General features: G+C 42.0%; 6 long non-coding RNA genes across 12 annotated transcripts; all 6 read left to right on the top strand.

Moving 5' to 3' along the window:
- Positions 1 to 8,746: 8,746 nt before the first annotated feature.
- Positions 8,747 to 28,871, top strand: LOC311442144. Its single transcript, XR_014696474.1, has 3 exons — positions 8,747 to 8,900; positions 25,420 to 25,658; positions 26,500 to 28,871. It is a non-coding gene; the product is annotated as an uncharacterized lncRNA (long non-coding RNA).
- A 10,357-nt stretch (positions 28,872 to 39,228) lies between these two features.
- Positions 39,229 to 52,376, top strand: LOC311442364. 5 transcript variants are annotated; one of them, XR_014696577.1, is made up of 5 exons: positions 39,229 to 39,346; positions 48,852 to 48,973; positions 49,520 to 49,761; positions 49,847 to 50,237; positions 50,351 to 52,376. It is a non-coding gene; the product is annotated as an uncharacterized lncRNA (long non-coding RNA). The 5 variants fall into 5 exon arrangements; XR_014696575.1 differs by lacking the exon at positions 49,847 to 50,237 and having other exon boundaries at positions 49,520 to 49,748; XR_014696576.1 differs by lacking the exon at positions 49,847 to 50,237 and having other exon boundaries at positions 49,520 to 49,757.
- Positions 52,377 to 52,431: 55 nt separating this feature from the next.
- LOC311442365 lies at positions 52,432 to 68,144 on the top strand. Of its 3 annotated transcripts, none has more exons than XR_014696580.1 (5): positions 52,432 to 52,535; positions 62,263 to 62,437; positions 65,461 to 65,685; positions 66,077 to 67,251; positions 67,694 to 68,144. It is a non-coding gene; the product is annotated as an uncharacterized lncRNA (long non-coding RNA). The 3 variants fall into 3 exon arrangements; XR_014696581.1 differs by having other exon boundaries at positions 66,077 to 67,848; positions 67,992 to 68,144; XR_014696582.1 differs by having other exon boundaries at positions 66,077 to 68,144.
- A 2,402-nt stretch (positions 68,145 to 70,546) lies between these two features.
- On the top strand, positions 70,547 to 76,911 carry LOC311442366. Its single transcript, XR_014696583.1, has 3 exons — positions 70,547 to 70,729; positions 71,988 to 72,101; positions 75,900 to 76,911. It is a non-coding gene; the product is annotated as an uncharacterized lncRNA (long non-coding RNA).
- Positions 76,912 to 90,312: 13,401 nt separating this feature from the next.
- LOC311441948 lies at positions 90,313 to 135,254 on the top strand. The gene is made up of 11 exons (XR_014696343.1): positions 90,313 to 91,104; positions 99,858 to 99,888; positions 100,566 to 100,803; positions 109,730 to 109,815; positions 120,035 to 120,187; positions 125,093 to 125,183; positions 125,290 to 125,471; positions 126,052 to 126,139; positions 130,581 to 130,756; positions 132,447 to 132,506; positions 134,880 to 135,254. It is a non-coding gene; the product is annotated as an uncharacterized lncRNA (long non-coding RNA).
- Positions 91,416 to 92,924, top strand: LOC311441949. The gene is made up of 2 exons (XR_014696344.1): positions 91,416 to 91,755; positions 92,332 to 92,924. It is a non-coding gene; the product is annotated as an uncharacterized lncRNA (long non-coding RNA).
- Positions 135,255 to 144,179: the final 8,925 nt, after the last annotated feature.

Here is a 144,179-nt window from a genome sequence, read left to right as displayed (position 1 = left end):
CAAAACATTTATGGACAAAGCTTGAGTGTGTGGAGGCTTTTTGGAGGCGGCAGCAGGCAGCGCAGCCCAGCACACGGGGATGGGGACACATCGTGGGGACATCATTAGATTAATGCTTGAGGTTTGGCTGACTTCTGGAGCAAGAGCCTGCGGTAAGTTATTGTTCTGAGAAAAGGAGGAGACTCTAAGCTCTCTTTAAAACATAATTAAAAAGATATAAGTGGATTCAGCATTAACAAAAATTAGATAAATGCAAACAATAGAAGGCAGAGAAAACTGAGAAATGTAAGTAATGTTCCAGCCCCATTAAAAGTCCGTTCTAATGGCAGCCCTTCACAGTAGAGGAATGACAGTAACAGCCCTGCTTATTGCCGTCTGCTGACTTTAAAGCTGCCTCGAACTGACCATCGTGGGATTCACGGCACTCACATTAATCCAAGGAAATTTGTAACCTGGTTTTCTTGGAAGCAGTCTGAAGCCAATGGTGGCAGAGGGCTGCTGGGTTCTGGATGTGACTCTTAGTGCTGTACACCAGGAAAATAACATAAGAAAAAGTTCTTAGGCAGCTTGGCCTAAGTAATTATCTGAGTAATTACCTTTGCTGAGCATTCTTAGTACTAAAATAAAGGTAAATGACTGTAAAATAATGATTAAACCCCTCAATGCAGTATAAATTATTGAAACTGTGCCACAAGTTACCACAGAACTGCCACAAATAAAATGTTGGTGCCTTCCCTGGACAGACTTCTTTAAACATAAAGAATTTCTGATAGAGTGACAAGCATGGATTTTGTCTGCTGTTTTTAATTTTAAACAGGCTGCGGCCCGTAAGGTGCAGCTTTCCCAGGGCTGTCAGAAGGGTGATCAGAAATGCAGGAGTGCACCGCAGATAGAAGAAAACGCAAGTTTTGTCCCTTTGAAATGGGGGAATGAGTCAAGCTGAAGCCAAGAAGAAAAATGTCACGCCTGCAGAGACATTGCATTGGCTTCTGTAACATAACAGGAGCAGGCACAATAAATTAGCAGAGCCCTGAAATTAAAATTTCTTATTCAGGAAGTTTTGGGCTGGCTTGTGCTGCCAAAAAAAATGATCATGGAGCAATTACGTGGTAATAAAGCTGGGGGGGTTTAATCAATACTGGAGGCTGTGTACACTTGCCTTTTTAATTTAGAGGTTATGGTTTTTAAATGCCATTCTACAACTTGCTCTTAGATTAAGGACTTGTTTGAGGTCTGTGCCCCAAGGTCTGCCTACTGACGCCTGCCCTGCTCCGAAAGCTGTCCCGCACCAGTCCCTGGGTCTGGGACCTTTTGTCTTTTGCCTTCTAAATACCAAGCAGAGCTTTAAAGCAGGAGTTTTTATTTTCTTGGGAAGAAGCTGGGAAGTTTGCAGTGCAGTTCTCTGACTTGTGTTGAGCTGTTGCTGCTCTGTTTCCTGGCAGTGAGGTTATGGGGTCTGATCCTGCTTTTCCTTGGCCGTGAGCAGCACGAACCTGCTTCTGTTTTATAGCTTCCCTGTTGCAACTTCCAGGCTATGGTAGCAGGGAGCCTGCCAGTATAATTACAATGTGTAATTTATCTTTGGTTCTCAGATACTCCAGTGTAATTTCCTGGAGGGATAACTCAAATGATAATGAATGCACAGTTATGAAAGTTGCATTGCTTTGTAATAATAGTAAAAAATGAAAGGTAAATTAAACAAAAACGTATTAGGGTACATTATGCTGAAACGGAGAGGTATTCACCTCTGCTGTGGCTGCAGGTTGGGATGAGCTCCTGGTGCAGAAGTGCAAGTGCTGGGGTTTGCAGGGGCAGATCCCATCTGGCCCAGGTGATCCCTGAGCATTGTAGGGCGTTATAGGGTCAGGAGGGCTGCTGGGGGGCGGCCTGGGGCTGCTGCCCACCATGGGGGGTGGCCAGGGTACGTCTGTGTGAAGCAATGCTTTATTGCCAAATCTGCAGTCGATGGGGCTGCTCTGACCCCCGACTCCTGCAATTCGTGCAAATCCTGGTTTATATTAACAATTTGGTAAAACTCGAAACAAACCTAATTAGCTTTACAGCCGTTTATTTGGTTCTACAATCTTCTACAAGCATCAACGTGTATTTGAACTTTTCTGTGCTTTGGGCCCATGCAGGTAATGGAAAATTAAATCTGTTTCTCTTGATGGTTTTCACAGCAAAGCAAACCACCCTGATTTTGGTGCTGTATAAGTCTGCTGAGGAGCAGGTTTTATTTGTGAGCACCTCCCAGCCCTGTAAGTCAGCTGCTCCTTGCTCGCCTGGTTTATTTAGGCTGCAAGGCCACGCGTGCTTTTGCTCGGCAGAGTTACAGTGCTGTTTTGCCTGTTAGGACAGATGGGAACAGAAGGTGAAAGAAAGCTTTTTAAGAAATAATGAATTTGGAGAAAGCCAAGGAGGTACAAAATTATTCTCAAGATATAATTATTCCAGGGAATGGAAACACAGCCTTCTTGAACTTGCCTCCTCAGGGTTATATTAATATGAAGCATTTAATCATTAGGGAGAAGAAATTAGTTCACCTAGATTGATCTCTAAGCTGCACCGGAGAGTTGGACAAAATAATCATTTCATAAACTCCCTCAGAATAATAATTCCCCTGAGCTGTTAGGCTGAAGGGCACCAGCCCCTGACCCTGGGGGACGCCGGTGTGGAGGGGAGGGAGGGGAAGGTGCAGCTCTGGGCTTCTGGGGGTGAGGGAGGGAAGGATCCACCTTGCTCCATCGGGGTGGCTCTCCGGGACCTCGTGGGGTCTCCAGGTCTCCGAAATATGTTCTGCGAGGGGCTGGAAGTGTTGGTTTGGGGATGCTTCAGGACAGCATGTTTTGCTTCCCAGTATTTAGTTGCCTGTGAGCGTAAGGAATTGTTGTTTTAGCAGCTCCTTCTCGGTGTTCAGTCCTGTGTGCGATGGGTAAAACTGTCAGAGTTTTCCTGAAGGGTGGAAAAAAAACACAGAATAATGTTGAAAAATGTTGCAAATCGTTACAATGATCTGACGAGATGTCTAATAATAGCTAATGCTCAGGGGGTCTTTGCAGGCAGCCAGGCTCTGTGTTTCTGGCCTTCCCCTGATCTGTGAGGGATGTGGTAGGACGTTCTCATTTTTACAGAGCTCTTTCAGGTCTACAGATGATTTTACTTATTTATTTATTTATGGATTTCAATGCACGATTCGCCTTTCGCTGATATTAGTGTTTGAAGTTAAAAGCAACACTGTCAGGGAGCCCAGCCTGGGGGCAGGAACTGTGGTACAAAAGCCTCGAGGGCAAGGAACATGAGCACAACTCAGGAATTAGCGAACCTACCTGCACCATGGGTCAGTAGGGGGCTCCCAGTCCGAACTGGGAGCCAACCAGTTTGATAGTGGTCCATTAGGAGCAGAGTCACTTGGGTACCTAGCTCATTTTAACTGGTTTTCAAACTTTGTAAACTGCTCGTTGTTACGGTATAGTATCAGGAAAAATAAGTGAACAGATGATTTCATGAAAAAATAAATAAAGGTAGGAAAATCCAAACCAGCAGCTGAGAGTACCTGAGTCTGTATTTCCCTTTAAGTCCCTTCAGCAGTGAAGATCGCTGTATAATCCGCAGCAACAGCTTAAAAATGTATCCAGAGCAATATTCTGACAGCAGCACTGCCAGAACCAGCAGGAGACCCGTGAAAAATGGTGTGTTTGATCGCCGAGCTGCCTGCAGAGAGGGCCGGGCGCTGGAGTCTGGAGGAGAGGGTTCCCACGAGCATTTTGGGGATGTATCGTGGAGCTTTCTGGAGGAAACAAAAAAAGCCTGTAGCTGGCTATTGCCAAATGACTCAGAATAATGACAGTGTTAGCAGTAAACAGTTTTAATTTATACAGGTGACATTTAAAATGCAAATCAGACCTTAAGATAATTGCTGGAAATAAGGAGGTCTCTGTTGGTTTAGGGAATATTTCCAGTTTCTATGGAAATTATTTATAACGCAGTGAGATCAATGCAGAAGCTTAGGTCTTAGGAGACTTGGCTGGAGTTGGTCCTCTGTGGAGTGAGAAGACTTGTTTAAATGATTGCATGGGGACAGAGCATATATGCTAGATTATACACGAGGAATAAAGTATTCAAATCTTCCCAGCAGAGGGGGCGTTTTCATCCCTCATGCCTTTATATGTGCTGTAGGAAGGAGGGATGAAGCCTGACTCGACCTCGTCCGGAGCAATCATCCCCTCCTTGCGGCAGGTGAACTAGCACAGAGCATCCTCTCGGGGACATCGCCCTCGTTATCTGATTTATAATGGATTTCCCCACCATTTACACCCACTGGTCTTGTCTTGTGCTTTGATTTCATCCTCTGTTGCTGAAGCTGGACTTCAGTGAGAGGCTCTAGGGATTTTTTTGAGGATAATTGAGTGTTTTTTTTTTTTTTCTTTTTTTTCTTCTGATCAGCCTCCCGCAAAACCTTTAATTTACTTGATATTCATCCTGCTTTGTACCTTGCTTCTGGGTTTATTACTCAATATTTCTGTGCACCCTGCCACTCGCACGGTTCACGGTGAGACACAATCTCGTTGTTTCCATCCGAATGCTTTCTCATTAGCGGGCGTGGGTGGGAAGGTAAAACCCACATGGGTGCGTGTGCTCCCCCCACTGTGTGCGTACAACCATCTTCTGGCTACAGGAAAGGCATAAAAACTGACATTCTGGCTAGAAAGGGGACACCTCCTGCACCTTTGGCTTCCAGTTTATGGATGTATTTCATGCCCTTGTGAGGTGTGACACCAGGAGAGCGCCGTGCAGTGGGGCAGCCAGGCCAGTGGGCTGCTCGGGGGAGCTCCCCCAGCTCCAACAACACGGTGCTGTTCTGCCCTGTGCCAGCTCTTCTGGTAACGCCGTGCTGCCAGCCCATGGCTCCTGCACTGCTGCCTTCCCTCGAGCCGACCGCATCGCTGCTCTGCGGGGTGACAGTGCCATGGAAACAAGGAGGATGTGAGGCCGTGTCTGCTTCCAGAGATGCTGCGCTGTGTGAGCCGAGCAGACCGGGCTGGGGGAAAGAAATGAGTTTTTCATTAATGTTACCTATTGGTAACATTATTGGCGTTGCCATGAGGCAGCTGCCGGCAGGGTTGCAGGACACTGAGTTACTCGGAATGAGCTCTTTATGGCTGTGTTCTCAGAAAAACTCCCCCTGCTCTCCCCACCCAGCCCAGGGATGCCGGGCTCCCAGCAGGGCCATACCTGACCCCACAGCTTCCACCTGAGCCTTCACCCCCCCCAGCACCCCATCACCATCAGGACAAGCGTATGCACTTACTCGTCTCCATCTAGGGCCAGGCCCTTGCCAAGGTGTGCACTGATGTGTTTTTGTAGGTTTGGGCTGGCTGGGTGAGCTTGGAGCCTGCTCTGTGTGAGAGGTTGTACATTATTTGTCGCAGTGCTATCTTTTAATCCTTTGTTGTTTGCGTCACCTACACTGAAAATACAGCAACGTGCTGGTGTGTCTCCTCTGTCTTTAATTAGGCTTTCTTATTTGGTTTAAATTCTTTTTCATATTCGGGTTAATAGCTTGCAGTTGCACTTCACATTAATGTTTTTATTAAATGATCAATTGTTTTTGCAGGTTAGAGAACTCAGCAAATCAGCAAGCTATTTATAATAAAAGCTGTACCCACTTGATAGCTCTTACAAACCATATAAAATGAACGCTACTCACATTTGCCCATGTTTATAACAACCCTAAATCCTTAACCACTTATTACACTGCTTTTTATACCTTATTTATCAGTGGCTGCACCCACCTTAGGCAGCAGACTGCGCTGAGTGTGGTGGCTGGAGGTGAAGCTGGCTGCGAGAAGTGTTCCCTTCCCCGTGCTGCCCCTATGGCTGTGGTGGTGTCACCAGCACCCGTTAAGGAAAGTTTGAGCAGGAGCAGCCACTTGTCACAGTGAAGGTTGAAACCAGCTGGAGTTTTGCTTTCTGTCCGTACAGGGAAAGTGGGAGTGAGTCAGGGAGGTGTCCTGGAAGGAAAAAGGATGTTCCTGCTCCCTCTGCAAAAGGATTGCTTCAGAACTGGCAGCCCCTTGGACCATCACTGCCAGGCACCTGGTAAGGATATTGTCCTGTACCATCACCAGGTACCTGCTGAGGATGCTGTTCTGTGCTCTGCCACTGGAGGAAACTCTCGAAGAACCCAGGTGGGACGAGGTCCAGAAGCTTTTAATGTCGTTCAGGGCTCTGCAGTAATGCTCCGTGCCTGCTTACAGCCAAAGCAGACACCAGAGGTCTTTGGGGGGCGTGCTTCACTCTTAGGACATTTGGTCAAGGAAAGGCAGGTTTTGGGGAGAGGCCAAGTCATTCACGTCTCCCATGAATTGCGACAAGTCTCTGGAATGTGTGGTTTTAGGAAAAGGCAGTGGGGTGAGCGTGGTCCCTGCTCTCCCTGACAGGAGGGAACAGTTCATCCAGGATGAGTGGTTCAGCAGGGCATGCCGGCTGTGCTGCAGATCGTTAATAGGTATCACAGATTAAAAATAATGACCTTCTCACAGCCACTTCACTCTCTAAGAAGGATAGCAATGAGCTGCATTTAAAAGGCTCTTCAGTCCCCAGCTCTGTTACCGCGGGGCTGTTGTGAGCTCAGGTACGGACCATAATCTTCACCAGTTAACGTTGTGCTGAGGAATTCAGCATGAATCGCACGAACTAAAGCACATTGATTAGAGAGTTGACTTCCACATGAGGCTGATTCATCCAATTTTTATATTGCTGGCTCAACAAGTATTAGCTAATCATCTCCTGTGAATGGTTTCGAGTCACCACTTTGCTACAGTCGGCTGGCAAGTGGCCACTGGCAGAGGGCTGGAGCGAAGAGCAGTGGCTGGCACCCGCCTGCAGCGGCATTCACAGCCCCACACAGGGCAGGGGCAGAGACCTCGTGGGGCCAGGTGCTGCCCCGTGGGCCTCCTGTCCTGCAGGAGGCTGGGGATGTGCAGGGGGACAAACGGGGAAGCAGAGGTTGAACGAGGAGAGGGGGAGAGCCAGGGTCTGGAGTCACCTCTGGGAGGGATTTGCAGTTTAGAGCCCGTGCTCAAGTGATGATGCGCAAACGCCTGCAGCTTTTGGTGAGATGATTGCTTTTCTCATCAGAAATGGATATAGTGACATGATCTGTATTTTGGGGGGGAGCTTCAATCTAAATCACGGAGCTGCTTCCACCTTGTCCCAGTACGTGGAGGGTGTAAGGCTCTCAGTGCAGGAGTCACAATTAAGGAACAATTATCTCCCGTGTCTTGGGCTGATCTCCAGGTCATCCTGGCATTATCGCTTCTGATCTCATTATGAGTTTAAAATATGCACTAAATTGGCTCTTAATTCTATAGAAAAGGTCGAGCTTGCATTCTGCGGGAGTCAGGGGCGTGCTTAATGGGAAGATTTCCTCAAGGACAAGGGAAACATTTGTTAAAGACGGAGGGAACGCACGCCAGCACGCCTCTGCGGGAAGGCAGGAGCCGCAGGGCTGCTCCGTGTGCTCAGAGGCCTCTCCAGGAAGCGATTTCACCAGGCAGCTAAGACACCCTTCATTTCATCCTTTAAAACATCCTTTTTGAGTGACACCTGTTTTCTGATGGATCAGGACAGTTCTGCTGGTCTCACTGCCATGAGGAGGAGCCCGACCGGTGTAGGTGCTGCCCTGTGCAACCTGTGCTGCCGTGGTGGTTGGGGATCCACGCATGGCCATGGCTATTTTGTGAATCTTAAAGCCCAAAGTGCTGCACCAGCTGGCTGCAGTTCCCTGCTGTGCGAGCCAGGCTGCGTGCTGGACACTGCAGGCTCTGTGGTTTTAGCACTTGCATTTCTCAGGATGGGATGCAGGGAGCGGCGAGGTACAGACCACACTCCGTCAGAGCCCGTGGCTGCGATAAAACCAACCCCAGGGCTCAGTGGTGGGTGCTTTCCCTTCCTCCCTGCTGCCAAGCAGAAAACATTGTATAAAGAGAAGCTCACTGAAACGCAGGCTGCTGTATGTTGGGTTATTTCGCGCAAATGGAATTAGTTAAATAATAAATTCTGCTGATCAAGGTTATAATATAAACATAGAAACCCTTTGAAGTGTAAAAGGTGCTGCTAAAATGCAGCATTTGTGTAACTTAGGTAAACTTCAATTTAACAGAATGAAGATGAGGATTTTTATCTTTTTTTTTTTTAATTATTTTTTTTTTCTTTCTTTTTTTTTTTTTTTCAGTTATTGTATTGGCTGCTATTTTTCACACCTTCCGGAAGGCAAAAACTAAATGGAAACTGGACTCATTGCCGTGTTCACTATTCAAACATTTTAATATATATTGCCTGGCAGTGCAAGGGCAATAATTATGTAGGCCTATCTTTCCTGCAGAAATGGATTACCTGGGTCCGTGTTTCAAGAAGCAGCAAGCATCCAGAGCTGTGGCTGGGCTGCGAAGAGCTGTGAGCATCCCTCCCTTCCCTTTTTGTGGTGTTTTGTCTAGGTTTGCTTGTAAGATGGAAGCTGGTCATGCCAGCAAGTGAGGTCAAGGCTGAAACACGCTCACGGTGTGGGTCTATGGCTCTCCAGGAAGGCAGCAAGAGAGAGGAAAGCTGGATGCCCTTCACACGGTGCTGATGTAAAGGTGGCCTAATTTACCTGGCAGCCATCACAGCTGTTGCTCCTTAGCCCCAGATGCCTGGGCTGGCAACGTCTGTGTGGGCTGAGCTGGGGCCAGAGCTTTGGGGCAGCTGCTTCTGAGCACTGGGCTGCAAAACCCATGCCTTTGCTCCCTGCTCAGCGCCCTGGGGTGAGCAAGAAGAAGCTCCCAGGGCAAAGCTGCTGCGTGGCTTGTGCTGCCCAACCTTTGGAGTCCCAGGGGACTCCCTGTGGAGGCTGCATGCAGGTATGTCAGCGTGTGTGTATGGCTTCTGCGCCTGGCAGCGCTGCATGCGGTGGACAGGTGTGTGAAAGGTGTGTAGAAGTGAATCAGCAATTGCAGTGATGCATCATTTATGAACCTCATCCAGGCAAAACCCGAGTTTTCCCTGCTGCATTAGAGAAGGACGAAATCCATCATTTATAAGGCTGAGAGTAAAGATGCTCTGAGACAATCTGCTTGACCTGGTGGGTGTTGTGGATTACAGAGCCAGCTCGGTACAGTGCCGAGCGCCTGGCTGGCATTCATATCACAGAGACCCAACTCTTCTTCGCTACATAGCCGAAACCTTGCGTGCCCTGCCCTGCTAGGCACTAATTAAAACTACCTGTGTAGCAATTTACCAGTGTAGCGTTGATGGACATCTATTTAGTAAAGGACGCAACTGCTTTATTAACACTAATGAGTGATGGTAGACTTTGTAAAAAGGGCAAAAAAAAGGTCGTGCTTAAATCATCGCATTATCAGACTTAATTACAACAAGTTAATTTGTTGTTTGCCTGCCTCGCAGATGTTTAGGAAAACACATTCTGTACTTCATATATCACGCATTGATGCTATTGCTCTTTATGCTATAGTTAATATAGTCATTAGAGCTGGCCAAGGATGACGGTGATGGGGATTATTGATGAATTGTTTTCCAGCGCCTTGCCAGCCAAATCCATTAATGATGGCGTGTACCAAGCACAATGCCATCCTTGTCCCCAGCTATACGTCTTGTCCGTGCTCACCTCTAGTAAAATACAAATAGTAACAATAAATAATGGACCAGCGCTGCACAGGGTGTGCTGCTCACTGTTCCTGTGGCATCGGATGTGCCCTTCAGTATCTTCTGCCATTGCAGAGAAAACTTTCTGGGTCCTCCTTCCCCTTAGTGGTCTGCAGGTGTGTCAAGCTTAGGGTTAGGAAATTCTAATAATTCACTCGTACAGCCACTTTGCATTCAGTGACTGCAGGCCCAACAGTCTTCTGTTCTATGGGACTTCCACCACTGCTTTTTTCATAATAGATTTTTTTTTTTTTCCTGAAAAAAAGATAATAAGTGTAGTCCCAGACTGTGCTGTAGAAAGGGAATGGCAAGGCTCCCTTGACATAAACATGATCTCAATAATGATGGGGTCAACCTCTGCTCTTCATCAGCATCTCCCATGGCCAGAGACAGAGCCCAGCCTCCCCAGATCTCCCATTTAACAGCTTTCCTGGTGATCTGCCTGGTGCAGGCTGCAAAACGCTCTTACAGGAGGTGAAGGCTCTGTTGGCTCTCTTTGCTCACTGTGTTTTAAATTGACACTTACCCAAACGCTGCGCCTCTCCGAACTACTGCTTTTGTGATTAGACTTGTCTACATTGCCATCACTTAATAAAGCAGCTAAATGCCTAGGGAGAGGTAAAAATAAGCTTTGCTTTACTTGGGACGAGAAAAGCATTTTCTTCTTAAGTTAGTTGTTTTGGAGTTGTTTTAATTGTAATGGGTAAACCGAGGGTGCTTATATTAATATAATTGATGTTACCAAATGGAGTTTATAGTTATTGAAGCAGTAATAAAAAGTAACTTACAATAACCATTAAATGATTTGCTGATGTTTTATGGGCATTCCGCATTTGTAATAACCCAGGCACACACAGGCACTGCTCAGGCAGGAGCAGAAGTGGCAGGAGCAAGAGGCAAGGCTGGACGCTGTGCTTCGTGCAATCTTAACAAAATGTTTCAGCTCACACCTGGTTCAGGCTCGGAGTCTGCTCCCTTTTGCCCTCAGATGTTTTTTTTTTGCCTGCCTCTGGTCATGGCTGCCTATGGAGCATACAGCCAGAGCACTGGCAATGGGTACAGGAGAACTCATTAATTCAAAGAGCTATTCATTTATTTATGTTAGCATATACAAACTTTTAAGTGTATTGGATTTAAAAATGCCCTGTATAATTGTGCCTTGGGTGTATTTAATTTGTTTTCCATAGAAGCCAATGGAAGCAGTTCTGTGATTTCTCACAGGGGTCCATGAATCTGACACACTGGGGAGCAGGACTCGGGAGTCCAGGGGAAAGCTGGAAGGTCACTACTGTGTTTTTGGAACCTAATACACAGCCAGAGACTACTGTGATATAATTAATGCCTACTTAATTAGGCTCAAGTGAAAGACTTTCTTCTTGAGAGATATATGTGTATATATGTATATCTAATACATACATATATTTCTATATACACTCATGCTTTTGGTTTCATTAACCTGACTGGGAAACTGCTGAATCTTTCCAATGTGTCTGGGTACAAACTTAGGGTCTGGATGGAGTTCCTGCTCAGTGAAGCCCTGGATATTACATTTATTACTCTCCTCACCTATGACTGCCCGAAGCCATCCCGCTGCCCCAGCCCCAGGGTGCTGGCTGACCAATGACTTACTGACCACTGATATTTTCTTCTGCAGAAAACCTCATGTGGTTATTACGTGGTTACCATTTGGTTAGTATTTGCTATTAACCTACTAGCCCCTTTACCCTATTCCTGATGAATTTCTGGAAGACTGGCAGTTTGGACACGTGAGCAATTCAATCTCTTCTCCTGCCCTAACAGGTTTTGAGATGGATGGAAGGCAGGAGGTGCTCCAATACCGTGAGCAGAAAAATCAACCACACGTGGCATTTCCCTTCTGATTATTCCTTCTCATCCGTGGGACTGCGTGCACGTTTCCATTACGAGACTGATCGTGGCAGAGCTCTTACATTTGCAGTACAAACCCACATTCATCTGAATGTACTCACGTCCACAGAGCATCCCCAGGGAGGGCCGTGCTCTCCAGGATTTCTGTGTTATCTCCCCGTCTCCTCGTGGAAATGTGTGCAGTTTTCCAATGCCTCCTTAAATATTACTTCTCTGTGCCCTACATCTTGATGTGCACCAGTAGAAATGAAGCCATCTACGTTATGTGATGCAGATCTCCTTTCCTTGTCCGAATGTCTTTCCTGTTGTACCTCTAACGAGTAGCAAATCCTTTCCTCTTGTCCAGTGCTGAGCACAAGTTTGGCCTCCAACGCGTGGTAAATTATTCAGGGCACAGAGATGAGGATATATACAGGTGTCTTAATGGGTACAGCACTGCTGCGTCTCTGCTCTGGATATCTCAGAATAACTTTCTGCCATGAATGCTAAAATACCAGTTCGCAACGTGGTGTGAAGAGAACAGATGGGTATTTCGCCATGTGATGTAGCACAGAAAACAGCTTTGATTTAGTGTACTATGCTTGTCTGACTTTTAAACTCATATTAAACAGAATTTCATAAAGGCAAACTTGGTATAAAATCTAAATAACAGGCCACTTGGCGGGAGGTTACTAAGCGATGAAAATTATTGATTCTTTCTCCTTTCATTTCAAATGGGCAGATGTGCATGAATATTTATTTTCTTTGAGGGCTTTTTTTAGAGGGGAAAAAGGTCTTCAACAGGTGTTTTGATTTCACAGCACAATCAAGGGAATTAGTACTACATATAAAATAGTACTTAAAACCATTAAATTCCTGAACCCACACTGACATAGGAGAACTTCTCCCCGATATAAATCTATTCCTTTTGTTGTAGCATTTCTGGCTTTCAGCCTTTGGGGTTATTATGTAGTGTTAGTTCACAGGCTCTTCAGAATGACTGTAGAAGATTTGGCCACTTAGGAACAAACGTCACGAGACCTTCTGGCACTGTCAGTGTCCCAGGTAGGTGCTGCAGGCTTCCTGCTGCTCAGCTTTGATGAGCTGTGTGTAGGCATCCCACAGTAACGCCCAGTGTACAGATATTTGATGTGGGTTCTTGCATCAACAGCTGATGCAGGTGTGTTGAGATAAAAGGGGAGATTACCTCTGCCTGTCCTGAAACAGCTCTCCTATCTGGTCTTATAGGAGCAGATCCCTGTGGTCTCTGGGCTTGTTTTGCAGATGTGTGTATGAAATTCATAAGGAATTCCACAGGGGATGCTGAAAGTCCCACACCACTGGCATGGGTGTGGAAAGCACTGCCAGGCTAATGTGAAATGGTGCAGCTCTGCCCCTTGCGACCGTGCCTGCGACAGTCTGACTTGCCTCTTGCTAAACCAATGGACAAAATACAAAATGGGAAAAGGTTTCTCAAGCCACTCTCCCCAGCTATTCCCTAGAAGTGCTAGAAACACCCTGAAGTTTGTTTGGAAAATCTTGCTGCTGCTGACTGCATGTGGGAAAAATGCTGCTGGGAAGGCAGCAGGGTAAAATCTATAAATACTCTGTTTTTATGCAGTTTATATTATCAGAACATGCAAAATATTTATTATATAATAGTCTCATTATAACTTTATTGTAATATTAAAATTACTTAGCTTGCTTCTTAAAAGAACAAATGGTCTTTCAACAATAATGTTTGCATTTGAAGTCAGGGAAAAAAAGAAGGAGAGAGTTGAGACTGGCTCCTTTTTATTAATGGTATTCCTCTGAGGATGCACCATTTGTGTTTTTTAAAGTTGGGATGCAGGAGGAGAGGAGAGGAAGAGTAGATTGCCCTCGGTTTGGAACATCACAGTGTACCAGTGTGAACTGTTTTTGTGGACGAGAACCTCCAGCCTACAAAGTTCTTGTTAAAAGGCTCTATCTGGCTGACCAGATGGTGCAATTTGTCTGGCACCGACATTTGGGAATATCCACTGAATTTTGCATACAGACAACTGTTTTAATTATCCAGTGTCTTGCTGTGTTAATCTTATTTGTCTGCAGTGACCAACCCTTTTCTTACTCCTGGCGGTCATGTAGTCATATCATGTGTGCTTTTATGCAACCTTCTTCTTGCTCCTGCTTTTTTATTCTCTCTGCCCCCTGGATATTTCCTTGGGCTGCACTCCTCCTGCTGAGGGGCAGTGAGATGCTATGGAAAACAAACCAGGAGTGTGTGAGCCTGGGATGCTGAAAGCCTCTCTCCCAAGCTAATCCTTTCATCAGAATATATATATTTTTAAGACTCTGTTGCAGTGGAAGTAGTACATAGGATTAGAGCAGAGAATGAGCTGCAAAGCCTGGTTTTATGGCTGCAGAGCAGCTCTGAGTGTGGCAGCAGCTGGCTGCGTGACCAGGTTCCCCTCCTTAGGGAGGATGGACAACAGAGAACTCAAATACCTGCAGCGATATAAAAGAGCAGCTGCAGCATTCTCCACTGGAAGGCAGAAGAGCCATTGACCTTCTTGCCACTACCTGGAAGAAAAATCCTTTGTGCTGTGCTTGCCGTGCCACTGCCCATGCCAGGGGAGTGGTGGTCCCACCTGCCCCGGGTGGCACAGGGTGCTGGGGAGGGGCATGGGGTTTGGCCACCCAGTGCCACGCATCCCCCAGCCCTCCTGGTGGCCTGCCCCATGCCCTCTGCCCACCACTGCATCCCCCAGCGGTGAAGGAGAAGCAGGAGCAGGTTTACACCCAGCAGAGACCCGGGCTGGCCCCTCCAGGCTCGGCTCATTCATTACAGTTTAATTTAGGAGATCCGGGCCCAGGTTTGTGTGTGTGCAGAGGAAGCAGCTCATTACAGCTTAATTGCTCGTATTGCCTGGAGCAATACATCTGTATTGATACAGAGCGGCACAGAAATGTGCTATCCATTAAAGCAAACCTATTAGTCCTCTATTGCAATGGCAAGGTTTATTATTTGATATGTGGGCTGTGTTTGCAGTCACGCACGGCGAGGCATCCTTCAGCACCCGGTGCCCTCCCTGCTGGCGGGGCTGCCTGGGGCAGCTCCATGTGTGCTCGGGATGGTGCCCGGCCGGGCTCAGGCACCTGCCTCCTCCTCACACCTTTTTGAAGAGACGTAAAGTGTAATCAGCGAGGTTTGTACCTCCCTGCTGTGCTAGGGCTACTGAATTTCTTAGCCAAGGATGTGTTTAATGTGCTGTTACCGCTGGCAATTGTGATGGATTGTGTGTAATAGCGGTGGTATGTAACTGAACGACTGGGTAGTTAATTACTCCAATTATAACATTTTATGAAAAGGAATTGGATTCACGGTTGTTCGTTATGATGATGAATTCCCTACGTTTTATCACTGGTCATCTGCGACACGTGGCCGGAGACCCACGTTTGCAGAGCCCTCCCTGTTCCTCCCCTCCTGCACCTGGGACAGGCGCTGGTGTCATCCAGCAATGGGTGAGGGGTTTGGTGTTCAGGTTCAGTGCCAAAATTCACTTGTACACATTGCTGACATCTGAGGATTCTGCTACACATTGCACGGCTAGCTTTTGCAGATAAATTTAGGGTTAGTTTTCTGTGACTAGCATAATGCATCTATTTGGAAGGAGGGTTTTTGTGTTTCCAGCTTTGTGCTATTTAAGGCTTCGGGGAAAATGTTGGCCTTAAATCTTTGGAGAGACCAGGGAGTGAGTTGTTTTGGCAAATTGTGTAGAGCAAGTGAAATGACAGGAATCGGGAAGTGGGAGTACTGCTTGGTACAAGATCCTTGACTCTTGTTGAGTGATAAATTTTCCATTACTAAATAGCTGGCACATTACGTTACACGGGGTTGATGGGTGCAAATTATCGGCTTGGTTGTTTCCAGACAGAATGTTATTAGCTGCAGGGAAATATGGCAAACTGCCAGAAGCAGAGGGCGAACTCCTGTGTTCACTGCCTTGAATTGCAAAAGCAAACGTGTGCGCATATTCTAATTGGCAACAGGAAAGTCACTACCAAAGCTATATTTAAAGTGAAGAGATTGAGCTTTTTCCAATACAGACTTGAGACCTTGATCACATTGAGAATATCGGAGTGCCAGGTTAATTAGAAACGGCGTGTAATCAAATAACTGAATTTCCTGCCACACCGAGACCATAATACTCAGGACTCAAAAAAGGATTGTGAGTAAGCATGGCAAGAAAGCCTACAGAAACAAATATTTCAGAGAGGATATTGAGCTCCACCATTCAAGCAGTCTGCAAAAAAAATCAAGGCGAGACCTCTCAAATGGCCGGACATCCCCCTGCCCTCATCACTTCACCTCCTTCCCGCGTGCTGGCGGCTTCCCAAGCACAGAGGTAGAAGTTGTGCCAGCGCCTTCTCTGGTCTGGCTCTTCATATTTTGCCTTTTTGCACTGGCCCCCAAAATATGCAGTTTTACACAAGCTCGCACATATACAGCAAGCACTTTTCGTAGTAATTTCTTTTTAGCAGCCAGTGTGCAAAAATGCTGGAACCAAACATTGATGGCATGGTTTTCCCAGTGCTTGTGGGAACCACGAGTTTCTGTGGGATTGGAAACCTCCCAGGCATACTCCTTACCAGTGTAAACTGTGAGCAGCCGAATCTGCAGTACAAGAACTATTATATAACATACGTGTGGGTGATGTTACGTGTAGACAGTGAGGCAAAAGCTATGGAGAGCAGAAGAGTTGACTTGGAGGACTTCTGGCATGCCAACAGCCCCACTTCCCATCCCAGGCAGCCTGGCTGTGAAAAGCTATTTTGAAATCTCTTTGAAAAACACTGGTGTCATCTCCTGTTCGGATCAAATTGAAAAATGTTCTCACTGGAGCCTTCTGCAATGAAAATGAAAGGAGGGCTGAGCCTGGCTGGGGCTTGGTCCTGGGCCCGACAAGACGAGATGCTGAAGTACCGCAGGAGTGCTGTAGGAGCTCGAGGTTCTGCAGCTGATGATGTGAATGGCTCCTGGGGTTCACCAGAAAGGCAAGCACACACTCAGCAGCAATTTTTTTTTTTTTTTTTGAGTAGAGAATAATGTGACATGGGTGGCTGTGCTGTCCTGCCAGCTGGGCTGAGTTGTGCAGCCAGCAGCGTGAAGACGCGCTCGCTGGGAAAGCCTTGTGAAGGGAGATGGGAAATCACAGCTCCTTTGTACAGAAACTGCACGGCTTTGCCAAGCTGCAGCCAGCCTGTTTTTGGGAAACGCCAAATATTTGTTCGCAGTCAAGGCAAACATACCGATCTCATGTCAATAGATGTCTTGATTCTGTTTGGAGTTTGACAACAGCGTGCTCGCCACAGCCAGATCCATTGCTTTCATCGGCGCTGTTTCTTACACAAAATGCTCAGACTGTTTTTGTTTTGACATAACAGGAGATCATTTCTCATCACCAGCAGTAGCTGCTTTCAGAAATCCCTGGAGTCAGTAGCCCACAGACTTGCTGTGTTATCTCTGTAGGAATCCCGGGGGTCTGGGTCTGGCTGTCCCGGCGCGACGCCTGCTGTGCACGCTGCTGGGACTCTGCACCACCCGCGCTGCGTAAGGCGTGCTGGGCTGCAGGGGACCTGGTTATAAAACCCTTCTCTATCTAGATATTCATTGGTGTGTTTTCCAGTTTCTGCTTGTTTTTGTTATGATTTAGTATTAGCAATGTTTAACTTTTTATCCCGAATCTCCTGTGTCTGTTCTCTGTGAGCGTGTGCTGCCATGTGCCTCCGCAGTGAAATTCAGGATAAACTCCTGTGCCAAAACAGGCATTACAGAGCATCCCTGCTTTGCTCTGCTTCCTTGCAGCAGGAGCCCTGCCACAGGAGGAAACCAATCCGTAATTAACCTGCCTGAGGTGGGTGACAAACCAGTGTCACTGCCACCCACCTGTGGCTGGGGAGGGCTTCTCCAGCCGCTCACCTCCCACTGATGCTGATTAAATAATCTCACACATTTGCAGGCTGGGGCGAGGGAGCCTTGCCTGCAGCTCCTGTGGAAGGGAGGCCAGTCACTGCATTAATTCCCCTGGGATGGATTGGTTTCCTTCTTGTGTAATAAAGTTGCCACATGCACTGTCAACGTGTGCTTGCTCCCTCTCAGCTTGAGCCACGGCCAGATTTGCCAAGATGCTGAGTGACCTGGAGGCTCCTGGGACTTCCAGCACCTCTCAAATATTTGAGAGTTGTAAATGCTGGTCTTAATTTATTCTGGGTTATATTTCCACTCCCATCAATTGACATAGAAGAGGCAAATGGCAGCAAGTAGGAGCTTCTTTCTGTTCAGTGTCTTATTTCAGTAACTATACAGGAACTGCAGATCATTAAATTCCTTGGTCAGGGAAATAAGTGTAGACATCCAGCCATCATACTGAACATGTAAGTACTGGTGACAACCTGAGCCTTAAACAGGGCCCTTGCAGTCTGCCAATTTGCTTATTCCTGCAATCAGATACATGAGATTCATGCTGTGGAGTTATGTAAACATTTTATTAAACATTTATACATTTTATTATTATTTTTTTTTTCGTTTAAGAGAAGTCTGTCCCTGTGGATATTGCAGGTTATGCAGTTCTCCAGCTTTATGGGGAAAAGCAAACCATTAGCTTAGTAAATCGTAAAATGGGAACACTTCCCAGGTCGGTACAGTTTGAATCCAGTCCCAATTTAGACAAGAGACCTGAAATCTCCTGGTAGAGACACACTCCATTTTCCTGTTTTTATATTTTGAAAAATTGGCTGGGTTAGGTCTTGTCCTGCCGATTGTTTTGATGTGAAAACTATTCATAGAAACAAATCTATCTGCTGGCACGGACGAGGTGTTCCTGGTGTTATGAAGTACTGAGCAGGACGGGAGTCTGCAGGTTCAGCTCCAACAGCAGAGAATACCTCAGGAACATTTTGTGCTATGGAAAGCAAACGGTGGATGAAAGCAGCTGCCCTGGGTACATGCAGTGGGGTAAGGTTTTGCTCAGTGATGTGCCACGGGGCAGCAGCAGAACACGGGGCAGAGCCTGAGCGCATCCTGCTCCCGTGGCAGGTGTGGGTGCTGCTGTTGGCTGGGTAAATCCACACCACAAGGCAGGGAGGAGTGCGTGAAGACACTTGTGTTTTGCTTTGGTTTGCCCATTTGAACATGGGTGAAGCAGGCAATGTGAAATTTGTAATAATTAAATGGCATCAGAGCTGGCTTTTAGCAGTTTGGATGTGAGTCATTGTGCCCAGACTTATAAAAAAATTAAAAAATGCAGTATCATTCATTGCTTCTGCTATTTTAAATTACAGAGGGGGAAAATAGTCCAAGCTAGCACCTACTGAAGTGAATGGGATGACTTCATTCATTTGGGGGGGTTGTTTCATATTTTAGGACCTTACATAAGAGCTCCCACGTCCTCCCCCTTCCCAAACAGTTGGAGGCAAACTGAGCACAGGCTCCTCTGCACAGCGTGGCTTCTCCAGGGATGAGGCGAGGGTTTAACAGTTGGTTAATTCATCATTTGACTGCAAAAGGTTGGTGGAATAACTTGGGGAAAACTAGCGGGTAAAACAACGCTGGCTCGTGCCAGAAGCCTCGGAGGGTTGCAAATACTGCTATTAGCAAAGAGGGCGCGATGTTTGGGGGAATTCTTCAACAAGCTGATCTTTTGGGGTTGGCCCCAAAAAATGTTCTGTCTTTGATCTCTGCTCGCCCTTGGGAAGAGGTGATTTCGGCAGCTTTCAGTGAACTTCATTTCTCATGTTAGAAAAGCAAAGGGCTCCAGCAGTGAGCGGTTGGCTCGGTGCTGCTGGGTGCAGTGTCCCAGCCCCAGGGCGCCCATCCTGGCAGTGCCAGGCTGTGGCTGAGGCCACCTCTCACCCTCCTCTTCCCCATGGCACGTTGCACGGGACTCTGGTGTTAAAGGTATTTATTAGTGCTTCTCACATGTAAATAAGCTTCCCAGCTTCTGCCTCTAACTCAAGAGATGCAGAGAAGATGCTGGAATGATGTCCACATGAAAATGCACTTGGATGACTGTTGACCAGGAAACAAAGCTGGTTCCCAAACCCTGACTTTTGTTTCCAGCAGCCTGCCGCTCCTCTGCTCTTAGTTCTTCCATTTCCTTCGTAAATACAGACTGACACCTGCAAACTTTCTGCCTATTATAGTTGTGTCTTTGTCAGCACCTCTTCCTGAGAGGAACATGCGTGATGGTTTCCTGAAATAGTCATCTTCTCCCAGAGTCCCAAACAAACCCAGACAAATGCTTTTTTAGTCTGGAATGGCACAAATAAGTAACCTGCACTCGTTAAATTAGGCACTGTAACAACACTGAGCTTTAAATCGCTGTCCTAGTAATTATCACCATTATTGTCATTATTAGATGACATAAGATTTTATTGCTGACAATTTGGAGGTTTTGATACACTTATTTGAGCTGACTGCTCTTCTGGCTAAGAATAATTGCTTGGATTCCTCTCATGGGCTTTTGCTGCTATAAAAAGATTGTTGACCTTGAAGCTTTTATTTGATTTTGGGTACTTATTCAAATACAAATATTAATAACCTAGAGAAAAAGATGCAGCTTCCCAAGCAGAACTTCCTATTGAGTACCGGGGCCCTTGTACAGAAACGTGTCTTGTTTGCATTGTCAGAAATCCGCAGCCTCTCCCTCAATGCTCCTTTTTCTGCTCTGTGTTATCTGCCCTGGCCTTTGTGCTCTTTTGTTTGGCCTCCTTGTCTACACGGGTTTTTCAGGAAGCTTCCTGTAGGTTTTTTGCTCGCCCTTGTTTGGAGGAGGATGAGTGTGTGCTTCTGGTGCTTCCTCAAGTGTAGTATTCTCTAAGTTATCAAAAGCAAACGTGAGCCTTTCTTTTACCTGGCTGTACCCATCTCACAGATGACTTGGTGGTAAGCCAGGACACCAGTGCACAGGTGGCATTTCCCTCCTCGTCCATGGGCTTGCTGGGGAACTTCTGGCAGGTTGCAGCCCCTCCCTTGGCCTCTGTTTCCCTCCCTGCACAGGGTGACCCTGCCAGCTTTCCTTGTGAACTAATTGCAACTCACTGACAAAGCACAGGACACTTTATTTGTAATAATTCCATATCTAAGTTCCCTGCTAGTAAGAGCCTCACCGAGGTTCTTAGTGCAAATTTTGTGGTATCTGATGCTCCAAATCAGAGAGGACGGCCCCGAGGAGCTTGCACAGGCTGTGTGTCCTCCCAGGGCAGCTCCAGAGGCTCCTGCAGGGAGAGCGATAACACCACAGGGACAGGTAAGAGGCACCGGTGAACGATCCCATGAGGAGAAATGGCCAAATTACAGGAGAAAAGCTTTGTTTGCATTACAAATGATAAAAAGTGGCAGAAGTTTTAAAAAATATGGACATAACAATTTGTGAATTTGTACGCTTATTGAAGTGCTGTCAGGTGCATCTGATGCACGTGGAAAACAGGGTTTTTACTGGAGGATCTCAGTATTGGAGATACTCCAATAATTAAAACTCCAATATATTTCTTTGCTAGCTTATTCATCTTGTCCAGGGAGAAGAGGATTCGAAGGCTCTGCAGCAAACAGGAGAGAACTGGTCAGACCGATAATCAAAGCCTTACAAATTAGCTCCATGCTGGAGAACTGGTGTCAATTTTTATGCTCTGGGACACAGGCACTTCTCTAGCAGGAAGGGTGTGAATGACATGTGTGTGCTTGTGTCCATGCTCTGGTGGGTTCCTGGCTGTGTTTATTTCAAGCAGTTTTGCTATTCCTACAAGAAGTCTGTTGTTGTTTTCCCCCATTGCTGTAGTTGGAGGGAGGAGATCTGCCACAGCGTGGCTGTCTCTGTATTCACTTCCTAACGTGGCGTTGCATGAAATGGTGTGCGTTTAGGTGATGTACCAATTCAGCTGTGGTAATAACAAAAAATGATCTGGGAAATAAGTTAAGAAGAAAAAAGAGTCAGATAACAACATATAATGGTGCCAGGCAGTGTGAAAGACTCTGGAGAACTCTGAAATGTCATGGTTTCATGCAGTGTGCAAATAAGGATGAAATTGAAAATCAGCTATTTTAGGAAAGCTATCTCTTCATTTGCATGAAATAATAATCAAATAATTATCCGGCCACCTTAAACAGCAATGTTGAAGATTTGTTTAAGGTCACCTAACTGCACAGAGTGCCACAATACACAGGATAAATTCTTAAGTATTTGGTACAGCTATAATTACTGATGGGATTTGTTAATTTTTATTTTGAATAAACATTTGTTTATCTATAGGTATTGAGTTGGAATAAACAACTTCAGCCTAAAAATATTTTATTCTCTGATGGATCTTGAGTAGTGTTGAACTCCAGGTGTTAACCTGAAACTTAGGAACTGAGGCAAATCAGTCACAAAGATTTTCAGTTGCTTTTAATCAGGCAAGTAAAATTAATGAGCTCAATGATAATAAAGATTTCTCCTTGTGACAGCAAGTAGAATGACGGACAAAAGGCCAGATGAGTCAAAGTCCTCTCCTGCATAATTTGAAAATACTTTGCTTACAAAGAGGAGAAGAGCAAACCTTTATTCCAGTGAGCTGCAGAAGTGTATTTTGTGAATTGCAGGCTAGAAGATTGCTTCCAAAGGGCCGTTATTACAGTGTGTCAGCGATGATCACTGGCTGCTTGACGTTCCCCACCTAGCTCTTACTTTCCCTTCTATGACAAGGTTGTAATCTTGGCAGCATACAAAAGAAATGTGTCTGGTCAAGTGTGGTGCAAATGAGTTGAGCTTAATGGTGAAAAAGTGGAAGGTCACCTTTTTTAGATGATCTTTAACAGAGTCACCAGCATGTCAATCTTTTGGCTCTAAGATCAAAGCCAAAATAAGCAATAGAAAACTGTGTTTATCTTGAATAATTTAAGCTGTCTATCCTATATGGGACTCAGACAGAAATTTGAGTATTATATCCATAGTATGGTCTCTAAGCAGTACATTTTTTTTTTTTTTTTGGTCTGTTATTGTTCACAATCCATGGCTCTTATGATCTCTTTTATTGGAGTTAATGGCAAATACTTCTAAGTAATAATAAGGGTGCAGGCTAATTGTTCAGTAACCACAGCTAAAGAATGCAGTGGCACAAAATTTTCCACCCTGGTACAGAAAGGCTTCATTTCCATCATGCTATTTAACATCCTCACTTAGAGTCCTTAGGATGAGTCATTGCCTCTGATTTAGGATCATTGAAAAGCACATAGTTTCTGCCTTTATTTAATTGACTTCTGATTTACTGTTAATTAAATCCACATATCCCTGATTGTATAGTTTAAAACGGGACTTGTCTGGGCTATATCTGAGGCAGGGGAACGTGGCTGTGGCGCAGCGCGGTGGTGAATCTGCGGTGAGAGCTACGCCTCGTGCGTGTCCCTGTGTGCTGAGGTTTGCAGCATGTGGCGGGCTGCAGGGCAAGACGTGTCCCCGTGCAGGTGTTCCTGAGGAACCCTGCACCACCTCGGCTCTGTCTAAAAGCTATGCTGTGTTTAAATAGTTAGCTAAGGAGTCACGGCGTTAGGTTGTCAGCAGTGGCTGTTTGGGCCCCTGCAATGATGGGATGGCCAGGTGGGATGCCAAGGGTTTCAATCTGGCAAGGACACTTGTGGCAAAGCTTCTAGAAAGCCAGCAGGGGGACAATTATTCTCGTCTTAGAGAAGTGGATGGGTAAAGAGATGCTGTAATGTGATGTTACAAGGGAGCAGCTTTCTGTGCTTATTGGCCCCATCTCCCGGGGGTGAACCCGCCCGGTGGCAGGGGTTGTCCTGCCGGCCCCATGTCTGTCCTGCAGGTCATCCACCTGCCCTCCCCTTTGTGTCTGCATGAAATATGGAGTGACCACGGGCTGCAGGAAAGCAGCTGCAATCCTTTTCCTCCAGGGTAAGGCTTTTGTAGCGATGTTTAATTAATAACAGCAATAAATCCTCTCAGCCCATCAGTCTCTCGCAGCACAGGTGAGCATTATCACAGAGACAAAACTCGGGGCACCGGGGTTAATTAACTTGCTCCGGGCTGGTGCCTGAGCCAGGGTGGGTCTTCTGTCAAGCAAACTCCACAGTCAAATGCATGGAAATTAGAAGAATGTCCCCACGGAGGCTGCTTAAGCAGCCACGACAAGGTCACAGAAGACACAGGAACAGCAAAATGAGAAATGTGTGAACAAGTACAAGCAAATAAGGAGGAAAAAGACGGAGGAAAGATCCAGGAAGGAAGATGAAATCTGTTGAGAGGTGTAACTGACAGCAAGCACCATTTTTTGGCCCTTTTCCCCCTCCCTGCACAGGTGAGGCAGGATATTGGTGGCCGTGGGGCGGCTGGGTGCTCACTGCCTGCTGCGAATAAGCAGCAGAGTGTGTGATGGCTCTCCTCATCCCGTAATACATGCAGCAAAGTACGTATTTAATGTAATCAGACTGGAGGCTATAGATCAACAGCACTTTCTGCTTTGTGCAGCTTCTGGAATGAGTCATGTTTTCATCTTCATTTGGATGTGCGCATCCTCCAAGTCAGTTGATAAATTGTCCTCCCCTAACTCAATTAAATGTGGCTCTGTTTTCCTGTGGTGCTACAGTTTAATTCACAGCATTGCAGCGAATGTACTGCAAGGAGGCTTCTTGTACGTTATTTGTACATGTTGCTCTTTTGTCTGAAAGAGCTATGGCCATAAAGTAAAATATGAATTTCTAAAGAGAAACAAAGTCTTCTCAAGCCGCACTTTTAATAAAGCCCTTGAGACCAGTGCATGGAGAACCCTGAACGTCAGCAGAAGACCTCCAAGCTACGCCCGTTCAACCTGATGTTCCTGGGCATGTCTGAGGTTCACCAGGGGCTGCTCATGACCCACGAGGGAGCCTCTGCCAACACTAATTGTCACACTTCAGGACAGTGGGGTGGTGGCAATTAACGCCATTAGTAGCCCAGCCCCATTAAGGCACACAGCACCAAGCGCCCATTGCTGTGCCTTGAGGGAATTATGGCACATCAGATGGTGATCCCCACTTTGTCATCTCTCCCACAGCAAGCTATTATCAAAATTTGTTCAAATTAACATCTGAAGCCTTCTTCTATTTTGCGGGTCTTTGAAAGCTTAGGTAATCTATCAATGACCAAAAGTAATTGCTTTCTCTAAAATATGGCTTTCTAAAAGGAAATCTAACTTGGATGTATGTAGTGAATGACTTAATTTATGTAGAAGCAATGGGTCTGAAAAAGGAGGAGGAAGAAAAGTTGTGATATGAAGGCTGAATCCATCTTAAGTTATGAATAATAGATGACTCACTTGGGATTGTTTTTTGCTAGATTTAAATTAAATCTCATCAAATAAGTGATAATTGGATATATTTATAAACGAGCAAAGCCCACTCAAGGGGATTTCAGTAATATTGTCAATATTACAGGTTACCAGTAAAATTAGCCAGAATTAAATATTGCAAACAGTTGTACCTGGCTGCAACAGTAATTCATTGTAGTAATCCCTGGAAGCAGAGGCTTTAACACTCTGTCCTCTTATTCTGGATTTGGCCTCTAAACCAGCTCCAGGAAATGAGGAAGTTCTTGGCTCAGCAAAGTGAGGATTTCCACTCAGCAGCCTGGCCTGAGCTGCTTTTAGGAGGTTTGCTCAAACCAGTGGTGTGGTTACCAGGAGCTCCAGAACTGTCAAGCAGTTAATGAGTCATAAAGCCAGCTTTCTTGGGACTGGTGCATCCCTGTAAGGTCTTCTGAGGTCTGAGTGATTTGATACTCCTCGTGTAACGGGGATATTTGTACACGTGCCAATGACCCGTGTGATCTTGTTTGTGCTTTACAGGGGCTGTGCAAGCGAGAGCTCTGTCCTGCAGCTGCCCGTGGATTTCTCATGGCACCTGCAGGAGCTCTGAGGACGCTGGTTAAGTGAAACGTGGTGGCGCTGGCCAACAAATTCAACGCGTGGTCATATTTGCTCCCCTGGTCAAAACAAACCATTGACCTGAAAACCTTTCCCTCTTCTGCTCCTGCCACACATGAGCTGCTGTGATGTTTGCAAAGCTGCAGAAAATGAGCACAGAGGTGAGAGACAGACCGACCTCGGCTTGCAGCCTCCATTACTTGTTATTTTCTCCTTATGTTTTGAGACAAGTTGCCTAGAATTTCTTCTCCACTAAGTGGTGCAAGCTGCCTCACTTCTGCCTCTCTGCTGCTTTTTTTTTTTTTTTTTTTTCCCTCCGTCTTTTATTTTTTATTTATTTTTATTTTTTTATTTTTTATTTTCTCCCCCAGGAGAACAGACCTGTAGTTATTTCAACAAGGTCTGCAACCCTCTCGTTGTGTTGGGTTAGTCTGGCCAATACAGGCTGTGTGCGCCTCATCTGCATTCAGGACTGCACTTCTCCATAGCTTTAAGGACTGTGGCGTTCTCTACTGATGAAAATTGTTAGATACTTTTTTTTTTTTTTTCTCCTACAAATTATCAGGTCATTTAAAAAAATGAACTCATTTTAATCTAATTCTGCATGTGCAACAGTCTGGAGAGTTATTTTCAGCTCCAGTAGTTGCAGTTTGCAATTATTATGCTTCTTTTAAGAAAAGAAAAGTAACAGCTCTATATTTTATGTGAATTACTGGTGATTTTTCAGCACAACTTGTGTTTAGGATAAGTAATAAAAAAATAAGAGGCCAAATGGATAGTAATGTAGATTGCAAGAAACACAGAGGAGGTAGGAACATATGTAAAGATTACTAAAATATTAACATTTGACTACTTAGGCATTAACATTTCAATAAAAAAGCATGTAATTCTTATTGAAGTGAAATCAATAGTTCCTAACTAACCATTGCTTCTGATCAAAACAAAACAAAATCAATATTTTTATTTCCTTTATTTAATTGCTGTAATTCATGTATGTTTCAGACTTGTCTGCAGCCTGTCTCCTGGAGCTCTCCTGCGCGTAGTGGTGTGTTAGAAGTGCCTCAGTGCCCCACTTCGCTCCCAGCAAGAGGCGGTGGTTTTTCCTCTGCATTTTTTCCTCTGCATTTTTTTCCTGTGGATTTGTGCCTAGTCTTTGAGAAGATTTTGTGCACAACATGCCAGTGTGTGTGACTTGTCCAAATCCTGCTAGGACAGGCATGGCTGAAGGTCACATCCCATCCCAACTTGCATTTACATTTGAAACTAATTTTGTGCGTTTCCACAGAATTTGCAACCGACTTGAACGCTTCAAGTTCAGAAGCATGGTGGTTACCTCATGTTGGGCTTCATCCCCCGTGCATTGCAGTGGTGCCTTGTGCTCAGAGAGTTTAATCATGTACCTGCTTCCCATGGTGTGCTGCCATGAAGCTTTCCCCATTTCAGCTGTACTCTGCTCCTGGCCTGCTGACACCAGAGCAGGGATGTGTGCATGCTTCCCAACGATGATTTGCTATCTGGAAAAGAAGTAAGTGTCAGCTTCTGTGAACATATCCATCAGCAGCCATTCCCACTTGTGTTTACTGGCCACCAAGAACCCCAGACCCAGAAGCAGAACGGGACCAAAAAGGGTCGGGAGGCATCAGGCCGCTACTAGAGGAGCTGAATGCTGAAGCAGCGGCAGTAAACACTTCTGGTCTCCTGGATGAGATACAGGATTTACCAAAGAGGAATGTTTAAAATGTTTTCTGATTTAGTAAGTGAAAGATCTCTGAAACAAAAGAGAGACTTTCAGAAATTTAATACAAATTGCCAGCAATTTGCCTGATGTTTAACAAAGGGAGCGGGTCAATCCAGCAAGCACGAGGCAGGAATAAAAAGCATCAGCATCTGCAAGGAGCGATGCAGTGCAGCAAGGGGGAGCAGAAGAAGCAGAGCAAGGTTTTATAATGTTTTGTGGGGATTTCTGAATTGGCTGAGCCCTGTATAAGCAACTTGTGCATGGCCCTGTGTGTAACCTCCCTGCCCGGTTTTGGTCTGCCTTGCTGAACTTGATTCTCACCTGCATATTCAGGTGCAAAGCAGGATGGACATTGGATGTGCCAAAATCAGAGATGTCTGTTCAGTGCCAGGTCTGAGTGATCAGGGCAATGCTTGCAGACATCCAGACCCCGTGGGAGGGTATGCACACACAACAGACAGACACCCTTTGCCGTCTCTCTGTGGCTAACACCACGTCCCTTTCCCTTTTTCTGCCCCAGCAGCAGTGGGACATGGCCCCCATTTTTCTTTGTAAGTGCCACGTCACATTTCACCATTTGGGTAGAAGAAACAGTGATGGGATATTTGTTCTCTGCAAAATGCAAAGTGACAGGACATCTTTCTTAACAAGTGAATAACCAAGTTTAAATAACCATGCCAAAATATTCTTTTGAAAAACGTCTGTCCCTAATTCAGTTTGCCTGATCATTGTAATTTAGTGCAGTGTCCTTCTGAGAAACTGAATTATTTGGGAGGCCACACAAGATTGCAAAGGTATAACTGCATTTCTGCAGATGTGGAAGTCTCTTACAAATGAGACCTAGGAGGCTTTGTCAGGACCTGAGAGTCCATCCTGAGACTTGTTTTGCCCCGGTTCGGTGACACTAGCTCACCTGGGGCTCCAGCTGGGCAGCGTGTGTTAGATGTGAGAGCAGCTCTCTTGGTGACAGAATGGATATGTGCCCCTGCAGTGATCACAGCCTAGCTGTTGCCAAACGTGGGCACAATGTGGGCACCCCATGGTCAAGCTGCATGTTGTTTTCAGGGCAATGGCTCCATTTGCTGGCTCTGCTTTTTCCTCCTCTTCCTGCTCTGCAATTAGGTCAGTATTCGCCTTTGAGATCCCCAGTGCTCCTTTCTCCCTCCGACACAGAGACACCACGCAATGGGCCGGTGTCCCCAGTGCCTGTCCTGGTGCTGGTGAGTGCCAGGCTGGTGCTCAGCCCTGTAAAGTGAACAGCAAGCATCACCCTGCTGGGAGGCAGAAAAAACTCAGGGCAGCTTTCAGGGATGACAGATTAAGTGAAACGGAATTTAAAAATCGCATGAACACCTCTCTGTATGATAAAGTACAATGGCTGAAGTGTTTCCAGCAAGTCATTTTTCCACAGTTTCTGAGATGGTTTCTGAAAGGACACCACTCCACTCATTGCCCTCATTATGTCCATTCCAGCCAAAAATCAAGTCTGTGTATTCCACCGCACGAATGTCAAGTGAAACATTTAAAGGCCCTTTATACTATGTGTGCGTTCCTCCTACGTCCCCTGGTGGGATTCCTGGGAGTGAAATTAGGGGGTGTTAACAGTCACATGTCCTACTGGTCCTTTTATTTTATTTTTTTTGTAAACTTTAAAAAAAAACCTGTAGAGTTCATTCTTCTGAGCTCTCATTCCTTACCAGAAATTCTTGAGATAAAGGGAAAACCATCCAAGCCATTACCTTTATCTTCTGTGGAGCTTAAGGATATTGTTCTTTTTGTATGACAGGGCACTGAGAAGGCGTATGGAGAGAAACACAGAAGCACAATGAAGGTACCTGGTTACTTACATTTGCTTTGGTGTTGGCCTCTTCCTCAGGGATGGACAGATGGCTTTGAGGCTGAAGAAGAAACAACAAAAGTCGCAGACATTAAGACACCAGGAGGCAATTCTTCGAGAATTCAACACCAGGATTTAGGAAGGAAAGGGCCTTTAGTGTAAGGATTGACCTCAAATCACAATTGTAGGAAAAGGAGAAAGCTTCAGGGAGTTCAGCAGTAAGTTATACAGAAGATGTTAGGTCTAAGTTTCTTAATTTTGGTGACAAATTTTCTTATGCAATGTTAATTTAAAATAACATTTTAAATAAAACAACAATAAACAAACAAACAAAAAAAACATCTTTACAGCAGCAGGATCAGTAAGAAAGAAAAACCTGAGCTGTGGAGCCAGCAGTGCCCAGGATAACCATGTGTGAGGAACAAGCCACATGTGGAATCCTAAGCAGAGAACTCCTGGGGAGGGGCAAGAAAAGTACCATGAAGTAAAAATCCTTTAGGCAAAATAGATAATTGCACCGCGATGGATATGTGATTCTTTTTCTTATGTATCTAGGCAACTATTTGCTTTAGAAGTAATGACTGTTATAAATCACAGAATGAAGTTTCTAACCCCAACACATGCCTTGAACAGAGCTGTTGATACTATCCAGCTAATAAAACATATTTCTTGAAGCAACATCAAGTTACCTATCATTGTGTCACTCACCTTTGTGACAATGATTACAGCTTATGCAGGGCATAATTTAGGACACCTTTAGAACAGCTCTAGTCTTGTGTCTGGAAACAGCAAAAAGCTGAAGGAACTGCGAACATATGACATCTTACAAACAAATGGTGTCATCTAACTCATGAATTTCGAAATGTCACATGAAGATGGGCGATATGACAGTCTGAGCCAGTGCCTCTCCCTACCATGGCTTTGGCTGAGGCTGTTATTTTGGGGGTCAGTGGGTGAGGGCCCCAGGGCCACTGCCTGGTCCGTGTGGATAGAGAGAGGGACACAGTTATGTGAAACCTGAAAATAAAGGTTCTGGGAAAACAAAACAAAAACAACAACAACAAAACAAAACAAACAAAAACACATACAAAGTTGCATACTCTATACTGTTATCTGGCCTTTTTAGGTCTGGATTAATACTTGCTTCACTGGATTACCATTTTGCTCTTAAGACCTATGACCACAAATAAATAAATCCTCAAATGGTAGTGGAACTTCTGTGGAGCTATCTGAATGTAAGGATTTCGAAGTCTGGCGTTTGGCAATACACTCTGAATGTAAAAGACAGTGGCATGTGTTTGGCTATTTGAGAAAATTAACGCTGTTTTTTCTGTTGTGTGTGAAAAATGGGCTACCCATTGAAAGAGGATCTTGTTCCACATTGCTACAAGCATTTCATGCATATTCACAAAGAAGCAGTTTTGAAAAATTCACTGATGTGCTTGCTGCTGGAGGTAGAGGGGAATATTAAACATCCCATTTTTTCACTTCTGCTGCTGTGTAAATACAGTGTGTGCTGTCCTGTTGGGATTAGCTAATGTTTGCTCAAGGTGGGAGAGGTGTTTTTGGAAAACAGGTGGTTTGGGACTGGATTTTCCCCCACAGGAATCACTAAAATGGAAGCTGATTTCAGGTTGTTCTCTGTAATTTTTACTGTTGGCTCCAACGGAAGATACCCAAAGCAGAGAGTCCATGCGACAGGTTCTAGCTTACCTCGGTCCTCTCCACCACGCCGCAGGATGGCTGTCCTACACACATCGCTGTCCATGGAAAGTGAAGAGGCCTTTTGCTATCACATTTTTAGCAAAGTACTGAGAATATCAACGATTTAAGGAAAAAGAAACTCCCCAAGCTGCCTGAGACTCTGTGGTACCTAACTTCCCAAAGTCCCTATTTGCTATTTTTTTTCATTTTAATCGTCAAAGCACATAAATAATGTTGTCTGGGTTACCACTGGTGTGAAGAACACACAGATTTTGGTCTGGCCTTTCTGTTGCCAGTACAACTAATGAGGAAAGCAAAACAATAAAATAACAGCCTTTGGAGGGGAACGTGCTGCGTGTCTCCTCTGCCGTGCATTAATTCAGTTCTGCCATGCGAAATGGCACCTTCTCCTGCAGAGAGGATTTGAGAAATGTTAAACATATCAGTACGGGGAGGGGGGGGGGGGAAGGAATCATTACCATAATGATAGCCATCACACCAAAGAGTGAGGAAAAGTGCAGAGAAGCACATAACTGTTTTTCCAGCTTCCAGAAGTGCCTTTCTGTTACAGATGAAATAAAGGCTTCTCGCAAGCTGATGAGGCTTGGGGTTTGTTTGATGTCTGAGCTGACGGCGAGCAGTCATGCAGGGGGCTGTGCTGCTGGTTCTGAGCACAGTGTCCCACAGCCCAGAAGCTGAAGAGGTGCTTCAAGAGGAGGGAGCTGGGACGCTACAAGGGCAGGACATGGCCAGGCCTCTCTGCACCCTGTGTGTTTTGCTTTCAAAATATGAACATCCTTGTGCTGGCCAGAGGATGGTGTTTCCTCCATCCCTGGAGAGGGCTGAAGCCCTGTCCCCTGCTGAGCAGGGTGACTGGTGCTGGCCAGAACCTCCTGGCCCTTGCTGCCCAGGCCGTGCAGGAGGCAGCCAGCTACTGCTGATGGCAAGGGGGCAGAAACCTGCTGGTAGACGGCTGTAGCCTGGCAGCTCCTCACCATGTGCTCTCCTGAATTATGGCAGCTGGGCATTAACCACTTGCTTTTCCCTGCTCTTTCTGAAAGCTGTGCACGGGGCGTGAGGCTGTGCTGCGTTATTATAGGTTGAAAAATGGACCCTCCAAATAAGAGGCAGGACGGGCAGAGTTTCAATTTTTGCGTGTGTGCAGAAGCATTATCACCCGTACACAATTACAAAGCTATATATTTAGTGTTTGTATGCTTGGTTAGCTGATTTGTGGATGCAGGCTGTCAGCGAAGTGCTCAATGCTGTTAGCTCCAGCCCTGATTTCAGAGGCAGGGACGCAAATAACACGGTCACGCCTGTCTGGAGCATGGGGTCTTTGGGGGGGGGATGCTTCTGTGCCATGCATGCACCCTTCTTGTGGGGCAGGAAACAAACCTGGACCGAGATTTCAGGGACTGCAAGATAAAAGGAAAATAGTTCCACGGGATTATAAAGCAAAAAATTAAAGGTTTTAAAATTGCTTGGGCTTTTTTTTTTTTTTTTTTTTTTTTTTTTTTTTTTTTTTTTGAAGTGAAATATTTAAGAAAATGGCACAAAAGAGTGCAAAATGCTCCCTTCATTACAAAGAAAATGATGGTGTGTTTTACAGTGCAATGAGCAGGGTGTTTTCAGGTTGTTCTGACCCTGATGGGGAGCCTGCTGAAGCAGGGTGCCCGTCACCAGGTATGTGCTGTGCATGATTGTTATGGGCAGTTGGGAAGCTCTGAGCACTCGCATTTCTGTGAGAAAATAAAACTGGTTTTAGAAGTTTTCTCTTGAGTGCTGTGTTTAGGCAGGAAATACTTAATTTCTGCTTTAGCCACCAGCTGTTTTAGTCACATTCATTTGGCAGTGGGCAGGATGGGTTTGGTGCAGCTGATGCCATGGCAGATGTGCTCTGGAAGCCCTCCTCTCATCACTTCAGCTTGTCCCAGGAAACCTCCGGAGTGCTATTGTAACGCTCTGCCCACTGAAACCTGCTTGTTAGCCCGTGGTTACTCTAATTGCAGCAGCCATACCCACATAAGCAGGACCCATCTTTAGGTTTACATCTCCTCCCCTGGTTGCTGCAGCCCCACAGCTGGTCCCTTCCCTGTGCTGCTGTGGCCTCAGGCTTAGGGCACAAGTCCCAGCACTGGAAGTGGGGGAAATCCCAAGAAAACGGTCCTGACCCAGGGCAGGGGCAAGTCTTGTAAGGTCTGGAACTGCCTTCTGTTCAGAAGTCATTCTCCCTCTGGCTCAAGGGCAGTGTGCTAGCTGGGGTAAGCATGCTCCTTTGATTTAGGCATGAAATGGCAGTGCTGCTATCAGACTGCTAGGAGAATCTTTTTTTATCTAAATGAAAGAACTAAAACTTTTTTTTCTTGCCTTTTCCTGGGAACCCTTTGCTTGGAGGCAACAATAATTATAAATCTGTTCTGATACTCAGCTTGGGTTATCTTACTTCTCTCCCATTTCAGGAGCGAAAGGGACTACAGAGCTAACAGAGACACACTTATTTGGTCACAAATACAAGGATGGTGCATGACAGTAATTAAATTTTTACTTTCAACTAATTTAATTTGTTAGCAAAATAGGGGGAAAGACTTTACTGCGGATGGGAAGAGGCAGCTTCTTACACCTGACTTTACTCGCACTTGACTAACTGCTTCATTAGAACACAGGCCAGTTTGGTGGCAGATCATTAATTTTCATGGATGTAATCTGGGAAGCCAAGTAGTAGTAGGAGGCTGGTCTGCCAAAACTGGCATAAATGTGCTAATGCTTATTAAAACTAAGCTGTAAGTCTGTTTTCATGCTGTCTTTGCCACGTTATGAATTAATTGCTGAAATGTATTAAGACAGCAAATACAAAGAGAAGGGATTACTGTGTATTACAGCAAAGAGCAGGAAAGGCAGAGGTTTCCTCTGAGAGTCTGATCCCTCTGGCACAGGTGATGTTTCCTAGAAAGCAGGACTGCTGATGGAGCTGGCTGTCAGGCTCAGGCGAGAGCAGTTAAGTGTTGCATTTGATGGCCTCCGTTATCAAGGTGTTTGTGCCCTTGTAGTTCAAGTTAATTTTAGTAAAATTACTTATATTAAAGAATATATAGCACCAGGTTGCGAGGCAGTAAGGGCTTTTTATTACTTTTTTATATATATATATATATATATATATATATATATATATATATATATATGTAACTTGTTTGCAGGAAAAAGTCCTCCTTGGTTACTGGAAGAAAGCAGTCCTGAGCTAGATATGTCCAGTGGCAGAGACTGGGGACTATCTTTAGAGTGATTTTCAAAAAGGATAACATCTTTTCAAAATTTCTTTGCCTTGTATTCAGAAAGAAAAGGAACTTATTTCTATTATTATTATTATTTTTTTAATAGTTTAGAAAATCAAAGATTGTAATTGATTTGTACAGCAGATTGTAGTAATACAATGGAATGCAAATAATTCACTATGGGATTTGTCCATTCTTTACGTCTAAAACAAATTCTGAATTTCTGAGTTATCCTTACAAGATCCGTTAATTGTGTCCTTGGAGATTTTCTCTTAGGATTGATGCTGACTTCTGCTGGACATGTGATAACTCACTGATGCAGCAGAAACAGAAACTTATTTAAGAAAGTACAAAACATTTATTTTCCTCAGCTATTAGATTGTCAGTGCCCTTGCTTGTTTGTTTTATTGCAAAACTATTATTGCAAGCAGTGGAAATCTGTGCTTGTTTGGTTGTGCAGTGCAGACATTTTCTGTAGTGAATGGTGTCCTTTCTTCTTCCACCTGTTGATAATAACATTTTTATTTCAGTTTGTAACTGCATTTCTTTACCTTTATTTCTTGAATCCACTTCAATTGCCAATAAAGCCCACAGTCAGGAGCTGGAAAAGCTATTTTCACAGCAGAAAACGTTCTGCCCAAACATGTTGTAAAATTAGGACAGATGCATTGTTTTTTGAAATACACGGATATGAAATTTGATGGTAGCACTTCAAGCTTCACTCATTTCATTCCAGGCTCTGATAAAAGTGGCATTAATGGAAAATGTTTTCAGAGCAGTTTTGTTCCCTGTTGCAGCGGGAGCAGTGTCAGAGCCTGGAACAGGAGGCACAGGGAGAAGGGAGGTAATGCCACTGCCCGTGCTGGACGTCACCTGCTGACACTGAACGAGGCCGTTTAATGTGGGCCATGAGACATACAGTGTATTTACCAGTATTTTTTGTCTCTCTTCAAAGAGCCTGCCAAATGTCAGGGCTTGTATGTGCCGTGCCACGTACCCACACACAGAAATCCCCCAAAGTGTAGAGCTTTCTGAAGTTCGCTGATCTAGCCATGGGATGTGAGGCCAGGAAAGGAAAACGCCAATCTCTGGGAACTCAGGTGGAAGGAGGTCAGAGCCTTTTACAAGCCATGCACTCCATGAACTCACACAGAATATAACAGGTTTCAAGGGTCTCACCAGTGTAAGGGTGGTTTAAGCACTTCACGAAATTGGTCTCAAAATTGTTATAAGATTATATATGATGCAAGCAATTTACCCCCCTCCAAAGACTCCAGCTGAAGGCTGGCGGTAGTAAACATAATTGTGTTTACCATTCCCAGTTTTGCAGAAGAATTTGTTGATTTCCAGAACAGTTAAATTGATTTTATACCTTTATGAGCACACAAAATAGCAATTAGTCAATGGTGTATATTGGATTTTTGACAGGTATAAAATTATAGTGCCAATTATTTCACCCAAGTCAATGAACAACATTCATTTCAAACAGCAGAGGTTTTTGAACAATCTTTAGAACAGTGCTGACAGTAGAAATACAGCAGTTCACTAAACGTTTTAAAGGTAAGACTGCCTTTAAACTGAATAACAACTTTTGTTATGTGTGTGTACTGTGTGTCTGGTACAATTTTTCCTATAATGGTGGCCACTTCCTTACAAACATATACCTAAATTTGTTAAACCTTAACTATTTAACAGTAATGTAATAGTATGTGAGGTCTCTTTGGTCTTCAAACTTCCCAGAGGCATAATGGAAAGAGCACTGAGCTTCGTCCTTACAAGAAATAAATTTGTATCATCTGAGCACAGAAGCTCTCTACACATTTGTAGCAGTTATTTGGTCTTTTGGGTAGCTGCAACATCACATTTTACTCCAAGGCAAGTGAAATTTCACACCTCCAGAAAGGTTGGTGACTGCATAAAGGTTTGGTCTAATTGGTATTTAATTTCAATTATTTCATCTATCTGCTTGTCAAATGAGAAAATGACAAGTTCAACAAGCTCTGCAATTTGGCCCTGCCACTTGCTTGACTTGGGTTGTTGATGAAAGACAGCTTATTAACTATGCTCCATTATATTCGGGAGAAGATAGCATTTTTAAAACAGAAATGCATTATATAGGAAGCTTCTGAACTTATACACCTCTCAATATAACAGTTACATCAATTACAGTAATTTTGTAAATTACATATTTCAGAGACTGCCTTCAAAGTTTGCTTCTCTGAAAGCAGAATTTTAAAGGAACACGGTGTTCTTCATTGGTGATATTCTTGTTCTAATAAAAGCATGCAAATAATAGAAACTTGTTATAAACATGATTCCTATGTAATTTGGAAGCCTGGCTGAAGTGAATTGCTTTTATTACTCATGGGGAAGGGATGCACAATTGGTCATGATGAATACAGGAGGATGTGTTTTCAGAAAAAAAAAACAAAAAAACAACCACCAGAGAAAGTTCCTGAGATCTTTCTGCTGCAAAGCTGTCCAAACACATGGCAATGAAACGTCCCCACAGTGCTGACAGCCCAAAGTGGAAAGGGAAATCCTGCCGTGCCCATGGGATGGCTTTGTCTTACCTAGAGGGGGAAAGGTATAGGTGGTACTCTGGCGGTTTTAAGGATTTGATTGCTGATGGTTTTTATTCACCCCGGTGCTACAGCTCGTGGCTCTGGGGGTCTCCACCCCCACTGAATCTGGGTCTCACGTGCAGCGGTGACACGCAGCAGCCTGGAGGCTTCTCTCCAGTGCCAGGCTGGGGGGCGGTGTATGTTCATACAAACATCCTTCGTGGAAAACACATTGCCACTGCACTTCCTAGTTTCACCATTTCAGGTGAGGAGTTTATTAACTCTTCCCTAACTCTGAACACACCTTTATTACTATTTTATCATTTATTCTCCTATTTTTCTGTACGAAATAATCAATTAATCCATGGTTTCCAAAAGCTTTTCTAGCACTTTAAAAAAATCTCTGTTTATCTTTTGCAAACTTTCCTTCATTTCCAATCATTCTCAGCAACATTTGTTAGTGTTTCTCAGATTTCATTGTATTTTTTCAGCTCTGCTATGGAGCAGCATCTTCTGGCAGAGGCTGCAGGCAGTGCATCTGTGGCTCCTGTGGAGGTGGGGGTCTGAGAGGAAGGTGAAGTGTGCCAGCTCACAGACAAAATACATCGCAGGGCAGCGGTACTTACAAAGCTGGCAGTCCCTGCACTCAAGCAATGCAAGGTACAAGGATGACTTTTTCCCCAGCTCTGTTTATTGTGATGCCAACTGAGATTGAAGAGCCTGTTCAGGCAAACCATGATCCAGCTGTACATTTGCCTCAGGATACACATTTTAGTTACCTGTGCATACAGCAAATTTAATTTGAAAGGTCTTCCCTTCCCAACATGGCTTTAATTAAATAGTAATTCTATTTCTTAGCTTTGTGACATAGGGATTAAGGCAGGAAGAAATGATTTGGCAAATATCTTTGGAAAAATACAGAATATAATATTTTTATTAATCATTTCTCTCCTAAGGTTAAGCTGGCTTTACCAGCATAAATGTTAAAAAGCAGAGAATTTCATTGCCTTTAAAAGTTTATTTTTTTATTTTTTTATTTTTTATTACTGCAGCTTTGACTGATCAGGATTGAACTATCCCAACTAATGGCATCATTTCTTTTTTTTTCTTGCAAACAAACGAGGACATGAGAGGCATGATTTATCAGTATTCCAGAGAGTTTTCCTAGTCAGTGTTTCTAGCCACATTGCCTGATTTTTATAAACTTCATTAGATTATAATCAATGCATGTGTGAGGCTGAGGGAGATGAGAAGTATGATTTCTTATTCTTAACTGCCATAGTAAGCGTTTATTAAGGCACACTTTTCCTGGCATGGCGTTACAAGACAGAAATATTGAAAAACAGCAGGCATCCCACAGGGCAGAGTTTGGTAATCAAGATTGCATTAATGCTAATGACAGTGGCTGCACAGCTTATTTCCTGAGAGGTAGAAGTTATTTTAACCAACAGCTTTTGTGATAGAGGTGGAAACTGGGAAAATTTAGGCTGCTTCAGGCTTGTGCACGGACTCTGGCATAGGATACAGGAAAAGAACCCACCCAGAAAGAGGAGCACCGCTGGGACAGCCTCGGAGTTATCAGATTTGGAGGATGCAATGCCATCTCCTTGGGGTGAGCGTGGGTTTCCTGCCCTGTTGGCCAGCATTTAGCAGGATTTGTCCCCTCTGGGGCTGCCTGGGCTGCAGCAGTGTGCTGAGAGCAGGGGTGCCCATGTCCCCTCGTCCCCATGGGGGCCACCTCTGGGTGTACAGCAGGATAGAGGAGCACCACCCAGGAGCATCCTCCTGGCATGAAGCCTCTCCTGTTAGCGAGGTGCTGAGCTGAGCCCCCAGGTCCCGTGCATGCAGATGGGGAGGAATGCTTCCTGCAGCCCCTCCAGGCAGCGCTCCTGTGCCCACAGTCAGCACCTTTGCTTGTTCTTCCCCGGTACGCAGCGCTGCTGTCTCCTGTCTCATTTGTGATCCACACTGGCCCCAGGACCTCTTCTGCAGCACTGCTGCTTAACCTTATTCTTATGTTCCTTATTCTGTATTTCTATTTTACAAGACTCTAAATGGAGAATTTTGCAATCATTTTGATTGATTTTTATGCTTTTCATGTCTTTTTAAATTTTATTTTACTTTATTTTATTTTATTTATTTATTTATTTTCCTTCCCTTCAGGCTGTTTTTCATCTTTGGCAAGGTCACTTTGAATTCTGATCTTGTCTTTCAATGTATTTGCAGTCTCTGTTAGCCTGCTATCATTGAGAGATTTAATAAGCATACTCTCTGTTCCATCACCCAAATCACTAGTGAAAATTCGGAGCAGTGGTGGATGCTTTGCAAAGCCTGCAGGCTTCTATTGATAGGTGCATGCCTGTCAGCAGTGGGCTGCTCATAATTGCTCTTTGTGTGTCCTGAAGACGGGTTCCTGCTGCTCACCTGTGACAACATGATACGGGACAGGGTGAAGGTCCCTGTCACAGCTGCTCTGCCCACTGATCCTATTGCCTGGCTGCAGAAGGAGGCCAGGTGTGCTCAATGTGGTTTGTTCCTGACAAAGCCATGTCAGCTGTTGCTCATCCCTTGTTTTTGCTGGAGGCTTGTTAGCTGATTTTTCCTAGCTGTTCCAGAAGCCGAGGCTGAGCTGGCTGATATATAATGTCCCACAGCTTGCTGTTTTTGCCCTGTCTCAGTAGGGGTGATGTTTGATTTTTCCTTGCATCTGGGACTACTGAGCAGGCTTCCAGAGGTAGCTGCTAAGGGCCCTAAGGCTGTGTCATTGCTTACTGAAGCGCTAGGGATGGATTTTATCTGACCCAAGCTGAATGAAAGCATTTAGCTTAGTTACCCTCTGAATTTTCCTTTCTGTATTGTTGTCCAATATTTAGTTGCTTTTGTTACTTATGCTAGCAGCTACATGGTTGTAGTTTGTTCTTTAGTGAAGGAGGAAAAAAAAAAGAGGACTTAAACTTTTCTTCTTTCTTGATAATCAGTGTTTTAATAATTTGATAAGCCTTGTTAGATGTGAATTTGGGCTGAAGATACAGATGCGTGAATTAATGCTGTAATGGTAAATATAAGGGAAAGACTAAGATCCTTTACCCAGCCATCATCTTTCTGGCTGAGAAGGGCTGTGCTTCTGCCAAGAAAGCTTAGTGTCTTTTTATACATTTCACCTTGGCAGCACTTCATTTAGGGTAGTAGTTTGCTGAGTCTTCTTGAAATCCATCGTTATTATTTTATGGTTCTTTTACTCTTTCTTGAATGTTGGAAATTGTGGGACCGAATGGGGACCGGTGGCTGGAATGAGGAAATGCAATCATAACAGCTCCTGGTGGCTGCAGTTTGTGTCAGGAGTGTGAACAAGAAAGTGTGTGCAAAGCAGCTGAAAAGTAAATCAGCAATGACCAGCGCTGACAATGATTGAAAATAAATGACACTCTGACTTGGGCTGCCATTTGGTTGCTTCACTGGGAAGGTGATGCTTGATCTAATATAAGCTTTTAGCAGCTATTGTTTTTCAGATTAACTTTTAGTTTTAATGAAGTGGAATAAATGAGTTTGAATTAGTTATCATGCTAAAAAGAAGAAAGAACATGAAAGTAGTCAGTTAATTTGACAGGTCAGGCAAAATATTTCACAAATTAGCAGTGCGTTTAACTCTAATGAGATGTGATGACTTAAATTTCTCTGTGTAATGCTATCAGCAGGAATGGGATTGCACCAGACTGTGTTTGGCAGGAAAACTTGGCTAAAACTGCAGTCTTAAGTTGTTCCAGAAGTGTAATGGGTTATAAAACCCAGGTGCAGAGATGCCTTTTTTCTGAATTAAAAATGAATCGGATCAGTCTGGGAGATCTTAATACATCTGGGTTTGAAATGGCTTGAAGCTGAGTCTGAGCTTGGTGGGTGCAATATTCGATTCCTGTTCATTTGCAGTGATACCGCTGCAGCAGCAGTAAGGGAATTCAGGTGGTGCTGTTAAGTGCTTCGTTAACTTCAGCAATTTTCAAGTGCAGCCACTGGGGGCTGTGTGCGGCTCCTGCATGAAACCTTATTACTTAGCTGTACTTCTGCATTAACCGTGAAGAAGTTAGTCACTTAGCTTTATTCTTACGGCTTTTGCCAAGACAAAGCTTTGGTTTTCTGTATCATTTAAAATATTAATTTGTTCATCGTGTGTATACAAAACAGACTGTGGCAAGAAAAACACCTGCTCCCCACCTATCCCTGCAAAAACATTTTGAACAATGGTGGCTTGGAGCATTCTGGACCACAGAGCTGAGGAGCACCCCTGCTGCTGCTCCTGGAGCAGGCTACGCGCAGGCTTCTCCCTGCCCTGTAAGTCCGGGAAGTCCTTGGGGCTGATACCAAGAGATGAGAGTGAGCCAAGGCTGGTGAGGGGCCTGCCCGCAGCCCTGCATGGGGGTCCTCACTGCCCTGTTCCCTCTGGGGTGGGATGGAGCCCAGCAGAACTGGACCTGGTGTGCTGTGCATTCATGCTGGGCTTCCTCACAGCCACCTGGTGGCTTCTACTTTGGGAAGAGTGTCTTTCCTTTCATGTGCTGTGTCCCAGCAGGTAAATGTAGGCAGCCTGCTCTTTTTTTTCCCGACAGAACCAATTCAAGGCACTTCTCCCTCAGTAAATATCAGGAAGAATTAAAGAAATTTTTGTTATTTTCAGAAAGCACTAAACATTTGAAGTTGTTAGACAAAACACTTGAATCTAATTAAGGAACAATTCAGTGAAGAAAACCTTGACACTTATTTTTGGTATTTGATTCCATATCATACAAATTTAAATGTAAATTGTGCTTTGGAGAAGAATGCCTGCATGAAAAGCTGAGAGCATGTGTTGTGTGCTGAGTGTTTTACAAATGGATTATCTCAGGCCTGGATTTGTGGTTCCTGCCTGTGGGCAAAATTCCATCTCAGTGCTTGCACTGCTGTTAGTCATACAGCCGTATGTGTATTTCTCTGTTCTACATGTTGTTGATAGAATTGTGTGATTAAATAGGGAATATTTTTCTATTCAAGAGCTTGTGATCAGTATATTTAGGTTTGAGTTTGGATGTAAAATCTGAAATAAGCCGTGAACAGTAGGCTAAGAACCGTTTCAGTCACACATTGCTGGCAGGACTGGAGTGCCAGAGATCTTGGCTTTTCTACAGCCAAGGGATTGGTGGTGTCCTCAGCGGTCTTGAACAGTGGCCTGCAGGTGAGGTGACAGAATGAGGGCTGTCTCTGCTGTTAGCCCCAGCAGTGCCTGAGTCCAGCAGCTCACAGCCAGACCAATGCAGCTCTGAGGTTTTTTGCTTTAAAAAAGGCATTATATGGTAACTGTATTATTCTCTGCTTTGCTTAATTATGAACTGAAATTAGCTAGTTCTTCAGCTCCCTAAACACCTCAATGCATTTCACAAAACTTAAATCTCTGCAGTCAGTAAAACTGGATTCAGTACGCCAGCTCTGTAAGATTTATGTGGGGTGGCTCTGATGCCCTGATGAGATCCCTCATCCTTGTCTGGGCAGATTTAAGGCTCTCTCCTCCCTGTGCCAAGTGGACCTGGCTGTGCTGCCTGAAGAGGTTCCCCTCTCTCATGGGGAGAGGCAGCTGGGTGGGCGGTGGGGCAGCTTTCTGGTGGGCTGGGAGTGGCAGTGACTTTGGTTTCAGCTGCAGTGATGGCTTGGAGAGCTGGAGCCTCTTGTTTGTGTCTGTGATTCTCAGGTGGCCACCTCCTGATGGCTGCTGCTGTGCCCAGGGGATGGTGTGAGCCAAAGCACTGTGGGTCCTGCAGGATGGGTCCAGGTGCATGCTGTGGTGGATACTGGGGACTCAGGTGGAAACCAGCATCAGCCTGAACACAGCTTCCTGGCTCTCTGGTTTAACTGTCCCTATGAGTTCTGTGATTATTGTTATTTTTTTAAAGTGGAAGATACCTGTTCTTCTGAGAAATGCAGGAGCTGGAAAAACTTGAACAAACAAAACATTAAAAAAATACACTGCCTTTGATGCTTCCAGATTTATGTGCCAAATTGCACTGGCAGCCTCACTATGGAGGCTTTGTAAGGATTCTTAGAATTTTTCCTTTTTTAAACAAGCTTCACTTCTAGAGGCTTTCCTCCTTTTTTAAACCTAGTTTGTACTTTCCTGCACAGCTACAAGAACTTCCTTGCATGTGAAGGCTGTCATCCGAGGACTGAACTCAATGCCCTCTGAGCTGGAAGCACGTTCTTCCCTGGCTCAAAGCAAAGCTGTGTTCCTCCGGCAGAATCATGCAGCTGATCTGTGGCAACACCACTTTCAGGGAGGTGTTATCTCTATTTTGCACTGCAGAGTAGCTGGAAACATCAGACCTATAGCACACACGCATGTGGCTGCAGTGAGCTTAATGAGTGTGAAGCTGGGGAAAAGCCTTTCTGAGCTTGTGGCTTGCAAACTCTGTGACCCCTTCCCATGTTTGCCATCAAATGAAGGGGTTGTCTGTCCTCTAAGAGATTTCCCTAATCAGAAATACAGGGTTAGGCAGAGGGATTGAGGGAAGTGTTAGACCCTGTGGTGTTATGGTAGAGAGCAGATTTCTGCTTCAGGGTGGAGTGCCTGGTCCCAGTGAGAGGCAGAGATTTAACCCAGAATGGCCACTGCTGGGGGCTGCGAGCTGCGAGCCAGGAGCGCTGCATCCCTCCCCTCTGCAGGGACCAGACGTTGTGAAGCTTCTGCTCTCCACAGTCTTGAAGTATTTGAGTATTAGGCTATAAAATCAGTTTATTTCTCTTAATGGATATTTAACAAAGCCACACATCCTTGTATTGCCCTGCATATGAGTGTTTGTCCTTATTTTAATGTCCTTGTTCCGCCTCAATTGTGTAGATGTATAAGTTTTTTTTTTTTTTTTTTCTTCTGCTTCCAGGAACTTTAAATCCTGGTGTTTGGCTATCTCTTTCTTCAGCATTGCTGTTGTACTCTGGTAATATTTCTAAAGGATGTGTTCTACATCCAGAAAATAAATTCAGTGGTGGAGGGCACTCATGTGAAGCAGCCCTGCGTCTTAGGTGTCAAAGGTAGATAAAATATGTATCAGCTACCGACAAGCATTAGATTTTGTCACTGTGTTAATGCTGGTTACATATCACTCAGATAGGAGAAACATTTGCTTCTTGATTTATGTTCACTGACAATGAAATGTCCAGGATGATTAATTACAGCCCTAAATGATAGTGCCCTTACTCATACTTCCCTGGCCTGAATGATTGAAATTAATAAATATATTTGTATTGCCGTGGAATTTGCCATTAGCTGTTAAAATATTTGCACAATTGACATGCTGTGAAGGGATTTAGTTAAGACTTATTTTTATGATCAGTAACTTGCTACTTTTTCATAGGAGTTTATTTCAGGGAAAGAAGTAGGGGATTCTGAAACTGATTATGAGGTTAAGGATAACAATTTTTCTGATAATACTTTCATCTTATTATGACATCTTTGGGAATTTGTGAGTCCTTAGACCGTCAATTTCTGCAAGCATTTTCAAAGGCTTTTGCCTTTGTATTTTTTTCATAATTAAGTCTATAAATTACTTTGAGAATCTGTACTTTCAAAAGATCAGCCCCAGGCACATACCTGGACTAAATCATGTAGCACTGTCCTGTCAAGAGGAGATCACAGATACCAGAGCATTCAGAAATATCTTTGTTGCTTGCAGACATGAGGCACTTACAATTACTCATCATTTGGGTAACTTTTTATTGATTTGTTCTGATAAACCTTTGTGTGGGGGGAACAAAACAAAGAAAGCAATGACCCTTAGTAATATTTGGCTTATTTACTCAATGGAAATGCCATATTTTCTGTTTAGACTGGAACAACCATCTTTTTACTCTGAACCTTGTTTGCCCTGAGCCTGTGCTCCTTGTTTAGGCTTTTCGTTCAGTTTTCCTTTAAATGTTTTGCTCAATTGTAATGCTTTATTTATTTATTTATTTATTTTATTTATTCGAACTAAAACACTTTTGTAAAGTTTCTGGCTAGCTTCAGCTTTGACTTTAACTTCTCTGTGCCTCAGTACCCCATGTGTAAACTGGAGATAATGCTGCTGCCTTACCTTGTCAGTTTAATTAATGTTGTGGAGCACTCAGATAGTGACAAACAGCAGAGAAAAGCCCAAGGGAAATGAAAAATTCTTTATTCAGAGTAGTGTTTGGACAGTATGCAGGAGATAAGGCCTCAGACATGCTGAAAAATGAGGCGAAGGCAAAATATTAAATACATGCTCATTAAGTAAAAGGGATCCATCCTATGTGCAGGAAGGCAGGAGCACATGGGAAAATGTTGATGATGCAATTAAAGATGTAAATAAACAAGATGCATGAGGTGAGATCGGAAGCAATTTCTGCATTTCTGGAATGCTTGGGTAACTTTCTGTAAACAGTAAATGTATTACAATGACCTTAAAACAAAAGCACTTATTAAAAATTTTGACCATTTCAGCTGCAATTAGAAAAATATTTCTGTCAAGATCAACGTAACTTATTACATGTACTTCTGAGTAATTTCTGATAGTGAAATATAGTATGGGTTACAGGACCATACATCCTATGAAGGAAAATACTTTTTTCTGGATTTCATTTGTAAGGGAAAAAAAGTAGCCATGCATTATAGGTGGAGGTGATTTTATTAATACAAGAAGCTTCCCCTGACATGCCTGGAAAGGTACAAGCTTCAAGATGAATTAGTTTTTCCACGCATACAATTTTGTCAGTGACATCAGGGAAATGATATTCAGTGCTCTGGGGCTTCCAGAAGGATTTCAGAAGTCAGAAGGAGAAGGAATGAGTGGCTGCCACATATATTAATTCATTACTTTTATTGTCTGCTAGAGCATCTACAAGCAGATAACAAGTTCCTTTAGATCTTACTGTAAGAAACCTCATATTACTGGTTTGCTAGCTGAGACTGGGAGGAAACCTGAAGTGAAGGTCCTTTAAGAAAACGTAGCTAGTGCATGTTTGGCTCTTTTGTGTGTTAGAGGAAATACCAAACAAATGATAAATATTTACTACCTTTCCTCCCCAGCACTCTGCTAGGTCAGGTTTCAGTAACTTTCTCTGCACAGAAATTTTGCAGCCATCTACTCACTTGCTTGGCTACGTTAACCCCAACCAACTGCGTGGTTCATGAGAGCAGGGAGTTTAGGGGGTGATTTCCTAAACAATAAACTGAATTGATTAGAAAGCTCCTGGCTTGCAGTCAAGGTAATAGTTACCACCTGTACCTTGTCTGAAGCACTGATATGCTTTGCACATGCACATGAGCCTTCTGTTTCTTCAGAGTGGTCCTTTCTGGGTGGTTTCCAGTCATGCTTGCCCAGTGTGATTGTTTATTCTGAGTGTAGGCTGCTTTGATATTGTGCCACGTACAATCTGACATCCCCTATGATCTCGGAGGATCTGAGGGTGGGGAGTCCTGTGGCAATAAAATAAATGCTTTTTTTTTTTTTTTTGACAGTAGCAAATGCCTGTGAACCTTCCATCATTCTTGCTGGCTCTTTCCCATTTGCATCAAGGAACATGAAAAGTGATAAATGCTAAGAGCAAGAACCCCGTGATAGGAATGTGGTATTGCTGTCACTGAGAAAGAAAACTTTGCGTTTAGAGAATAGATCTGAAATGTTAACCAGAAAGCCCATATAAATCTATACCTGTTTAAAATGTGTGATTGTAAAGTCATTGTCACAGATGGCAAAAAAATAATTTAAGTACTGTATATATGCATAGGAGTGTGTTCATTTACATGGCTTTCTGCAATAATAGAGTCTTACAGCGCTTCTAGTTTCACTGGCTTTCTGTATTTGCAATCAGATCAAAATAAATTAATATAGCAGCCTCTGAGTTGCCTTAAAGGGGAGATTTATGGCCCTTATTGAAATGATGAGAAAATCATTTAGGAGGGACTAACAAATAGTTGATTGTGGTGCCAAACGTCTCTGGCAAATAGCAAGTGCTTCTGATGTTTATTGAATGAATTTTCTTCATCTCTTTAGATCTTGTGATCAGCCAGATCTGCTGTTTCAATGGGATTTGTGAATGGGACAAAGTCAAAGCCAGCAGGCGTGTTTTCCTTTGATGCCTAGGAAATGCTGAATCTTTCCCTTATTATGCAGATATTCATCCTTCTGTATATAATTGTAGGGGAGAGAACTGGTTTCCAGGATTGCTGTAGTGGCTTCCTACAGCCAGATGCTGAGGCCGTGCTGCAGATGTATGAGGATGCTGGTGAAAAGGTGCGAGGTGAGCTCCTGAGCACGCCTCTCCCTTGGGATGTGCCTGGACAAATTGCTTAATTGGTTCTCAATGCATTTGCTGTGTGCTATTACTCTCCTTTCACAGACAGTCTTACAGGGGCGTTGATCAGCTGTCTGTAAGTTGTCAGCACACCAGGGCTCTTGGCTCAGCAGCTCTGTAAATACAGAGTATTGTTAGGCGAGATCTAACATGTGCTGCTTTCAGACTCGCTGCATTAACTGTGCATCTCATCAGAGCTGCCTGGCTCTGGGTGCATTAACTCTTATCCCTTTCCTGAATCAGACCACGAATAAGTGCACTGCCAGTTTTGGTGGCCCTTCCGAGAGGCCATCGTGATGGTGACTTGTTTGAGCAAGGGTTTGTGCCAGGACTGGGTCACTACTCCTGTGCCCTGTCTGCTTTTACTTGTTGGCTTGCTGGAGGCTCCTAAAGATTGCCAGGAAAAAATAAAAATAGAGAAGGAAATGAAGTGGCTGCATGCTCCAGAGAAGCACAGGACCAGTGGAGAGGATGCAGTTTGTGTAGCTCCCTGGAGATCGGAATAAATCGCTTTTCATGGCTACAGTGGAAAATTGTATTGAAAGAGGACTGGAAGAATGTATTTGGCTTAATTCCTGCCCAACAGAGTACTGTGAATTGCAAGCTAGGAAAGGAGTTCAAGCTATTCTTGTAGATATTGCTTTTTGACTTTGTGTTCTCCAGCAAAGCATCACCTGCTGCTCTGCATCTATGGCACTGGACTTGGAGCAGCCAGGGCTTGCCCCCAGCTGTGTCCCAGCCTGCTCCTGTGGTCAGAGCACTTCAGGTGAAATCTAGCAAGCTGTGTGCTTGTATCTTCATCTTTCTGTATTCTTTTCTTTAGGCTCTGTGAAATGGATGCTGTTATTTTTTGTATTTGTACTTTTATGTTGTAAACTCTTCAAAATAGATTATTTTCCTTATAGTATGGATGCATGGTCACCCGTTAAGTCTCCAACAGTGGGTTTTTGATTTCAGTTGTGGTCTCTTGGTGCCACTGTAATCCAGGTGCTGATACCAGTGGCTGTGGATGTGCCTCCTGCTGCACCTCGAAAGCCCATCACACATCCTGCACACCCCATGTGCGGTGAGGCTCTGCCTGGTGCAGGAGCCCTCATCCCAGGACTCTCATGGCTGTGGGGAGCTTGATGAGAAATTAATTCCTGGAGAGGCTGTGGCAAGTCAATGGATAACTCTTCCATACAGCCAGCTTACCTGGCATATGTTTAGGCTTTCTGCCATGCTGTAAAATGCCATGTTTGTAGTGTACAGCAGCTTTCTTGCTTGCATGTGAACCTGTTGTGAGCTGGAACTGGGAGTTTAGAGGAAAGATATTGTCAGCTCCTGCCCTGCTCTGTGTTTGGGAGCTGGTGGTGAAGTAAACCATGGATTCTGACTTTCACCAGGGTTTGAAAGCATAGGGGATACGTTTTGTAGTAATTTCTGTTTTGGGGTTGATTTTCAAGAATTTGACAAGCAGCTCAGCACCCCGAGTTTTACAGTTTGCTGTTTTGTACAGACAGCTTCCCCTTCTCTCCCAGTGTTTATATTGACCCTTTCATTGATTTATTGTGATCATTCTTCAAATTCCTTGGGAAAGAACCAACTACCTCTTGGCATTGAACATAGAAACCGTTTCGTTATAGATAAGGTTCAGAATGGCAAATCCTGTAGGAGTTGGAAAATAACTAGTTACATCTCCTATAAGAGGTTTTGTTCAAAATTAATTGAAAAGAGGAAGAAATGATTCTAGAGGTGTCATGATGAAGTTTACTTTGACTTTTTAATTCTCCTCTGTCCCTGCTGTGTCAGTGAAACAGTACTTGCCATCTTTATGACTATCCTAGCTTGTTTGAGACACATGCCTATAAAATTCTTGGTGTGCTGTATAAGGAACATAACTCATGTTCTGAAAGTTTTTTTTTATTCCCTAGTTCTTTTGTTACAAACCGGCATCACCTGTGGCTGTCTGCATGTGCATGTGCCTCAAGAGGGAGATGTGAATCCAGTGCTAGGCTCTAAGGGTGGAACTGCATCAAGGACATAACTGAGACCCGTGAGTGTCTAGTGTCGAAGAGGGCGAGTGGTTATGTTGCATGAAAGTAAGACCAAGAGTACATTTGTATGACTTAGTTTTTAATGTGCTAGGGGGTTGACATATTGTGGGTAACTAAAATCTATTATGAATTCTGTTAGTCTATAATTACAAAATATGGTTCAGTGCTACTCACGTTGCTTCAAATTGGCTGTGCTACAGGATATGTAAGGTTCCTGCCTACTGAGACAACACTGAGCCCTTTAAATTGTACTTTTAAACAAATTTTCTCATTGTTATTCACCAATACTCACAGTTACCCTATGCAAATTCATGAATGGTTATGAATTCTCCTGGCTCAGTTTGATATTCATTGTTAGATTAGCACCTGCTCTTCTTTCTTCAGGGAAATCATAGAAATTGCATCTCTCACGATTGATAACAAATATTCTTTTCTGAAAAAAAAAAATAAAATACACATTAAGATACAAAAGATCCCTTTTATACCTAGTCAACGGGTGCCCCACAGAATTTCTAGAATCTTTTTTTTTTTTTTTTTTTCTTCAGGAATTTATTCTACAAGGAAGTTCTGATAGCTGAAATTCTCATCTCTTTTCATGGCAAAAGAGGCCTAAACATCTCCTCAGGATGCTGGTGGAACAGACAGCAGTGAAATGTGTGTGCTTGGTGCTCGTGTGCTGTAGGAGCCCAGGAAACAGGGTGGCTGTGCCTCCACAAATGTTTTCTTGTGTCGTTTATACAGTGAGGATCTACAAATAGCAATGCTTCTGCAGAGGTAAAATAGGCAAGTAATTTATATAAAATCTTCAGCTATCTCACCTCTCCTGCCTGCGATGGTGTGTGTTCATTTTGGATGTGATACTCTCCAGGCAGTGACAATGATTCTTGGGCTGTAGCTTGGAGACCATTTGAGAGCTTTAAACCCGTGGAGTTTTGCTGCACTCCTGGATCCCTCCTGTGCCTCAGTTTCCCTGACTGTAAAACAGCCTTCTCCATCCATGTGCAGAGAGGATTCTCCAAAGCCACTTTGAGCTTGTAAATATCAAAGATTGAATCCTAAACAAAATCAGATGCCCTCCTGCCCTGTGAGAAGTAGTTCTGCTCCTTGTAGGGGAACTCTAGCAGAAGCCAGAAGAGCTTTGTGCTCAGAGTGCCCAAAGTGACAGAGGTCATTGTTTTCTGAGTCCACATCCTCTTTACAGCCAAAACCCAGCTTTGGTATCTGAGCAGAAGGCCCTGAGGGTTTTAGTCCACATTGGAGAGTGTGAGTTGGTGTGCTTTTCTCATTTCTTTCCAAGTTTAACTCCCTTGCAGTTAAAACAATGCACATGTATAATTAAAATAACCTCCTGTCTTCATTAATTATCTATGCTTTAGATTGTTGCTGGGGAAGAAATCAAAGGGACCTGGCTGCGAGTTCACTTGAAGTAAATTTTGGCATGAGAAAACATGTCAGAGTCATGGAACAAACATTTCCTGATCTAATTGTGCACCAAAACATGCAGGGAGAGGAATTTCCCCCATGAATGATGCACCTTCCCCTCCAGGTGACAGCAGGCCAGAAGTGGGGACGCCCTGCTCCTGCAGGCACCTACTGGCTGAACATCGAGGTTTGCGTGCACTTCTACAAGAGCAGGATCATCCGGTAGGATACCACACTCTTAGAACAGACTTTTGGGAGGATTTAAACACCTGCAGGGCTTTCACGTTTGCAGCATCACTGTCATCTTTGGCTGTTTCTGATGAGCAGGATAAATGCTGCTTATGTATTTCAAGGAGGAAAATGTGCTTATCCCACTTCAAAGGGACTCCTGGCTGTGGATGCTGAGTGGATGGGCACATCTCCTGGGACCTGCCGTGAGGATGCCAGCCTCTGAGGGAGTGCATGGTGCCTCCCACTGCCCAAATGCACAGAGCAGTCCTGAGAGCATAATTTGATTTATGTTTTGTTTTGGCCACAGGTCTGTTCAAAATATGTTCTCTCACGTGTCATAGGTTCATGGTAACTAAAGGCTGAATTTACTTATAAAAACATTTCTCAGCATCCTAGGAGAGTAAAACAAGGACTTTGTGGCGCTGTCAGCAGTAGGTAGAAACTGCTGTCTGCTTCTGTCCATGAAAGTTTCAGTGCTAGCCTGTTATTGGACTCCTCCTGGGTAGAAAAATGAAAAATGCATATCTTAAATAGGTGTGAAATCCATTATGGAAGAAAACCATCAGTGTTCTAGTGATTATTACTTTTTTTGTGGGTTGATGGAGGTTCTCTAGAAGTCATTTATGAGCACTAACATCTGCCGACTGTTATAGCACATCTGCAGGGAACAAATGTAAATAACTTGTCTTTTGGTACTTGACAAAATTCAGCAGTATGTTTCTGGTCGTAATTGGTCTGTATTGTTTGCCCCAGAAAGCAGTATTAAGACTGTTGCATACTAAAATGTATAGCTGGATTGTATGATGCAAATAGCATTGAAACTTTATGTACAGCTAACTAAGCTTTGTTTTATTTGCATTCACATTAATTCCTATTAGAGGCCAGGTTTTACATCTTTGAGAAGTTACAAATTCTGCTCTCTGCCAATCTCACTTTTTGTGGAAAACCATCAGAGCTGATCTCTGCTGCCTTACCTCTCACTGCAAGGTCCTCCTCTCTGGCTGGTCTGCCCCTGAGCCATCCCAAGCAATGCTCGCAGCACTGTTGCTGCCATTTCTTCATCTGCCTTACCCCAGGAGCAAACCCTCCCGCGTCAGATTGGCACCCAGCTTGCTCTCCCATGTGCATCCTCAGGCATGCCTCTGGAAAGTAGAAATTTTCTTTAAAATGTAGCTATTTTTCAGGGGTTTAAAACTGCACAATGGGTGTCCTTATTTATGGGCTGAAATATCCCTTTTCACTTCCCATCCAATGCTGCTTTATTTCACTTGTCACCTCAGTCACCATGTGGTGCAATTCATGGTTGCTTTTGTGAGCAAACAGTGATCATGCAATTGAAACGCTGGACTCTATTTGCTTTTGACATTTATATTTAATCCCCTTTAAATTCCCTCCTGTCACAGGCAGGGAAAATCTGTCTTCTCTGGGGCTCTTTACCAGGTGAAGAGCAGGGACAGTAGATGTTTGCTCCTCAGAAGCATTCTGTGAGTCCATCTTTCTGAAGTGCTTGGGTGTTAGCATGCTGTGGATGTGATGACTGATAGAGAAACACGTACATTTGGTCTGTGCTTGAACGTTATCCCAGTATAATGCACTGGAACAAGAAGTAATTGTGTGCTTGTGATGACAAATGTAATGTAGGGGTAACAAATGGGGCTCGAACCTTTCGTAAGAATAAACATACCAGCAAATTAACTGTGTATGCAAACTAAAGGGGATTTAACAAAATGTTCTAATGCATCTTCTAAGTGTGACAACCTATCACATTAAAAAGCTTATGTCTCTTTGTTTTGTGTTTCCTCAGCCGAAAGCTTAGCACAGTCCCATCCGTGACTGGTTTCCAGCTTGCTATCACAGCATAAGCAACAACAACATCAGTGGTGAGATTCTTCAAGCTGAATAATAGAGGTATTTGTGGGCACAAAATAAGATGACTATATTTAATGGGCTAGAAACTGTGTACTGTGAATTTATTTCTAGAGCTATTTTAGTTATAGAGATACAACAACATTAAATCTCTCTCTATATTCCCTTGCTAATCTCAAGTAGCAATAAGTATGGTAATTAGCTTTCACAAAAATTAGGCATTCAAAGGGAGCTTAAGTGCATAACGTCAAGTGGATACAGGAGCTGATAACTTGCTCCCAAGGGCCAGGGCAGGGCCAATATTTGGGCAGCACTGTGTGGCCAGCAGCCTGTTGCCAAAGGGACGCCGCCACCAGGGCGATGGTTTTTGGGTAGAGCCAGTGCAGAGAGGCTTAGGCAGTGCGGAGGATAAACAATAAAGCAGAGTTATTCCCTGTCGGGGATTTGGAGTCATAGCTCATTAAATTCCCTGGCATAATACAAGTTATTCTTTTATTGTGTGAGGCACAGGTACTGCTTTGTTTTGGGCTGATTGATGCGGCGCACGTAGCTTTTCCCAAGGTGCCTAATTGAAAGTACCTCGTCAAAGCTGCAAGGTGTGCTGACACTACCTTTGAAGTTATCATGTAACGTCAGGGCCTCCTGAGTTATTCTACTTTATTTTTACTTCATATTCTGAATGATTATCATTAAATAGATTGATGTTTTCCTGGGAAGATTAATGTATGTAGTTGCATGAGATTTAATTTTAGGTTTTAAATGCAGTTATTGTGTTCTAGCTTTAATGGCAACCAACCAGATAGCTGACTCCTTCTCAAACTGTGCTTATCGTCCCTGGAGAGGTTTAATGTGGATATCTATATTTTACTGTAAGACATAAAACTGAAGAAGGCCACAGCATTGCTATAATGACTCCATGGGATGTGACTGGCTTCTACTGGCTCTGCAGCTTATTTCTCATTATGGAGAGAGTGCATATAACCCTCCTTGTGGCCTGGGAAACTCATTGCTCTAAGCTTTACGTGGACCCATCTACCCCATGTTGGTAGAGTTTGGCTGCACACCGTGGCTCTGAGATAGCAAGGCAATTTAGTTTTCCTGTTACAGAAGCTGACTTTAACTCTCATATCATCTGCAAAGAACACCTCAGAACCTGAAGTTCCCTGTGATCCCCTACTTGGATGATGTTTTAATGTTTAAGTTGGAGATGAACAATGAATTTATTAGACATGAAGCCCCTAACTCTTGGTAGTTTTTTGGTAGTTTTGTGTAACTTTAGGTGAAAATAAAATGGGTTTATGCAGTAATTATTGGAGCAAATTATCACCTGAGATAATAGTGGGCCATTTAAAAAGAAAAGACCAAGGATCTATGTGCAAAAGGAAGATAACTTACTTGGCTTGAGATTTTTATAACTTATTCAAGTCCCAGTGGGCTTCCTGTATTCTTAGGGAGTGTCATGTGGAGGATCTTTTGTGCCCTAGGAATGAATTCTCCTTGAGCTGAATCGCTACCTGGATGTGCTTCTTTGTGAACTTTAGAGATAAGCACAGTATCACTGAAAGCGATTTTTTTTATTTGCTATAACAATCTGATATCCTAATCAGAAGTTCAAGAATCTTGTGGTTAACAATTTACATTCAAATAGACTCAGTTTACATTATTTTATACTGTCTGGCTCCCAAGTAAACAATAGCTCTGTCATCTAGATTTTTGACATTTAATGACCGGTCAATTTCCAGCTTAGGGGAAGTTCTAGATACAGACCAGCAATATGATCTGCAAGCTATTCTGCTCAGAGAACACTTGAGTAAGACCAAAATTGGTCGCACACTTTCATCAGGTTTTCACAAGGTTCTTGCTGTGGTTATTAGTTTCCATTCTCCACTCATGGCATGAATGATGTTCATGCCTTCCTTTTATTATATAAAACAGTTTAGCATTCTTGCTTTCTTCTTTCTTTTTAGATGTTTTACTTAATGTTAAAAGCTACCATAAGTTAGATCTAAAATAAAGAGGAAACAACAGTTAAACCCACAAGCAGACTAATCCAGCATTCCTAAGAAATGCTGCTTCAGTTATAAGATTTCTACACTTAGAGGCAGGTAGACACAGGGCCTGTGTGGCTTCACAACAAAAGCATGTATGTGTATATATTCACACACATACATACGCACATATATATGTGCTTTTGTTTTGAAGCTGATTCCTGATTATTTCAGGATGTTACTATTTCTGTCATATTGTTAAGTGATTAATTAACTGACAAAAGTGTCTATTCTATCTTCAACTTTTAGTAATTCTTAAATGCTTGGATGGAGCTGATTCAAACCCTTTTATCAAGGCTTTTCTTCAGAGTTGTTGAGAGACAGAAACACATTTCTGAACCAGCAGCTATGTTCTAAATTGTTATAGTTTTAGATGCAAAAAAGCAGTAACAGTAACGATCTACTGAAGATGCAAATATAAAATCCAGTATTTTGTATTCTGGATTTATATTGTACATAATATATAATTTAAAGCTTAAATTGTCATTTAAGCTGCAGAGCACACATACAAGATACTTAACACCTGGTTGCTTCCTTTGAGATCAATTGAAATAATAAAATGGAACAAATAATTGTGTTTTGGGTCAAGACAGTGGTAGAACGAAGCTGACTATTGCTCAAGGATATAGCAACTTCAGCATCAATAATACATAGCATGCAGCTATACGAATAAATCTCTTTTGGTATTCAATTCAGTGGTTCCTCATCCTTAGAAGATTAGTTTTGTAAATGCGTTTTGCAGCGGTGTGTAAATTATTACCTTTGGAGAAGTATGGTACGCTTACCGGAGAACTACTTGGAAGGTTCAACAGTGTGTTTTTTCAGTAATGTATGAGAATCACTGATCTTGGATAAACGCAGCAGAGCCAGTTATCATGACTGACATACTGTAGGGTAAAATGAATGCAAATTGCAGAAGAGTCCATTACTCTAATAAAACTGGTTTGGGGGTCCTGTTGAACTGTGCGATAACTGGACAAAGTTACACATTTCTCCTTCTGGCTTATGCTTATCTGAACAATAAAAAGGTGCAGGGCGTGATAAAATACAACATTTTATTCATGTATTTATCTGATGTAAGCTGCTAAAACAAAAACACTTTCTTAGTGTTTTATTAAAGGATTCAAAACATGTTTTCTGGGATTTTTGTCTGAAAAGATCTTTTAATGAATCACTTCTGAAAATACAATCAATCTTTTCTGAAACATCAGTATATAGTGGTCATATAATACTGTGTGGGGGCAGGAACTGTAATCTCTCCCAGGCACAAATAAATCACAATCAATACTCTTAATGAAACTGAGTTCTGCTTGGCAATGTCTCCTGCGATAGGGGTGGCAATTACTCTCACTGCTTAATATCAGTATTTTTTTTGGTGACTGTGATGGTCTGATGGTGAACAAAGCAAGGCTGTAGTGAGAGCTAATAACTGGCAGAAAGGCTCGTGTCACTTGGTACAATCGTGGGAATGGCTGCATTAGGTCAGACCACTGTTATACACTGTAGGAGCCAGCAGAGAAAGCACGGGGAGCAGGTGAAAAAAAGTCACTCAGTAGTGCTGTTAAACAGCAAAGAAATTACCCTCCCTGCAGACTTTGCCTATCTATAGTGACCGAAGCAGTGTCTGACACTGACAGTGTTTGACAAACAATTGTTCTGATAGGATTTGCCATCATCAAAGTGAGGGCGTTGCTGTATATTGCTTTTGATTAAATTCTCTGCCAGCTGCCTCGTGTGGGAGGCTGGTGACCTCCAGCCCCATGGTGTCCCAGCACCTGGGGCTCCCAGAGCTGCCGGGGTCTGGTTCTTAACCGGGGTCTGGTTCTTAAAAACCCTTCTGGTGCTTGCAGGCTCCCTCTCTCTGGGACAGCCCATCAGCTGGGGTGGCTGAGACTCCAGCTGTGCTTTGCAAACGTGGAAATAACATTATATTCTAAACTGGTTTTAAAACTGGGACGTTTTTTTTCCCCTTTAAAATGTTGCAGTTTTTTCCTCAGCTCAGCCACGCTTGCAAGATCTAGCAAAACCAAGTTAGAGAGATTTTATTGGCAGTGCTGCAGTGATGAACAGACTTTCATGGGGGTGTAGAAGAAAAGAGTTAAGCTTGTCACTAGTTGACTTGAAATGTTGTGTACAGTGATAACATAGTCTTGCAGTGTAGTGGCTGCCTTCATTATCCCTTCCTTCAGTCTTTCAGAGACTCAGACTTTTGTCAGTTGTGACTGCAGTACTTTCTCTCTCTGTTCCAACCACTTACCGTTGTAAGCTCCCTCAGTGCTCTTCTGTCCCAAAATTCAGGATGCACCTATACTCATGCTGCTTATCTAGGAGAGCGTAACTCCTATGTGTTAGCTAACCTTTCTACTGGTAAGATATCTTTTATTTATTTAATTATTTTGTAAGGTCATAGAGCATTCATAGCATCATAGTGTGATATATATTGGAGTTTTTCCACAATAGAGCTTGCAAGGCTGAATCATGACAACTTCTGTGCGGAGCAGTGCCTCTTCTAAACTCTATTTGCGTATTTAAATAAGTGCCGTGGAAATAATCAGATGCTATATGCACAGGTCTCAAAGGACAGAGCTAGGACTGACAATCTTAAAAATAATTGCTTACCAGAAATGTTTTCAAACTCTAGTAAGCTAGAGATGATGTTTTCTCAGTCTCAAAAATCTTTATAGAATTACTTGGACTAGAATACTAACATGATTTTAACAGTGACTTTTAATGAGAAATTACTGGCCTTATTATGGATACAAAATTAAGGATGTGGTAAAAATGTCTGTAGCTTTTAGTAACTCATGAAGAATTTCTTTCTACAAACAGAGAATGCCTAATTGATGAATCTAGCTCAGCTTATAGAATAAGTGGAGGCTTTAAGATATGACAGTGTGAACCTATTTCTATATGCAGATCTCCAGCAGAAATTGTAAGGCCACAATTAACATTATGCTAATTTCTAGTTTTAGAAATATATTTTACAAAATGCATTAAAAATACATGCTGAAATGCTGAGCATGTTTATGATGTTGTGTTCAAATGTACAAAGGTATGTATTCTTAAAGAACTGAAGGGCTGGCCAGGGTAGATTTAAAGCACATTAAAATAGTTTGGAAGTAGTATTGCAGAGCACAACAATCTGATTTATGAGTAGGAGGAAATTAAAGTGATATGCCATACCTAATTATTTTTGTTTTTGACTTAGAAATATCATAACTGTCATAAAACAAAATTGTCTTTTGATTGTAGTAATATGCATTGAAATAACATGTAGGAAAGTTAATCTTCTGAATCTTATGAAAAAGCTTATTTCATAAGTTTTTGTTTTGTACTATGGATGCATTTCTTCTAAAAGTTCTATTCTATCCGAAATACTTAATTTTCGGAGTGAAATGAAACTGTGGATCTCACGATGGCCTGATGAGGTGTTCCTCCGTACGAGGAGCAGGAAGGCAGGCAGTGTGACTCACGGAGCTCTGTGCTGTGCCTGTAGCCTGAGCACAAGCTCACTGCAAATGTCTGTCCCTGTGGACTCCCTGATGTGTTGCTATCTTCCCATCAGGAGAAAAAGCTGTGGAGAAGATGAGGTAGTCTCATGTGGCAGAGGCTGGTCCTCAAACAGCTTTTGCCGTAAGTTTCCTCCATAGCCTTGAGCACATCACTATAGCCTGGTGCTGGGGATCTGCCCAAGGGGAAAGTCCAGTAGCCCCTTGTTTTGCTCTTTTGAGGACAAGACAAGAACATCCCAGGAGAAGTGGAGCAGTAGATGTAAAAACCTATATGAGATATTGTAGAAACCAAGCTGATTCCCTCAGCAACACTCACTGCGGTCTGACAGCTGGCCTCACGGCAAAAGGGAAGTTTTAAATATTCCATTTTGCGCATCATTGGCCATCTCAAAATTGACTGATTTATATTCAACTTGAAAACTGGATTTCAAAGTACCTTTAGGAGTGTTGCAAGAAGGCGTCTGGCCTAACAAGAAAATTATTCTGTGGTATCACTGCATAATGTAGCTAATGAATTAAATCTAACAACCTAAGGTTAAATCTTTTTGAGATGTATAAAAATTCACATGAAAATGAGTTTTTGTATTAAAACTATCATAACTCGTTTTTCTTCAGCCAGAACATACATTATATCAGTGCATTGCTGTATGTACAGTTGTAAGGTGACTGTTACTGCACCACACATTTAATCTAAATACCAAAACAATTAATTATTTTCACATTTCTGTCATAAACCTTGCGTTTTATTTTTACAGTGCATCCATGTCAGGAGTCATATGAACAATGATGGCCAATGCACAATAAGTTTTAATTTCAGAGGAATTTATAGCTTTGTTTTAATGACTCATTAAAATACCATTTTGTTTATGGCTTGTCTTCACTTAAGGCAATGTTTGAGAAGTGTTATGATTTATAAAGATGAAATATTATAACTGAAAAAAACTATTTCAATCTACGAATTCTCTGTGGAGAAGGTACGGTGATTGCCAACAGCTCGGTGACTAACCAATGTTTAAATGTGCACTGGCATTTTTCAACAAACATTTCCTGAAGTGTTTTTTATACACAGAACTTGAATCTTCAAGTGGGACAGTGGGATTAAGATGATAGGCAGTGGTAGTTCAGAATGATTCATTTGGGGCTATCAAATAAATCATCTCTATTAAAAAAAAAAAAAAAACTAGATTTATTCATTGAACCTTAACAGCTTCTTCCAAAAGTTGTTCTAATTTATCAATTTAATAAAAATATGCCCTTTAAAAAGTGCTAGTATTGCTAATGTTAAAAGAAATCACATGCATCAAAAGGCCAGGAAGCATCGGTAGCTTTTTGGATGCTGATAGTGGTTTGTTAGAACAAACCACTGCCCCTTCTAGACTCTTAAGCTCACTGTTGGTGTGCAATTACCTTCATGCTGTATCTTGTTCAGGAATCCCACGGTGTCTATCACAGAGGTAGCTAAGCTGTTCCTCAATAAGCAGTACACCTATATTGCTGACTTGTACCCTCAACAGACACCCACATATTTTTATATCATTGCACATGTGGTGGACTTGGGTGGAACTAATTATTTTTTTTAATTAGAAGAGGGCAAACATCACCCTTGCAAGCAGTACTTGTGGGAAGCCCTGATTCTGTGTGTTCCTCCTGGGCGCAGGTTCCTCATTGCAGGTGGTGATGAGAGGGATGGGGGAACTGCTGCAGAGCCTCTGCTCCCAGAAAACATAACCAAATATTTGTGAGTGAGTGATCATAAAGACCACCATATGTAAACTGAGCAATTTATTTCCAGTTGTCATAATTTACCTTTGAGTGTTTTGAGTGTTGGCTAATTGATGGACTGGATTGACTTGGCAGGCAAGATCATTTTTTTTTTTTTTTTTTTGAGCTGTTCTGAGGTTCATGCTCATCTCCTCTCCAAGTGATAACACTGGTTTGTATTCCTGAATTTTAGATTCTCTCACAAGAGTTTGAACAGCTCCCTTGACAGTGCAGCACTTCTCTGCCTTGGTACTAGAGATGTAAAATTGAGTGAAGAAGTTAAAGCTGTCCTTCTGGGTGTGCTGCAGTTCTCTTCAGTGCTGTGCTCGCAGGTGTGGGGAGCTTTGGGTCTCAGCACCTCTACTTCACCAGCACCAGCTTCCAGCTCTGGGTTCAGACAGTGCAACCAGACTTAGCTCAGGCTCTACCTTCTGTACTTCAGGCACCATCTCTCATCTCCAGACAGCGTCTGGCCACCAAGTGCCTTCTCCCCTTGAATCCTTATTCTGCGTGTCAGAATTGCCATGGCATAATTGCAGTGTGTCATTGAACCTCTTGCTTTTTGGCTGAGTTCTAGAAGTGGAAAATTAAATGTATTGAAAGCAATTGAGGCCATTGTGTCTTCCTGGTGAGCCATGGTAACTGTCAGAGGCAGGAATTAGTCTTGTCTGGATACAGAAGAACAGAAATGTTTATCTATTTCAGTGAGAGGTGATATAGGCTGAAGCTGAAGTATGCTAACAGGGTTGGCTGTAATGAGATTATATGTCTTATAAGCACTAATGATTATATTCCCATTACTAAAATATACGTAGGGAATGAAGACAATTATACTGCAATCACTGTGGGGCTATGAACTTATTACAAAATATACCCAGGAATCAGGCACATATTTTTATATTTTGACAACTGTACTTTAGCTTTCACACTGGCATATATCAGGAATCTCTCTCCTGAAATCAACAGAATTAGTGGAATTAGAAGTCAAGAGAGAAAAGCAGGCTAAGCAAATTAATATCTTTGTAGGAGGGAAAGCAGGATGAAAGCGTCGCTTTGCTAACAATCATTGACTTGGTAAAATATGGTTTGCTTGAAATGTATTTTGCTGGAGTAAGCACTGTCACATAGGCCCTGGATTTCAGCAGGTATATAACCTTACTTTCAGCATGGTGTATGTAAATCATGAAACAACCATATATACCCACTCAGCCCCAGCCCAGTGTGTTTGGTGGTATGCTGAGACCCTCCCTGGGGTGCTGTGCAACACAAGATAATATTTCCTCATGCTTTCCTTTCTCTTGGCTGTCATTTCTGGCTTCTTATTTTATGATTTTTCAGGACAGGAGGTATATTTTCCTTCTGTGGTTGTGAAGTTTATAGCATAATGAAGCCATGGTGTGTGGCTTGAGATGCAAATAACTGATGACTGCTTGGCAGCTAGATCTGTCCAGTTACATGGTTAAATGAGAGGACTTTTGCACACAGAGGAAATTGCTTTTCTGAAGGACGTTCTGGGAGCAATGTCCTTGGCTAAACGTTGAGCTACCAGGTTGGAGCATATTGCAACACCACTTTTTTGGACACTGTTTTTTCAGTAAAGACTGTCATTCCCTCACTTTGAATCTTTGTATATATTAGATGAAATCACATTCAAACAAAGATTTACTGATTTCAATTAAAGTAATAAATCTCTTTATTGGAACATAACATAAAGAGTATATACGCTGTACTATTGGTTGGCCCTGCGACTTGACTGCAGCTCTTTAGACAGGGGAAAAGGAAAAGTAAGTGAATAAAAACAGCCTTCCTGGTTAAATGTGCCTCTCCCAGCTTCCTAGGCAGGGCTGTACTTTACCAAAAGAAACCTTGATGACGAAATAGTGACCCATAATACTGGTTGTGAAGTTTTTCTTGATAGTGCTTCTGCAAGCTTTTAAGGTGTAATCAAATCTTTGTGCTCCATTTATACTGTGATGCACTGATTTCTGTTTCATTTCTCTGTGAGGGGAAGAAAATCATTGTTGCTGTCAAGAATGTTTTTTCCTGGAAAATGTATATGCTAACATGACAATATAAACAAGTGGCCTTGCTGGCTTCACAGCTGGCTTTTTCTAGTGCCTTGGATGACCGTGGTCAAAGAGGGTGTGAGAGAAAACTGGGATACTTGTCTCAGTGTGCTGGGGAGATTTTTTTTTTTTTTTTTTTTTTAATTAGGAATTACATCCTTAGGCTTTGCTTATTTATTATGTTTCTGAAAATTTTCTTTGAGTTGCTTCTTAACCAGCCTTCGAGAAACTTGTTCACTTGGATGCCAGCTGCATGGGATATCTATTGTAGCTGAAAGCGCTCACTTCTCTGCTTTTGCAGGTTAAAACATTCATTGCTTGTTCATAACTCTCCTGTCCTGCAGTTGTCCTCCCCTGAAATATCTCCATCCTGTTCTTCCAGGTCTTCATCTTTGTGTAGGCGCATGGAGGTTATAAATGAGTTTCACCTGGAGGATGAACACAGCGCTGAAGCTGAACTCTTGAGTTTAAATATCAGTGTTACCAACGTGGCCTTCAGCAGGTCATCTCCCCCTGAGAATGGCTTTACTCAGAGGCGTTTTGATCATTACTTGTCAGTAAGTGTCCATGAAAAGAGTCTTCAAAAGGTCCTTTATTCTACTTGAGCTGTACAATAATTAATTTTATTTCACATGATAGCTGTTTACTGTTCGATATCTTCAGTAAAGTTTCATTTCTAATTAACGTGCATACCAGGAGGTTTCTCTTTATCTCTCAGAAGATATGTACTCAGACAATCCTGTTCTAGTAAGAAGTGCGCAAGCATGTATGCAAAACAGAGAAGCCTCTGACTCTTATTAAATTTCTAGAGCAAGCCTTAGTGTTATAAGCTTTTGATCAGATACGATCTTTTCTCAAACGCAATCCAATATCCCTGGGTGGCAGCTATTTCTTTACTTTTTTTTTTTTTTTTTACCCTTCTTATTTTAGCTGGTAGTTTCTCATCAGTTTTCTCCTCTTGTTTCCTCTGTGTAAGAACTCAGGCACTGAGCAGTCATGGTGCAGTTGTGCTCTAAAATGTGCAATTGAGAAGGTGGCAGTGCCAGCTGGGGTGACTTGCTCCGTCCTGGACTTTGGGCTGCAGCAGCTCTGTCCATGCTGCCTCTGGTTAAGACAGACCACAAGTGCATGCCCTGACTGAATATTTTGGAGAAACAAAGCATGAAGAGCTCTTCCACCCTCATCCCCTCTCAAGGGGCTGCTGGGGTGCTCCAGCACAATGTCCCTGCTCAGCTTGCACCGTTTGAGCCCTAGGAGCTGTGCAGTGACTGCTTCAGGACAAAGAACAGCTGGGTACATATTTAAAAATGTAAATTTCCTTTCTGCAATTAATCTAATTAATGTAGGCATAAATGAGTAAAATAATTTTATAAACAAACAACTCTTTTCCATCTCTCATTATAATAAACTTCTAGAGATGTCTTAATAAGCCTTGCCTTGCACCTAAGCTGCCACATCGTGTTTAGTGTAAGTGCACAGTCTCACCAGAAGGATGCAATCTTGCACAACACTTTCTTTTTATTCAGCAGCAGTTCTGCACATAGCCAGCTGTGGTGTTTGATCCTCCTGAACCAGGTGTTCAAAGGTCCTCGTGCAACTAGAGGGACAAGCAGATGGGGAGATGCACAAGCTAAGTGCCTAGCTGCCATGGAAACTGATTGAAATTAGGAAATCAATTAAAGACAAAACCAGAAAAAAAATTGTTATCACTTTAGGAAACTCTTTGCTTGTCTACATCTTTTCATTTTCTATAGCTCCTTCCATCTTAGGCATGCAGGTATTTTAAGTTTTAATTTGTTACTCTGTATTAGCTCAACAAAAGGAGTTCTAAATTAACCTGAATTACCTTGCATTAGCTACAGGCTGAGTGTATGCATAAACACGGAAATCCAGCTGCTTTATGAGGAATTGCTCTGGCACAATAGCTTACTCTTATGTCTGAACTCTTAGAAAATTTAGCCTTGAGGGCTGACTTTTCAAATGAGTTATGAAAAAAATAAATCACTGTCAGGCTGGGAAAGTAGGAATCTGTGTTCTGTTAATGGCATAGCTGGACAATCTAGGAAAATTCTGGATAAAAAAAGAATTTATATTTTGCTGATTTGAAATAAAGTTGTCAGAATGTGTCTAATGATAATCATATTTGGCTGAAAGCAGGCAGTGTTTGTCTCAATACCTGTCTGGATGTGGTGCCTGAAAGACATTGAGTCCCAGGTGAGCTTTTCACCTCTTAAATTCCCATCTGCTCCCCGTGCTCTGTCCCGCTGTGTCCTGCGCTCTTCCCGTTGTTCCTTGCGCCCCTGGGTTGTGTTTGTTCTGTGCCTGTGGTCCTGCTGCTCAGCCCTGGAGCACTGAAATCAGGAGCAGCAGCAGTGTGGTCTGAAGTATCTTCTGTGGGCAGATTAATAACCCTACCAGCATATATTTCTCTTTCAAACCAGCATTTGTAAGTTCATCAGTCCAGGAGCTGGAATGCTGGAAGGGCCCTGAAGTTGTTAAAAAGGCCATACTGGTTGCAGTTCAGTGGCAATCAAATCCTAGCCAAAGTTCAACCTTTCAGCTTCTTTAACTGACATTTGGAATGGGATTTTCAGCCATCCCGAGAGATGAAGTTCCACTAAAAATCAATGGGACTTTTACAGTTCTAATGACTGAAACGCCTTCAGAAATCCCATCCTTAGGATTCTAAATTATTGTCTCATTTTCAGAAGTGCTTAGCAGCTTTGCCTAGGTTTTACTGCTGCTGGATATCACTTGGGTCTCTCTAAATCTCCTCCATTAATGATCTTAAGAGCTGTGGGAGCTGTGCTGAGGACACCTGCAACTATGGCTGACATTTGTGGATTTTTGGATTAATTTTTTAAAACACTTGCCAAAAAAAAAAAAGATGTTTTTTTTTTTATTTTTTTGAGATTTTCATAGAGATAAAGCCTTACATTATTCTTGCATTCCCCTTTGTCAAGCATTCAATTCCCTATTCGATCTACAGGATCTAAATAAATGAGCATGTTTGCCTGTCTTACCCAATGTCTAATTAAATATGAAGATTACAGATGTACTTGAACTGAAAAATGAATGCTGATATATTTTCATTGAGATCTGGATTTATAATGAAATGATTTATTACTTTCAAATTAGAAGCATTAGAAGAAGTTACAGTGTTTGTACTTGTGATTGCAACAAACTGCTTATATTTGCATCTCATGTTTTTTATACAAACACCATCCCTCTTTTGTAGAAAATTGCTCTGAGATGATGATGTTGCCCTTCTGAGATTTTTTTTTTTTCCCTATAACTTTTTAACTGAGTGCAATGCCTAGGGGAGAAGCTGAGCCTTAATCTATTGCTTTTCTGGTTCCAGTAGCTGAACTCAATCTGAGGCTTGAAATGCCTTACTAAAAATAAGATTTGAGGTTGTTACAGCTGTTTTCTTGTCTATAGTTTTAATTTCTAATGAATCCCATGAACTTGATTTAACATTAATATTAGTTAGATATTTTTCCTTTCAAGAATATTTTTCAATTGCTTGTTAGGCTTAGAACATCTGCGGAAGTCTTAAGTGATGTTCTTCCCTCCCCAGAATTGCTGATATGTGGACAGCAAAATGATAAACTTCTGCAGGAATCACTATTTATCTTCGTGGCAATGAGATCGCTTAGTATCATCCAGTGAGCAAGTGGCTGTGCTGTATTTCAAGACACAAGGCTGTCTGATGAGAAGGGCAGTAAGAGGCAAAACTTTATTTTAGTTCATAAATACAAAGCTATGTCACTGAGAAGGAGCAGTGGAGAAAGACTTCCAACTGGTAAGCAGATGCATGTGTGGGGGTTCATGCTCTGCAACCGGCATGTTTAAGCCGTTAAGCATGTTAAACATGGCAGTGCTCAGCCACCTTTCATTGTACCTGAAACAAGAAGATATTGAAGTTTTCTTAAAAAAAAAAAAAAAAAAAAGATGCAAACAGTGATGGGAAAAAAAAATAATCTTTTGTGATTCACCTGGCATGCGGACCCCAGAATAGCTGTGTGTGAGCAGAGTGCAGTGGCAGGTGGAATTTATTTCCTGGAGATGAAGTAGAATTGCAAAAGAGGAAGACAGGGCTGTGCTGGGTGTTAGCAGACAGAGCCCGTGGTTAGCGTGTTTGCTGTTAGTATGAGCTTTTTCTTTTTTTTTTTTTTTTTTTTTTTTTTCCCCAGGATAAGACCTCGGGTGAACTACAAACTACAATCACTGGTAGTAGAAGACTTTGCAGCCAGTTTTGTCTTGACTCATGCATGTTGTCTTCAGTACTGAGTAGATATCTGACAAATAAGTGAAAGCAAGAAAAAGATCTTGTTCATTTAGTTAAGACCTATGTAAATAATACCATACATTAGTGTGGGGAAAAATGCTTTTATTTTTACTCTGGATTTACCATAATCTGGTATAAAAATAATATGCAATATAAATGTGTTTATACCTTAGAGTATCTTGTTAAACCATTTAAAGTTAACTAATGTTTAGCTGTTCTGAAACTTTAATTAGCATTTAACAAGAAAGCAACAGTATAGCCAATTAGACATCTAAGCAATAACACACACATACACTTCTATTTTCTAGCAATTAATTGATAACTAGTTTACCGTGGGCTAATAATTAAATGAGAAAACATTCTAAGCAAATTGAAAGCACTGATGCAAATGAGTTCTGCATTTATTCTTTTCAAATTCACTGACCACATTATCTAATCTGTCGGGAACAGAGAAATCCTGAATTATGCTAAATATATACTCAAGCTGACTAACCAACCCTTAAAGCAACATTTGTCACTTTTTGGAAGCTTTAATCGCTCTGCTGAAGGAAAGTCCTAATGCAGTGCCAAGGCTGGCAGGTTAAATGTGGTGCCGACCACTGGTATGAGGGCAGCTGATGCTCTGTGCCCCGTTGATCAGTTGCCTGGCTGGTGGATCGACTCCTCTCTGCTGTTTTTGCTGGAGACAGCAACCCCAGGCACAAGCAGAGGATGTGTGTGTGTCCTTCCCAAGAAGAAAAAAATCTCAACCAAGTCTGAAGACAAAGGGGTCACCGTTTCAGCTACACGAGTGCTGGCAGCAGACAACTTCTGTGTTCTGCCAACTGAAAAATAAATGAAATGTTTGACAAAGAAGAATATGAGTTGGCAAAATCACTTGGTACATTCTGTACATGAAAATTGAAGACATTTTTCTACTGAATGCAGCAGTGATCACTGGGAATAGCTCCATACAAACGGGAAGCATCCCCATCACTCGTATTTGAAGTAGAGCAATCTCCAGAACATGGAGGAGAAAGTCTCATTTTGTCTTCAAGTTCATCTATTTATGATATCTTCCTCATCTGGACTGGCAGTAAGGTGAAATTGCCTGAGGTCTATTAAGCTTTAAACACAAGCCATCTGTTCAAACAAAACGCTCCCCAAAAGATAGTGTTTCCCAATACCACCATTACCCCTGAGCGTGGCAGAACTGCTGTGTCCATATGCAGGGCATAAGCAAGGCCTGACTGTTTCAATTGCTTTTCCAGCACAGTGAAACTGGAAAATAAGGCAACACCAGGTGTTTCAAAAGACTTGAAGGAAATGAAGCAATGTTTTCAATTATTTATTGTTTTTATTATTTTAATTGTTTATTTTATTATTATTTATTTAGGCAATTGTCTTATCTAAATTTGGAGGTGCTGTTTTATTAGTGTGAAATCAGTACCTGGGACCTCACAGCAGTACTTCAACAAGTATTGTGTAATATAATAATTTGTGTTCAAATTTTAATGTACTGTGCTTTCACCCATGAGTGCAGATTAGCAGATTATGAGGAGTTAGAAACATTTGTTGTGTTTGGTTCCTTACTGAAGACTCGAATCCTACTTCCCATGTATGCACAACCTTTGGAAAGGAGTGAGTGGCAGACCCTGAGGACAAACCCTAGAAGCATCCATCAGAGCTGCAGCTCATGTGAGTGAAGATCACTGCTGTCCCCCACCAGGTAACCTCCCCAGGGGGCAAGCACCCCATTTTGGGGCTGCTCTGCTCCTTGAGACCCCGTCCTCTGTTTGCTTCATGGACTCTCCTGACTGCTATAACTGTAATTTCTCTAGATGGATTTTTGTCAAGTCATTTATAGACAAGGTGAGTAATGACATGTCACTGCCTTCTTTATTTAAAAAGTAACATTTGCCAGTATCCACAGCAAGAGCTTCCTATTTGAAGCAGTCTCTTGAATTCTTTCTGAGCTGAGAAACAGATAATACTGAATGTAACAGACATTTTGGGATATTTCATGTCAAAGAAATATGGTAGAATTACAGAATAAGTATTGATTCACATTTATCACTGTTTCATAACATTTTTTTATTAAACTTTATTTAATCCTTGCTTTCCAACTCATTACTTTGTCTCTGGTTGTGACAGACTTTTATGATTTATTATGACCTCTTAATAGATACACACTTTGAGTTACAGAAAGGTAGAGCCATATTAGTTCTTTCAATCTTCTCTAGTGCCAATATAGGATTACTTTGGGAAATAGTTGCTTAAAATGCTTCCAAAAGCTTTTTTCTAGTTTGAAATAACTCCCGTGACGGGGTGTACAGCAACTCAACTATCATTTGAAGAAAAGGTCACTGTAAGGGAGCCCAGGTACTTGGAGACTTTCCTCTTCCTCTGGAGCATCGTATGCCTTGGTGTTGGAGCATCAGGTGCCTTAGAATTGGGGGTTATGGACTTGTAATGTTCAGAAATAAGGGCAAAGCAGACCTTATCCTTACAAACTTTCATTCCCAACAGCTGTTGCTAACACAAATATCTCCATATCATATATATGCAACTATAATTTGAAATTATAAGTAGTGCATAAATTTACTGGTATTTACTGCACAGACATAAATAGAGCTAAAACTAACTGGAAAATAAAATAGAAGGAGGTTTATGTCTCATGTAGATGTCAGTGCTAACTTGAATTTATTTTGGTCTGATTAAGTATTACATGTAATTATTCATCAAACTATATATTTAACAAGAACAGTCTGATTTAGTAACTAGAAGAAAAATATTGAAAAATATAAATGTTATTTACTAAATAGGAAATAACCTCAAGAAGTCATAAAAAGAGTTGCAGTCTGTAGTAAGTTTGGAGAAAAAAAAAAGTAAAAATCTGACACAACTATCCTGGATGTTTTGGGTAAAAGATAACTATTATTTTATAGGCAGACTGGAAGTTCTGAAATTTGGAGACATGGTGACTTGCCATAATGATCACATAAGGAATATAGCTGTTTTATTTGTGGTGTTTCTAGACTTTTGTTTTTTAACCTTTATTTATATGTCATAACTCATTTGCTTGTGATCAGATCTCCCTTCACAGCTGTTGAGCGGATGCTGTGACTGCCACTTGTCAGCCCTGTGAAGCTGTGCTCCAGATAGCCACACATCTAGGGGCTCCCAGTCTACGTGCTACAATTGAGCACAAAACACCCACTTTGATGCTAACGGCTTCTGGCTAGTGCTACTTCATGGTGGGCTTGATTTGATCTGTCTTTGTAAAGCTGTAGTTGCTCTTAAAAGTCCCCAAAGCTGTCAGATCTTCAGAATCCCCCAGAACCACCTTTTGATCCTCTGGAGTTTCATCTGGTCCCGTTTGAAATCAAGGACAAGGAAGGCTTTGTGAAAGCTCCCGTTAAGAGCAAGATACTACAAGTGTCCAGAGTAAGTGGCAGCACTCGGCAGCTTGAAGCCATTGACAGAGAGCTCGCGGTGATTAATGGTCCCCAGTGTGTCCTGAGCCCCCAGTGTATCCTTGAGTGAAAGCAGGAAATTACTGCCGCCTTCCTATGGAGTAATCTTCTTTAGCTCTTCATCTGTAAGCCTGCTTTGGGAGGAAGGGTGTTGTGTATCCTTTGCAGGAGTCTCTAATTGAAAGAAGAGATGTTTTTCTGGCAGACAGGGAAATTCAGGAAAAAAAAAAAGCCTCTTGGTGGGCAAGCTGAACTCTGTGGCTTAAGTTTAGAAAACAGATATTTATTGGGAATTTTTGAACCTGCAGAAAAAAACCTTCAGGAAAAATAGCACAGAGAAATACACATGTGGCAGTGTGATTTGCAGGCTGCCAACTTAATCATCTCGTTCAATCAGTGGGATGATGATATGAGTATCATCTGAATGCTCTCTGAATGCTGGCCACGTTGTGGTAAGCTGCCTTTTGTGAACCAACAGTGGTTTGATCGTCAGCGTGCTTGGCTTTGAGCCCTCAGCTCCCGGTGAATTACAGCACCTCACTGTCAGTGACAAAGACCTAGAAGACATTCATATTTTATACTCTCATAACAGTAGGATGTCTGAGAAATGCACTGACTAAAGGAGTTATCAGACGATCAGCATCGTTTAAGACCCCTTTATGCCTTGGGAATATCATTAAAGTAGTTTAGTGCAATAGAGAAACTCTCTTTTCTGGTGGGGACAAAGAGCATGTTCTGAACACTGAGATTTACAACTAAAACATTTTCTAATTAAATGGCCATTTTACACTCCTTAATTTAAGCAAATTTAACCAAAAGTCCCTTCAGTGCTTGAAGGCTTTCTATACCCTGTCTTCTATTCTGTTACCAAAGTTTCCAGGCCAGGCAATGTTCTTTCAGAGAAATACCTGAGACATGTTTCCCTGGCAGCATCCTGCTCTCACCGCCTGCTCTGTCTTGAGCTCCTCCAGCCTCTCCTGGCTCTGCTCCTGCCGTGCCCTCTGCATCTCCCCAGTGCTGGTGTGGAGCACTCATGCAAAGCTGCCTTTTAGATGCAACTTCACACATCCCTCCCTGTTGAGGACTGCTCCATGGGTCCTAAGGTTTGTTTTTTCCTCATCAGTTGCTTCCTTGTTTTGTCTGACTGCTGCAACTTTCTCTTTTTTTTTTTTTTTTTTTTTTTGCATTTGCACCATGTGAAGCCCAATATCTGGTTGTAAGCTGAGAAAGCAACACGCTACCTGATGGTTCCAATCAATGTGTCTATGCTTTCCTTTTGGGTGGATCAGTGGGTAACTCAGATTTTTGCTCTATACTAAGCCTAGACATTTTCCAGGATTCTCTGAAAATATTGATTAACCTTTTTGTTTGTGAGGCTATGGCTGTGAAATGTTGGTGCAGGTTTTCTTTATCATTATTTTATTATGACAATTTTATAAGCTTCTCTGTGTTTTTCTGGAACCTGGCCAGACTGGAAGCTAGCATGGAGATGAATTTTGTGATGTCAACACTGACCCTGAGATCTACATACTGGATAGAAACCACTTTGTACTTTTGCATATATTTTCTGTTTTTCATCACTATTAAAATATTCCAGCAGATTCTGCATTTCAACAAGTAACGTCTAAGGTATGTATGTACTCATAGCTATTCTTATAGGAATGCCTCATGAATTTGTCACTTTAGGTTGGAAGAATGAAGCAAACTTGCTGCAGCCCCGGGAGGGCTCACTGGATGTCTCACGCTTGCAGAATTGCTCCTCTTGCACACAGGAATAGTCTCTACTGGTCACTCCAGCATCTCTTAGCACTTCCCAGGATTTCTTCTTTTCTTCCAGCAGGGTGCATTGCAGCAATACTGATTGCAGTAGTGCTGTTCAGGTTTTCTTGATGCTAACCCCGCTTTTTCATTTTCGTGCATAAATAGTGTGGTTTTGTTTTGTAGTGGATTTTTTCAGGAAAATCATTACTAAACATGTAAAGACCAGGTGGATCGTCCTTTCTATAGGATATGCAAAGCATAATCTCCAGCTGAGCTGCAATTAGCTAAAGCCTCTGCTGTCTCAGGCAAAAGGGGCTCTCAGCCCACCTGTGGAACATGTTCCTGGCGGAGCAGCAGTGCCAGGGGTGGGAGGGCTGCCCCCTGCTCTGCTGCTGGGGATGAGGGGACAGTGAGGGGGCTTCTCCTGGGCATTGCTCTGCTGCCCCTGGCTGCACCAGCAGCTGCTAGGTTGACTATTTGCAAACCAAATGGTATTCCAAATGTGGCCGGTGGCTATTTAGATTTAGGAAAAAAAAAAATGCTTTTTGGATGCCTGTGAGAAATTTGTTTGCTAACAAAGTATTTTGTGAAATTTTGCAGTTTCTACATAAGCAGTTATCCAGGGATGCTGTGCTTTACAGGAGTTCTGTTGTCTGCCTTAAGCAGTGTCCTGGAATACCTCGTCTCATGCACCAGTCACAGAAGATGAAAGAAGTAAGAGCCGATCCTGTTGCGAGAGGTGTTAGAAATGTGGTGTTTCAGTGCCTGTTCGCGTCTCTGTCTTGATAGATGATTATCTTCTAAGAAAAACTTCCTGAGGTGGAAGCCATTCCCAGTTCTCCCTACATCAGTAATTCTCTATAAGAGGCTAAAATATCGTCCTGATTTTAGGATGTCTTTTTTTTTCTTTTCTTTTCCCCAGATATGTGCAAATCTGTAACCAGACAGGGCATGAATATTTTGGTTGGTAAAGCAGCAGTCATTGTCCTTGGCTTGTGGGTGAACCTCCACTGTGCCAAGGAATCCCTGGGTGGGAAGCAGCACTGGTTCTGAGTTGCTTGAACAAACCCAGCGTTGTATGCTTTGTTTCTCATACACAGTGCCTGTGCATGGGGTCTGAAGGCATACACCAGTAGAGCGAGCAAATAAAAAATGCAATTAAGATCAGAGAGTTTGCAGCTCTTAAACAATTTAATCCTACAGCTTAGAAAGCCCATGGTATAGCAAAGTTCATGATAAAATATAGCTATTACGGCCTTTAAATCAAAGATTCCTGACAGTCTAGTAATGGGCTATCGTGCTCCCAGTGGCAGCCGTTCGCAGCAGCAGCAGCCAGGCACTGCCTCTGTGGCTGACCTGGGCCGCTTTGCAGACGGGTTCCTCGCAGGTGGCATACAGAGCAGGAGGAGGAGCAGGCACGCCAGTAAAGACACTGGACTTCCACAACAAGCTGAAGATGCAGAGCCTTGAAAGGGGTAGTTGCAGGCAAAGACATTGCAAAAGTGTCGGGTAACAGCAGATTGCCGTGAGGGCTTTTTGCTTTGTAATTGGATGGGACGTAAGGTTTTGTTCTTGCTGTGTTGAATATTTCAATAAACATCCTCACTCTCCAGAATGGAGAGGATCAAGGTCAGCTACTCCAGGAGATGTCATTAATAACCGTTTTTGTAGATTTTCTTGTGCTTTAAAGGCGTCACAAGAGCCTGCACCTTAGATATTCTGGCCTAGGTCTTAGGAGCTACATTAATGCTGTGTCCAGTGAAATTATTTGTGTGCTGGAATGATACATGTAGTCAAGCACTCTGCCAGACTGAGGCCAAGAGGAGCTGGACAGGGATAAGCCTCCATTCTTCTATCATCTTTTATGTTGTTTTTATCAGCTTCCAAAGTGAATCTCTGTGAAAATCTCTTGAATCTCCCCTGGCTAGCACAAACGTATATTTATCCCAAGTTCCTGAGAATGTTTCTGTGTTGTTCATTTAAGAGCCTTATACGAGGTGCTTTTCTTCACTCCAAGGGTGCAATGAATTTCCAAAGGGTGCATTTTTAATGTGACTTACAGTTTTGTTTTCCCCATCCACATTTTTTTTGTATGTTGCTTACCTAAGTATTTAGAAATGTGTAATTATGTGCCGTACTGTGGTACCTGTGCAGTTCCTAGAATTTGCTCATGCTAATCACACTGAACTGTCCTTTATCTGCTTTGTGAATTTTGGTGCACGATAAACGACACTTAATGCAAACAGCTTTGGGGGATCCTTCACTGGTCTTTGAAGTCTAACTTATGCTCACAACCTGGGCTTCCCCATCCCCACCCCACGTGTTCCTGCCCTGCTTGTGCCTCTTGGCTCCCAGCACAACCTCTGATGTCCCCCTGAGCACCAGCTTGCAGGGGCAGGGGGTTGTTAGTGCAGCACAGGGGTCTACATGCAAAGGAAGGTGATGTACCCACCTAAGCATGCAATCTTGCATTTGCACAAAGCAAAGCCTCTGTGTAAAAGGATGCTTTGGGGCTGCAAAGCAGGAGGAGCTTGGGAATGGCTGTGTGCAGCGGTGGAGCAGGCGACATCTGCAGCTGGCATGTTTCACAGGTCAGCTTTGGAAAGCCTTCTAAGCAAAACTGTTCACTCCATTTACATTGTACTTCTATTTCAAACAGTTCATTTAAAGTGACGTCAGGCATACATCAAGCAAATAGCTTAGAAGAACAAAACTGTCAGACAACTATAAATTAAAGCAAGTTATATCAGAGTTTATGGTTTCTGCAACTTGTAATATACCTTGCAGCTTTAGCATAGTAGTTGGGCTCATAGTAAGACAGCAGCTGACAGGATTATATTTTATTTTAAGAAGTATATATATTAAGAATTCCATTTGCTTCTTTCTTCTTGTCCTTCAGTTTTTGTCTTGGAAACAAATGGATATGAAACTTGGCCTTCCTTGTATCTCACTTGGCTCCCCTGACATTCACTCGTTCTTCCCATTTTCCTGTCCACGTTATGGCACCCAGCAGAGAACTGCTGGTCCTTTACCACTGCCACTTCATAACTGACGTTTGGAGGTCAAGAGTAGGGGCTCTGATGGTACTACTGGGAACACCTCTTGATGAAGGAACTAATCATTGACAGTCATTTCATGGACAAAATAAAACAATGATTAGCTCAGATGTATTGGAGTTTATCTGATACCTCTTCACACTGATACCAAAAGAGTTGATTGAAAGCTGCTTCACATCAAGCCCCCCGAGCTGTCGTGGTGTTCCTTGGGGTGGTGGCTGGAGCACAGCAGTGGGGCTGGGAGCTCCATGCAGCCTCAGATGCTCCCAAATCCAGGCTGACACTGGAGCATTGCCACAGGCACCCACCAGCCACCATCATCTGGCAGTTTGTAACTAAACCAGAGCTCTGCTTGCTGCTGTAATGCTGCAGCATGCCTCTGCGTGGAGCTGCAATGGTGGCACTGGTATGGTACAATAATACAGAGATACATTTTTATAGATTGTTATTTTATGTAAGTATTATATACAGTTCTTGTTTGGACTGAAAAATCGGCAAGCCCTGTATTGGATATGAATATAGCTTTTAGGATACAGCATGATGCAGCCCTTATATTAACTGTGTATCCCATGGTGTCCCCCAGTATAAAAAATATTTGCTCACACAGTCCTGCATTCCTGTGAGAAAATGCCCTGCAGAATATTCTGAATGATTCCATGTACTCAGGCTTCTGAATATAGATTTTCTTCTCTTTTATTTATTACTTTTTTCTTGTTCTTGAATCATGTTTGCGATGGTCCTTCAATTACAGACTGTGGAGGTCACTAGAACATGATTAAAAATGATAAATAAAAGATATTGTGGAGAAAAAAAAATCAATATAACACTGACTGAAAATATAGCAAAGAAGTAATACTGTGCCCTTGTGCTTGCAAGTTGTTATTGGCCAGCACCCTAGTGAAATCTCTTTCCTGCTGTAATTGTCTCCTTGGGTGGTGCCCATAATGGATTATCCCTGGGTTTTCTTGATAATGTTTTAAACAACTATCATTGAATTTCCAGAGGATTAGAAATAAAAGGGCCTAAATTTCAGAGATGTTCTATGTCTTCTGTGATTAGGCTATGAGCTGTGATAAATAACACGTGGTTTAGGTGCTTACCCAATTTGCAGTGCAGGAATCACTGTCACCCCTCCCAGAAATGTATGTGAACTTCACTGTGTTTCCTGCAGGAAATGTTTAGATGCTCAAAATGTTTCTGGGACTGAAAATGTCACTTCTTAAAAATCAAAACATTTTTGATCATTTATATATATATTTTTGTCAGGATTGTTTCTGAACTCTTACTTGTGTTTGGTGAATTTGTTTTTGTTTGTTTTGAAACAACTTTTTCTTTTGTAAATTTGAATTAATAACTATTATAAAAATAGATTAAAGGTTCAAGAAATTCTCAACATTTCTTGAGAGAAAGAATGCATTGTGCCTCATTTATTTACAATGCTCCCTTTCTTTTGCAGGGTGGACAGCTGTGATGACACACAAGTCCTGTTCTTGCCAACACCTGAAGGACCTGACAGTGGCTAAGCTGAACTAGATCCTGCTGTGTCTGAAGCATGTGGAGCCACAGCTATTATTTGTCCGGTCCTCCTGTACAGCCCAGACCGGGGGAAGTCCAATTTTCCCACTCAGATGATTGTGGCTCGGTTTTGGAACAGTCCTGGATGCCCACAGACAGCACTTTCCCTCCTGTGTGCTAGGCCAGGCCCTGGTGGCTGACAGGGAAAAAGGGCAGCTGAGGGGCTCACCCAGAGCAAGTGCCACGAAATGGAGGCGCAGGGAGACCCCTCATCTCTGTCTGAGTTCCCAAGCAGCGTTGTAATAAGAACAAGCAGCAGCAGAAGAGCAGCTCGTTCTTTGTCTTTGCTATTAGCCTGGCTCTGGCATTCGGCTGTACCCCAGAGCAGTGGTCCCCAAGTGAAGCTGTAGGAGGTAGGACGTTGTTTAACAGTGTTAACAGTTTGTGAATTGATTGAAAGAATTGGAGAGAACCTGTTCCTTTACCCGGAGGGCTGCCCAGCTCTGCTGTTTGCAAAGAGCTGAGCTCTCCTGAGCACCACCTTGCTGCTTGGTCCAAACAGAAGTGCTGCTGATGAGTTAACAGCAGTGCTTTCCCTGACTGCTCTTACTCTAGAAACTCAACAGTAAATCACTATTTGTGCATTCAGAAGTGGGAGAGACAAGCTCATATACATTCCTTATGTGTGGAGAGATCTGTCCAGGTACTCGCGTGCTCCCTCCATTACTGTAATACCTGCTTTATTTCACCGGCTTGGGTATCTCACAGAGAAAAGGACCTATCAATTTATTTAGTCATTTATAGTTCTCCTTCCATTTCTGTATTATCTACTGTATTTCAACCATTTATGTACTGCACTAAAACCTTTTTTTGTTCAGAAAATATTTTTGTTATATCCTTAAAACGTAAATTGCAGCCGATATAGTTATAGAAGAACAACCTTCTCAGTAAACTTTCTCAGCCAGGAGTAAAAATATATTTTTCAGGTTAGCTCAGAGTTTTAGTTTTTTTTTTTTTTTTTTTTTTTTTTTGAAAAGCATCTTAGGTTAACTATCATCAGCAAAAACTACAGTCCGTGATAGGCTTGCATGTGAGTGTTGCAGGGCTTTTCATCCCCAGCCAGATGCTCCTGGCTGCTCCCTGTCTGGGCAGGGCCTGGCATTTCTGGGTCAGCGGCCGCGGCTCCAGGCAGTCAGACCCACTCCTGTGCTGTTAGGTTGGCCCTTGAAGTTTCACATTCCAAATTTTTCCAGTATTGCCTCAGCATTATGCTGAGACTTGTCGCACTCCTGAGACAGGAAAAATTACAGAAAAGCTTCCAGAAGTTGAGCAAAAGATGTACAAAACTAGGGTCAAAGGGGTTCTAGTGAAAAAGTAGAAGCTGAAAACATTTGGGTCCTTAAACACAGCCTCGAGAGAAGAATGCTCTGCCTAAACTTTGTTTTCTGTCTAGAATGTGCAGCCCTTAAGATGTTGTCTTTTCTGCAGCTCTGAATTATGAATGGCCTTCGCTTTTTCTACCTTGCAATTCAACAAAAGAACCAGAAGAGTAAAGGGTGAGGAATCCCAATGGAAACGGGTAGAACTGTAGCATGTTTTCAAAAAAAATGCCAACAAAAAACAAAACAACAAAAAAACATTACAGTAAGCATATTTCTCTTGCGTTCATTAAGCTGTTTCTAACAAGACTAGCCCCTGGCACAGCGCCTGTAGACAGGAGGGCTGCCTACCCTGGCCTTTAAGGGCTGGGCTCATTCCCTGTGCCCCCATGTAACATGCTGTTGCACGTGCGGATGCAGCATGAGTCCACTGAAGCACTGTGCTTTGTTATGCTCTTTGGAGAGCTGTGCTGGAGAGGATTCACTGAAGGAAAGTCAACGTAAGCTTCTTACCCTTAAAAAAGGCATCCTTCATGATAGGAATGAAATCAGTGTTAGCCTTCTGTCTTTTTCTTTAAGCTCTCCTGCCTGCTGCTGAATACCTCCAGGATAAAAGATGTGCTTAAGATGAAGCAGAGAGAAGCAGTACATAAAAAGCATTAAAACTCACAAAGCTCAGCAAGAGGCAAGGGATCTTTTATCCCATTCAAAGTGTTTCACTAAGTGAAAAAGTGACAAACTTCTGGTTCATTCCGGCGCTGTCCCTAATGAGATTGCCAAATGGGCTGGAGCGTTCATGAGCCAGTCAGCTGGATCAATTTGTGTTTGGCTGCTTCGTAAAACGCAGCGACAATAAACTTGCTGTTACAGAGACAATTCCCAGGGAAGCTATTTAAAAATTGCAGGCTTGATTCAGAGTGCCCAGCTTTACACTAAAGGAAGTCCTTTGACTTCCATGGAGCTGCTTGTGCTTTCCCCTGTTGTAAATCTGAGGAAGCTGTAGGATTTTCCCTGGCTGTGGGATTGTTGCCACTTCACCTTTGGGCAGAAACTCAGTTAAACAGCAAATACAGGATGGACAGTGGGAGTGGTACAATGCACAAAGACATTTTCACCCATAAGCATGCTTGCTTGTCTTTCTGCCACCTTGTTATTTCAAACCGGGTGTTTACAATTATTCCTATAGCATCCACCAGACTGCATGAAAACTGAGCTTAAAAATGCAACATATGATGAAGTGCACACAATGGAAAATGCTGAATGTAGTAGCAGCTCGGGTAAAATACAGAGGTGTGCCCAGGTAACAGTTTTTTTCTTTTCTGATTGTATAAAAGCCCAAAGCCATCTGTTTCCTAGTGATTCTTCAGGAAGGCAAACCAAAAGCTGCCTGTTGTCTTTGCATCCCTGATTAGGTCTGCTAGAAAGCAATTATGGCTGATATAAAGTTGCAGGGAGAGATTGTATTTTTTTTTTTTTTTTTTTTGAGAGTAAATAGGTAAAATAAGGGCTAAAGAAATACAATATCTAATTATTCAATTTTTGTGTGCAGTGAAGTTTAAAGCATTTTGTGACTTTCTGGACTGGCATTATCAGCTGCTTCCTTCTGAGGCAAAATTAAATGTAGATTTCTAATGCTGCTTGGCTTCATGTGAAAGTAGTAAGTTGTTAACGTTCATACTGGGTCTGGAAATGAACCTAGTAAGCTGGCCATCAGCCAGGAGCTGTATCCAAACATAATGAGTGTTACAGGATAAAACCCTAGAACTGCAGGAAATGGGGAAAGGTTAGAAATGGTCACCATAGCAATAGAATGTACTTAGGCTTTAATTGAAATAAAACTTGTATTAAACTGAGGGAAATTTATCAGTCTCTTATACTAATATTTAACTAGAGAAATGGATTTGCTCAGAAATGTGTGTAATTCAGATCCCTCTGACAACCTTCTGCTTCTCTTCCAAAGCTGTTTCAAAAGCTTTAAGAATTGTATTTAATATAATGTTGGTTTTTGTTTTTTTTTTTTTTTTTTTTTTTGAGTAAAAGTTTTCCATGGATATAAAAAGGACGTATATGAGGCCATCCAATTTTAAGCAAAACGATATTAACACTCTGTTTGTGAATGTTTTATAAGAAAAAACATGGAGTTAATTTTTAGAAGTGGTAGCCTGGGAAGAGGTTCCTGCTAGGTGACCATTATGAGGATGTTGGCTACTGTGCATAAGAGTAAGTATAGCTGTTTTACTGGTTTATTCAAGGTTTTAATATGACAATGAAAAAATATTTTAAATTACAGATAATATTTTTTTGTGTCTTAAGGCTACATGTATTGCTAATAATGTTTAAAAATTTCCTATTTATGGCAGGAAAGTTCTCTCACTAGTGTTAAAGACCAATACACAATATATGGAATAGTGCCTTTGTTTTTTTTTTAATTCAGTGCAATAATTCAGGTGGAAATTAACTCATTGGTTAATTTCTGCTCTCTGTGAGAGGTATGACATTTGCTTCTTACTGAATATCTTGGCATTTTCAGTCAATTTTGATCTTTCTGGCATCTGGGAAGAGCTGGTCCTAGGGAGAGGTGCTCTGCACCTTGCTGATTATAATTTAAATATGAAAGATTAAGGATACAACTTCTGTAAGTGGTTCTTACATGTTACAGATTTGATATAATTTTAATACCTACTGTGTATTATCTGGAAGTGGATATATACGACATCTTGCAACATTGATTAAGTTTTATGGCCCCTCCTGAAATGTCAGTATGTCTTCTCCAAGTACCACTTTATCATTACTTCATACATTTTTAAAATCAAAAGGAATTGCTGCGATAATATAGTCAGATCTTGTGCATAATACTGGCCATACGGTGCCCCTACATTTCATCACCTTTTTTTCCTGGTGCTGTAACGTATAGAATCACAGAATCCTGGAAAGGCTTGGCTTGGAAGGGACCTTAAAGACCACCTAGTTCCACCCCCCTGCCGTGACTCAGCTCAGTGAGTAGGTTTCAGATTTTGCATTTTTGTCACGGTATGCTATGGCTCCTTCTGTCCCATGCTCAGCTGGGGTCACGGCTCAGGTGTTTGATATTTATCAGTGTTTTGACACCAAAGGGCCCTGATTATCCAAAGCATTGAACTATTTGCTTAACTTCTGTTCCAAGTGCACTATGTATGAATCAATGTATGAATTTAAGCTTATAATTAAGTGCATGGAGTCAAAGGTAAGCAATCAAATATGTCATAAATGGTGAACAATTACTCAGGAATTAATCATGGTTCAATAACATCATGGTAGAAAAGATCTGCGTATAACAACTCATTTTAATCATGGTGTAAGGTATAAAGCAGTTCTTTCTTTTCTCTGTCCCATAAAAGGAAATGTCCACTCTGTTTTTCCACTTTGTATAAAAATAAATGTAGTTCTTTACTGGCTTGATAAGAATGAAATTACAATTCAATTTCCTTGAGATTTTCTCTGTGCTATGCTATACGTGTACAGGTGTAAAACTCATATCTGGTTTACATTTATACCTCTCACATTGTCTATTGGCTTCTGGAATTGTTTTACTGGAGTGTGTCTGTTGGTGTGTTATTATTCAGACCTGTTCCCATCTGAAGAGGGGAGAAGGGAGAAATAATTCCTGTGGAGTGTATGATCAGAAGTAATTTTCTTTTTGCAGAACTCCAGCAAAAAAGGAAACTCTGCATGTTCCAATATTTCCATTATCTTAGAAGATCACTCTCTAGTGGCAGTTGTCAAATAAATTGTTAAAAGTATAGTGATATTCTACATCTGATTTTGATTCTTCTTCATCACAATTTACTGCTTATTTCCCCCGTATTTTACTCTCACTTGCAAGACATAGTGGAACAATTTTTTCTTAAATAATAGTAGAATTGTCTATGATGTGGTGTGTGTCAAAGAAAATGAAAGCTATAGGGAAAGTTTTGATCTCAAGGGCTATCTTCACTCACTGGGATTACCTCCTGGCGTGTACTACTTATGTAGAGAAGACATAGCTCATAATATATCCTGAGAGCCTTTCAGGTGGGCAGTTTTCTGAAGATGAGCAGAATCAGGGAATATCAAGAAGAAATGCTCTGAGCCATTGCGTTGAACTCATTGATCTCAGATTCCATTTCATTAATTTATTTTATTAATTGTTATTAATGTGGTCTTCCATTGGAAGGATGCTGATTGTGTGTTGGTGGATTGAGAGTCTTCCTGCAGAATTGGCTCTTTGAGTAACCTGCTCTGTTTACTGTAAAGTCTTGGGAGTCAACACTTCATAATACTTTTGTGCTCTTTGTAATATTAAGCTGTAATATTCTTTGTAATACTAAGCTGTCATATTCACTGATTGATAAATCATGACTTCTTTATTATCTTTGCTATCTGTTTAGTTTAGTGTTTTCTATTCAGTTTTGAAGGCATCACACTCAACTTTCTCATAATAACTTTGCAAGAATAACTTATTCTTTTTACAGTGCTGAACCTCTGTAATTGGTAAAGGCTGTGTTTACAGGAAACCAAGTGGGAAAGTTGCCTGACTTTCCAGGTTTTGCTGTGGCTATGAGCTAATTACTGTGTGTGTAGCTACTGTTTTTCTTTACACCATCTAAGTCTGGAATTGTGCTACTAATCTTCAGCGAATTACTGCAGACATTCACCTTTTTAACATAGAACTGGAATTGTTCTGAAGTTCCAATGAACATGAAAAGGTAACTAATTTCTTTCCCACAGAGGGAAATAAAAAACACCTGCATCACCAAGTATGTTGCAGAAATGATTCAAGGTAAAAAGCAGATATTTTTATACCTCTTTATATCAATACTGCTTTAAAACTCCAATGACGCTCAGTCAAGTATACCTGTGAGAAAGTAAATATAACTAATTATTAAACATATTTTCCCTGCCTGTCTGCCTGCTTCCTGAGGTTTTAATTGACACACTCAGTTTATGTCTTCTGTTTGTAAGATAATGGAAACCTGTACTAGTCAATGTGAGTTGACTGAGAAACGAGATTAGTTGATGAGCTGAGAAATCTTTTTTCCTTGACAGTACTTAAAGATGCATAAATAAAATTGTTAACTGAAATTTAAAAGGAATCACCGAGTATTCCCAGCACAACTAGAGACCTGGAGAAGTGTTTACCGCAAAAAGCAGGATGCCAGGGGAGTAGAAGCTGGAAGAGAGAACCTGTTTCTTAAGCAGTTAAGTTTTTTTTCTTGTACAAACTCTGGAATTAATTTAAACAGTAATATTTAAAGCAGGATAACCTTGGTATGGAGATACTACTTCTGGGAGGAGATTTAGATTGAACTAAAAGTTACTGTATTGATCAACTTCTGTGTGATAGCCAGGTCCACCAAACCTATTTTTAAAGGCATGTTTGCACCCAGTACAATTAACAGAAATATTTGTTTAATAATTTGAAGAGGAGGAAAGTGCCTAGGCACTTGTGCAAATACTGCTGGGTGCTTTATGAAACATTTAAAGTGATCAGAGCATCGATAACTGTGTTTTATGAACATTAACGTTGGATCTCTGTATTACAGGAGCCTTTGGCACTACTAATTTGACAGTAATCACATATGAATACAGTCATCTTTTTGTTGTTACACGTGAAGTATTTCAGATTTATGCCAGTGTCAATATGGGCATTTCAGCTTGCAACCTTATTTCATATTCCCTTTGTCCACTGCTAGTTGCTGAAACGTATGATGCTCATAGTAACTGATTTAGTCACTTTGTCACCCTTAAGCATTGACCTGTCTATAACCTTTTCAATAATATTTAATGTCATTCTTGGAGGTTGTAACAGAAACCTGCATTTTGGCCTTATTTCAGTTTAGTAAAACTTCTAACACATTTTTATCTGTTGCTAGTACTTTTTTAAAAGGGAGGATGAGCAAAAAAAATAATTCTCTTATCTGTGTTGTCTTAAGTATTTTACTTGCTGTTGAATATTTCAGTAAAAAGAGCTTCTTGTACTGGAATCAAACACCATTTTGAAGATACTGGTCTCATTTTAAGACATAAAATGTATTAAAGCAGGACTTCATGATCCAAGCATTTATGGAGCAGATTCTGATCCCTTCTGATGAGTCAGAGGGGGAAGTTGCTTCATTCCACTTTTTCCAGGCTTACCCTGGAGAAGTAAGCTACTGTAGGCTTGCAGGTCTCTTATTGGGATCAGAATCTTGCTTAGCACTAGAGTAAGAAGGCAATGTGCAAGTGAAAGGCTCACAGGTAATTGCTCAGATCTAGGGCACACTTTTCATGGGTGCATAGCCTGTGAGAATTGCCTTAATTTATCTCTGTCTCTGAATAGGGTTTGGATGGCAGAATTGCTGTGCTAACCTGAAATTGAGTTAACTTGACAGCCAGAGAGTAGCATTGTTATTGGCTGAATATCATTAATTTTGATGTGACATATTTCTTACTAATGGGAACATTTATATTATCTGTATTTGCAAAAAGCAGGAGGAAAAAAAAAATCTACTACAACAGTATCAATATTTCAAGGGGAGGCAATGCAGTAGGGAACACTGTGATTTCGGTAACATTGCTTTTATTGATTGTTATAGGTATAAAAAAATGTTTTCACTGTTCTTCTCTACTTTTTCATTCAGAGACTGCTAAGAAGAAAATTAACATAATGAGGAAAAAATATGAAAAAGCAACTGTAGCGCCATGAATAATCCTGAAATTATATATAAATGTACATATTTGGGCAAAGTGAGTACTATAAAATATAAAGACATCAACAGGAAAGTAGAGCTTAAAGCAGACTTAGGGACAGTAATAAAATGGATGAACGCTTACACAGGAGTGGTTTGCATTTGTTGTGGGTTGCATATGTGTGCTGTGAAAAACTGAACTCGTTTGTGTGGAAAGACAGCAGATGGCCAAAAAACAGAATTTGGCCCTACAGCTGCAGTGAACATGTGGATCAAAGCAAGATCTTTGCTTGTGGTGCCCCAGCAGGGATGGGGTTAGGTGGTACTGGAGGAGCGCTGCCCCACTGCCCTGCCTGTGGGTTCTGTGGTTGGGCTCCTCTCCTGGTCGCCTTTCCCCAGGAATCCCGAAGGCATTCGGTGCTGAAGGCTTCTTCTGTTAACTCTGGTATTAGATTTGCTCCATGGTCTTTACTGTTGTATATGAGAGCAGGAGATGACCTGTGAAACCGATGGAGGTGCCGGTGAGTCACAGCAAGGAAAGTGACACCAGAATTAGCGCCAGGCTGGAAGGTTAAAAGGAGCAGCTGGTGAGAGGCGATAAGCCATGCTCTCAGTCCTGTGAGACTGGCCTTCAATATAAAAGAAAGGGAACTTCAATACTGAAGGAAAGTGAATCTACTGAAAAAGGGAATAAAATGGTGCTAGGTAATATTACTACAAGTAACACCTTTGGTGCTCACTGCAGCAGGTGGTGAGCTGGTGCTGGAAGCTGGAAAATGGCTGGGTAATGTGTTGAGCATTGTGTGTCTGATATTCAGAGCTGGTGCGCCTGCTCCTAGACCATCTTTGGGTTAGTTCTTCTTTAAATAAAATATTAAACTTTAAGCAAGGAGAGAGCAGGGATCCAAGTGTTGTAGAGGTGTGGCGCAGTGCAACAGCTCTCTTTCCTCTGCTTCCCTCAAAGAAAAGTTGGGTTTTATTGAATGAAGAATATGGAGAAGAAGATGGATTTATAGATAGCATTAAACCTTAGAAGGAAAGGGGACTGAAATATTATTATTATTTATAAAACTCCTGATATTTGTCTTCAGTTTTGATAACAGAAAAAATTAACATCATACAGCCAATCTCATATGTGATACATTTTTTTTGGTCTGATTTTGCAAAGCAGAAGAAGGGAATAATTCAGTCCTCCATGTGATGTTTCAGCATGTATTTTCACCTCAGGTTTTGAGATTTTCAATTACATTTTTCTAGTATGAGAGACATTTATTTCAACTTAACACCCCCCTGTGCCCCCTATGAACCCTTTATATCGCCTTTTCACAAGGAGAAATGCTAAACTTGAACTTGCAATCTCCTTAGAATAGCATGGAAGCTTTCCATGCAAGAGGAATGAAAAACATTTTCAGGGCTATGTGGAGTCTAAATAGTTGCCACAATGGTGATTGAGAGGAATGTTACTTTATGAAGAGAAAAACCCATTTCTCAGCACAACTAAAAATAATCTGTGCCAGTAGAAAAGACACTGAAGTTCTCCATTGTAAACTGATTTTCTAGTTAAAATTTGTGGATGAAAAAGCTATAGGCCTGAAGTCCTTTAGATGGCAGTCTCCACAGATGTCAGAAGAATCAAAAATTTCAAGCAGATTTAGAAAATCTGGGAAAACTCCACTCTCTGCCATAGGTCAGCCTGTAAGTGCTGCAGTTTTTCTTTTTCTGCACTGTTTCTTTTCAAGTCTTGCCTTCAACTGAGGATCTTGAAATGTTTTATTAGATTTCGGTCTACGTATAAGATGTTGTGCATCTTTTAGTCTGTTTATAAGACAGTAAAAAGGCTGAAGTGTATATTAATGGCCTTAAGTAATTCAGCCACAATTTTATTTAAAACATCCAGGCATCAATGCACAAGCTTCATCATTGTCCTGACATGAATACCTGATTATTTTTTATCCTTTTGTGTAGCCTGCAGCCCTGTGGTTTATGAACATACTTACATATGAATAACAAAAGTTTTTTCATAATATTCACCAAGAGGAAATATTGGGTGAGATCTCGTGGAATACCAACTGTGTAATTGCATCAGTGGGAGTGTGGTTTGGGGAGCTGTAGAAGAGAGAGATCGTGATATGGTGTGAGCTTGGGGTCTGTGGTTTAAATTCATGCAAGTTAGGTACCAAGCTGTTCCCTCATAGGCACCTACAACAAAAGCCCTCTGGTTCCTGGGGGTGAGGAGCTGCACTTTTCTTGCTAACTCTGTGTTTCTAGAAGTTAATCTGTCTTAACATTTGAAGCCTGACTTCAGGCACTCCATTTTTTTCTTTCATGCCCAAATCCAATATTTTAAGTCTGTGTCAAGGGCAAAGTCTTCTGGACTTGCCTCAAAAATTGTAGGCTTGGCAATGAGAGTGTGAATTGTAGCAAGATTTCATTTTTTCCTTTTCAAATGTTGTTCCTGTGATTCTCAAATCTAATCCTTAACATTAGCCACATCTGTTATTATTGGATGTGTATGTCTGAAGCTCTCTTCTGTGACACAGGGCAGGTTGATAAGGCTGAGCATGGTGTAGCTGGTACTCAGCTGACTGATGCTTTGGGCTCCTCCGATCTCTTACCCTCATGATGGATCGTGTGCATTAAAAGCCTATTTGTGACACCACTCAAGATACCACTCTTGTCAAAGATTATCTTGTGTTGTAAAATCCTTCTAAGGATTATGTGTGCTTTGTTATTTTTCCAGTGACAGCTTACCTAACTTTGCTTTCATTAAAAAATATGATTCTGTAAAGTGCTTGGGAATAATGTTTTTAAGAGACTCTAGTTTAATTATTGAAAATTTCAAAGAGGAAATATTTAGCCAATTATTAAATTACAGTTGATTATTAATCCCATAGAGATAATTACCAAGGTTTGAGGCAATTTATCTTCTTTTTGAAATAGATTTTCACTTCTATTCACAATAGGTCTAAGTTTTATTTGTCACTTAGATCCACGGCTGTTACTGCAAAGAATTGCGTTATTCTGCAACATAAAAATGTTTCTCTGAAGTTGACCATAAATATATTGGCAACATGTTAGCTGAATTCTTCATAAAAGCATGCTATCTTTCAGGAGTAATCTGTCCTTTCTTGCATCATAGGCAAATTTCCTTTGAGTAAGTAGTAGTTCTATCACAGCAGCAAGAAAGAACACTATATGTAGCAACTAAACTGAAATATAATTTTACTTCCAAAAAGCATAGGTTATATTGAACTTAATGTATACATATAGTAGTGTAATAAAATGCTTATAGCGATACTTAAAAGCTATAATGGGAAAAGACAATATAAGTGATGTCAGCTCTTTGGCAGAATTAATATTCTGCCTGCAAGTATTTTTTTTTTTTTTTTTTTTTTTAGCATATGTAGTGGTTGTGGGTATTTTAACCCTTAAATCTAGAAAGTGAGTGCCTCAGTAATGGGTAAATTAAATGTACATCAGTGCATTAATCTAGATTTTGTCTGTTATACTGTGGTATGCTAAATACAAAGGATCTGTGAATGCTATGAATGTTTATGCTAAAACATGGTTACAAACCATCTGTGAAATAGCTTTTTTAGGTATTTGAATCATAAATTCTAACTTAATTATTCTGGAAGTGAAAGTGATAGCAATGTACTTCAACACTAAATGGTTACGGGAGGGCTGGAGCTGCGGATACCCAGCGGAGTGCAGCACCTGTGAGAATTTCTTGTGTCAGCTGCATGCTTTTTTGATGAGGACTGTTGAGGGAATCAAGGTTATTTTCACTTTAATACTTTTCTCCAGGATGAAAATATATCCATGTTTTCCTAAAAGATGAGGTGTTAAATTTGCAGAGAGGATGAATGCCCTTCGTCTTCATGAAAGGATCAGCTTGACAGGAGAATGCTGCTGCTTGTGTTCAGTCACTTTTCATCCTGGAATTCAAAGAGCATTATTTATAATCTCCTATTTGGAAATTTGTAAAAATGCTTAATTTTCTTTTCAGTTTAATCTTACTCAGTACACCTATAGGAATGGTCAGGATGCTCATTGTGATCCCCAACACTGCCAACTCCCCAAAATACTTGAGCATAGAAACATTTCCTCCAGGAGCTGAAACAAATGCTGTTCATTAACTCATACCGAACAAATCCACAGGGCTTCCCTTCATTGATAGCCTTTATGAGAAATCGCTCTCTGTGTTTGGATGGCAGTGATATGGAGTACCAAGATGTACCAATTTTTCTCCAATACTGATTGAGAAAACATGGGAAAGAAAAAATTAGCTAAAATGTAGAATTTAGACAAATTCTGGCCTAAGTATGTCTGCAGAGACTGCCATAGCACCTCAGCTCCAGCCCCTTTGTCGTTGTTTGCTTGCATAAGATACAAACCTCAATTGTAATATAAACATCACTGAAGAATTCCCGCTGTCATTAAATAAGCCTCAAGGAAGCTTTTTGCCTATGGCTAATCTCCAGGTATGAGTCTTTTTTCTTTTTCTCCTTTTTTTTTTTTTCTTTTTTTTTTTTTTTTTTCCTTTCTCCTCCAGAAGCTGTAATCAAGAAAACAGTCCAATTACGTCCTTATTTGTGAATTATGCTTCAAATGTTGATTTCTCTTATGGGCGCTTCAGGAGTCCCTGAGTGAGGAGCAGGACAGCAGCCTGGTCCTTTCTGCAGCCTGGTGCGAACAGCACATGCCAACAAGCAGCATCTGTGGTAGCTGAGCCAAGGCATGCGCATCCCATCAGAGTCGAGGGGATAACCAACAGCCCCATGGGAACCCTGGCTGCAGGAGGGTGTCCAGAAGTGCTGCAAATCCCAGTAGGACCAGCAAAGTCCAGATCTCACTCTGCTTTGGATGCAAGAGTCGCTGTGCCCCCGAACTGCCCCAGCAGAGAGCAGCATTTCTGCCTAAAGGTTCGAGAGGGAACTGGCTGTGGGGCTGGGCATAGGCCCACCTGGAAACTTGTTTTCTCCAAGAGTGGTTCAATACTGACCCTTTCACGTGAACAATAGGTAGGGCTCAGACAGGCAGCAGCTGAACCGAGCTGACTGCCCGGCTCTGCTTTTAGAGCCGTGTTGCTTCTGCAGTCCTGGGCACTGACGGTGCTTAGCAGTCCCAGCGGTAACGAGCAGGCATTAACTAATTAAACCTTCCCTCTTCTGTAGGAGGGAGGTAAATATTTATTGTCTCGTTTCAGAGTTAAGGCAACATGAGATAAGACAGCGTAATGATAAATGATGAACAAGAACCGCTGTGGTGCCTGGCCAAGAGTGAGGCCAAGCACAGAAATGGCACAGCTCCCGCTGAGGCTGAGAAGTTCAGGATCAGGTCTTACTCTCCTCATTATATATTGTCTGATGTTTTAAGTCCTTTTTGCATATGTCACAAACAAGATTTGTGTAACAAAGTAACTGTTATTTTGGTAAATTGCAGGTTTTTTAACTTTGCTACTACTTTGTGCTTCAGAAAGTTCTTGGACCTTCACTAAGTGTGATAAAGTTTGCACATGATATGGTTTGAAGAAATCCTTACCAGAGTCATTCTGATCCCTGTAAGAGAGGCGCAGGTCTGGGTACAGCAGGAAGCTGTTTGTATTTGCTGTGCAAACAGACACACCGCACCCGCTGGGGAGAAGCCATGAGATTGCTTTGAGGGAGCCCTCAGCTTGCGGGCTTTTTCTCTCCAAAACAGCAATTGTATTACCATTAATAAACCCTCCTTGCAAATCTAGGCTGAAATAAAGCTAGAATTTCATTCATCAGTGCTTACTGCTTAAGGCAGTGCTGCCTTCTTATGGTCTCCCCACAGACACGTAGTGCTTTCCTGGGGATAGAATATTGAGCAGAAATTGCTTCCAATCTTCTGTAGGACCGAGGCGTGGGAATGGGTTTGTACTTTGGCTGCTTTCATACTGCCAGCTTATGAAAAATAACAAAGCAAGCAGCCAAGTTGAGGAAACAAATAGGATATTATATAGTTTATTCATATGTGCTGCCTTCCATTCCATTTGTCACCATTTCATCCCACCTGCTGCTGAAAAAGATTCTGTGGCTGAGAGATGCCTTCAAGGCGTCGTTGGCGCACTCATGCTACAAGTGAATATCAATATCTGTGTTGAATAGCCTAAATGTATTTTAAACAAGACATTTCCAAATTATTGCGGTGTGGCTGTGTATGGGGCTCTGCAGAACACCAATTAAGAGTCTGTCAGCATTTGCAGCATGATCCATTGTGAAAATTTATTCCAAGTAGAAATTTGGCATGCAACAACCAAGACTAGGAATTCTCCCCTTCCATTTTTCTCTTCCTCTTTTGTCCTGGAAAACAATATCTGATGCTTTAACTGCTAAATTATTTAGATTAAAAAATGTTCTGTGTGACTAAAGCAAAGAGATGAGTGTTTCAGAGCTGTACAATGGCTCTATGACTCTTTGACACAGCCCAGTGAAACAGCACACAGAGGAAAATTTTGAGGACAGAAAGTTTCATCTGAAGTAGATGCACAACATTTAGAGGAATAGAAGTATCTGAAGCTAGAACAGAGCACCAAAGGTGGTGTGCCTCCTACAGTTATTAGACCTTCATGCTTTTCATGTGGGAGAAGATGCTATTTGGTGAAATGCAGTCTGAGTTTGATCATCAGGCTAGCCACAGGTGGTGCTAACCCACACGGCAGCCATTTCATTGTGTGCTTCCCCTAATGGTGTTTATTGCTGTGTTTTCATCTGAGGTCTGCACTGTCTAGCTCGTGATCTGTTGTAGGATGAAAATTATTGTACAGCAATGTACAGAAATGTATGCCTAATTTAGCATACGTGAGCTCTCTAAAGTCACTGAGGGTTCAGTGCTCTTCAGTCCTGTGATAGCCGTGAAGGTGCCATATTGCTGGAAGTCCAGGAGAGCTGAGTTGTATGGAGGCAGGCAGACCCTTCTTCAGGCTGCTGAATCTCTCTGGAAATATTAACTACGGTGGCTAGAGTGAGAGGAGTTGATTTAACAGATGAACCAACTCAGCTTAGGAAAAGCAAAGGAGAAGTGCCAGAGAAGGAGAAGCACAGCTTCATATGAGGTAAGGGAGGTGACTTTCTACTAGTTATATATATATGTATATATGTATATTTATTCTGATTTGGGATTATGGAGAAAATCATAATGGAGAAAACATTCTGAGCAAGGTGAGCTGTATTTTTCTCAAAGCAGTCAAAGGATCTATCAGAGAGTAAATCGTAGAATCACAGAACATCCTGAGTTGGAAGAGACCAAAAGGAACATCAAGTCCAACTCCTTGACCAACTTTCTTTTGGATGATTAAAGGAACTATGATTTGGCACACAATTTGTCCTTTTCATTCTTTGTAATGCTGAGCGCTGCAAGCTGGAAAGACTTTGCCGCCTTATAAGCTGTGGTTTGCCAGCTCCGTTAGCCACCTCTGTGGGCAATTTGCAAACTGCAGTTCACTGGTTAGTGTAAGATGTTCCTCAAGTATTTGTCCAGGTTCTCATCACTGGTAAGTGCTGATAAAAACAGCTGCAAGCAATGAAAGGGGCTGGCAAAACGTGCTGTGATGGGGTTGCTGGCACGCGAGGACTAGCGCAGCAGGGCTTTCCTGAGCCACCAGACATCATCCAGAGGATGAGAATTTTGAGATTATCCTTTCTGAAATCTAGTCATTGAACCACAAGGACAAAGGAAATCCTGAAGAGCATTGACCTGCAGCAAGGTAGGATAAGCATATTTAAAATAAATCAAGTACTTCACTGCAACAGCAGCAAAATGGAAGGGTGCTAGGGTTGAGCTGAGGGAGTACAGGTGCAACTGTAGCTTGTAAAGTGGGATATTTTAATGACCTACAATTCATCTGCAGCAAGTGTTTTATCTATTATAGTAGTGCTGTTAAGGTTATTATACACCTCAGAATTGAGTTTTGTTCTGAAATCTGCAGTGCAGAGTCTCTGATTTCATCCATATTCAAAATTAATTCACTTCTACACTGACATTTCTGCTTTGAGAAGTGGCACATATTTTTGGGAATACTTCTGTAAAAGAGAAAGGAGTGTGTGTGAAATGAGAAACTTACGTTAAAAATACAATTCCCCTTCCTTTACAGACCAAATTCTTGTTTTGTTTGCTAGCAATCATATGCATTGTAGTCAATAAATACCATAATCAGCAGAGGACTACAGTTCCTGATGTCTGGTTTCATCACTTCTCTTGTGATAATTGACATTCATTACCAAAATTATAATGGCTGTGGAGGATCCTCATGTTTTTTCTTTCTTTTTTTTTTTTTCTTCAGGTATTTTTTTTTTACATGTCGGCAATGCCTACTGCTTACAAAGAGCCTTTACACACATGTTCCTTTGGAGACTTGAGGTATGCAAAGGACGTAGCCGCAGTTTGTGCTGGGATAATTTGGATTTCTGCTTTCTGTGATTTATGCTTGTTGACTTCAAATGCTTGCCCCACCAAAAAGCTGCATCATAAAGCTATTAATGTCAGGCAGCTCGTCTTTTATATGGCTCTCAAATCACATAGAGGAATGCAGAACGCTGCAAAAGCAAAATGCTGAAAATAAATTGCTCTGCGTTTACTGATGCACCCAAGGACTGTGAAGTGGACATCGCAGACATGTTGCTAGTGCCCACATGCATACTGTTCTGGATGGTCATTAATCTCGTCTCAGATTGGCTTTGAAAAGTTGTAAAATAATTCCTTTGTGTTTTTCTTTCTGATGTTCCTCGTATCTCATCTCATCATGTGAAGATAATAGATCAGAACTCTCCTGACTGTGATGGCTGTAGACCCAGGTTAACCTTTACTCTCTGGAAGCCATTTCATGAGGATTTAAAAATGCATTTTAATAAAAGGGAGCTATTAATCTCTTGGCCATTTGTCTCTCAGATTTGTCATGCTAAAAGCTGGTATTATACCATATGAACACTGTCTGCCTGGGGACAATTTGCATCCCACATTTCTGGGAGGACAAAGGTAGATGTCTCATTTAAACAGGGGCAGGCGATGTGAGGTGCAACTTAAAGCTGGTGTGCTTCAGGGATTGCACTAGTCTCAGGGACACAATTCTTTGAATAGCTCTTCTCTCTGCATTTGTGCTGCTGAGAAACCAAAATTCCTTGTAGCATGTCTTTTAGTCATTTCTGTGTGGGGAAAATGTAAAACAGTAGGTGGGCACATAGGAAATAAGGATTTTGTGGAGAAAGCGATACAGGTTTTAATGCCATTCACACTTATTATTTTTATGATTTAAATTTCAGATTGAATAAATTAAATTGTGAAGGAAGGTATTTCTTCCATCTGCTGTAGGGATATGTAAGGTTTCTCCCTTTAGGGATGTGGTAAACCTCTAGATGAATTTATTACACACAATTTGAAAAGTATTTCTTGTGTCCAAAAGGGCAAAGGAAAAAAGAAAATGGAGACAAAAGCAATATAGCACTTAGGTATGCAAATCTAAATGGTATCATGTGAGACCTATAGTTAGAAAAGGTGTTTATGGGTGTCATAAATCCAATACTACCTTCTGCCTGTGACCTTGGCAAAGTCTAAAATTTCAAGTTGTTAAAAAAAAACAAAACTGTTCTCATATATGTATTCATGCTTGATTTGTTTTCCTTTTCTTTCTTGCTTTATTATTTTTTTTCCACTGAAGGGAAGTTTTTGTTCCTTCCAGTATTTGTTCGGGGCAATGTTAAATGTGCAATATGCAAGTGCAGAGGGTATAATTAGAAGTAATGGAAAGGAAGAGCAAATCGACTTCAGACTGCTCTCACTGTGAGGGCTATTAGGAAAGCAGCGAGTCTCTCCCGTTGTGCTTCTCTCTCTTGACTGAACACAGCACTAGAGGCAGAAGAGCTAAATCATGTCCTTGTGCCTTGGAAGGCAGGGCTAAGGGGACAGTGTGGCAGAAGGATGGGCCAAGTGCTCTCATAGATCTCTCATTTCAGCCTCTTGCAGGAGGTGGCTATTAGCCTCCTACAGTAAAAGCAGTCATCATCACTTCTTTCTGACAGTGCTGCTGGTGGTGTGGAGGTCCTACCAGGTGGTGGTAGTCTTGCTGGGTCCTGCGAGGGGGTGAGCAACCCATATATCTATGTGGAGGCGTACTAAATGGGAAAGTTGCTTAGCTCCAGCTGGGGAAAAGCACAGGGTAATTATAAAGGATCAAATGCAAGGCATCACTGGAAATGATGGCATGAAAGCAGAGCGCCTGGCCTCTCATGACATGATGCTCATCACGGGTTGACTGTGTGCCTACTTTGATTTCTCACTGTTAGGAGGTTTGGCCTTTGTATGGAAATACTGTTTAGGATCAAATGGAGTTTTCTGTCTAGAAGTGGCACAGACTTAATACAGTGCAGATGGGATGCTCTCAAAGGCACTGGTGTGGTGGAGGCTGGTGCTGGTGGGAGGAGGTGTCCTGCACCCTGAGCCAGCCTGAGGCTGGGGAAAGCTATCATCTGAAACTCTGGGGTTTTAGTAACAATCAGTGTCAGTGAAAATAATAACCAGCCAGATCTGTAGAGCCCTGATGTGAGTGGTCTTTATCTCTTAAGTATTCCCATTAAAGACATGAAGTGTCTGCCATTTTTGTGCTGTTCCCAGTCACATTGCTTCTCAGGACACTGCCAGATAATTGGTTCTTGTAATTCTCTCAGACTGTCAGAGATCTCATTATTTGAGATCTCAAGTAGGGAATATTAAACCTACGCTTAGGTTAAACCATTCACTTAGGTGCCAAAATTAAGCATATCCTTCAAGTGATTTCCTGAAAGGTTCTGCTGAAGCCCAGTGTTGCAAAGCAGATCCTATGTTATGCACAAAAAAAAAAAAAAAGAAAGAAAAAAGAAAAAAGACCAAGTGTAGTTGTTATGGTCTGATGGAGGCAGCAAAAGATATAATGCATACGGGAAAGTCTGAGCATTCCTGAACACAGATTTGCAAGAAATTTCCATCCTTATCATCCATGAGTGCTCATAACGGTTAATGCTCTTGCAGAAAATGCTGAAGGAAAAGGAAGAAGATGTACTGTTTTTATAAAGTATAGCCCATGGCCAAAGGAAGAGAGACATTTCTATGCTTATAACTTGTTTGTTTATTTATTTATTGCTATTAACTGTAATTTCATTGCAAAGAAATAACCGTGAAGAAGAAGTTCACGTTGCTGCCTGCACAGAGGAAGCGGTGCAGTAGGAGGTGTACGTACATCCATGCTGTATGGAGATACAGATCTGTGCAATATGCTTTTGTGACTTGAATTTGTTTGGAAGCCAGAAGCTTATCCTATTCCTGAGTATCTTGCGGGCAGGTCAGCCAGTGTTTCCAGAGATTTGCCTGGCTCATTAGCTGATTTTTCTGAGTCAAACCGTGTACGGAAGATCTCCTGCCCATGAGAATCGGGTTGTGGCAGGGCAGTGAGCGTGAGCCAGCCCCGGCCCAGGCTGCCAGAGCAAGACGCTGTCTGCAGGAGACCACAGGGATGTGGTTGGACGTAATTCAGGTCCCTGCTTGTTCCTCCCCCCCAGCCCCTTCAGGGCTTTGCGAGGTTTGTGGAGACTTAATCCCACTGTGGTTTGGGGAGGGGAGAGGATCCAGATGCAACACACGCTGTGAGCTTGCTCATAAGAAATTGCACATATTTACAAGCTTGTTAATGATAAGGCCACAGTAATAATAGTTTGTAAATTGTCATTGCTCAGCATATGAATTAACAACCCTTTGGTGGAGAAATTTACACTTCTAAAATTTTTCTTCCTGCCTTCTTTGCTTCATTTTGCATCGTGTTCTTTGGGCCCATGTTAGAATGAGCCTGGAAAAGTCTTCGAGTTGGAATGCAGCACGGGACAGAAATGCGTTAGTTATAAGCCCTGATTATATGACAGCATTCATTTTAAATTATATATATATATATTTTTTTTTTTTCCAAGGAAATATTTGGTGTTTTACTTGATCAGGTATGCAACATGATGCCTTTTCCTCTGAGAAACTTGTAATTTTAAAAGGGCAACTTCCTGCTCCAAGGAAAGTGGCTCTTTTGCCTCACAACTTTGCTTGGCTACATGTATGCATCTGTCGTGGTTTAACCCGACCGGCAGCTAAACACCACGCAGCCGTTCGCTCACCCTCCCCCCTCCCTCTCTGGGACGGGGAGAGAAATGGAAAGTGAAGCCCGTGAGTTGAGATAAAGACAGTTTAATAAGACAGGAAAAAAAAATAACAAAATAATAATAACAATAATAATAATGATGATACAATGGTGATAATACGAAAGTAATAATAGTATGTACAAACAAGTGATGCACAATGCAATTGCTCACCACCCGCTGACCGATGCCCAGCCTAACCCCGAGCAGTCCGGCCCCCTCCCCCCGGCTAGCCACCCCTATATATTGTTTAGCATGACGTCAGATGGTATGGAATACCCCTTTGGCTAGTTTGGGTCACCTGTCCTGGGTCTGTCCCCTCCCAGCTCTTACTGCACCCCCCAGCCTGCCCGTTGGCAGGACAGAGCAAAGGCTGAGATGTCCTTGGCTTAGTATAAGCACTGCTCTGCAACAATTAAAGCATCGGGGTGTTATCAGCACTCTTCTCATTCTAAGCCAAAACACAGCATTCCACCAGCTACTAGGAAGAAAATTAATTCTGTGCTAACTGAAACCAGGACAGCATCTCATATCTCTCCCCGGGAGTGTCCACCATGTACCTGTTCCACCCCTACTGTGTGAAGAGTCACTGGTGTCTGTGTTACCCTGCCCTCTTGTTCACTCTGTGGCCAAAGACGAGGCTCAGTGGTGTACTGGGAGACTAAAGAATAGTAATGATGTGATATCATGGTCTCAGAAGTGCACAAAACTCTTTCCAAAGAGTCCAGGGAAATAAATCCTTTTTAATTTGTAGGAAGCTATGTTGGAGGCTCTAATGGACATTCAGGACATGCAGAGTGCCACGGCGCCATCAGTGAGGTGACTGATGCCAGCTGACCCCACGGTCCTGCAAACGATGGCACTGCACGTCCATGTGATAGGATATGCTAGCTCACCTTCAGAAGTGTACGTAGTGCTCTGCACGGCATCCACACTGACTTCAGTCTCTGCTCTCTTTGGCACCACCAATCCATGCAGTATTTTGCAGCTTGGACATGTCCGTAGGTATTGAAATGTTTGTGAAATTGGATGAAACTTTCTCTCCCCAATACCTAAACCATTTTGAAAAGGGAGATTTAAGTATTGTAGCAGTTCTTATTTTTTTCTGTATAGTCTTCATATTAGCAGCATTTCGTTTAGAATTCAAAAGGCAAACTGTGCTTTTTTAGCAGTGTAGCACTTGCAAGCACAGCTGTAAATTCATTTTGACCCAGTGTATGAGTTTCAAAACTGTTAGACCCCTCTATTTAAAATATGCTGACTGATTTTCACAGATCACTGGGAAGCTTCTGCTCTGCTGTGTCAAAGCATATTTTAGAGGAACAAATCAAAAAATCCTCAGCAGTGCGCTGCATGAAATAATAATTTGAAGGGCTAAAGCCTTATACCATGATGCTCTATAATCCTGTCTCAATGCATTGCTGTGAGTAAACACTCCTCTAAAAGCATGTCACTGTTCTAGTTTATAACACTTTATAATTACAAAAGTGTAATCAATAAAATGTCTTAAGTGGCTCCTAAGTAGAGAAAATGATTAATGCACAATGTCTAATACACAGATACATGTAAAGCAATTTCCATAGTGAAGAGTTGTAACATTTTCATGAAGTTAAATTCAAATATGCTACTGACAAGTAACTTTCTTATTTTATTTGCTGGCTTCCGTTTAGCCACTTGGGAATTTCCATATTATGGCAAAAACACTTGTGATATATGTATATACACAGATTTATGTAAAGGCTATTCTTCTGCCCTGCACTGTGGTATGGGAAGGGACATACAGATGCTGAGTAGGGAAGAATATTCCTGCCCTTACTAGAGCATGTGTTCTCACTGTGTACTTTGGAACTGTAAAATAAGAATGGTTTCATTAGGAGCTGGTTATGACAAAGCTGCAAATTGCCAGTGTTTTTATTTCTGTCTCACTGAGGCCCTGCTTTGAATCTGGTTTCCACTGTGCACAACTGCTTCTGACACCACACAGGTTCCTTGGCAGACACAAATGGCACAATGCATATGTAAAACAAACGATATGTAACATTGTTAATAGCTGCTCTAGGAATCCTAATTTAATCTTACGGTAAACTTAAAATGATATACTTCTAAGAGAAGGGCTTTCTTTAACTAGAAATAGACCTTACTTTATGCTGCTCTCCTCATTCTTTACTCATAACTCCTGCAAAATGCCTATTGATTTTAGTGGGAGTCTTGCCGAAATACAGGCTGAGTAGGGAATGCTGTGGGAAGCCCTTTGCTCCCTTCGTGATGGAGGTTAGTCATAACACAAAGCACCTGAAGCTGTTGTGACTCATCCCATCCTGAAAAAAGAATGACGGGGGAAGTATTTTTCCACCACATGTTACTGTGCTGAAGGAAAAACATTGCAAGGATTTCAATAAGTAGTCTGAGACACCAGAAAGGATGTTTAATTTCAGATTATGACTCTTCCTTATTCAAGCATGAAGAAGGAGCACAGTTTGTTGTCTTTCTTTAGGTTTGTGATTTGTGTGCATTAAAATTGTGAGTATTGGCTGCAGTAAAACATAGGAATGTTTCTCAGCTAGCAGCATGCACGTCTTCTAGGGAAGTCATTATGTTTAGGTGGTCTCATTATCCCTGACAATAATATTGCAATTAGCAACCATTCATAAAAATTGCATATTATTTATATAATATGGTCTTTCTGTATTGGCAGAAATAAGCTTTTGGAAAAACTGTTCATTATTGGCGTGTAGTTGTACAGTTCTGTTAAGTAAAATTTGCTCAGGGACTCATTAGCAGGTAATAGGTTGTCAACCCATGTCTCCAACAGACATAGCACGCTATTTGCCCTTCAACATGAGTAAAATTAGAAAGTACATTTGCAGGAGGCTTTGTGTGGCCTTTAAAGGCTGCTGTTCTGCCTCTACCTGAAGCCAGTCTGCTCGCTCAGGTCATCCAGTTACAAGGGAGAGTTCCTGGAGCCGGCCCAGACCTTGGGGTTCCAAAGAACAGCCAAGGACATCCAGGCCTTGACTTCTTGTAATGCTAGTACTTGTGAATCTGCGTTTTCACATCTCACGTAATGTTCATACAGCATTGTGTGTGAATTTAACACATTTTTAGTGTCCAACTGTTTTCTTCAGCCAGTAGCTGGAATTTCCAGCAATGTTGCCCTTTGCCAATGCCATCATCATTGGGATGTGAACAAGCTTTTGCTTACAAGGCCAGCATTTAGGTACAGGGCTTCTTGTCTGTGCCTTTGAGCCTTTGTCCTTGTCCTTGAGTGTTACTTGCTGCTTCTCCTAATCCCTACCTCTGAAAGCACTGCCACACCACAAGGTATGGGTATTTCTGAATAAATAAGCTCAGCGAGTGGAAACAGGCTGTTTGTAAGGCTGCATGATATTTCCTTGTTTATTTAACTTCTGCAGGACATTAAATAAATCTGCTGCCTGCTGTCAGAAAGATGTCGCATGTCTGCACAACGTAGAAGTGTGAGTCTAGCCTTCTACTGCGTGAGTTGCATGTGTTGAAGTCGTGAAGTGGTTCCTTTGAATGATGAGATGCTCCCATATGTAACAGATCAGGAGCTGTCACTTTTCTAGACAACAAAAAAAATAAAAATCCAAGTTATGTATTATGAATGTTTATTCATTTTTTCTGCATAACTTCCTTCTTGCAGCAGCCTCTGTAATGATGCAGCTGGTTCTCAGGTAAGACATACGGATTCCCATTTCCAGCCTTTTTCTGTCCTTGAGTAATCGTTACCGTTAATTTTAATGACTGTAGTAACAGTGAACTGCACAGAGAAAGCGTGCTGCCATGATCATGCAGTGAAATCTGAAAATAAAAGAATAAAACTCTTTCAGATACAAAAGTTCTTCCAAGTCTAACAAAAATGAGAACCGAAGAGATTGCTGTCTCTTTACTGAGCAGAAATGCAGGCAGCTTCACTTACAGCTCCCTGGCTGGTGGAAGGATTCCTCAAATCCCTCCTGCACCCAGCTGGTCAATACAGGTGCTGTAAGCATTTGCTACTTAGGTCCATGGACATCAAACTTGAATGATTATGTCTCCATCAAACGTGTGTTGGAAAATAAGTGAACTATGTAATCAAATGTAATTACAGGCTACTCCTACTTTGAAAACAATATTTGGGCTTTGTTCTGATGCTCTTTTCCAATCGAAGCCTGAACTTTGTTTCAGCCACTGTCTGACAGTAGGAGACCATTGTGCTTGGATAACAATGCAGCCAACAGACTGTTTTTTCACAAACCAGTGCATGGATCTTTGTTGTAGTGTCCTCCCTACATTTACTATATTAATGTATTATTATTTATTTGTAATGTCATTTGTTTGTGTATTATTATTATTATTTATTCTTTTACAGGTACAGAACAGGACAATTTGAATGGAGATACCTGCTTTTTATACTGGCTGTGAGTTAGTTGACTCCGATAATCTATTTTTCGAGGAGAAACAAAAAAAAAAACACACATGGGTTTCATTCCCTTCTAAAACACTTATTTGTATAATGATTTCATAGTTGAGTATATATCTTAGTGGACCATCTTTTTCCAAAGATGTGGTACCAGGAAGGAAGAATTGCTGATCTACGGTACATTTGAGTAAGTACCCAATGATAAATAGATCTTTACTGGGTCACAGTGAGTCTTTTCACAGGCTCCTTGGCAAAATGGTGTTGCATTTGCAATTTGGGGGAGTCAATGATGCTTAGGGTTTGCTTTTCTGATAACATTGTATAACTTTTCTCTCTGCTGTTCCTGCCTTCCTTTATTAAAATATATCAATAGGTAATACAGTAAATTCCAATAATCATTTGCAGCTGTTTGAGAGTTTTATCTGCCGTGAATTTGTGCAGCAGTCAAGCACATGGCATATCATTTATGGTATTCATAGGTTATCATTGGCAATAGATGAATGCACAGCAACTCCATGGTTATAGTAATGTGATTTTTTTTTTTTTTTTTTTTTTTTTTTGTCAGTTGTCCAAGATAAAATACTCGTTCTTTGATTCCATGGCAAAGACTCCAAAAAACAAAATGTTCTTCGGGTTTTGTTCCACATGGTGCTGGAATTCATAAAGTTTGCTCTCAATCAGTTTAGAAAGAATTATTCCAAAGGTTGCTGAGTTCATATGGAGTTTTTCATTGGTTTCAACAGGTTATGGGTCCTCCTAAATCAAACCACAATGACATATACAACCTTGAAAGGTTTCTGTAAATTATAGCATCATAGGGAGGAAACACTTAACTCTTATTGTAGGGCTTTATATCTGATTTATTTACCTTCTCTGGAGAGTCAGATAAGTAGAATGACTTTCATTTGCTCTCTCAAACAAGAGAGATCCCAAACTTTGAATTGTTTTCCTCTTTGCATACTTCTGATAATCACAGTACATATTTTTAAACCTGTCTAGATTTAGATCTCTTATCTGATGATAAACATTATCTGTTGTGAAATAAGGATCTTGGAGAAATTTTATTCTATTGAAAATTTTGGGCTGAGTGAGTCCACTTGTGAGCCACAGCTCTATGTAGCACAGTTTTAAATATCCTTGAGTTGGTCATCCTTTAGTGTTGACATATAATGCTGAAGTTGACCAGTGTCTGAAAACAATGACTTGCTGGCTGTTTTCACTTACACAACATCATAGTTATGGTGTCCTCTCTAGGCTTTGGCATTCAGTCGCAGTTCTGCTTTCTCTATTTGAAGTTTCATCTAAAATGTGTTGGTGTTGATGTAGGCACTTCCAGGATCACGATGAATTCAGGTCTTTGAAATGGCTTCCAGGTGCTTCCTTATTATTTTATATCTTTCTACTGAAATATAGGGTCCCTCGCTATGGTTATCAGTTCATAGCCATTCTGTAGCCAGGCCAAGCTGCCTGTGTTTCCGAGGTTATATGGAGAAAGTTTGTACAGTCATGTCAGAGCATGGAGAGAAGAGTAAAGCAGCTTGTATTCCATCAGTTAGTTGTGTGGTGGTTATTTGCTGAGTATGTGAGGCAATGTTTCAGAAGAATTAGCAGTGGAAGATGAAATGTGCATGTTCAGAGCATTTCAGAACAAGGATAGCTGATATTTCATGACGTTAATGGAAATCCTAATAAATAAATACATTGAGTAATTCTTCAGAAACAGAACATTCGTATCCATGGTTCTGTGTCCCCCTTTCATTATACGAGGCTAAAGGAAAAAAGTATCAAAAATGCAGTGGATAATTTAGTTCCAAATATTTAATGGAATATAAAATCTGTTCCTATAATGTAGCACTATTTTAGAAAGCTTATTAACATTTTATATAGTGTACAGTGTATGAAAGTAATGGTCCAATTATTTATGTGGCAAGACATCCCTAAAAATGTTCATATCCATTCTGACTGTTTTAATAAGGTACTAAAAAAATACCATAATCCTCTGACACTAATGTTTTTCTTGGTAACAGTCCTCAATTATATCCACGCTACCGTTTACTTTATCATCCTCATTAAATCTATTTTTTTTCATGTTTTAAGCAAGTAATCTTACTGCATTTAAATGGCTACATTAAATCATATATGATTTCTTAGCATCCTTTCTCACAATGAGAACTTTGGCAACATAGCAGAAAATGACAAGGACATGCTGCAGACATTACCGCGTGCTAATACATGGGACAACAGCTATATACAAACAGTGTGTGTTTGTATATGTATATATGAGCACAGATATGCCTCTATGAGGCATATTTCTCCAGTGAAATTAGCAAATTCATGATTTGGCCCATTTTGACCATGTGTTGTGTTGAGTGCATTTTCACTGGGGACAGTATCAGATTATAAAAAGGTATATAAAGTCCTTTTTCATTAGCTTGCCCTGCTGGTCACTTCACAGTAAGAAACGATCACACGGTGATTTTAGAAGTCTTTCTTTAAGCATTTCCAACACTTTGGATGTTGCATTATGATGAACATCTCCAGGCAGCAATGAGCATTTTTGTTTATTTGTAGCTTGATAAGAATCTTCCAATACAGGGGTTCTGTTTAAAATTCTGATGATATTAGCTATGAGTAAAGCCTCCTGTTAAACTAGGGAAACACTTTCAGTGTTGCCAATATAAATGTGGAAAGCTAGTTTTCGTGGAGATTTGTTGCATTTGTTTTATGATAAGTAAATCAATAAATAAATGAGATAAAACCGGTATGACCCTTCCTGATATGTGGCAGGCTCTGACAGTAGCGTAGGTCATGGCAGGTCTTACAAGTATGTTGCCACCTGTTGCAGATAGCTGATTTTATTTTCATTAAGGAAGCAGTGAAGACTGAAGTAGCTGAAATCTGAAGGCAAAGTGGATTAAACAGCCACGATTAAATTAGCTATGAAGGGTGCCTCCTCCTTTTGCATTGTCAGAGTGTATTGTCACTGAATAAAGCAATTGCAAAGTTATTGATCTGTCATTGGTATTAACCTCCTTGTAAGCATAGCGTGGCAGGATTTGTCTTAGGCTTAAGAAAAGGCATAGACTCAGGGAAAAAAGAAAGAAATACCAGAACAGTTGCTGTCAACCTGCCTGCAAGGGAGAGCATCTGGAGGAGCAGTGTCATTTTTCTAATCTGCAGGAGCAGAAGTAAAGATTGTGCTATGAGACTGGTGTCATCGGCGGCTGCCTGGCAGGGAGTGACAAGGGCTGATTATCAATGGGAGCAATGGGCAGGAGAATCCAGAATGATATCGTAAGTGCCAGGTACGGACTTTCTAGCTTGAGTTCTCGAAGAGCAGTGAACTAGCGTGGGGCAGAAGGGAGCAGTCATTCGTCCCACATGTGTGCTAAAGTGTCATCAATCCTATCTGTCACCAGCAGGAAATCTGAGGATGGGACTGACAGATGAGCATCAGAGGTGGAAACAGGTTTATTTGTTGGTTTGTTGCCTCTCGTGACTCCAACCTGGCTTTAAAAAGTTACTGTCAGAAGCAGGATATCCCTGGAAGTGTTCAAAAGACACTTAGATGTAGAGCTTAGGGATATGGTTTAGTGGAGGGCTGTTAGTGTTAGGTTGGAGGTTGGACTCGATGACCTTGAGGTCTCTTCCAACCTAGAAATTCTGTGATTCTGTGATTCTGTGAATTGCCCACGTATCTTAAAGGGGCCCACCACTAACCATACTGATGTTTTAACCTTGCGAGTTAGTTGGGGCTTCTGTGGTCTGAGCTGGTATGGGCTAAGTGTGAGGGGTGCTCAGCCATGCCTGCAGCCCAGGACAGAAGTCAGAATGACAGCCAGATACCTGCCTTGTAGCACTGAACTGTGGCTTTTTGTGCTTTCTTTTGCCTAGATTGGTGATTGGTGCCATGCACCAATTAGAAACCAAAAAGCACAAGTCTAGTTCTACAAAAAGACTAATTTTGCACATGGATAATTGTAGTGGGTTTACGTGGCAAGGTTTTGGTAGCAGGGAGCCATAGGGGTGGTTTCTGTGAGAAAGATCTAGAAGCTGCCCCATGTTTGGGAAGGGCCCCATTGTTTTCCAGATCCGAGCCAATAAGCGATGTTGTTTTGCGCCTCTGTGAGAGCATATTTAAGACAGGGAAAAAACGCTGCGACACACAGCAGCCGGGAGAGTCAAGGGAGTGGGAGAACAGCCTTGCACCAAGGTCAGTGTGGAAGGAGGGGGAGAGGTGCTCCAGGCGCCGGAGCAGAAGTCCCCTGCGGCCTGTGGTGAGGACCATGGTGAAGCAGGATGTCCCCCTGCAGCCCATGGAGTACCACGGTGGAGCAGGGTTCCACGCTGCAGCCCGTGGAGGAGACCACGGTGGAGCAGGTGGCCCTGCACCGATGGAGGCTGCCGCCTGTGGAAGACCCCTGCCGGAGCAGATTCCGGGCCGGACCTGTAGCCCATGGAGAGGAGCCCACGCAGGAGCAGGTGATCTGGCAGGAGCTGCTGCCCGTAGGGGAGCCAGGTTGGAGCAGTTTTCTCCTGAGGGATGGACCCCGTGGTACGGACCCATATCTGGAGCAGTTCTGGAAGAGCTGCTGCCTGTGGGAAGCCCACGCCGGATCAGTTCATCAAGGACTGCATCCCGTGGGTGGGACCCCACAGCACAGGGGACGAGAGTGACCGAGAAGGAGCGGCAGAGAAGAAGTGCTGTAGACTGACCATAACCCCCATTCCCCGTTCCCCTGCGCCGCTCGGGGGGAGGAGGTGGAAAAGGGTGGATGGGGGGAAGGTGCTTTTGTTTTTTTTTCCTTTGTTTTCTCACTTCTCTCGCTTGTTAGTTGTAGACAATAAATCTTACTATCTCCTTATGCCGAGTCTGTTTTGCCCGTTACAATAATTATTGCGTGATTTTCTCATCCTTATCTCAATCCTTGAGCCCTTTTCACATATTTTCTCCCCATTCCTCTTTGAGGAGGGGGAGTGAGAGAGCGGCTGTGGTGGAGCTCGGCTGCCCACTCGAGCGGAACCACGACAGTCTTTTTTGGCGCCCAACGTGGGGCTCAAGGAATTTGAGATAAGGATGATAGTTAGTAGAAGTAACGGGCAAAAATATGTGCAGGATGATTGTTAGGAATGTACAAGTTGTGAAGAATTTAAGAAAGCAGTAACTGTGAGATGTTAGTGTGGTGAAGGGACGAGGGGTGGTGTGTGTGTAAAATGTCCACCTTGTCGGTGCTGTGATGATGTTATGTTTATTTTGGTGTGGTGAATTCTTTTTCGTTTTGATTTAAGTGAATTTTGTGAAGGTTGTTGTGATAATTGTAAAGTGAGAGTATGTTGTGAGTAGTCTTAAATATGCTTTTAACAGAGGCGAGGGGTGGAATGTAGTGGGTTTACGTGGCAAGGTTTTGGTAGCAGGGAGCCATAGGGGTGGTTTCTGTGAGAAAGATCTAGAAGCTGCCCCATGTTTGGGAAGGGCCCCATTGTTTTCCAGATCCGAGCCAATAAGCGATGTTGTTTTGCGCCTCTGTGAGAGCATATTTAAGACAGGGAAAAAACGCTGCGACACACAGCAGCCGGGAGAGTCAAGGGAGTGGGAGAACAGCCTTGCACCAAGGTCAGTGTGGAAGGAGGGGGAGAGGTGCTCCAGGCGCCGGAGCAGAAGTCCCCTGCGGCCTGTGGTGAGGACCATGGTGAAGCAGGATGTCCCCCTGCAGCCCATGGAGTACCACGGTGGAGCAGGGTTCCACGCTGCAGCCCGTGGAGGAGACCACGGTGGAGCAGGTGGCCCTGCACCGATGGAGGCTGCCGCCTGTGGAAGACCCCTGCCGGAGCAGATTCCGGGCCGGACCTGTAGCCCGTGGAGAGGAGCCCACGCAGGAGCAGGTGATCTGGCAGGAGCTGCTGCCCGTAGGGGAGCCAGGTTGGAGCAGTTTTCTCCTGAGGGATGGACCCCGTGGTACGGACCCATATCTGGAGCAGTTCTGGAAGAGCTGCTGCCTGTGGGAAGCCCACGCCGGATCAGTTCATCAAGGACTGCATCCCGTGGGTGGGACCCCACAGCACAGGGGACGAGAGTGACCGAGAAGGAGCGGCAGAGAAGAAGTGCTGTAGACTGACCATAACCCCCATTCCCCGTTCCCCTGCGCCGCTCGGGGGGAGGAGGTGGAAAAGGGTGGATGGGGGGAAGGTGCTTTTGTTTTTTTTTCCTTTGTTTTCTCACTTCTCTCGCTTGTTAGTTGTAGACAATAAATCTTACTATCTCCTTATGCCGAGTCTGTTTTGCCCGTTACAATAATTATTGCGTGATTTTCTCATCCTTATCTCAATCCTTGAGCCCTTTTCACATATTTTCTCCCCATTCCTCTTTGAGGAGGGGGAGTGAGAGAGCGGCTGTGGTGGAGCTCGGCTGCCCACTCGAGCGGAACCACGACAATAATCACCTTTATACTGAATTTACTCTCCTTAGTGCAATTAGTAAGCCAGTATTAAAAAGAAAAATCCAAAAAAAAAACCAACAAGGACTGTCTCAGAATTTCTATGCTCATATGTAAGCAAGCTGAATGAACTACAGACAGGAGTTTTAGTGTCTGATTCAAATAACATTTTAAAATTTAATGAGCTTGCACCTGTGCCTCTGATGTGCTTAAGCATCTTCACCTCACAAAAATTATTTTTGTCTTCAAAGTCCAATCAGGTAACACATCCCATGGGAGTGGTATTGCTGCACAAAGATGAATTTTAAGCAACTGTTAGTTAAGGGATGGTTTTGGGGAGATTTACCCACACTTTTAAAGATGAGGCTGTTTCATGTTGAATGAGTTAATTCATGATTGCATGATGCATCTTTTGTTTGCTTTGCACTATCCAATAACACTTTTTATTTTTCATTTTTTTTTGAATGAAAATGTGACTTACACGTGCAGTAAGCTAATAATAGTTAATATTATAAATAGTTAATAAGAGTGAAGAGAGAATTTCTGTAGGATGTACCGTTTTTGATGTTCTACCAAATGGATCTTGCTACAGTGATTCAAGGTGTTGCTGAATATCTTTAGAGTAATAACATTATGTTCCTGTAAGTTGTCATGTACTTTAAATTTCCTATTGGAAAATAGTACAATTTATAATATTATGGGAAGTGATTTTCTCTGGCTTTTCTGTGGAGTAACACTCAAATGGAGTCTGAAACTCTAGGGATTACATAAAATGTTTTCGCATGTGGCAATATACGATCTCCTGTAGTGAAGCACAGGGAAGTTTTAAGTGTTTAAAAGTGAACATCATTTTTAAAACAGTATTTACAAGTTAATTAGATAATATTACCTTAGCCTTCAAGTTCTAGAATAAGTACTATAGAGCAAAACTGTAGATGCCAAACAAATCTGGTCAAACATCTCCAGTGGGTGATGTCCAATTCTGATATTTATTCCCTGGCTTCATAATACTTTCACTTTTTTTTTTTTTTTTTTTTTTTTTTTTTCAGATGCATGGTGTTTTTATTGGAACTCTTATGGATTCAGCTTTCTAGCACCATAAGGGGGCTTGATTGATTTTTATGCTAATCCTAAATGAAAGACAGCTGTTGTACCCACTGGCTTCAATAAAGCTAATCCAACTCATGAAAGTCTTGCAAATAGCCAGATAATTACATTGCTGTTCAGAAGGATTTCCTTTTGCAAGGTGCTGGGAGCCCTGCAGTACTCTCAGCCCATGGTAGTGCTGTGCCAGGCGGCCGTGCCATGCTGGGGTGGGTGCTGGGGGGAGGACGGGGGGCTGCTGCTGCAAACCCCAACCAAAACCCAGCAAGCAAGCCTGTAAAGGAGGGAGGTATTTATAGTGGTGCTCGAAATCTGATTTGTTTGTATGAACTTTGTATAGAGCTGTGGTTGTGCTGTTATTAAATACTAGTAGCCTTAGGGGACAGTTTACACACGGTTATTATGCCTAATAGTCATAAGTCAATCCTAACCACTTTAAAATGATGAATGGCAGCTTTTTTGGCACATGCAGGAAAAAAAAATAAAAACAAAAACCAGTGCTGTTCATCCACTAGCTAATTATCATTATTTGTATCTTTACAGGATATACGAGTGTATCTGTGCATACGGTCTTTTTCACTCCATCTAAATAAATATGCATTCATGTGAGTGCATATTAACTGCCAAACACAATATTGAACACAGAATTAGTTTCTTCATTTAATATATGCAACAGAATTAAATTAAACCTCAGCATAAGCAGGGCAGACTTTAGTTATTAATCCTCCCAAGAGCAACTATAATTATTTTTGCCAGCACTAATTTCATTTGCATATGTATTGTTAAATTGCAAATCACAGTGAACCAAGAAGAGTTTTTGTATGCTTAGTTAAATTAAGCAGTGCTGCTTGAGCACATTGACTGCAGCAGCTAAAGTGCTAATTTTAAGGGAAAAAAGCAACATGCATAAAAAGGCATGTGCACAACTTGTAGCGTTTTCTGATCTCTGTTGTTTGCAAGAAGTTTGCTGGGATTGATTGCAGCCCTCGGCCTGCCACAAACCACTGGATTTGTTGCGCAGAGCAGGAGGCTGCCTGGCTGAGTGAGTGCTGCTGCCCAAACCCAGGAAAACCCATCACAAAGCATTGGTTATCCTCCCCTGCCCCTGCTGAAGTTCAGCACTACCAAGGAAAAATTCAGACAAATTTCTGGAGACGACTGAGCTGCTCAGTGTGCACAGACCCAGATTTGGGGATTTGTACTGCAGAAGGAGCTCACAAATATCCCCCTTGTTTCACAATTGTGATAGACAAGTTGTTGGAATCAATAAAGGAGATGGTGAACTTGAAAGTCTGCAGAGTAAGCAGTTCAGCTTTGTTCAATTGCCACGCTCCAGCTCTATACCTTCAGATACAACGTCTCCAGGAGGCAGGGGTGAACAGCAAGTATGCTTGTTCAGCTGAGCCACGTTTTAAATGCTGTCCAATTCATTTACCAGCTTCTGATTTAGTACCTTTTAGTGAAGAAAAGGTGGAAGAAGCTTCAGTGCAGTATTCCAGGAAAATATTAATGGCTGGCTAGGTATCAGCAATAAAACAATTAATGGCATTTCAAAGGAGGCATTTCTTTTATTAGGTGAAGACCAGATGTTGACTGAGCCTGGGACACTGGGTATATTGCTGCACCAGCAGAATAATGCCCTGAGATTTCTTCAAAGCCAGGTAACGCGTTTGTTTCTAGGTTTAACTTGTAGGCACCAACGTTGGAAGGTCATTGCAACTCATTCTGAGTGTGTAAGTGGTGCTTGTGGTTTCAAGAGAAAGGATTTGGAATGAAGCTAAAGACGTATGGGGCAGAGTGGTGTAGCTTGAAAGCAGAGCTGTTGTAATTTCCAAACAGGCTGTTGTAATTTCCATCTCACAGAGTTTTATTAGAAGAGGAAGCAGCTGAAGGAAGGGCTTTGCAATTTTAATGGAAATTAGTAGTGTATTCTTTTTCTGCTAAGGTATAATTATGTTTTTGGTTTATCAAATACTGACCTGACATTCAAGATTTTTTCCTGAGAGCTTTATTTTTACAGCACTGAAAAATTCAATAGACTTTCAATTATTGTTCTTCAGAATACACACTCTGGAAGGTTCAGAGCTGAAATTTATGGTACCATTTCAGTCCTGGTAGTTTTTGATTATAAAAAAAAACTAAAATTAATTCACCATAAAATTTGTTAGGCATGCTTCAGGCTGTACAGGGCTTCAGGTGTGCTGGTTTTATTTTTCATTTGCTCTTCAGTTGCTTCTGGAAAATAAGTTTTATGGGACTTTGCCTCACATTCTGTGTGTGCTGTGTTCTGCACTTATAAAAGATGTGTGACTGTCAGGCAATAGATACAAGTAAATATTTCACTTGGACCAGTAGATGGGACACAGGTTTCTATTGAAATTTATAAAGTTTCATTCTGTGTCCATTTGCTTTGTTTTGGAAATTATTATTATGGGTTGGGCTGACACATTGTGTTCCTTTTTTGTTGGCATTAATTGTTGAAAGCAAAAAAAAAAAAAAAAAGCAAAAAAAGCATCAACATTAGCAAACTCAGATGGTTTTTCCTTTCTCTCTTGTTACATGACTTAGTTTTGGTTGTCTCTACCAGATGCGTGTTTACAGGCTGTTGGATGGTACAAGCCAGGCTTTGGATTTGCATTATGTCGTGCATATTTTGTTATTTTTTTTGTGTTAGGATTTGCCTAGAGAATTAATACATGGCAAAGCCTTTGCTGTTGATGCAGACATGTACAAGCACACCTCCCTGGCAGTGAGGTGGAGCTGGGTGGGAGAGCTAGAGCAGTGCTTGCCATCCGCAACCACATGGCACAGACTCACAAGAAGTATGAGATCTGGACGTTTTTTTCCTCCCTTTTGATGGACCCATGAGACTCATCTAGATGCCTCTTCAATTTTCCTAATGATCCTTCTTTCTGACAATCAGCACTTAGCTCAATAATGACTTAGAGCAGTTAGGAGAATAAAACATTGCCATGTGATGAAATGAAGATATGACTGGGGTTTACCACTGCAATATTGCTCACAAAACTTCTTCAAAGTACCCAAATGCATCTATGTAGCACTGTAACACTGAGAAACCTTAAAAAATTATGAAAATGTGTGTTTTAATAAGGGAGAAGTCCCTAAGAAATAGGGAGGAGAGAGAGAGAGGAAGTAGCAATATCTCACAGCCACAGCTGGGAATTTCACAAGGCTTTTTTCTTGCTCAACAAGCAGAGTGAAGTAAATTGGTTTTATTAATGGAAATCTGATTTCTCAATAAGAGGGCTCAGAAGGCAAAGAAAAGCGAAACAAAGGAATGGTCAGCATAACTTAAACTTGTTCCTCTTTACAATTAACGAATGAAGTAATATCTAGTTCTGCAGAGACAAAGTCAAATAGGTTGTGTCCACAAAGAGCTTGGTTCATGTAGCCACAAGTGATCCGCCTGCTTTGTGTTTATACCTGAGCTCTTCTTTACTAGTGTTCGGCCTTCTATGTTTAATATTGAACTCTTAATGTCCCAGGTTATTTCTGAGCAAAATGTACCTGTTCTTTTCAGTTACTTTAGCTAGATTTCTTTAAGTTACTGAAAGCATTTAACTTATGTGGTGTTTCTTTCTCTCCCTCAAAGAATCATGTTGCTACTGAGAAAAGAACACAATTCAGTTTTTAATGCAAAGGGTATAAAGGAAAAAATCCCAGTGCTCCCTTGTCATATTTGCGCTTTCTGTAAAGTACTGTATGTCAGATTGACCTTGGGCTAGAATGGGAAATGCAGAGCAATTATGAACAATGTGGGCATCAATGTAATCTTTCATCAAGAAATAAAGAAGGAAAATAAAGAACTCAGCTTAGTGGGTTTTATAAATAGATATTGCAGCACTGTCCTCTGTAACTCTACAGAAAAAAGCAAGTTAAGAAGGACATCTCATGAAGGGTTTTACTACCAAGCAGGGAAAAATGTATGAAATTACATTTGTCAAGTGTGACCTGTATATGTGTGTGTTACATATGGCCTCTGTCTTCAGCTGCATGCTCTGAAATTTGCCCTTTTGATAGCATTTTACTCTGTAAATATCTGAAGGAACTTCGTTTTTTCACCTCTCTATGTAAGGACTATGAGTATATAAAAAAGGGAATGGTCACAGACAAAACGGGGTTCACTTGAACTTGAATACCAAGTGTTTGTAGAGATGATGCACAACAATCTCTGTGATTGTGTGTTCTTGTTAAGAAGAATCCAACTGGAGAAAAATTGCACAGGTGCAGGGAAGGCTCCCTCATCCAGGGAAGAATCATTTTAAACAAGGGACAGAAGCTGCACCGGAGCTGCTATCCAGCACAGACCCACTGGGTTGATCTGCGTCCGGGTGCTGCCTCAGCCCCTTTCCAGCAGTGCTCGTCCTGGTGAGCATGCAAGGCCCGTGAGTGTGCAAATCCCATGGGCACACAGCACTGTATTCAAGTACTTTTTCCCAGCCTCCAGCTGTGAATGGCCTGGCTCTGAATTTACGTAGACCAAGGGATTCGTGCTGCTTCTTGGCCTCTGGGAGTGATTTCCTCCAGCTCTGTCAGCAGCTGAGCTGCAGCCTGCTTGGGAGGAGAGGGGCAAAGGATGGCCATTAAAAGTGTATTGGATTGCGAGGAGGCATGAGACTTGTCACAGGGACACAGAGGTCTATGAAAAACTGCAGCTATGCACAGAATCTCCTTTGGCTCCATCGCTCCTGAGCTGCGGGGCTGATGATGGTATCTATCAAGCCTTTAAGGGATTAAGGACAGGAATGGGCAATAGCTGTCCTAGCGCTGCTTCCAGACTTCTCAAATTAGCTTCACTGAGCACATCACAACTTTTCTGTTATTTTTTTGTGGATAAGTATGACTGTGTTCACCTCCTCTAGCACGTCTGAGAATGGAAACAAATGGATTGGGAATTGGGTCAGGTACAACAGGGCTATGTTGACTTTTCTGACTATATTTTTTCCTTTCTGTGACAACAAGAAAGAAAATAAAGACTTAGAGATGCCTGGAAGATGGCTTTGACCTAGATATTCTAGACTAATATAAAATAGTAACAAAATAACCGGGATATTTTATACATAAACTTCCAAAATTATGGCAAAGCAGAAATCTGTCCTAATTGGCAACCCTGGTGATAACAGAGGAAGCTTGTAGTAAGAATCAAGCTTAGGTGGTACAAAGGGAAACCGACTGTGAATACAGTGGGGCAGAGAGACTTGTCAAATTCAGCATTGCTGAACTGAATTCAGTTGTTTCATCTCTAAAAATGCTGGGTTTTACTTGGACTGTCTTCATCCATCTCCACAGTGGGAGACCAATATGCAAAGGCATATCCTTTGGGAAGGTCCCTTGTCAGTACTGGAGACATTCATCTCCCTGCCTTGAAACGAAGAGAAGAAAGCTGGTGCTCCTCTTAAAGCTGGTAGACCTTTTGGTCCAGGGGGAGCCCTGAAATGGGGCCACTCTCCTGCAGGACCTCCTGTGTTCCCAGTACATCCAGAAGTTTCTCCAGTGGCCAATTTCCAGTAGTCATTGTTCCCACTTTGTGACTGGTCTCGCTCTTTTTTGCAGCCGTTCGGTTCAAGCAGCCACCAATTCCTGCTTGCTGCCTGCAGAGTCAGCAGATGGCCAAAGCTCAGGCACGAGGGCAGCACTGGGTGATCCCAGTAAATGCGATCCCAGTAGAGGTCGGAAGCTATTGCCGAGTAACCTGATGAACTGCTTCACAGTAGGGTTTGCAGTAGTGTTTGAAGTAGTAATCACAGGTATTTGTTTCAGTGTCAGCTTGATGGGGAACTTCTGAGTGCATTGTTTTACCTCTGGCAAGGTAAATATGAATATAATTTTTCAGTTGGTATTTTCTGCATGAACTGTGCTACACAAATTCTCTTGTGTACCCTGTGATGACAGCAACACTGCTGGTGTCTCCAGAGTGTGTTTAAAACTCGGTTCTTCTTAGAATCTCGTACATGAAGTATTGCAGTCACGTGGATTTTAAACTTCTGTTTCTTCTGGCTATTAACTGCTACTGCAATTAACGTGATGGCAGAAGAATCCATTAACAGAAATGTTTGTACTCGTGTCAGTTCAGTTTTACCATGCTGGGTCAAAGTGTGCACAGTGAGATGACTTTGGATTTGTTTGCACTGCTGCTGCACCAGGCAACATGTGGAGACCAGCAGTGAGCATCCTGCACAGCGCTGAGCAGGTGCCCTGGAGGCTGCCCGTGGCCACGGGCCGGGCTTGTCACCACCACATGCTCCCCCTGGAAAAGACAGGTGGCATCAAAGCCTCCGTTTTGCCAGGTGCTCTCTTTGGGAACAGCCTGAAGGCAAAATCGGCATCTGCCAGGCAGGTCTCCAGCAGCACCTGCTATCCTTCCCAGCGCCAGCTCACTTCTCCGGGGCCACCACGTCTCGCTGCCGGCTCGGCAGTCTGCTGCAGCTTGCTTTCTCCTCTAGAACTTTCCTACCAGTTCCCAAAATTTCACAAAGGAAACCAGTGCAGACCAATTAAAAATTTAAAAAGTTCGGGGGATGGTGAGTGCTTCCCTCCCACACCCTCAGCCCAGCGCCAGTTGCCGTTGGAGTTTAACAGGTCTCATTGCCCTGTGGGAACCACATGCTGCAGGAACGAGCTGTTATTCTGTGTGCCCTACACAGGAACCCGCAGCATTTAGATGTACAGCTCTTCTGTCACTTTTATCAATTGCTTTAGAACTGAGCTTGCTTATGCACAAGCCAGCTGATGCCCAAATAAAAGCGGCCCAGGACAGGAGCCTGGCACTTGAGCTGAAAGGATTGGCTTTTCGTTCAGGAGCTAAAGCACCGACTGCTTGGTGCAGAGAGCTCAACTGCACGAATTGAGGCTGGTTGTACCACATGTCAGGTACTTCCCATGTTATTTCTAGGTGCAGGAATAATACTTGCTAATATTTTGCTGTTATAAAATCAGATATTCATTAAACTGCATCCAATTGTGAATTTTTCCTTTATTTATCTCCCTTGTCCAAGCCAACACATCATCCTTAACTCCCCCTCCTCTCCGAAAATTGTTCCCTCCACAAACCATCCGCAGACACCTTCCTTCAGTTGTCTCAGTGGCCTCGGTCCCTCCAGACGAGGGCTGGCACATCTCCCTGTGCCCAAAGGCCCACGTGCACCATTAAAGCTCTGGCTTTTTCCCTGATTTTGCACCTGCAGCTTGGTGCCATGTGCAATTATAGCCTTTTGGGGAAATGTTTAAAAAATTGCCTTCCTTAAGTCATCAGAGCAAAGCACAGGCATCCAACAGATTATTCTTGTTGCTCCTACAGCTAATGTTATTCATTCTTTTATTTTCTTAGTCTTTATACCCATCATCACGTGCTCTTCACAAGAGCACAGCTGCTGTATAGGGTACTCGTATCCCATTCAAGCCCACAGCCTGACCTTCTTTCTTTGGAAATTTTGGGGATGGGTTTTCTAACCCTTTTTACTTTTACATGGAATAATAATTTTTCACCTTTGATTTCTGAGGCAGGAATTTTTTATAAGACTGAAGACCTTTTCAGTCTCATTGAAGAAAATAGAGGTTGGCAATGAGATGTCCCAGTCTGTCGTACACCAGCTGAATGAATTGCATAGTTTGTGCTGCAATTGCTGTGAATATAATCCTTTTTTTTTTTTCTTCTCTGTATCTCCAATCAGGAAGATGTGTGTTAGGTGCATGTACGTGTATTATTTTTGTTGTTGTTGTGGTTGAATATAGTACTAGAATATGAGGTAAATGTATTTTATATGTATAGATATATATACTTCTATTATCTGGTGTCTTTGGATATATGCTCAATAAGCTGGAGGGATTTGTGCATTCATTTATTTTGAAGTTTTGGTGAATAATACAAATTTCATTGGAAAAAAATGGATGCATGTGCAGTTGCATTTCTAGTGTGTAGGAGGATTACACCTCTCCTAAGCGGAGAAGGACCAGCTCCTGAGGAGGTCATTTTGGCACATGTCTAAGTTCATAGTCTTCTCTGGAACTGATGCATGCGTTTATAGTTAAGACTATTTCTAAGCATATCTTTAAGTGTGTCTCTTGAATCAGGGCCTTGAAGATTAGCACTTGTAAAGGGGAAAAAATACTGGCACTTGGTTTTGGAGTGTTTGGATATCAAAGGGTCACACTGTTTGAAACCACTGAGGTACAAACCTGTAACTGCTCTGTGGACAGTGGAAAGCCCCAACAGCCTGTTTGAAGAGGTTCCAGTAATAACTTTATCCAGTCAATTTGCTCAAAGCAAGAGGTTTAAAGTCTAGAGAACCCCTGTTATTTAATTAAATATCCCCCTTCTATATTTCTACACATGAAGTGAATTTAAAATTAAAATTAAAATAACTTTAATCTTGTCCCACAGCTCTAAATGGTTTCTAGAGCTCCTGTCTTTGAAGCATTGTGACACTGGGGAACTAATTAAAACATAATTAGCTGATCTGTTTGAATGGCTCAAATACAGGCTTGGTGTGAGACTCGAAGTTTAGATGAGAGTAGCTGGTGATCTTAAGGAAAAGGGGAGAGGAAGGTTGGGCAAAGAAAATAACCCCACAACATTGTGAAGAGCACAGTTCTCCCTCCTTTTCTCCCGTTTATGAGGTAGCGTTGTGCATGTTTAAGGAGTAAACCCATTATCTGAGTTGATTTTCAGACCCCGTGCAGGCTTGGTGTGACCAGAAGCCATCAGACAACCCACTCCACGGGGTCACATGAGAATGTGGGATCCTGTCTGCACAAAGGGACCGGGCTGCTGCTATCGTATTGCCCTGCTTAGCTCCTTAGACGTCTGATTTCTGAGTTTAGACACCTCAAGAAGCCTGTGGAAAAGCAAACTTCTTCTGAACTCAAAGGAAACAACTGTTTGTGCGTTGAGGTCTTAGGTATTTCAGGTGCTAAGTGCTTATAATTACGGACTGCTGGCACTTTGATGGATTTACCTTGTGTTCATCTGCCCCTTGTTGCCAGCTGCTCCCGAGCAAACATCCAATAATCCTAATTGTCTTGTCGGTGTGGTAAACGGCTGACTGTAAAGCTGATGTGCAGTTGCAGGTTTAATTCCCCAAAGCCATTTACTCAGTGGAGAATTCTGCTCCTGAGAAATCTCCAAGCTCTTTTTTTCCCTCCATTTTACATTTTTTTTCCTTTCTTGTTTTCATGCAATAATTGGTTCACAGATAAGTCAATATATCCTGGACTGATTTTCTCTGCAAAAAGCACGTTTGATACGCAGCCACACTGAGCCACCACGTTGCCCACAGTGAAATTGCAGCAAACTTTCCCTGAGAGATGAGCCAAGCATTTGAAATAAAAAAAAAAAAAATACAAAAACTGGCACCACATTGAGGGTGGCAGGGAATGAGGGTGTTGTGTGATGCGGCATGCTGGGAGAGGAGCGAGGTGTGCAGGGGGGATCCCCAAAAAGCCAGGCACTGTGTGCTGCCTGGCATTGGGCACTGCTTCCCCAGCATGGAGCCAGCATCTCTGCACATCCCCTGCTGGGCTGTGCCAGCTGACAGACCAACAGGAACAGCAGAGAGAAGGGAAAACCTTCCCAATGCAGGGACTGAGTCATTTCTAAAGAGGCTGAGAATGAACTCAGACGAATTGAATGTTTTCAGATTGTATTCTCCAATGACAGATGTATTTGTGTGTGTTTAAATTTGGACTTTATGTAAAAGTTATATAAGCATTTCTAATTTTTGAAAGCATCAGTTACTGAACCAAAAATAGATCCAAAACTTTTGTGCCATTTTAATTAACATTGTTCCTCTACAAAGTGCAAAAACCCATGAAGTATCTTTAATCAACATTATAATACCACTTTTACTTTCTCAAATAAGGATCTAAATGACAGAGAGAACGTGTCTTTTGTTGGCAGGCCAACGTAACCCAACAGGGAATTGAATTTAGCTGACATATAGATTACACCTACACCAAGCTCTCCCTTCATACGGCATTTTTTCTCCATCTGCTTCTGAGGGAGGGAAAGGTAGAGTGGGTGTTGGTTCGCTTTGTTGCTCTTCAGCTCAAGCGAGAGCAGAGTCTGGTTCCTCCAGGTTGAATATTCATCTATCACAGCAGACAAAAATCATTTTAACATTTAAAATTTAATATAGGGCTAGAGACAGAATGTCAGTTATCTGCTGCTGTAGGCATGGGAGCTTGATCCGGACAGGAATTTCGGCGTTCCCTGGTGGAAGCCCTTTGCCGGATGTCCATATTGGGTTGCATATGTGTGGCATCCCGGCTACATATGAGCACGCAGGCTTCCATCTGCCTGCATGGCATGCTGCCTGGTCAGCATAAACTGTTTGTGGTTTTGGTCCTGAATATTGGGATTTGTAAGCCTCATTTGCTCTCTGAATTGGATTGCCTCATCTGAGGTGTTTTTCAGTCTGATTTCCATAGCAGTGAGGTTCCTGGGGCTTGCAAAGCAGCCTCCTCTGTGAGGCCACCTCCATCTCATTGTGCTGGCTGTCATGCTTGGTGCCCATGCCCCCAGGCAGAGCTGGGCTGTGGGCATGGGGAGAGGAGGGAGTGGTTTGTGCTCTATGCACTGTGCTGCGCTGCTCCTGCACTGGCCGCCCGCTGCTTCTCCTTGTGTGGCAGAAGGAAAGTGCACCCTTTTTTGTGTGGCAGCTGTGAAACACAAAACCAAACCTTTCAATTTCTAAACTGAGGAAACAAGATCTGAAAAACCCTGGAACACTACGTAGGCTTGCATAATCCAGGGTACCATTTTTAGATTTTTCTGATTATTGCTGCACTTTAGGATGTTATCATTTCACAAGTTAAAATTGGTGATGAGTAGATTAAGGGATTTCCTCCCACCTGTTGAGCTGTTAGAAACAGCAGATGTTAGGCAATTCTGGGAATATAATTCTAGATTGGAATTTAGAATTTTTTGTTTTTTGCATAATTTAGATTTTTGAGAAGTGAACTAGATGTGATTTCTAATGATCCAAGTGCTTATACAGAAAAAAGAAAACTATTTAAAAAGCTGGTGCCTCAAGACTACATTGTCTTAATTGTAAACATAAAATAATTTCTCTGATGACAATGGAGTACTGTACAGTAATTGCTGTGGCCCATAGAAAATATTACTGCTAAGTCCCAAGCTGTAAAAGAGTCCCAAGCATTTTTTATACCACAGAAACTCTCATTCAGGAACAGAAAGGAGGAATACCCCAAGATAGTCTAATTGCATATCCCAGAAAACAATTTTTTTTTTTTTCAGTGTATGCAAATTACATTTTTATTACAGCAAAGAGAAATGTGTATTTTTTTCTTCTTTTAGCTCATTGAAAAACAGTTGATATAATTGGACAATTGATGTAGTTGCTTATGCAATTGGAGTAATTGCACATGCAAATAAGGAATTATTCTCACAGTTATAAAACTTCTGTGAGCAGTTACAGTGCATTCCTATGTTGTTTAGACATGTAATTGTATGTGTATTTTGCACCTAGGAGTTTTATGCAGTATCCTACCTGGTTATTTATTTTGTAACAACACTGTTACCTAAATATGAAGTATTCTTTACATGATAAGCAATAAAAATAACGAGTTCACTATAATATTCAGGACTGTGAATACATTATTTCTAAACTGTGGTGCATTTTACTTTATGGGGAGTGAAATAAACACTTACTAAAGATGAAACCTCATTTAAGCTCTAGTCATTTCACAGCAATCAACAACGTACAGAATGTTTTGCCTGTTCCTGAGGCTGTGCAAGAGGAACATGACAAGCAATTGCTCAGTGCATTTTTTAAACCTGTTATTGCTAATGATAAAAATTTTAGTTGTAATGACTTTCTTCCCACCCTTTATTTTTTCCAGCTTTCTTGGAGTCAAGAGGAATGGTCTATGACCAGGTAAAATCCTCATTCATGTGTATGATGTAACAAGTGCCACAGTATTTTGCAGCCAAAAGAATTGCATGGTTCTATCTGCAAGCTGCTGGGCTTTCAGGATGGAGCTGTGTACATTCAGGTGAGTTTTGGTGGTTAAGTAATTCCTGTTTTAGTTCCCTTTCCTTCTCACAATGATTTCTGGAGGGCACTAGGTTGCCTCTGTGTGCCAAAGGGCAGCTCTCCCTTTGTGAACAGCACCATATGGATTTATGTGACAGCTTCAGGAAGGCAGAAAATGCCCAAGGTGTAGCAGGCCTCTGTGTGGAGCTGGGACAACAAACAACCCTTTCTGGGCTAAATCTGGGAGGTTCTCAGCACCTGCAACTCATGTGGGGTTAAAGCTATTGCTTGCTCTGTTGCAGTATCAGACCCCAGTTATTAAAGGTTGGCAGTCAAAATGAATCACAGAACTGTAAAGATCTTTACAAATGGTACGTAAAATGTGATCCACACATTTTGTAGCAGGAAGTGGAGGAGAGGAAGTCTGAATACCTGGCCAAACTTTTGTGAAAATTTGGTTTTAATTTTAATTACATCCCATATCTGTAATAAGAAATTAATTGTCATTACCTACAAAAATGTTATTTTATTCTGAAATTGGTATCTCTTTTTTTCCTCTTTGGCTATACTAGTTCTGCTCTCTGTGCAAACATATCACCTGACTGTGCAAAGATTGACTCCATGCTCCAAATTGTGTTTTGTCAGCCCCAGCTGTAAATCCAGTACTGGGGCTGCTTGCCACCCTGGGGACTAAATCTGGCTATTCATATTATGATTGCCATTGTAGGAGTTTCTGTTCAAGAACTCTAGTTTTATTGAATGAAACGTTTAAAAAACAATACCCTCATGCCAACACTGTCGCTTTCCTTGACTATTAACAAGAAAGGGTAGAAATATCAATTTCCTTACATATGGAGGCACTGGAGGGTATAAAAGTCAAGTTCTTCTAAAAGGCTTGTTAGGAATTTAAAGTATCCCTGGGCCAGAGGAAGACTAACATAAAATCCATAGGCCAGATTCACAGCAGTTTGGATCAATATAGATCCATTGAAGTATACAGAATGTACTTGCTTATATATGTCAAGTAAACATCTGGTTCTATATGTATTTAAAATATTTAAGTTGGAGAAATTTCTAGTAAGATTAAAAATATCTTATTTCCAACAGCATTCTGAGCAAACAAAAGAGCCACAAAAATACTTTTCCATTCATGTATTTATGGGATCTGACATTCACCTTTCATTTTTATTCTTCTGATCCTATGCTTTTTCTGTATCTTGGGTAGCTCTGTGACTGATCCAGGGAAGATGTAAACCTACTTTTTTTTCTCAGCTATGAAGCCAATCCCTCTAGTTCCCCATGTTCATGGTGCAAATTACATCTTCCTAACCATCTGAAAATTGTTGTTACTCTTTTGGGACAACAGTAAAAAAAAAATGATTTTTTTTTTTTTTTTTTTAACAAAAGCTCTGTTTCCTCATAAATTCCTCTGTACTTTAGGTAGTATCTGTATCAAAAAAACTGTATGGGTTTTTGCTTTGAAAACCTATTAGTGTCAAGACACTGCCAGTAACTGGATTATCTGGGCTTTTGGCTTGATGCAGTCTGGCAATTCCTGTTTCGAAGCAATGCTCTGCAAACAGTGGAGATGCACAGACACTGGTATTTGTTCTGCACAGACATACATATGTATGCTCTGAAGGGCAAACAAGCCTGGTACTGAACTGTTTCAGGTGGACATCCCTGATTTGGGGCTTCAGGAATGCTCTGCAGTTATCTGGACAGAGGACAAGTTGCGTACTTCCACTTCCCGCTTGGAAGAGCACATCTCGTTCCTGCTGGCAAGCTGTGGGGCGTGCTGAGTCCCAGTGCTTGGCCTTGCTCTAAATGTAGTTCCTGCAGTTCCAGGACCACTTGGGCACACTTTTGAGCTCTCTAGCTTCATACTAGGCACAACACCCAGTCTCTAGATCATTGACTTGCCTTGACCTCAGCTGGCAGGGGTGGACCGCCAGGTGGTCAGGAGGCCCCAGCACCAGCTGAAGGCCATCGCTGCCCACGGCAGAGCAGGCCTGGGTGCGCGCTGCCCACCTCTCTCCCCACAGCACACCCGGCTGCTGAGCCAGCTCTGTGTGGCAGAAAGCTTTGGTTTCACATCATGTCTGTGTTCATTTCAGAGTCATGGAAATGCAGGGGTTGCTGTCTTTGAGCCATGCAAATGGTAAAACAAATGCTCATAGGTTTTTTAGCAGGTCAGTGCGGAGTTACTGTCCGGAGACGGCCCGTCTGGGGCAGAAGGAATGTGTGCAGTGCTGGGTGAGCTGGAGAGCCAGGACATCACTCTGACAGTCCTCACACAGCGCCTTGTCTGTCTCTATTAGTCCTTTGAAGGTGTGACTGCAAGAGGAGTGAACCTGAAGAGCGGTATTGCTTGGAAGTTCTTTGTTTAACCTGCGTGTGCAGGTGCTGCAGTATTTTGTTGAACAAACACTGAGATTAGACTGGGACTTGCTCTTCAGATAACATTTGTCACTTGATAGGATAAGCCTCTGGCTTGATTGGTTACACAGAGATATGAAGAGTTACCTTTATTTATCAAATTCATGTACAATTTTAGGGTTAGCTCCTCAGCTGATGTAATTTGATGTGACCACATGATTATCACTGGAGCTGCTCCAGCGTATAATAGGGTTTTGTGGAGAAATGCTGATGCAAGGAAAGGCTTCACGCTTCCCTCACTTCACATCTCTCACTGATGTAGCTCACCTTCTCGTTTTCTGTAGCTGAGTAGTTAATTCCAATAGAAATAAATGATAAAGTCTTATTTAGGTTTGCATTTTTACCCAAAGGGCAGGGATAACATGCAGGCGTGCATTCTCTTGCAGCAATGCATTGAGCCTGGGACTAGGCTGCTCTTCCTGATACCATGGACTGCCTTCCCTATGGATAATCATAAAATAATTCCTGCTAATTGGAACATCCATGTTAAAAAGCTGAGTGAGAAAAACAAATCTTCACTGTGAAAAGATGATGTTGATGAACATTATGTATGTTTAAGTTTTTAGGGTGGCAAGATGAGAAAGTAATTCAGTGACATAAATCCTTGAAAGTATGGAGAAGGAAAGTTGGTAGTTTTAGCCAAAGAGAAGCAGAAGTCAAATCATACTGTTTAAAATACCAGAATTCATTAGAACTCAAATGAAAAAATACACATTTTTGCAGTAAATATAGATTTAAAAAAAAGAATTATAGCCCTAAGTCCTTCATAGCTCAGAACAATTTGTGTTATTATTCCTTGTGTAGTACCACAGCTCCTTCACTGATATGCTGTGCTGTCCCCTTTCAGACATAAAGATAAAGCCATAGTGAGATTCATTTGAAGAAAAAAAAAACAAACCAAATGATCCTTGTATTAAAACCAATCCCCCATATGGTGGCAGCCTTTTGAAAGATATGAGGAAAAAACAAAAACCAAAAAACCTTCCATTTAATGTTTGTTTTAACACAGTCAGAAGAAAACATACATAACATGCAATGGCTCCTCTCATTTTTGGATCTGTAATTCAGTTTCACAGAACTCTGTAAGAGATTGCTTCTTAATGCTTACAAGATTATTTCAAGCCTGGACCTTATTTCAACAGATGACTATTTTTAGTTATTCTCAAGTGCTTAAAATAGGCACAATGCTGGATCAATAATATAGGCCCCAGTCCAATTACAAGTGTTGCTGCTGGTGCCTTGGGCAAGGCTGTATGGGGACTGTTCGAGGAGTTCATTCCTCTTCCACCAGCCATTTCTGCTTATATTCAGCACGCTCTAAAACACGGCGCTCAGCAGAGCCCTTCTGGTTTCCAGAAGCTTTCCAAGAGCAATAAGCTCTGTGCTCTTTTGCCTGATGTTGGAGAGGCTAAATGTATCGGTGCTGTGAGAGGAGCAGGGAAAATCTATTTGCCAAAGATTTAAAACCTGCAAATCAGGGCTGTGAACTCTAAAGCACACCCGGGAAAATCAGGCTAATTCCTTTAACTACCCATTAGACTTACTTTGCTCATTCTCCCTTAAAGTATCTGATTGCTGAAGAAAAGCTGTTTTCTGGGGGAGCTTTGACATCACCAAATCTTTTGGCTGTTTCCAGATGGTCAGTTGGGAAATGTCACTCGGATCCAGGAAAGGGTTCAGCTTTCCTTGGAGTGGCTCACTGCAAGGAAGAAGTTTTTTCTTTTCCTTTTGTTTAGGGATGGATGCCCACCAGGCCTTGGCCAGGTGCACTGTGATGTTGGGAAGCAGGAGGGGACCTGGCCCCTGCATGTTGCAGGAAAGTGCAGCCTTTCTGCATAGTAGCATCTGAGTGAAAAAGTAAGTTTTTGAAAGCAGATTTAGAAGTGTGGTGGTTAGATATTCTTTTGTCTTTCTTATTGCTTACAGTAGGACAACTGCGCTGCCCTGAAATGACCTGTTTCTGCAATATTTTGTCCCTAGGTGGTAATAAAAAAAAAGAAATGTAGCCAGTGGTAAATGCAGTTTAGGAGTACTGATGGTATCCGTGGTATCAGATCCCATTTTCAAGGCCTCTTGTTCTGCAGCTTAAAGACAGCCTTGCACCCCATTTTCTGCTGGAGGCAGCATCTGTGGCTTCCCACTCAGTGGGATCCCTGCTCTGTACCACATTGCCTTGGGCCCTATTTTTGTGGAGAACAAAGCACCCTCCCTTTCCCTGGCAAGGGACATGTTTATTTTTACTACTTTTTTTTTTTTTTTTTTTTTTTTGTGAGCTCTTCATGCTTTGCTCATGCAAATGAAATCACTCTATTCTGACTAACATCTCTGTGAGTTACAGCCTGCTTATTGTTTTAGAAATAAAGATATTAGTATGCAAATGACTCTGGAAGGTGTTTCTTCTCATTAGAGAATGGAGATCATTTGATAAAGGATGCAGTGTGCTTCATCTGTAAAAAGGCTCAGCAAATTTGTCTTGTCTCAACAGCATTCTAACAGCAAGACCGATCGGATAATGTAGAAAAGAAAGCACAGGAGACAAATGGTTTATGACACTCAGGTTACCTTTACTGTGCAAGGTGGGCGTGAAATTTTTTATGGTGAGACAAAAAAGATGATGGACAATTAACTACAAACTCTTGCAGCAGGTTTATCATATGCTCAGCTCATCCATCTGTGTCTCAGTCTCCAGTGGACTCATGAGTTTCATCAAGAAAACCATTTCCAAACCAGCAGACCAAAACAGATCGTTTTCGGCTCCAAGCTCCATCGAGGCTTTGCAGTAATTTTACCTTGTGTTTACGATTTATGGATGCAACATATACACAGAGCAGACAAGAGTGGTCCAAATATTTTCCCCTTGCAGGGTATGTGTTTTAAAATATTTCTCATTCAGGGAACAGTTCTGCAAATACTTGAACGCATGTGAATACCTTTATTCAGGCTGATACCATTCTGTCCTTCGGGGTGAGATGGCTAACATGTATGTAGCTGCATTTAAATTCCAAAGTCTGTCCTGTGATAACTGGCAGAATTGGTTTGGGTAACTAGGAAAGAAAGGATAAGCTCATGGTTAAAGCACCAAATCGGAACGCAAAATATTGGTGCTCCCTTTGTGCTCCTGCTGCAGGCTGTCTTTGTGACCTTGAAGGAATCACTGGGTCTAGCTGCACCTTAGGCTTTGATCTGTAAAGTCAGGATAGTTGCCTTTATTTTCCTTATCTGTTTGTGCCAAAGCAGTTAATATTGCCCTTCACAATATTATGTCAATGTATATCTTATTGAAGACCTTTAAGAACTAATCTTATATAAATAATATTTTTTCCATAGCTAATTAGTTTCACTTATTCTTGCCAGATTTGTTTAAATATGATATATATTTTTAGAATGCAAGGTAATTATTTTTATCCTATGAGTCTTGAGTCCCTCTTCTGTTCGATCTCTCAGTCTAGCTGCTTCAGAGAATGCAGACTCTTCTTCGCAGAGATCACGTTGGGGAGGGAATCAATAAAGTCAGAGCCCTGGGACTAATCAGGTAAGCTGTCACACAGCCCTGAGATGATGTCTCTTTCTTTTCCCCCTGAAAAATATGGGAGGGTGCTAAGCCTAGCTCTTGTAGGAATAATTCTGGTAAGTTTTATAGAAAAAGAGACAACACAGAGCTATCCCTAGGTCTGACCTGGGGCTTGCTGGTATGGGCAGACAAGCACCTGTTGATTTCAGTATCAAAATTATTTACTTCAAGCTCCTCTTTTCCGTGCCATTCTCTCTTTTCCTTATAGGAAGATAAACATTGCTTGAAGGAAACAAAGGGTCCTACTTTCTTCTTAATTTGTCAAATAGATGTCAATTTCTCATTGCCTCAGAGTAATGCTAAGCACTGACAAAATGCTACCCAACCCTATGAGGATTACGGGAGCAAAGTGCTCCCTTTACAATTCATTCCCTTACTACTCAACACCGCTGAAGAAAGTGAAGTGCTGAAGAAGGCCTTGTGGTCTTTCTTGACAGTTAATAAATTGGAGTTTTGTCAGGCCAAAGAGATGCCATAAAGAGAGCAGATTAAAAGAGATTAGTTCTGCCAAGTGGCCTGAAGAGAGAATTTAGTGCTCGCCCCTGCCTGCCCGGCAGAGCCAGCACCCGCGTGGGCTGCAGAGGGCAAGGAGATCCTTCTGCCTTCACAGGACTCTACGTCACAGCTGCAATGGACACTGCTGCTTTGGAGGGGACAGAAGGAGGGACAGAGAAATGCTTAGTTTTATTTTTCTTTCTCTTTGTTTGCAAGAAGCACACCTTTGATTTCTGTATTCTCTTTGCTCTGGTTGGCCGTTGTTCTTGCTACCAATGTTATATAACTGAATTCAAAGGCAAAATAGTCACTTAATTTTTTTTTGTAGTTACAACCCTATGTGGTGGTGCTATTGCACAGTGGCACACATGCTATTATTCACATCGGTGGGAATTCCCAAAAAAGGTGAGATTTGCACAACCGAGAGTGATGGATTCTTCAAAGTGCTCATGGGGTGCTCAGGAGACTGAGGCATGAGACACGAAGAGAGAAGAGGTGGAGAAATGGCCATAAGAGAGCAGCAGAAGTTCTGCTATCAATCACTAACTGAAATTAGTCTTAAAAGAAACAAACAAAAAAAACCAGCAAATACAAACAAACAGACAAAAAAAAAAAAAAAACACTTGGAAAATTCAAATTCCCCTTCAGACAGATCTGAAAATGTGGCAAGTACTGCCATCATCATTGTTTTTTTGTTGGCTGATGTAAACTTTATAAGCCTGGTCTTCATGGCTCAAAGCTCCCCTTGACTTCAATGAGGCACGCAGTCTGAGGACACCAAGAGAATATGCAGTAGCCGCTGTCAAAAGAAGGCCTGGCTTTCCTGGGAAACAGGAATAAAACAGGGGCATGTATTTTGAAGGGTATTAGAGGTGCTGCAGTGACCATGCTCTTAACCCTGAAGAGCAGATTTGTTGAAACCTTTTTTGTTCAAACCAGATGGAAAAGAGCCTGTACAAAGCTATTTCACAGCTCACATGCGGACAGAAGGTGTCTGCGTTGCCTACAATGTCCCACAGAAAGACAGCAAAACATTTTAAATTGATGGCCAAGTTTTAGATAGGCCTTATATTAAGCACGAAAAAAGAGACATATATCTACATTTATAAATAGTAAAGTAAAAGTATCTTTTATAATTTAACCATAATTTTTCATAGGTAAAACTACTTCCAACAAGTTTTTCCTGGGTTTCAATAGTAATTTCTAGTTTCCAATATAAGTGTAGGCATTTTTTAAGTCTGTACAACTTGTTACTCCAAATATGATATACTAATGAGTTCTCTTTGTGGTTTGGAAAATGCTACTGCTGTTATGGTGTTTTGATCATACCAAGGGAAAACTAGGTGTTAGAAGGCAATATGCACAATGGTAGATTGGCTTTCCCATTTTTATGTTGCCTCCAAATATTTTCTCTGAAACCCTAGATCTTCTTTATGTTATTTAACAAAAGGATATAAGGTGAGGGAATAGAAGTTTAAATGCTTAGAGTTAATAGAGTAGATATAAATGTCAGAATCTAAATAGAAATGTCAGTATCTAACTCATCATTTTAAAAATCCACAATATATTTCTAGCTACTTCAAACTGGTTTAAGATAGAAAATATAAAAGGAGGAATATTATATCCATGAAAATGATTCAATAACATGCCTTTCCTTCTGGTTTTATTTGCCCATGGAGGAACTATTCCACAGAGAATAGTTCATCTAAGAGCTTGTTTTTTACTTGATAAAAAGGACATTTGCTTACTTCCAGACTTTGAAGGTTACAGCCTCATTTGATTCACTGGAGAAAATTAAATACAAAATAAGTAGGGAGAGAAGAGCTGTAATGGTAAAATATATGACCTATTTGTTTTATGTATATCATGCATGCTTATCAGAGCTTTCAAATGGGCTGCTAAAATTTATCTTAATGTTAAAGTCAACACTATTTCATTCATAAACAGTAATATGTGCAAAACCACTGATACCAAATAAGATATAGGAGGTTAATTCCTCCCTATGAAAGTCTGTCTACAAACATAAATTCTGTAATTTAGATTGAAAAACCATTGATGCAGGGTTATATTTTATTTATATAGCATGCTGCACACGATGACTGCTATCCAAGACTGCTGTTCCTTAGCATCGCTGAAGCAAAATTGGAAATGGTGATCTTTCCCATGAGGAAAGGAAAGAGCCACAAGCCCATTAGTGCAGTACTGAGGAATCAGGCCTGATGTCACGGGAACTGTTTGCAAAGGTTTGCTGAAGTTGCCTCATGCTACTTCAAAGCCTTGCACTTTGTTTAAAATCCAAAATAAGCAGTCAGCCCATTCTCAAGTGATCAAGTGGATATATTTTAAAGTAATTAATTGCTGGTTAATTGCCATGCAGGTTACTATCCTGTATAATAAAATTCATGGAAATGTTAGTTGCTGTAATAAGGTAATGAATTTTTGTAAGAAATTGTGTTAACACTGAACAATCCTTAGGTAGCTGCACAGCTTATGCCTCGTGTACAAATCTCAAAGAGGTGCTCATAAATTTTTTAAAACCATGAGCTAGCACTGTTTCAGTGGATGAAGTGAATCAAATGAAAATCCTGAAATGAGTTTTTGGGAATCTTCATTAAAATAACTGTTAATAAAATAAAAGTTCTAGGGGATGAGACCTGTACATAATAAAAGCAATCAGAAGTCTGAAACACAAATTTCTGTTTTGAACCAGTAACCACTAAAGAACTGGCCTTGCCCATCATATATCTGATGGAATTTTAAACCACTTTGCAGTGAAGGGCACTGCCTAGATTTTAGCCACATGTTGGAGTGTGCTTCTAAGTTCTTTGTCAGCTTCTGTGTACCACACATGGGCTGCAAAAATATATATCTGCCATAAGACAAATTGCAGGATTTACTTAGTCTCCAGCAGTAAGATTGCTTTTCTATATCTGAGTGATGAAAAGCAATGTCTGAGCCTGTTTGAGATGTCATCATCAGCATCAGAAGCATCCAGTCCAAATGGCAACATCTGATATGACTTTCCTTCATCTGTTTGGACTAATTGCATCCTGCCTAAGCTTCCAGGTAGCATAGGTATTAGTGACTGCTCTCAAAGGACACTCCTTGTGTATATTCTTATTCTTTTCCTAAAGCAAGTTATGGCAAATTAATCAATATTAAATGGTTTATATGGTGCTGTAGGAATTCTGGTGCTGCTTTGATCTGACACTGAACTGCAGCTCTCCCGATGTCCTCCCACTGCAGCAGAGTGCTGCCAACCCAGCACAGCACAGCTTGTTGGAGCTGGCAGACACACGTACTGATCACACTGTCTGCATTGCTTCAGCCTGCTGGTCATTGGGTTTTCCATTTGGTAACTCCAACACCGCGAATATGTCACTGAAGACTTTGGCTATATTAGTTACTCTGTAAAAACTCAAAAAAGCTTTCTTTGTGATGTGGCAAGGAAAAATTTGCCAAGCTTCTCCTAAAGCCTGGTACTGCACCCCAAGGAGACTGTTAACACCTGGGCAACTTCTGGATCAAGGCCACCACACTTCAAACCAAAAACTGTGCAGGAGCACACAGGTGAATGTGAGCCTCAGCTCTGCTGAAAATGAGTTACTCCTCCAGTGATGGAGCATTGACCAGACGGAGGACCTGTGGGAGGCCTAGAACAGAGAGAGCACATATATTAAAGCTAATTCTGGTTGCTTTTCAAATCTAAGCTATACTTTTTTATGTACTTGGATATTTTAAAAGCCTAAATTAGCATTCAAAGAACTGCCGACAATTTTGGGTCCAGATTTTGGGCTTATTTGTGTTTGTGAAAACTAAGAATGTGTAAGTAGAAATTGGCAATACAAACAGGACAGATTTTAGCTTGTTTAAACTGAGTTTCTAGAACTGCTTTGCTCTTCTTCAGGCTGTGTGAGTTTCCAAATTGGTGCTTCATTCGGGGGAGTAATGCATCATCTGGGCACTGCACTTTGAAGAACATCACTGGCTCAGCTCTGGGCTATTTCTGTGGTGAAATCATGACTCCGCTCCGATTGAAGTCTGGCCCTGCATCACTTTGATCAGTCTGGGGTTTTATACCAGGTACCCTTATCTGTGGGAATTTGGATGGATTCATGGTACTTTGTGTGTGTTATGTCAGCCTTTCAAGCAATTGCTGACCACACAGCAACATCTTTCTGCTGAACTGATGCAGGGCAGTTTGTAGCACTGGCAGCCAGATGGACATGCTGCAGTTCCCATGCTGATATCCTGATTTTTTCTTTTTCCATTCTCTATTTAGTCTTGGAAGCATGGTAGAGCCTTTACAAGCAAAACTAAATGGCTGAAGCAGAAGGGAAATGTTGGAATTTTACAAAACAGAAAATCAAAAGTTGCTAGTTGATGAGTTTTTTGTACTCTGTGTTGAGCCTTTACATGTCATGTTTTACTGCAAGGGTAAAAGTGATGGAGCAAAGGTCTGCAGGCTTTGCTTTCTGGGGGGCTAACTGGAAAAAAGATGGGTGCCTGCTTGATTGGCTTCAGGGAGGTTACAGTTTGTAGGTGTTTGCACAGATTTTGAGTTGCTTCCACAAATGTTTGTGTTGTGGACCCCAATCGGGACAGCCTTTACACCTGTGAGTTGTGGAATGTGGGACCCACAGCTGCATGTTTCTGGCTGTCCCGCTTGCAGGAAACTACCAAACTGGTGTGCCTCAGTTCCCTGGCTGTAAAATAGACAGCTTTACTTTATTCACAAGAAAGGTGTTAAATATTTAATTTCATTGTCATTATTATTCATCCAAACTGCCTTTCTATGTGTATGTAAGCACATATAGAAATGAATTGTGACTAAGCTTACATTCAGCTCTGAACACCCTGTTTTCTATTAATGCCCAATCGGACACTTACATGTAAGATCTTTGCATTTCTCCCTCTTTGTAACAGTTTTCCTCAGAAAGTTCTTTTTAGTCCTTACCTCAGCACCCAGAGCTGTGGAGAGGATATGGAAGGAGCTGTGTGTGAACAAGTATTTAACAAGAAGTAATTCTCCACATTGTAATCATTTAGGAATACTCTTAGGTTAACTTTTGCGGCTCTTAGTAATAGTATTAGCTATGTATAACACCATTTAAAAATTCAGGACATAAAGTTCTGAGGTAAATTTTCATTTTGATGTTCCTTTCACACTCTTAAACTTTCAGAAGATTACAGAAATTTGGCCAGGCTGCAGCTAAAATGAGCAAAGGGGAGAGGCACTCTGATGTTCGTGACAAAACAACCGGGAGGAAGAACAGAAATATGAAAAATCAATATTTCAAAACCTCTGTCTTTTACAAAAGATTTAAAAACAACCTCCTCCTTGCCTCTTCCTTTGAGTTTTTGCTGAAAGACATTGTTTTAAGAGAGGCCATTTTCAAAAAGAAGGGGGCAGGATGAGGCTGGAAAAAAAAAATAAAAAAAGAACAGTGTAAGGTTCTTCTGCAGAGTATTACGTGGGAACCCTGGCTTCAAAGGCCAGGGAGGGTGGCAATAGAAATAAAAGCATTTGTTACCCCCTGCAAAGGCTACAGACTCCTGCTGACGGAAACATAGTCATATTTTGTTTAAATTTATGTATTTTTTCAATCTCTGGGATTGTGGGCAAGGGTTTCACCCTCTGACTTCACCCATGAGATGTAGTAGCTAGAGCTCTGCCTCTAATTTGTGTAACATTTAATTAAAACGAATAGAGTGAAGAATTTTTTTTCCCCTCTTAAGTCTCACTGTCTTGCATTTGCCCTTTTCTTTGCAGTGAGCACCCATCTTGCAGAAGAATCGACAAGCAGGAGTGTCATTGTGATACAAACAGACGGTAAGCGATGACACAAGAAGGTAACCTTCCTTTACCCGCCTGTGATGTGAACCAGACCTGAGAATTTTAAATGAGAGGGTTAAATGACTTGCACCAGAAAATAAAAGCAGAAGAATGTATCAAAGAATGAACTGTAATCACTGTGATTTAGCTGAGCAGCGAGACCTTCTATAAAAGAGAAATGTGGTTTTGAACATGGAGGAAAAAACAGGAATTAGTCTCAGGGAAGTTTTAATCCTCTTGTGGACATGTTTTCTCCCTAGCCTCCTGCAAAACTAGGTTAATACACCTGCTTATTGTCAGAATGTAATTACTTCAAATGGAACTGAAGATTAAAAGTGCACATTCAGTGCTGCATACTGTTATATTAACATTTGTTCCTCTGTTTGGTGGGGAGCAGCGGGGCTGTTTGTGCCTTAGCTGCTGGCTCACTGCAGCCGCTGGGAAGTCCCTTCACCTGCTGCACCTTGCCAAGTGCCCCCTTCCTAAAGGAAGGAGCAAGCAGGGCTGGTTCCCATTCAAATGCAATTGAAACTTCATGGTGGAAAGTTGTTTGGATGTTCCAAACATTTCTAAGAGAAAGAAAGCAGTCCAGACTGCCCTGTGATGTTTTAAAGCTATGATTTGTCCTCTAAGTACTTATCCATGACAATTTTCAGTATAAAGTAAACATTGAATGTGACATGAAAGGGCAAGTGGTCACCTTTCCCTGTCACCTCCATACAACTACCGGCCTGTGAACAATTCCTCTGGGAACGCTTGGTGGAAAGCTTTAGGAGGTATGGATGCCTGGAGAGGGAACATAATTTTCAGCATTTCTTCTGAGCTACTGAACTGCTCTATGCCACCAAGGACAAAGCCAACTCCTGACATTGACACAGCTGCCAAAGTCATTAACTGTTTCTTCAAATCCTAAATTACTGGAAGAGCAGACCCTGACCCTGATCTGCTGGCACCCGCGCTGCTTCATCAGGGCATCGAGCATTGGCAGGGGCTGAAGCAGGCACTTGGAGAAACCTCTGCATGAGCACCACAGCCAACATGCTCCCTCGTTTAGCTGAATGTGGGTTAATTAAGTCTATTAATTAGAGTTACTGTAGTGTGATCTTCTGGTAGAGGTCAGCCTCCTTCAGCAGAGCTGGTGTTCTGGTGGAAAACTTGGTGTTTTGCTGCAGCATCTCTCTGGGTCAGGCGGTGCTGCAGAGCTCCATCTGCAGCTGCAGGCTTTGGCTTCTACCACAGAGATTCATCTGGGAACAGATGACCGACTTGAGGGCAATTTAGTACTTGCACTGAAGAGGTCTTGCATGCTGTGAAAGCTTCCTCTGTAATGCTCTCCTACCTTACCATACAAACCCCACCGTGCTGCCTTATTCCAAATTGTGGAGATCTCAGTACAGCCCATCACAACCCTGGCTTCGTAAGCTGCTCTTGGCACCGCATCCCTTGTCCAAGGCAGGTGCTCAGAGACACGAGCCATGCCTGCCCCCCTCAGCTGTCACACAGCCGCAGTACTTTATGTTGTCAGTCACAACCTGAGTGCCGGGCTATTTACAGTGCACCAGACAAAATCAATATACAGGGAATGAGTCACATTTAAATGTAGTTTGGTTTTGCTGCGTCTCTTTCACCAAATGAAGTTCAGCTTTGTGACAAACATCTGACACATTTTAATTAAAATGGAAGGCTGGCCTGAAAAGTTCCTCAATTTTAATATGCAACAATAACAAGACTAACATGAAAAAGCATGGGTAACTTGGGAGGAGAAAGGAGAATTAAGTGCTGTCTAGTGCTGTGCTATTGAAAACTTGCTTCCACATTAATTCTTGGAGACAAATTCAATTTTACCAGCTTCAGAATCATGGCAGGTTACTCTGGAAAATGTCCAACTTTAGAAATTCTTTCAAGGTACAGATACATTGGAAGTGCTCATGCAATTTTATGGTCACGTTGTCACCTCTGCACTTGAGCATGGAGCTGTGTTCATATCATCATTTGTCACACTGTAAAGACACCATTGTGTCTGTGCTAATTGAAGATGATTTTTAATTATATCAAGTGTTTTTTTTTTTTTTTTTTTCTCCAGCTATGTCTATTATAAAATAGCTGTGAACAAAAACAAAGCAATTCCTATGCTTTAAGTGTTATTTTTCTCTTTAGGAATGGAAATCTGTCTTTAACTCTAGTAGTGATGCTGTTGGAGATGGATTTTGTGGGGCTCCCGTACTGCAAACCCTTTCTATAAATATCCTGAAGATATTTTACACATTCTATTCTGTGCTCTATTCCATTTTTCCATGTTTGGTGTAAAAGGGGAGATTTAGGGGAGATTTCTTTTAATTATCACCTTTTACGACCACTCCATTTCCCCAGAAAGCTTCCTGCCTCCTCCCCTGGCTGTATTTGAAGAAAGAACCCCAACGTGGCAAAATGAAGCAGATTTCTCCCACTGGAAGTGTAGAAGTCTCACCCCTGTGCTGTTTGGAGCTGGGACCAGATGTACAATGTAAGCAGCAGCAAGTACTTACTCCCTGTGCCCCCATCTCCTCTTCCATCTTTATGGGCTGAAAGGCCCACAGAGACATGCACATGGAATACGTACCTAGGATAGTGCATAAACTTTTGTGGGCTAGAACTGCGTATTTTTGTTTTTATTTTTCTTACAGCTGCTGTGTGGAGAGCTAGTCCTGGTGGAAACCAGCTTCATAACGGGTGTTGTATGAATAATAAAAGACTGTTGTAAATGCACTGGATGAAATATAAATGTGCTGTATTTTTACAGTTCTTGATCAAAAGAGCTTATCCATAACCTATTGCAGAAAGGTTTTCATTGATTTAGTGGCTAATACGTAGGATTTATATAAATGTTGATACATTTAGTTTGGTTCAAAGCCAAAGGTTTATCCAAAATGCATTGCAAAACAGAACAAGCCCTCAGCTGTAGGCAGAAAACATATGAGTTCCTAAACTGAGAGATTTAGCAATAAAACCACTTAAACACAAAATAAGTCTTCCTTCCATACTAGAATAATAATAATATAGGACTTTTAATAAAAATGGGCACAGAAACCAGCATGATTGGTTTTAAAAAATAAAATATATATATAATAATAATGTTTTAATTAATTAATTTATTTATTTTTAGGAAGGGCTTTACAAGAGGTATTTTTACATGCAAATACAAAAATCAAATGACACTTAAGAAATTTATTTTCCTCCAATTCCTCACAAGTTCCATGTTTTTTGAAGGAAAGGGTAACACTGTCATAAATCATGAATCATCTTGCTTTACCTACGTTGTGCACTGCATCTACATTCACCAGCTGCCCACTGAAGACTAGCCAAATAGCAAGGACTGGTATAAACCACGGTATGACAAAGGCAGCGAAATACGAAATGCCTACCCAAATTACATCTATTTATACTCTGTAATCTTTGAGCCATGATCCAGAAGACTGGTGATAATCCAGGAATAAATGTGTACCTTTTACACAACATTAACTTACTTTTTTCTAGCTTGTCAAACAGCTTTGGGATTTATTATGTGTTTATTGTATGCCTCACCAGTTTCTTTCCAACTAGGGGACTGCATATTTATTTTTACCTTCCACCTTTGAGCATTGCATTTGGCTTAGTGAAGCATATTTGATAATGGATTTTAGCACTACAAGACTGTAAATTTCGTGCATTATTTGGAACAGAGGGACATGGGGGACCCAGCGGTGCAAATGCAAGGTAACAGAAAACTGCCACTCAAAGAAAGAGGAAGTTTTCCACTCCAGCAAAGATTAATATATTTTCACAGCATACTATTCATCAGGGCTGTAAAAGCGAAGTTCCAGCTGTTCAGAAGGCTGCTTGTTTACCAAGCGGACTTGTAAGTTTCAAAACTTTGGACAATATTTAGCTACCTACTTGTAGGCAACTGATTTCTCGTGTCTTCTCGGTAGTTTACTGAGTTGGAGTAGCCAAGAGTATCATGAAAGTTAAGCTAGGTATGATTATTCCATGTTTATAGAATAGATTTGGTGTTCTTTAATGCACCAGGTGCTTGGATTGTTTCCATATTGCTTGCTATTTTCCTAGTTAATACCGTTCATTGATCGTGGTATGCCTGGAATGGAATGGAGCCTAGGAGTGAAACGGAGCCAGTTTCCATCTCAACCCTGTAGTGCTGCTAATGGCTCTTTAAGTAAAAGCTGCACAGTTTTTATTTTAAAGGACTCTGGAATGTACACAGCTAGGTTCTCTCTCAGTGAACTGCTACTTCTCTTCTGCAGCTGAATGGGTGCCCAGCATCATCCCTGCAATTAGAGCCACAGGACGAGTATGTACCTGTTGTGCACTGCAAGTGCAAGGCGCATGTGGTTTTGGATGGATCAAACTTTACGATGAGAAGTGACTGTCCCAAAGGTCAGACTGTGAACTAATGACATGCATTCTCCTTGTCGTTCAGCCTTGTGTTTTGGTAAATGTCATGATGAGCTGAGAAAAAGTAGACAGAAAAGACACTTCAGTTTTTAGTGACTCGTTACAGTTTAACTGGGCACGTCCAGTCGAATATCCAGTCAAACAAATTCATACTTTTTGTGGCTACTTTTGTGTCTGGAAGAAAGTTTTGCCATGTCTAAGTTTTTCTGAAGCCATTTCCAAAGAAAATGGAAATACGATGCCTGGAACACAAGTGGGACTGCCTAGGCCTATGGCCTGCCTGCTGCAGAATGAGGCTGTTGTTAAATAATGTTTCGTTAGGCAAATGTCCTCCTTGGCTGGCCAGGCCCTGCTGTACTCGTCTGGCTGCGAGCACCAGGTGTGAACTGTTCTAGCTGCAGGAGAGGCAGCAGTGGATCTGAATGCCGTGGTGTGCTCTGCCACCTTTTTTCAGCAGTGTTGCTCAACTGGAGTTCTTCTGGAAAATCTGGGCATCGGTTCGCAGAGATCAAGTAGCAGGGCATGTGTGAAGAGATATAATTGTTGTCTAAACTGTTAAGTTCTGATGAGGTTTGATACCATTTAATTTCTCAGCTCAACATGTAGCAACAACAAATTTCTTTGGCAACGAAGAAAGTGTATTGAAATAGTATCCTCTACCAAGTGCAATGAGGGGGTGGGGAATGACTAGCAGTGACATTATTTCTTGAAAGAGTTTATGCTCTCCTAATGAAAATCCCACGCAGAAATTGTCACCCTGTTCTTCTCCATGGTTGGAATTAGTTACCCTCTGTGTGGTCAGAAGGACCTGTACTGCATTTCTTACATGGGGAAAGGCAGGTGGGATGTGGGTTGCCAACGTGAGCACATTGGGTAACCAGCTGAAGGAACTGGAGGTCTGCAGGTTTTTTTGTTTGATTTTTGTTTTCTTCTACTTAAATTTATCCGTTTGTTCTAATTTGCTTTGTCCTTTCAAACCAGGTTTGAATGCTGGCCTACAACAGAATTTACTGGCATAATCATTTATATCTGAGAACCAAATGAAGCATTTCCCTTGCATAAGTTGCTGTGAAGGCAGACATATGGCATGTATTTAAGAGCTGGGTAAGTTCCTGAAGTAAGTATTAAATAGAAAATCAGTGCAATAAGTGTATCGCTCTTCTTTTTAATGCTAGTATAGATACAGCTACAGATTTTGGCTCCTTTATGAGTTGTCATGAAGTTCAGTGATTGAATTATACTGTTTCCCATCATTTTTTCTTTAATTAATTCTGGATCAAATTCTGCCACGTTTGTTAGTTGTAGCTGCTTTCACTAAGGGAAAGAGGTTGGAAATATTGCCAAAGCAACTTTGGATTAAATGAAAAGTTTATCAATAAACTGTCTCAATGATGAGATCCCAAAGTGCTTTGAAGAGAAGTGGTGTCCATGCTTACCACTCCTGAAATGATGGCACTACTGCGGTGGGCACTTACTTGCACACAGCATGCAGGAGGTGGAAATGCTTCTCTGCAGGGTGAGCTGCTTGGCTGGGTTGAGGCGGAGGCGTCAGGGTTGGCCAAGGCTGCAGGAGGTGTTTTATCACCTTCCAGCATGGGCGATTGGAAGGTGCCAGCCTCCCTTGGAATCAATGGACTTTTAATGTTCTCGGCTATTTTGGGTTATATTTAGCATGCAGGATCAGACACCATGTGGAGCAACTTTAAAATCAATAGAAAACGAGTAACTGATGCAAAGTCATTTTTATAGACTCTGTTCTGTTTTTTATGGATTTTTGAGTAAAACCATTGGATTAACCTTGTTGCCCTGTGATTGTTCCATTTTACTGTAAATAAAACCAAAGTAAAATCTTACAATACTTTTAAGAAAAGGAACTTTACATGCAAGTGCAAATACATGCAAGAAATATAGGCCTTATTGAGGTTTTTTGTTGGTTAGTATACATATTCTTTAATTTGTTGGTTATTAGGACTTTTTGAAGCTTGCCTTGGTGTCCTCACATGTTTTGTGGGATTGTGATGCACAAAATGGTTTGATATCTGTTATGATTAATGTTCTGGAGGAACCTGGTCATAGTTATGGAATTACTGTGTGTTTGATGGCCCTGACACAGCAGATAATTTTCCCCTAGTTCCCATGGCCCAGCAGACACAAGATTTAGATGTGCTGACACACTGCAAGAAGAGTTCTGCTTAGGAGGATTCCCAGCCCTGGTCAGCTAAGCAGAGATGTTGTGATGGTGTGGATAAGCTTAAATAACTGCTCTGGCCATGGCAAGCTTATCTAAATTAAAACCTGGCTTGCAAACCCTTTGGAGACTTTCCTATCACTACCGCAAAAGCCCATATTTAAAAAAAGAAAATGAAATGTTTCAGTCTTCAATTTCAAATGAGTACAGTCATCCTGGTTCTAAAAAATTAGATGGTAGATTATTAGAAATTACTTTCATGTCCAAAAATGACTTCCAGCAAAATTCCACATTTTATTCAAAGTAAACAAAAACCATCAACCCCTTCCTGGTAGAAAATGGTGGGAATACCAGTAGAGATGGTAAGTCTCAGTTTCCCATTTTCTCTGGAAACGCTTACCATTTTATGTTTCTGCTGCAAAACTGTAGCAGCCGCAGAGCAGAGCACTGAATGCTCAGGCTAGGGCTTTTTTGGTTGATGACCACACTCTACCATTATGCACAACGCCACTCGATTTAGCAATTTGTAAAACTTGATCCAATGCCTATGGCAGCTGATGCGATCTCAGAAGGATGTCAGCATGCCCTGCAGCCCCAGCCAGATAATTTGTACAGAGGCTGCATGCCATGGGCAAAGCCTCCCTGCAAGGTGCCAGGGCTGCCATGTCAGGTGCCAGGCATCACGCAAGGGGACGTTAGGAGCCTGTTTTCAGTGTGAACCAAAGTTATGTTCTTGTCAGACTTGTCTGGGGTGTGATTTGGAAATCAAGCACCCGACAAGTTTGCTGTATCTCTGCCAAAAGACTCCAGGCTTAATTTAGTCAACATTCTGAATTAATTTTCCTTTTAAATGGATGCTTTCTTAAAATATAGGGGGGAGATTTTTTTGCTGATAAGATTGTTCTGTGAACCGTTCCTAATGAGCTGCTGTGTCATTCCCTCGTGCTTTCCATTTGTCTTGCTTAGACTGCTTCAGTTTTAAGTATTCCAGTCCTTTACTGCCTGTTAATAATATTTATTTATACTGGGACCTTCTTAAAATATTTTTATAAGCTGTTAGAAAGCAAAACATTTTATTTATTTGTTTACATTCTCTTTTATTCAGGTGAGTGGATCTACAAATTAGTTTAACCTCTTTTACCTGTTTCCTTAATGTTTATGTGTCCAAATTTCATTTTCCATGCGTGTTCTTTCTTCCACTGGGCTCACACGTGTGGTTTGCGGGGCTGGGGAGGGCCTGGGAGCCCCAGGACCTGTGGCTCTGGCTGTAGGGCTGGGCTTCTAGCCTGCAAACCTGCAGAGCAATGTTTGGCTCTGAGCAAAGCAACCCGGTCTTTGAGCACACAGCTACAGCTCGCAAGAGCTTCTCCCAGTGCAGCAATGACCCCTTGTAACAATTTTCCTAATCAGTGTTATTTTATTAATCGTATATATGTTTTTATTTATTTTTTAAAATCTGGTTGCAGTAAAGATAAAACCATGGTTTTGCTAAAAACTTGTTTGATTATCCTGATGGAGCTGAAGCACTGTAATCTCCACGCTCTGTATGCAGTGTATGCTGGCACTGAAGTGCCTTTCTGGATAACTGCTGCCACTCGGGAAACAGAACAGCTATCGCCTTACCATTGAAGGAGCTGTTTTGCATAAATAGCTATCTGTAGCATTATAAATGCATTAGACATTTTTTGTTTGCTTAGTTTTGTATGGGTCTATGAGCACAACTTGCTCAGGCCCTGCAGAGCTTGCCATGTGGGCAGCAGCTGGAAGCAAGGCACGGACATGTCTGGGGCAGGGCACAGGTCCTCCTACCAAAGGAAAGCATTTGTGTGGGCACAGGAAATATTTATAACTGCTTGGTAACCATTTTATGAGGTGCCTTTAAAAACAGAGGGGAGAGCACCGAGGGAAAAGAAAAAAAAAAAACAACACACAACTACTCTCAAGAGAAAAACGAGACATTTTAAAATGCTTCAGGCCAAAACAAGGCTTTTATTTTCTGAGCGCCTTATTCAAGGTGATTCCCAGGGACTCGAACATCTTAAAACATGGCTGTGATTATGATTTTTGTTTGGCCAAGGATCTTTTGCTAATGTTTTGTGGGATTCCCATAGCTAGTTTATGTCTTAAGTGATCTATTGCAATTCATCCCCATTCTGCTGTGCATCTTTTTACACATCCTGTGAGAAAAGATCGGATTCTTGCTCACTGCTGGGCTTCCTGCACAGGGTACCACAGCACCTCCCATCTGTCTTTCAAAGTTCTGTTAAAAATGACTGCTTCCCTGTTCTGATGTGTGCTGGGGGACTGAGGGCAGCGCTCGCCCATGGGTGCCAGTGGGATGTCCTTGAGCGATGCCTCCACGGCCCATTTTGTCTCACTGGCACTCCTTGCTCACTGCCTCTATAAATCTCAGCTAGAGGTTTTCAGCTTCCCAGTATCTTCTAAGGAATTGAGTAAATTAGAAAAACTATTCAAGCAAGAGCTTTCCTCTCCCCGAGATCAGGTAATGCTATACTCCGTATTTATCTGAGGAAGGAAGAACTTTCACAACCCAGTGGTTCCACTTTTTATTCTTTTTAAACTATAAAGTATCATAATATTGTTTAATAGTGTCATACTTATATTTCATGGTCTGATCCACTTTTCTTTTCCATTCCCATTGTATTTTATGTGGTTTGAAGTCTCAGAGCCTGCAGTCTGTGCTCATGAGGCAGCCTTCTCCCTGCACCACGTGAATAAAGCAGTGGTCAGGCATTCATTAGGAATTTATCTTTTATTTAACTGAAACAGTGCACACTTTGTGCTGTAAAGAATTGTGATGTCCTGCACATAATATATATTTTCTTTACATTTTCCATTATCTACTTTGCAGCATAGCACATTTGTCACTAGTTTTCTTTCCTTTTGGCTTAATGAGAATCTTTTTTTTTTCAGTGCACTGTTTCTGTCCTTTGTGTCTAATCTGTGCCCTCTATTTCTCTCCCCCCTTGGAGATAAAGCTGCATTTTGCTGCTGTTGCAGTTCCAGGCAGGTTGGATCCTTTCCCTGCCTCCTGGGGAGGCGCTGGGCCCACAAGGCATGGGGGAGGCCAGCCTGTGAGCCCGGACATGGTGGCCTGGTGTGGTGGTGCTCTCCCATATTCTGCCAAGGCAATTTTGGCCCCTAATTCTGTTGATTTTATTTGCCGTAAACGGGGCAGGGTGAGGGAGGGAGAAGCTAAGCTGGTGACTGTGGGAGATTTCAGAAAGTGTAGCTGAGAAGGAGGATTTCACAGCGCGATGTGCCCACGTGTTAGCCATAAATGTGCACGTGGTGTGGTTGGTGCTCTCAGAAGGGAATTTTCTGGGATTGTGAATGAGAAGTTTGTGTCCCGTGGAATGCTGTGAGTTCCTGTATGTGCTGCTTGGGTTCTGGCACAGTAGCAGGGCTTGTAGCTCTGCCTCCATAACTGGCCTCGCTGAGACCAAAGGCTGAGGTACACGGTGTGTTCCCAAGGGATGTTCCACCAGAGCAGGGCAGTCTGAAGAGGTTGCACGGAGATGATAGCCTGGAGGACGTGCTGCTTTACCAAACAGGGCCGCTTATTCGAGAGGAATAACCCAAACGCCATCCTTGTACGTGGCAAACATCAGCAGGGGTCTGTGGAAAGCTGCATTTCTGCAGTGGTTGTCTCCCAGAAAGCCTTATCAAATAGGCTTCTTTTTATATGGCTGCAAACAACCCATTCTTTTATTGTTTTCAACATCATCTGACCGGCTTTTACTTCCCTGGGGCCTCATCAGCCCTTTCCCAGTGCTCCTTACAGAGCTGGGGAGGGAAGAGCTGTCTACAGAGGAGCACAGGAATATTTGGTGTGCTGCTCTGGTTCGGCACCTCTAATGAATAAGGAAGACTGAAACTTATCTGGGGCTTGCAGTGATATTTCACTGTAGGGAGAGACGTTTGGTCTGTGGTGCGTTCAGATATACCTCATTGTACTGCAAATAAGAGGATCATTGGAATAGGAAGGAACTGCACAGTAACACTTGTGGTCTTTTCCAGTGTTGGAGGGCTGAGAGGCAGAGAGGAAAAGAACGATCCAGATTTCCATGACCTACCTCCGTGCTGCAGTTGCACAGAAACACTGAAATGTTTTTTTGGACATGTACAAGGGAACCACACATAAGCTCTGAAGGCAGCACAGGGGCCTGGCTTCTAACTTTATCCTTCCTGGTGCCACAGAACAGTTCTGGAATGTTTGTTTGGATTCTCTGCAGCCTGACTGCTATCTTTAAATCCAAAGAACCAAATCCAAAGAAATCCACCTTTAGCAGGTGGTCAGTAATCTGTTGTTTATCCCCTGTGCAGTGTGCTCTCTGTGCTATTTATTCTGCCTCTGCTGCCATGACACTTGGTCTCTTTCTCCTTTTCTCCCTTAAGCCCTGTCTCCTCTCTTCTACTTTTATAAATGACTGAAATAATAGTTTTCGTTTCCAGTAGCACATTTTGAGAGGGTAGGCTGGAGGAGTTTTCGAGCACAATAATATTTTTCTGTGGAGATTCAGTCTCCTATGTTTTAATTAATGCTCAAGCCAGGTAAGTTGTTTCTTTCTAGAAACAGCATTTGCTCCATCAGTGCTGATCTGTGCACAACTGTTGCTATGCAGCAACCTCAACTTCGTTTATTTTTTTCAGACTTTGTTTTGAGCAAACTCCAAAAAAATCCAGATTTCTGTTGCTTGTTTTTCTTTGCTGGAGAAATGTTGTAATGCTACCATCTATGCTATTGCAAGGAAAAAAAAAAAAAAGATGCTTCCCACCCACTGCAAAGAATCCAGCAAATAAAGCTGGAGGGGGGACAACTTTGAAAAGAAAAGGAAAAAAAACTGTTGTATTCTGCCCAACAATTTTCTTGTTTGTTTTAGCTGTGTCTCTTGAGGTTCTGATTTCTTTGACTTCATGTTTAGCATTCAAGCTAGTAGAAGATATGATTCCTTCTTTTTAGGTTGTCAAATAGGTAAATATCCTTTTCATTTATTTCAAAGCAAAATGAGGATGCATAGCAAATGTAACAG

Source organism: Aythya ferina (assembly GCF_964211825.1).
Source record: "Aythya ferina genome assembly, chromosome: 10".
Taxonomy (NCBI): Eukaryota; Metazoa; Chordata; class Aves; order Anseriformes; family Anatidae; genus Aythya; species Aythya ferina.
This window is presented reverse-complemented; position numbering and strand designations above follow the sequence as displayed.